This window comes from Hyaena hyaena, unplaced genomic scaffold (assembly GCF_003009895.1).
Source record: "Hyaena hyaena isolate Hyena2069 unplaced genomic scaffold, ASM300989v1 scaffold_359, whole genome shotgun sequence".
Classification (NCBI taxonomy): Eukaryota; Metazoa; Chordata; class Mammalia; order Carnivora; family Hyaenidae; genus Hyaena; species Hyaena hyaena.
In genome coordinates this window covers 1,729,264-1,858,435 of record NW_024080994.1, presented here as the reverse complement: position 1 = coordinate 1,858,435, position 129,172 = coordinate 1,729,264, and the positions used below count along the sequence as shown (strand labels likewise).

Sequence of the window (129,172 nt, the reverse complement as noted above, 5' to 3'; positions counted from 1 at the left end):
AAAAAAAAAAAAAAAAAAAAAAAAAAAAAAAAAAAAAAAAAAAAAAGTGAAAAACAATGAAATAAAGAGTTGGTTTTTTTTTTAAAATATCAAAATTGACAAGCACTTAGCCACACTAAAGATGGACATACAGACAAATGGAACAGAATGAAGAACCCAGAAATAAACCCATGTGTATGTGAAATGACCTCTGACAAGGGTGTCAAGGCTACACAACAGGGCAAGGATAGTCTTTTCGACAAATGGTGCTGGGAAAACCAGATATCCACATGCAAAAGAATGAGGACAGGCCTTCAACTTATACCATGTACACAATTTAACTCAAAATGGATTAAAGACCTAAACGTAATACCTGAAAATATAAAGCTCCTATAAAAAAACACAAAGGAAAAGGTTCATGACAGTGGAACAGGCAAGGGTTTCTTGGCTAGAACACCAAAAGCATAAGTAACAAAAACAAAAATAGACAAAGGGGATTACAGCAAACTTAAAAACTTCTACACAGCAAAGGAAGCAATCAACAGAGTGAAAAGGTAACCTATGGAAGAAGAGAAAATATATGCAAGCTGCATATCACGTAAGGGGTTAATATCCACAACATAAAAAGAACCCACACAGTGCAATTAAAAAATAGTAACATGATTAAACAATGGGCAAAGGACTTGAATAAACAGTTCTAAAAAGACAACAAAGACAGACAACAAGCATATGAAAAGATTCTCAACTTCACTAAACATCAGAGGAACACAATCAAAACCACAATGAGGCATCACCTTATACGTATTAGGATGGCCACTATCAATAAACAAAATGGCAAGCGTTGGTGAAGATGTGGAGAAGGTGGAACCCTTGTGCACTGCTGGTGGGTCTGTAAATGGGGCAGCCACTATGGAAAACAGTATGTGGGTTGCTCAGGAAATTAAAAATAGAACACCATATGACCGACCGACCAATCCCATTTTCAGGTACATGTCCAAAAGAACTAAAAACAGACTTCTAAGACAGATTTGCACAGCCATGAACACTACAGCATTATTCACAATAAGCAAGATGTGAAAGCAACCTCGATATCCATCAAAGGATGAATGGGTAAAAAAGAAATCTGAGCCAAACACACAAAAAAAGGCAAATACTACATAATTCTACAATTCTACTTACATGAGGTATCTAAAGTAATCAAACCCATAAAAACAGAAAGAAGATTGGCGGTTATCAGTGTCTGGGGGGAGGGGGAAAGGGAGAGTCATCGTTAAATGGGTACAGAGTTTTAGTTATGCAAGATGAAAGAGTTCCAGAGATCTGATGTACAACAATGTGCACAAAGTAAGCGATAATGTACTCTATATTTGAAAATTAAAAGGGTTAAAAAATACATGCATGTGTCTACACATGTAGTTCTGGAAAATGAGGGTGTAAATTATGAGTGCTGAAAAGATAATCTACTGAGATAAATAGCTACTCTTTCCTAAATTAATCTCAAAATAGTTCTTCATATGAGACAACAGAAGTTATTATCCTTAACTGATATATTGTACATGTGGCTATTTGAAAAATACAGATGAGGCTTCTGAAGTCTGAAAGACTCTACTATAATTATAGGGTATACATGCAGTTTCCATTTTCCCCTCAGAGCAACTGATGGAAACTGTTTATTTTTACTGACTATGGAAGGTTGAATATGTATTATATTTTCAGTCAGTAGAGGACAGAAACGAATATGACCAAAATCTAGACACTGGAACATTTCTGGTACAAGGGGAAAACAACAGGCTTCACCAATTAAAAACAACTCTAAAGCTACATCCTCAAATGTTTGATGAAGGACATTTATGAAGTCCTTAACTATTTTTGGCTACAATATTTTTAACTCATAGAACTTGGAAAGTTTAAAAATTAAGAAGTCATTGGGGCGCCTGGGTGGCTTAGTCGGTTAAGCATCCAACTTCGGGTCAGGTCATGATATCACGGTTTGTGGGTTTGAGCCCCGTGTGGGGCTCTGTGCTGACAGCTCAGAGCCTGGAGCCTGCTTTGGATTCTGTGTCTCCCTCTCTGCCCCTCTTGTGCTCATACTCTGTTTCTGTCTCAAAAATAAAATGTTAGCACTGAGTGTTATGTAGAAACTAATTTGACAATAAACTATTTGTAAAAAAAAATAAATAAATAAAAAATAAAATAAAATAAAATGTTAAAAAAAATTAAGAAGTCATTAAAGCCAAATCTAAAATTTAAAAAAACAAACCACATTCCTTTATTCCTTTTATACATGAAACATATATATGTATATACATATGTATATATGTATGGGTATATATGATGTATACACACACACACACACACACATATATATTTAGCCCCAAGAGAGTATAAAGAACCTGGTTTATATTCCTGAGCTAAACTGGATCTGCTCCATAACTCATTAACGTCCCTATATATTGACTATATCAAAGATTAAGTTTGTAAAAGAAAAAACCACAAACTTCGTTTCTTCACATCTTCATCTGTGTTCCCTTCCTTCTTCCCAATCATAAAGTACATATTTCTTTCTGTTCTCAAGACAGAATGTCACCTACTTGTCATCTCTTCCTAACCTCTGCTGGAAGGTGACACTGGCTGGGGCAGGGAGGGCAGTTTAATTAGGTAGGTGCAGGAATTTAGTATGCATCTGCTTCTAACATCACTGTACTTAATTCTGCTTATCAGCAAATTGTCAAAACTTCTATTTGTTGATCAAATGTCAGACCCAACTAAATTTTAGTGTATGTGCTGCTAAAGCAAGCACCCAACTAGTTAAATTTTAAAGTGTATCACCATCATATATATATGTATATATCACATAATGATATAAATCATAGTTAACCTGCACTATGCCAACACTCAAGTCACATATACACTTTAGTAAAATGGCTTATAAATAAATATGAAAGAATAGAGGAATGAAGAAGAAGCAGAGAATATATTTTTCCCATTTTCTATCAATATATTCTGGCAAATTCTAAAATTGGTGTGTTATAAAATTCTGAAATCTGTGTTCTGGCAAAATCTTACTACAAAAAGTTGGATAATTATTTGGAACTTTGTGCTTATTCAAAGAACCTTTCTTATTCCAAATGGATGGTCCAGTTTCTGAAATCCACTGAAATTTGGAGAATAGACAGTTTCTCCTGAAATGCATATCTTAATCACTTTGTACACTTACTGCATTTTTATTACCTTATATGTTATAATCTGAGAGAACCACATTCATTCTTCCATATATTGGCAGAGCAGAAGCCTAGCTTCTGGCTCGGACAACTGGCAGGATAAATGAAGGAAGATCGCTATTTGTCTAAGGATCATGGCAAAATTACCTTTAGAGAAAGAAACCCGTGTGTGTGTGTGTGTGTGTGTGTGTGTATGAGACATATACATATATCTTCATGAATTTTTTTCTAGACATTTCTAAGATATGTTAGTGCTACTGGCATGAGAATAAAAAAAAAAAAACACTCCAAAGTTCATGAAATAAAAAGTATTCCTCCTCTCCCACAGTAGTTCATAAAGCAATGAAAAGTTTCTTCACTCTATCTAGTGGCTACCTAGAAGTGTTATGAACTTCTATTTTGGAAAGAAAAAGAACCCCACATAACTTGATAAAAAACACAAAAAGAATCACAGTGGAACCCAAAGCTTACTAGATGAGATAGCTCTGGAAAGCTAGAGAGAACAGGCTTGCCTGAAGTGATCATATACTATTCTCTTCTGGGGCAATCAATAATAGAAGATGTGTGGTGAAAAGGGTAGGGGAAGAGGAAGGAAAGAAAACCCAGCTTTTCATATTTCCCCCAAATGAACAATATGCATTTAAGACAAAATCTAACAAAAATTCATCTTTTGCTTCTCCATCAAAGGCTACGGATGGCCTTCCATTATCTTCCTCCATTAACAGACCCTTCAGTCTTCAGGTGGGAACCTGGCTCCCTAAACTGCAGACCATATTTCTCAGCTTCCGTTGCCCTGCTTTTTAGGAGCAGCCAATGAGAAGTAAGAGAAAGTGGTCTGAATTTTCACCCCTTCTGCCTTACCAACGGGAATATGGATATGAAGTCTGGTGCTACCGTGAGATAAACTTGGAAGCCACACACGGGAAAGCAACAGGATGGAACTAGTCTGCATCTCCTACCCTGTTACAAAGGGCCACACCAGCCTTGAAATACCTCCAGATTTCTGGAGTGCGGGAGAAAAATAACCATCTATTTTGTATAATATACTTCTTATTCAGTAACTTACAGTCAAACCTAACCCCAATTCTCAGTCCTCACTGCACAGATGGTCTACTTTTGTTTCTGTTATTTGGGGGTTTCTCTTGTACTAGGTCATGTTTTCCTGAGTATTATATAAAATTTTTAAAAAGTAATACTATGAAAAACTTTCTTCCAAAAGCTGCCACTAGTGAGCCCTAAGAATTCTACAACAGTAACAAAATAAGAGCCAAAGTAACATACAAACAGGAAGTCCCTAAAATATTTTTTACTACCTGAATATTACCACCCCCAAAATATGCTTTCGTTTTGTGTTATAATGATATGGTAAAAATCATGAGCATATTTATTTGGCTGGGGACTGAACTTGCTTAGAAAATTCTCAGAAAATTCCAGAGAGTCAGTGCTTTAAACTTCTTGGCTTGACAGCAGGACAGGGTCCTTTGCCTCCTAGGCTCCCACACTGCTGTTGCTTTTTTTCTCACTTCTTTCTAAGTGTGCACTTAAGCCAGTATGACCTTTTTGCATGAAAAAGTGTTACAGGAGGCCTAGCAGCTGAAAAATTTTGGCAACTGAAAAGGTAGGGCCACAGGAGAGACCAGATGTGGTCTATACAAATTAGAGTCATGGTGTGGATGAGTTTTCACATCACTGTTCATTGGTTTTAAAATCACTGATAAAAACTTAAAGTTTTAAAATCACTGATAAAAAATAGAAATTCTATTTCAACAAAAGCAAAGTGAAAGTAAAAACATTACCATCCTGTAAATATCTCCTCTCTGTGGCCATGACCCAGTATGTGTCAACTCTAGAATGCAAAAGGAGGTCAAAAATTGGCCAAATGTACTAGCAATAACACAGAGGGTAGTCTACATCTGGGGCCAGCTAAATCCAGACTATTACCTGTTTCTGTGTGGCTAACAAGCTAAAAATAGATTTTTTTAAAAAAAAAAATGGTTGTATTTTAAATGGCGAAATAAGTATCTACATAACAAAACACTCTCAATTGGCCTGCAAAGACTTTAATATTTACTAGTGGATCCTTTACAGACAAAAACCACCAATACCTGATTTACATGACTAACCATGTCTTTCTGACTAAGGTTTAGGATAGTTAAAATAAATTCAGGGGCAGCTGGGTGGCTCAGTCAGTTAAATGTCTGGCTTCAGCTCAGGTCATGATCTCGAGTTTCATGACTTCGAGCCCAGTGTAGAGTTCTGTGCTGACAGCTCAGAGTCTGGAGCCTGCTTCAGATTCTGTGTCTCCTTTTCTCTCTGCTCCTCCCCAGCTCACGCTCTGTCTCTCTCTTTCTCAAAAATAAAATACACATTTAAAAAAAAAAGGATATTAAAATAAATTCAATTTTGAGAAGCCTGTGACGCTCCACAGTACTCATGCATCAGTATGATGTTCATCATAGCATGATGTTAAGAATAATCCCCAACAACTGCAAAAGAAAGTACCACTTAGAATTTGAACCACAATTAGCAAATAAATTTACTTAGAATTATGTCCTATGGTATTCTCTGAGATAATAAGTGCTATTTGTGGTCAAAAATTAGGAAAATACAGAAAGTTGAACAAATTATTGTTTTGTATGTGTATGTTCATTTTGCTTTAGCCTAAGACTTCTCAGAACCTTAAAAATCTCCTAGGCATGGATATAGCATACACCAATTTCTCAATTTATTTTACCTTCCTTCTCTGACCTATTCACATCTTGAAGAAAGTATTAGCTAGAATATAGTTTGGGAAATATGTACCTCATTGATATCAAAATAAGTTAGTGGGGAATTAAAAAGTTAAATGTATAAAGTACATCATAAAATCCAAAAGAGAACCAATTTAACTATCAAATATCTTATAGAGTTAGTACTTTCCACTAAAAAAAAGTAAAGTAATTAAGAAAATGAGCCACTGAAAATATTACCATGTAAAGTTAAAATATTTTTATGTCAGAACCACGGAAGGGGAGCCTGGGTGACTCAGTAGGTTAAGCATCCCACTCTTGATTTCAGCTCAGGTCATAATCTCATGGTTCGTGCAATAGAGCCCTACGTCAGGCCATATGCTGCTAGCATGGAGCTTGCTTGGGATTCTCTCTCTGCCTATCTCTCTGACCCCTTCCCCACTTTCTCTCAAAATAAACTTTAAAAAAGATTTAAAAAGCAAGAAAAACAGAGAAAGCACACACAGTAAATATAATAAATGGTTGCATACATACATATTAAAGAATTTATAGGGCAATGAACAAGTCATGAAAAGAAAATATAAGTAACTTCCTTGTGTGTCTGAACTAATGATCCCTTTTGGCTGTTTTTCCTACTGAAACCAAAAAGAAATTCAAACTTGAGCCATATGACAGCCCAGCTTAAATCTTGGTCCAGTTCCCCACGAATGTCAGGATAAAGAGCAAACTCCTTAATATGGAGGACAGGACGCAGATCAGGAGCCTCACCCCTTCACTCTCCAGCTCCCTCCCTGGCCCCCAGGCACAGGGCCACTGTACAGGACACTCCTTCCGCCAGGTCCTTCTCTCCCCACCCTCCTGCTCTTTTATTTTACTTCACTTGAACAAAGCCCTCAGTTCTCACATCAGACTTGACCTCAGAAGGGCCTTCGGTGACTACCGTGACTCCATGGACTTAGATCAGATTCTTCTTCATACAGTCACAGCACCCTGCACTGGCCCTCCACACAGCGCTCACCTGCAGTTTTAACTGTACGTTTGTGAGACAACTACATTAAAGTGAACCCTCTCACTACCTGATAAACTCCACAAGGCCAGGAGTTTATTGTGTTGTTTATCGTGTTCATCCTTGTATCCCCATCACCCAGAAGAGTATCAAAACAAATTTTCGAAAACAAAGCAATAAAAAAATACTTGTGAAAAAGTGAGACTATAAAGGTAATATTTTTCTTTTCCCACATTTTTGCATTTTACATATTTTTAAGTTAATAAATTCTTAGTTAATTTTTTAAATTAATAAAGTTTACGGAGGACCCAAATTTAAGTATGTAAATAAGTAAAAATAATCAGGGGGTGAAACTTGACCTTATGAAAAATTAATTCAAATAGCAAACTTATCATATACTTACTGACATAGAAAATGTTCCTGATGCACAGCTAACTGAAGAAATATACCATAAAATAGTGTACTCGATATAAACCATCCAGTCATTATATAAACCATACAACCATTATATGATTATTTTATGATTTATGAAACCCTGGAAAGTACCAGAATTTCATACACCACACTTTTAACAGTGATTATCTTTGGGTAGTGAAATTAAAAGGTTATTTTTTACTTTTCTACATTTTTAATGTTTTCTTTATTATATACATATTAGGAAAAAACTAAGCTCTTTAAACAGCTAATTCTTTTGTGCATTTACAATATGGTTCAATTTGCAGCCCATTTTTAGGAACACATCTACTTTTTTCTTTTTTTTTTAAGTTTATTTATTAGAGAGAGTATGCGAGCGAGTGCGTGCATGAGTTGGAGGAATGGGGCCAGAGAGAGAGGGTAGAAGAGAATCCCAAGAATCTCACGAACCCTGAGACCATGACTTGAGCCAAAATCAAGAGCCACCCAGGTGCCCAATCTACTTTTTTCAAGTAAGGAATACCTTAAACTACCCACTCCTTACTGTGTCATATCAATTATTTTCTATAGTTTGTTTTATTAAAGCATGTTTGATCCGAAGGTCTTTCCTTCATATAAACTGGAACATTTTTTAAAAGCTCATGGCCTTGATAACATGGTATTATTACGTGTTTAAGTTAAATATGCTATTCTCTTTATCAATTTTCCGATCTTGTAAGACTTCTAAATTCTATTCTTGTCATGTGATTTATCACCTACTCTCATATCCAGAAAATTTTCCAAAGAGTGATCATAATCTTAACTAAGAGGAGGAGGAAAACATTTTTGAAAAATTATTCTGCAGAACATTATTTTCCACTTATTCCAAATAGCACAAGGTTTGCAGGAAGTTAAATGAAACCATGGTAACCAACTAAACCTATCATGAGCTATCAGATCAAAAGAACACACAGTACATTACACGTCAACGCCTACCAGCAGCATAATCTTTCCCCGGTTCCTTCTGATTCTTCCTCCTATACACGAAAAAAAGCTTTCAACCAATTTTCATATTTAAAAAATGCAAAAGCCCCTTTACCAGTATCTACTGCAATTCTCTGACTTTACCCAGGCACTCTGGCTGAGTTCACTTTTAGGAGTCAACCAAATGCTCTGAGATTCAATTAAGAATTAGTGGATTTTTCAATAACCAGCAAATTACATTTCTTTACTTCAATGAATTTTATCATTTTCTAATATAGTAGTAATAGTTTCTTCATACTAAACCTTCATCACTGTAAAGATAAAAACACATTCTCACAGGAATTTCTTCTTTAATAGAATCTTACCAGCATTCCAAACGCAAAGCCAAAATAAATCACAATCACACATGATACAGAAGAGCCCCATTTTGTCATCTGGTCCATTTTATCATCAGTCATCAATCCTCACCATAGGAATTTAAGCTAAATTCACACCATCTATCCCAACATGTTCTTAAATTACCAACCATCAGCTAATACTAAATAAACAAGCTAGTGATGGCTTTTGTCAGACATTAACTGTTTATTACACAACTATTTAGCCAGACAAGAATGTGAGCCTCTGTAAAGACTAGATATGATCCTTACTGCTATGTTAGCCACTCCCTAATAATGATCATGTAAATACAATATTTTTTACATAAATATATATGCATATGTAAAATGTCATAACATATAATGTATCCATATAAAAACATGTATATTTTTTGCATGACAAATTTTTGGATGGATAGACAACTAATTGTAAATGACATCATTTCTAAGGAGTGGAACCAGAAGAATGTGCTGGGAAAGTAATATAATTTATCATTATAAAAATTCCTCTTACTTCAAAAAATAATCTTTAACCACTTCCATGTGTTGGCTTCATAATCATAATAGATGTAACAAATTACATAAATGGAAATAGGTATTATTTTAATAGATAATCTGCTGTTTTTCTTTATCCAAGCTCACTACAAAATTATTTTTGTAAGCACAAATGATGACCAAATGATTTCATAATAAAATTTTAAGCTAAGTAATTAAATTTTATATATACTTAATTTGGATTGGGGGTAGGGGCGGGTGTGGTAATAAAACATTAACCTTTGAGGATTAGAATAAGCCTTATCCTAAAAGCCTTTAAAAAAGGTTGGTAGGCTTTATAAAAAAACATAATGTGTTAACTTAAAAATCTTTATTAAAGGGGTACCTGGATGGCTCAGTCAGTTAAGCATCTGACTTTAGCTCAGGTCATGATCTCATGATTCGTGAGTTCAAGCCCTGCATTGTGCTCTGTGCTGACAGCTCAGAGCCTGGAGCCTCCTTCAGATTCTGTGTCTCCCTCTCTCTCTGCCCCATCCCTTGCTCTCTCTCTCTCAAAATAATACACATTAAAAAAAAGAAACCTCCTTAAAAAATCTTTATTAGAAATTCATTAATTCAAAAGCTAAAACTTTAGTTTTATGCCACACCCCTTGCCAACTTACAGAAAGTACTGCATGGTTCTTTGTTATTTTTGGATGTTGTTTTTAACAAGTTATATCCTCTATTTCTTAGCTTTTTGTTCTTTAGCAAGTTAAGCCTTGGTTTCTTTATCTGTAAAATTCAGAAAATATAGTATCTACCACATTGGCTTATTTCACAGGTAAAACTGAGTTTTTCAACCTGTATGCTATAAAAGAGGTTGCAGATTGTAAGATACCAAAAATGTCCAGCCCTGGGGAGTGTGGGTGGCTCAGTTGGTTAAGTGTCCAACTTCGGCTCAGGTCATGATCCCGTGGTTTCTGAGTTCAAATCCCGTGTCAGGCTCTGTATGGAGGCTTTGAGCCTGGAGCCTGCTTTAGATTCTGTTTCCCTCTATCTCTGTCCCTCCCCCACTTGCACTCTGTCCCCCTCTCTCTCTCAAAAACAAATAAACATTTTTAAAAAATGTCCAGCCTTATCAGAGGCCAGAAAGGTATGATGCAGCTGAAGTCCTTGGGTTGGCCACATTTGTCCACAATGAGGTAAATATGGTACACTTGTTTTGTGTACCAGAGAACATCATAATCTTCATTCAGTGCCACAATATCAAAAAGTATTAGGGGAGCCTGGGTGGCTCAGTCAGTTAAGTGTCTGACTTTGGCTCAGGTCGTGACCTTGTGGTTCATGGGCTCAAGCCTTGCTTCAGGCTCTGTGCTGACAGCTCAGAGCGTGGAGCCTGCTTCAGATTCTGTTTCTCCCTCTCTCTGCCTCTCCCCCATCACATTCGATCTCTCTCTAAAATAAACATAAAAAATTAAAGAGTATTTAAAATATTAAAAGATAGTGCACATAAAGCACTTACCATAGTGCCTGCCTGACACAGGAAATATTTAATAAATGTTAACTCCTAATTTATTTATAAAACTGTTAATCCATTAAAAAGATATTTATATATGCCAAATCATTCACAGGAAAGGAGGCAATTATCAACACATTCTGGGACTGTATTTGGTTACCAAGGAACAGATCCTAAATTAAGAGAACCTGGTAGGTTTTCTACTGTACCTTAATGTACAGTAAATAAATCAGATTCCAGTTTCCCTTTACAAGGAGATAATCAAAGTTATCTGTCTCATATCAAAGTTCCTGTCAATAAGCCTAAAAATATCCTTGAAATTCAACTCCACCCTAAATGAAATGCTCAGTGGAATTTGCCTTATGTTGTGCCTTAAGAATACAAAACCCAAAAATATCTTGAAATCAGCTTTTTTGATTTCTCTACCTTCTGTTTTAAATCCACTGCAATGTATGCATATTTTTGAGATGGAACTAAAGCTTGAATAGACAGTATACTAGTGAATAAAACCCATACTGAGCAGAAAAATATGAGAAATGAAGTACCATTCAAGAGTAAGTTACAAATCAAAACCAAAATGCGGTACCACTTCACATCCATTAGGATGTCATACCTACTGCTTAAATCAAAGACATAATAACAAGTGTTGGCCAGGAATGGAAAATTGGAACCCTCATAACACCACTGGTGGGATTGTAAAATGGTAAAACTACTTTGGAAAAAAATTTGGCAGCTCCTTAAAATGTTAAACACAGAGCCACAATATGATCCAGCAATTTCACTCCTAGGTATGTACCCAAGAGAAATGAAGACATATATCTACACAAAAACCTGTACACAGCATTATTCATACTAGCATTATTTGTAACAATGTTATTCTTAATAGGCCCAAAGTGGAAACAACTCCAATGTCCATCAACTGATACGCAGAGAAACAAAATGTAGTATATATCCATACATTGGAATATTCTTCCAGTATTATATGTTAATGAAAAGGAATAAAGTAGTGATACATGTGACAACACAGATAACCTTGAAAACATGCTAAGGGAAGAAGTCATTCTCTCTCACTCACACACACACACACACACACACACACACACACATTATTTATTTAATACCCAGGATGTATAAATCTTTAAAGACAAAAGTAGGCCAATGGTTCCCCGAGGCTAGAAGGGTTCAGAGTAAGGGAGAAGCGACTACAAATGGGCATGGAGTTCTTTTTAGGGTGATTAAATGTCCTAAAACTGATTATGTTGCATAACTTTGTGAATGCATTAAAACCCACTGAAATGTACATTCCAAATGGATGAACTGTATGTTAATGTAATTTTTAAATGGTTTCTAAAAAAGAGTCAGATATAAGAACATGCAAAGGCCAAGTTTGTAAATAAAGTTAGGGGGGAAAACTTTCAATTCTGTAATACATGGAAACTCTTTGGTGGCTATAGGTAGAAGTTTCAGAACAGTCTTTGGACAGAAGGTAAATCTTTCTCCATTCAGGAAAACAACAACAACAACCAGAAAACAGGAAGAAAGCAGATCAGTGAGTCAATTAGCCTTTAACATTTTTTTTCTATCAACTTAATACTTTAACAAGAAGTCATATAGGTTCATTTATCAAAAAGGTGTTAAAAAAGGGAGAAAAAAATGGGGTGGGTGTCTATCTGAATTCACCAAACAGAAGAAGCCTGGTAGATTTTTTTTCCCCTTCTTTTCACCTCCTCTACTCTCAGCATTTAATTCTAACGTGTTAACTGAAATGAGAGATATAGCAAAGGCCCTTAATGTTCAACCTATGTATTTCAAAGTTTTCTCTCCCTGTAGACAGATCACTTGAAAAGCCGTGTAATCAGAGTGCTTGGTAAGCATGGAGTCAAAAACAGAGAAAGCGAGTAACTCAAATGTTCAATGGAATATTTCTCAAAGTATGTTCCACAGAGAGATTTCATGAAGAGGGTCTCATAATCAAATGAGTGTGGGAAATAACAGTATAGTTCTTAAACAACACTCACAGGCTCTAAGAAGTACTGCAGGAAAGAAATCCAATTGATTATGTTTAATGGCAAGACGCTCAACACGGTTCCTCAAATGTACCGCCCTATGAAAGACAGCACTGCCAGTGCCGGCCAACATTCCCGTTCCACAGACTCTGGACTCTAGAATGCCGTCTTCTGTAACTTCCCTTTCTACTGCCCCCCACAGTTGACCAATTCCTCTCCTGACCAATTATTTAAATAAGTTGATACATTCCATTTAGAGTGAAACTTTCAGAGCTTTGGGACTGATTACCTTCCAATTTGACCCAAGGTTGCAACTAGTATCTTTGATTTTTCCTAACATTAAAATAACACTGTGGAATTTTCTGTGACTATAAAAATGATATACATGCATTGTAAAAATCAGGCAACTCAGAAAGGTTATTTTATTTTATGTATTTATTTAACTTGAGAGAGAGAGAGGAGAGAGAGAGAGAAAGGGAGAGAGAGAGAGAGAATGAATCTTAAGCAGAGTCCAACACAGAGCTTGACCAATGACCCTGGGATCATGACCCGAGCCAAAATCAACAGTCAGATGCTTAATCACCTGAGCCACTCAGGCGCCCCAGAAAGGTTCTGTTTACATATATACTGAATAGATATGTAACTTTACTTAAGGAGTATAACATCATATATATAGTCCTGTATAATGAATTTTATTTTTCAGATTAATATAGATGAATCCATATTTCAAAATTTACCTATCAAATAATAAAATGTTTTTAAAAGAAAATATACGTATGTTCAAACACAGTTATAATGGCTTTCTCAGTTTTTAAATTCTCATCTGTTCTTCATTATCTAAAATTTTCCAAATAATTCTTATCTTAATGGTCAGCACAGAACCCACAGGAAAGCGCCAAGCGCGGTGGGCATAGAGCATTCTCTGGAATATCCAGATACAGAATTTGGGGATTATCAAGACTCCTGTACATACGTCATCTCACTCTTCTCCCAATTTAGAGAAGCTAAAATGAGTCAGACTCAAAAGAAATGTCTTTGGAGCTGCCAAATCTGTAGTTAACATTTCTCCTCAAAACAAACCCTTTAAAAATCCATAAGGTATCTAGAAACCCTTTTATTTTTGTTTTTTGTTTTAATTTTAAGTAGGCTCCGCACCCAATGTGGGGCTTGAACTCACAACCCTGAGATCAAGAGATGCATGCTCCACTGACTGAGCCAGCCAGGCACCCCTCTAGAAACCCTTTCAAAGGTCAGTTTTCAGCAGCCAAAGGAAAACTGCTTACTAAATTAATTACCTAAATAATTTCCACTCATTACTCTTACTGCTCCCACAGTGATCCTTCCAAATTACAAATATAACCATCACCCTCTTAAAAATCTTCAGTGACTCCCATTTCAGTCAGATAAAGTCTAAATTCTTAAGCATGAAATACCAGGCTTCCCTGGCACACTTACTGCTAAAGCTTCCTGCACCCCCAAGCCCCAGCAGCCTGCCATCCACCAAATGTTCCATGCTGTTCTACATATTACTTCCTTGGTCGATCTTCCCCAAATGCTTGTTTTTCTTCACATCCTATTCTTCTACCCGACAAACTTCTAGTCTACCTTTAAGAGCCAACTCAAATGTCTTCATTCTTGACCCATGGAGATAGCACTGGCAGAAACCAGAAGCTCAGTAAATGCAACTATTTTTGAGTACACCATGGTCTGAAGGCTTATTTTAATTCCCCAAGTTAACAATGAAGACTAAGCCTCTAACAAAAGGCCCTGACACGTTTGTGACACACCAGGAATAAATATTTTAAGGTAAGTATTAGTCAAAGTATGATGGATTTTACTGTGCTAAAATTGTTAATTAACATTATTAGGTTTTCCAATCACCTTTAAAATACTGATTTTAAGGTCACTTTGGAAAATATTTTAAATCAAGTTTTGAAAATATTATAGGCAAAAGAATATCATTATAATAGAATTCACAAAACTCTGGTGCCTGGCCTCATATAAAACTTTCTTTGGAGCTAATACCATATTTTCTTACTATTTACCAAAGCTAAAATTGGATATACTACTTTAATAAGAGATTGGTCAGGACTAAAAGATTTGAAGAATTATACCACAGAATGATCCTCACTGTCTAACAAGGACACTTTAATGACTACCTACTTTGTTCTCCTATGTAATCGGTCTCTCTCTCTCGCAAAAATGAATAAGCATTAAAAATTTTTTTAATAAAATAAAACAAGAAAAGCAAACCAGATTTTGTTTGATCATCTAGACTTCCTCTCAAGCCTTATCCTGCAGAAGAAGCTGACCCCCTCTCCCAGCTCTGGAACCATGTGTGCTGGTTAGACAAGCAATCAGTGCATGCATTTCCCTGCATACTGTTGTTATCGGCTCAGGGACTGGAAAAGAAGACCTGCAGAGACCTGGTCAGACTAAAGGCAAGGATGCAGACAACACGAGAAAGGTGAGGCTCCTCTTCCTCTCTTGCCAGGTATAAACAAAGAGGCATACAACTCTAATGGCCCCTGACAGCCACCTTTTGACCACAAGGAAAGCCAGCTTAGATTGGAGCTGATGTTGTGAGTAGCCATGAATAAAAACAAGAAGATAATAAGTCCTTGATAACATCACTGGGATACTGATCATCCATGTTATTGCATTTCTAAATTTCTCATTATATGAGGTATTTCCATAAGTAATTTATTGTTTGAGCCAGTAGAATTTACCTATTTTGAATTTCAGATACTTGTAGCTGATCTAATCTCAATGGATAGAAAATTTGATTCTTAAGAAAAGGATGCTTCTAATTACAGACTTTTAAAAGTCTCTTTTGTAAACTAATGGGATTATAATCCCTACTTTACAAATAGGAAGCTAAAGCTCAGAGAGGTTAAATACATATAATAAGGTCAGGCAACTAGAACTCATGTTTGTCAGGCTCTAAGTCTACTACAGCTATTTCCAAAGTTCCAACAGTGACACTAGGGAATTGCAATTATATTTTGTGACAAATGTTTTAAGATCTCAATTCCTTATTCTCTCTAACCTTCTTCTCTTTCAACCTATACTTTACTGAAAGCTTTCCTGTTTAGGTCATTAGTGTTTTTGGTTTTGTTTTTAAGTTTATTTATTTATTTTGACAGAGAGCACAAGTGGAGAAGGGCAGAGAGAAAGAGAAGGAAAGGGGGAGTGGGGGAGAGAGAGAGAGGTGGGGAGAGAGACAGAGAATGAGAGAGAGAAAAAGAATGAATCCCAAACAGGCTCCGCACTATCAGCGCAGAACCCAATCCAGGGCTCGAAGTCATAAACCACAAGATCATGACCTGAGCCGAGGTCAGCCACTTAACCAACAGAGCCATCCTGCCTCCCCCTGCCATTAGCATTTTAAATGTTTCTTCTACCAGCTTTCTTTTCTAGTTTTAGTAAAATACATACTTAAGACTATAGATTTCTTGTCAGTAAAAGTGAACAAATTTAGTAGACTGGGTCACTGAGAAAAAGGGATAGTTTGTATCAAAGGGAACCAATGTTATGAGAGACCACAATAATTCAAAGTAATGCATTAACTTTAATCCTGATGCCATATTAAATGTGCAACATTGATATAAAGAGTTGTTTTAATATTTCTAAGAAAATTCTTGGATGGAATCCAAGCAAGTGTGCCCCAATTAAATGAGTAGCTTAGTAAGAATAATAGTGAGGTCCTAGAGTAGAGCTATGGTTCACCTATTGTACACTTAATGCAGATAGGTAAACAGCTACTGGAGATCACTCTGTTACTTATAAATTTGTTGAGATAGTAAAGACCTTTTTGCATTCACATCAATTCCATAAAACTACGAAATTTTCAGATAAACACAGTGAAAAAACTAGTTTTGAAGTTTTGAAGTCTAGAAAACTAGTTTGAAGTCTAAGTGATTAGACTTACACGCAGAAATTTTTACACCCTTACCAGGTACAGCAGTGGCGATAAGAAAAGAGACACCAAATATTTAAAAGATCATTTCATATGATCACTTATATTAGTCTGCACTAGTCTTTCACCTCTTATTTCACTATTCCCAAGAATTCATGGTGCAGGGCTCACGTAATTCTAAGATATTTGCAGCAAACAACTATTTTGATAAGTCATTATTCAAGAATATACAGGGGCACCTGGGGGGCTCAGTCAATTAACCATCTGACTTCGGCTCAGGTCATGATTTCACAGTCCATGAGTTCAAGTCCTATGTCGGGCTCTGTGCTGACAGCTAGCTCAGAGCCTCGAGCCAGAGCTTCAGATTCTGTATCTCCCTCTCTCTCTGACCCTTCCCCACCCCTGCTCACAATCTCTCTCTCTCAAAAATAAACATTAAAAAAAATACATAGAAAATATGGAAAATTTCATCTGAGAATTAGGACCTTAAAAAAGAAAAGAAAAAAGAAATTTCTGCACCTACCTAACATAGAATATGAAGCAAGGAATTCAATGGATGGGTTAAACAGCTGATAAAAATAGTAGAATACAGGACTAGTAAACTGAAAGACAGGTCAATAGAAAATGTCCAAATTAAAGTTCAGAGAAATAAAAGTCAGAAAGTTAGTTCAGAGAGCAAAATCAGAAAATAATTTATCCTGTATAAACTTACAGTTAGGGAAATACTAAAAGAGTTTTTCAAGCAAAAGGAAAATAATTCTAAGAAAATACAAAATTACAGGAAAGAATGAAAAACAATGAGGGGGTAAATATGAGTAAATATGGATAAATACTGACTAAATGTTTTCTATTTAAACAATAATAAGGTACCGTAGGGTTTAAGATATATGTAGAAATAAAATATCTGAAAATAACAAGACAAAAGATAGGAGGAAGGGATATGGAATTTACAGCAACTTAAGATTCTAGCAATATTGGGAAAGTGATAGAAACAATCATTTATATTAAATATAAATGAGTCAAGGACACATGTTTAATCTCTAGTTTAACCGTAAAAAGAACAGTAAAATAATATGTAACTGAAGTCAACAGGGAGAAAAAATGGAATTAAAAAAACTGACTTATAAAATAAATCAACAAAGAAACATAAAGCAGTTAAGTTAAATAGAAAATAAATGAGATAGTATTTAAACTAAAATATATCAGTAATTGCATTAAATGTAAATAGATAATATACTTTAGCTAAAATTAAAAACTTAAAAACACCATAAATAGAAATAAAGGACAAGTCACAAACTTGAAGGAGACCAATTCAATTCATATATAACCAAATGATTAGTATCCAGAACAAGTGGACTCTCATAAGTCAACAAGAAAGTGCCATGAACCCAACAGAAGAAAGGGTCAGAGTCTGAATGCACATTTCACAGAAAAGAAAATGTGAATAGTAAATAAACATGAAAAGATGCTCAGTCTCACTTGGAATCAGAGATATTCAAATTAATCAGCAGACACCATCAGACTGACATAATGTCTGACAGTACTAAAGGAAAACAACAGGAATTCTTATACAGTGTTGTGGAAGAAACATTAGCTCAACCACTTTGGAAAAAATTGTCATTATTTAACAAAACAAAAGATAGAATAAACCAAAAGTAGCAATTTTACATCTAAGTAAATATTCTAGAGAAAATCTTAATGTATACCAGGAGACATTTACAAGATTATTATACATGGCAGGACTATTTTTAAGAGCACCAAACTAGAAACCACCCACCTGTCCATCAATAGGGTGGATAAACAAATTATACTATATTTATTTAGTGGATATATAGCAGTGAAGATAAATTAATTATAGCCATGTTCTACAAGGAAAAAACTCTCAGGAATATAATATGGAGTGAAAAAAACTGAAGAATACATTCTACATATTCCATTTACTTGAAGTTCAAAAATGAACAAATCTAAATAATGTATTATGTAAGGATACAAACATATATTATAAGCCTATAAAGAAAAGTAAGGCAGGGGGCGCTGGATAGCGCAGTCCATTAAGTGTCCAACTTCGGCTCGTGTCATGATCTCATGGTTCATGAGTTCAAGTCCCGTGTCAGGCTCTATGCTGACAGCTTGCAGCCTGGAACATGCTCCAATTCCAGTCAAATTCTGTGTCTCCTTTTCTCTCTCTGCCCCTCTCCCACTCTGTGTCTCTCTCTCAAAAATAAATAAACATTAAAGAAAAAAAAGAAGAAAAGTAAGGGAATGATAATCAGGATAAGTTAGCTAGTGTGAGGGACAGGAGGAAAAAGGAAGGAATAGAGGAGGAATATACAGTACAAAGGAGACTCCAAAGGCAATGGCTTTTATTAAAATATAGGCTGAACATGTAACAGTTATAGTGACATGTTATTTAATAATTTTTATATTTCCCATATTCATTTGTATATTTTTAACATTTAATAAAAAACAATATAAAACATGCACTAGTCCTAGTCCTTTTCATTTATCACTGTATATGTACAACACTGAACCTAATTTTTTTTCCAGTGAGAAAAATTATATAATAACCTAAAATATTTTTAAAGAGTTAGTTCCAAAACTATGAAAAATCATTAAAATGTTTCAAAACCAAACTCCTTAAATTATCTTAGATTTTTTATAAGTGGTATTTGCGATACATCATTAAAACCATAACTAATCTAAACGTTGTCAAAATCAATACACAGAAAATTCCAAAGGCACTGTGAAATACTTCGTGCTTTACGACACATAATCCAGTGCTTGGACTAGCGTTTTATCTTCACGTCGATGCCTGTCTGTATGCCTTTAGTGCATAAAAACTTTTCACTGAGCAATAATCATTTTTATAGAACCAAGGGGTCAACATGAGCAAAGGCAAAAAAGCCAGACAAACCTGGCCTGAAGTTCGGGCTGAGACGGGGTACGGGAGAAGATGCTAACTACAGAAGACCTCCCATGCTGTGCAACGGGAATCTCCTTTCAGATTACAGAAGAACTGGTACTGTGATGGCACACGTACAATACCTACTCCCTCGTGTAACACCTCACATTATACACAGAGATCATCAATGAAGGACAAGGCCCCATAGTAGCGGGAGATGCCTATGATGGAGGGAGGTGTGTTCTTGGAAAACCGGTGCCCCACTAACCACCACAGCTTTGCTGAGCACTGCATGAGGTTTTAAGATTGGTCATTAATGATACTGTGTAAGACACATTCAAGGGGACAACGCTGGGGAGAGGGAGACTTCCAAGCAGTTATGGAACTAATCTTGAAATCAAAAAGAAGGGTAGAGTTCGAGAAATCCTGAAACAATAAAAGACTGTTGGGTTTGGCAGTGCGAGATGAGCCAGAAGAAAAAGTCCTCTTCACCATGAGATAATACAGGCACAGTACCTTGGGCTTTCCAGTCTATGAAATGGTGTGAAATATGAAGAGAACAAAAAAAGTTGTGCTCTCAAATACAAAAGGAAAAAATTCAACATTAAAGTTAATTTTAAAAGCAATAACTTTTTTGAAAACCTAAACAATCTTAACACCAAAAACCATATATTTGATATGGGATACAGTGTCTGCTATGATGCGAGGGGAGGGCCTCTGACGGCAGCAGGGCCGGGGCCTACACACAGCTGAAAACAGAGCTAAGAGAAAAGAGAAAAGCGAGGTCTCGGCTGCAGCCCCTGTGGACGGACAAAACCCTAGTGTCACCAGTAATAAAGTGAATACAGATGTTACAGCCTATCTGGGAGTAAAAGTGTGGAGTTCCGTTTTGGACACAAAGAGGTTGAGGTGCCAATGGAGCAGCCTGACTTCAAGGATGTGCTCCTAACTTCAGGGCCTATGGTTAACACAGTAAATGCATAATGAACGTTGACGGCTATAAATTACAAAACTGGTTCCCTAAGAGATCGTGCATTATGTTAAAAAGAAAACAAATTGATGTGAATTGGGACAATCACCATTTGAAATGGGGAGTATCAGACATATCAATATGACTTATTTACATATTCTTCTTAACACTTCCCTGCTGTACATCTAGCTCAAAGCAAGGAAGATCGTATTTTAGCATATAAATTACTCACAATGTATATTCACAAATTCCCTACTCCCACGACTGCCCCTTTCACTCACTATTTCTTTTCCATGTGACAATTTTACGGTCACTTTCAATAACAAAAGGAAGGCTGTGTGTTTCCCCCAGACATATGAATTAAAAACATTCCCAACAATCTATGTTCATCTATTCTCTAATTTCTATTCTAGGATTTCCTGGGCTGGAGTGGATGGGAAGTGATTATAAAATTGCAGTAAGGAGTAGCATGAGAGAGGGTAAGAGGGTGGGAATGAGGCAGAGCTTGGGGGCTCTGGGTGCTACTTTCCTCCACACTAAACCCTTGACCCTAGGGTGTTTACAGATGTCCTTCAGTGAAAACTGAGTGACAGCCACGCTAGAAAATGAGTGGCAATATGGCATAATGGAAAGTACCTGAACTTTGCAATGAGGCAACACCGAGCTCAAATTCAGTTCTGTAACTTACTATGTGATCTCAGGGGGACCTAGGGCAGATGGCAATAAAGGGGAAAGGAAGAGAGTGTTGTGCAGACACCTGTCTCCTCCTCCCCCTTCCCCCCCATCCTTCCTTCTTTGTTATTCTGGTCCATAAATCTTTACATGTACGCTCATTTACCCCAGACACACAGATGACCAGACTATTTGAAAATGGGGTGTTGCAGAATCCTAGAATTACAAAACGTTAGGAGTAGAAAGAGGAAAAAACTGACTTTAGGAAATTCTGTGTGACTTATGCCGAATCAGTTTTTAGTTCATTTAGTGGTAATAAAATAAATATTTGAATTCCCAGCCCAGATTTTTTTCCCCTGTATGCCACAATTTAAACCTGAAAAACAATATAATTAAATAATTGAAAGGGGATTTACACTTTATAATTTGCCATAAAAAGCCGATTTCCATGCCTGCAACAAGCTTTATCCTCCAAGTACACAATTAATCTAGAATTCAGGAGGAAATAATACCGAATTATATCGTTCTTCTTGTCAGAAAGATTAAGTCTTGTGGATGAGAGTAAGAGCAGTCCCTGCTCACTCAAACAGGTATAAGTGATTGGAGAAGGCGTTTGACACATTCATATTAGAGCAACAATATCATCTTTCTGTTCTCTCCTTGTAGCTACCAAAAGAAACTGTCATGTCTTTGACCTTTTGCTTAGGAAGCTTCTGCTTTTAAGTCTTTTCAAAAGAATAGATGAATGAATGAACGAAGACCATGGATAAGTATTCCAAACCTTTGGAGAGGCAGCACTGTAGAGTAAGAGCACAGACTCTGACGCCAGAGTATCTGGGTTCAAGTATCAGCTATACAAATAATTAAACGTATGATCTTGGCCAAGTTATTCAATCACTAGGCCCTCAGTTCTCTCATCTGTAAAGTGGCAGTAGTAACAGAACATAGAGTTGCTGAGAAGATTAAATGAGGGTCAAGGCCTGACATAAGGTAAGCCCAGTGGATAAGCATGCTAGGCTATTGTGTTACTGTTCTGTTTTTATTGCACAGTTAATGGAAATATTAGTTTCTGGGCACTGTACTATAAGGTAAGAACAGCCAAAATACTAGGCAAAGTTTAGTTGACAGGAAAGAGCCAATAGCTCCCAAGAAAAGCAGCTTCAACCAAAAGCCATCCTAAGAGAAATGATATTGGCTTTAATTTTATGAGTTACAAAGGTCTTTTCTTAGTTCCCTTCCTTATTCAAAAAATAGATGGGAGCTGACACAGCAGGACAGACGGGGGAGAACGGGGAAGATGAAACAGAAGAAAGCAGCTACAATAAAAATGCTTTAAAAGTTTTTCAGTTCTTAATTACTGAGTGCTACCATTCATGAGGAATTTTTTAAGGGTCTCAAAGCTATTAAAATGGTAATTAGGTCCCAAGAAAACAAGAACCAATTCAATTACATGCTGGATGCTTTTAAAATTGAAAGCCCTCTATTAAGAGGGTTTTAAATGAAGCACAGTTATAATTACAGGTCCACGACCAACCTTAAAGCCAAAGTGTAGGTCCCTGGCTGACGCTGGCTCTCGCGAATGAGGTAACTCCCCTCAGCTACACTCAAGAGCTGGTCTGCTTCTTCTCGGGAGATCATGCCGTGAAATCTACGAGAAAAGTCAATGCAGAAACTGAATGCTTCCCACCTTTCTCAATAAAGCAAGATAAAACAAAAACCCTCCACCTAGACAAAGTACTGCCAGAGAATCGAAGGGGAGCAGTTGGGTTTAACTCTGCTTCTGTTTCTCTGGGCCTGGCTCCTGGCCAGCTTCTCTGCGGTATGGAGAACCGCACCAAAGTAGTTCTCCAATTCATTTAACAATTGTGAAATCAAAATTCACATCTATCTAAGGGAAGATCAAACCACCTCTCTCAAGAGGACAGTTTCCTTCTTATGTAGCCAGCTGACCATATGGACATACTAGAAAATAGACAAAAATGTGTCCCATTTCCTCCCTTCACACTCGTGGCACTGCTCCAGAATTTTGGCTCACAGTCTATGCTGGCAATCTTCCAGGACCCTGGGTTGCCCTTAATTGGCATGATTGCCCAATAATGTGCATAATCTGCATCACTGGATACTCAAGCCAAAAGCAAACAACAGGAATACTGGCTTTCACTCGCTGCTAAAACCCTATTTTTGATTAACAGGGAAAAAAGCATGAAGAAAAAACATAAATAACACATGCTTTAAACAAAGGCAGTGGATTCATCTATAGCATTCTGACAGGAAACATTGACAAAGAAAGAAACTGGCAGCGATGACTGATAATTAATACTAAAAATCAAAAACCACCTTATATTTGTATGGTGACCTACAATTTACAGAGAACTTACATGTATATTACAGCCTTTCAGTAATTCAAGGATAACTGAATTGAGAAACTGCTCAAGTGAAACTGCGGTTTTTTCTGGTATGAAAGAAACAAAAGTCACTTGATTTTAGAATGATACATTTAAAAGGCCCTGAAATGGCACCTTAATAATTTAGGAACTATACCAGGGGGGTAAGTGCCAAGCTTCTGGAGTCTTTCTCAGGAGACTGGTTCAGTCTTTCTCAATTCAAGTCCTAAAACAGTTCATGATACAAATGTTCAAATCATGACAATCAGAGCAGCCAGGTCTGAAAGCAGACTCCGGGAATTTCTTATTTCCATGCATTCCTCAATCGTTCAGAACTGGGTCCATCAGATACTGCAGGAGGCTAGAAGATGGAATTTATCTCTGCTAGTAACACATACCATTAGATTAGCACACTGGCTTTCTGGTTTACATTTAAATGACATTAATTAATCAAATTAGTAAAATTCAATATTTATTTGTTTTTTAAAACTCAATTAATTTAAAAGAAAATCTCATCAAAGCACACAAATTTTGGAAAAGAACTTGACAACATGGGTATTTAAAGAACTGTAAAACTGTTCATGTCAGCTGAACCAAAATTTCAATCCCCAAAAAAGCTTTATGCACGATGTTTCTGATGGTATTATTTTTAATAATACAGTTTAAAAGCAAACTAAATGCCAGAGGCAGCAAAGTGACTAAACTATGGTATAGCTATAAAAAACAGCAGCGGCTCCCCCCAACTTATGTATCTGTGTTCTATTCACAAAAGTCTTGAAAACTTAAACAGAATTTTGAAAGATATTTAAAATATTTGCTATATACATCACTATTTATCTGATAGGATCTTAAGCCTTGTTATCTGAAGAATGATGGGATTATAGGTGATTTTTACTCCTCTTTCCAAAGGCCTATACTTTTTTATTATAATAATAAAAACTAATAGAATTTTAAAAATTATTGCATTTTTCATAAAAGAGAAAAATGCTCATTATTAATATTAAGTGGAAAATCAGACTATAAAATTATATGTATAATATCCCATTTTTGTAAAACCATTAGGAAAACAGAGCCTCAGAAGGTAACATTTCAAATTATTAACATTAGTTATTTCTGCATAAGTTCATTTGTAGAATATTTAGAAAATAAAAAAAGTGTAAATATACAAAAAAACCACCCCAACCCACTGTATGTACATACGCGTATATCGATATGCTTAATATACATACACACAATCATATATATTTTCCTCATATATATCTACTATTACTTATCTATATGAACAGCATGTTTAACATTTTTCCATGGTATTTTCTTCTCTATGCTTACCTTTATTTTCCCCATTTTCACTAATTAGAATCATTCTATTTGTGGGGCACTTGGGTGGCTCAGTCAGTTAAGCGTCCGACTTCGGCTCAGGTCATGTTCTCATGGTTCATGGGTTCGAGCCCCGCGTCGAGCTCTATGCTGACAGACAGCTTAGAGCCTGGAGCCTGCTTCGGATTCTGTGTCTCCCTCTCTCTCTGACCCTCCCTTGCTCATGCTGTCTCTCTCTCTCTCTCTCTCTCTCAGAAATAAATTTTTTAAAAAAAAATTTTAAAGAAAGAATAATTCTATTTGTAACAAAAAATGAATTTAACTCATGCAAACTTGAATACCTCCTTCATCTTGCTTTTATTTTTACTAGAAGCATTCATTTACCTGCCTCTCTTACACATTCCAATCTATAAAATGTTTTCTCATAATCCATACTTACTCTCTTCCATAATACTTTGGTCTGTTTTCAACCTATTTGGGAAGAAAGAAAAAGATATTTGTGAAAATGCAAATGTCCACAACCTAACTCAACATTGTGTATTTGTGGCAAATTAAGCATATATATGCAAATTAAGCATGTACATGCTTATATATTGCGGAATATTACTCAGCCATAAAAAAGAATGGGATCTTGCCATTTGCAATAATATGGAGATATTATGCAAAGTGAAATAAGTCAGAGAAAGACAAATACCATATGATTTCACTTAGAATCTAAAAAACAAAGTGAACACACTCTTAACTACAGAGATCAAATTTATGGTTGTCAGAGGGGAACAAAAGGGAGGGGAGGGGTGAAATAGATACAGGGGATAAAGAGATGCAAACTTCCAGTTATAAAATAAGTCACAGAGATAACAGGGACTGTAGTCAATACTATTGCAATAAGGCTGTATGGGGACAGATGGCGACTACACTTATTGTGAGCACCGACAAATTTGTTGAATCAATACGTTGTACACCGTACAAACTACTATAACACTGTGTGTCAATTATACTTTAATAATTAAAAAAAGTAAAAAGTAGTGAGCCTGGGTGGCTCAGTTATGCAACTGACTTCGGTTCAGGTCATGATCTCACAGTTCATGAGTTGGAATCCCACATCAGGTGAGGTCTAGCCCCACTCTGGGTGAGCACAAGCCCCAGGTGAGCCCTGCTTCACTCACTCTCTCTCCATCTCTCTCTCTCTCTCTGCCCTTCAGTCACTCATGCTCACTCTCTCTCAAAAAGAAAAAATTAAAAAATTATAAACAGATTAAAAAATTTTTAATAATAAAAAATTAAAAGTGAAAATAAATATATTTACACCAATATACACCAATAGGGGAATAACTAAGCTGATTTATGGTAAATGCACAGCTTAGAGGAATGTGCAGGGACTACACAGGGACTAACATGAAGAAGTCACCAAGACAAACCACTGAATACAAACATAAGTCACGAAAAAATTATACAGTATGACACCATTTAGGAAAAGCACATGTACATGGAATACTTTAATATATATTCATAGAGAGAGATCTGGAAAAATATATACCAAATTCAAATGGTTTCCTTCCAGAAAGGTTGGGTAGGAAATGAACTTATAGGCCCATCAGAAAGGCAAAAGAGAGGCTTTAGAATTACCTGTAATATAATTTTTATTTTTATTTCTTTTTTACATGTTTAAAAAATTTTTTTATTTGAGAGAGAGAGTGAGCGCAAGTGGGGAAGAGGGAGAGAACGAGAGAGAGAGAGAGAATCTTAATACAAGCTCCATGCTCAGCATGGAGCCCAACATGGGGTTCAATCCCATGACCCTGAGATCAAGACCTGAGCCAAAATTAAGAGTCAGATGCTCAACTGACTGAGCCATCTGTAATGTGATTTTTAAATAAAGAATGCATTCATGCATTGCTGATATAGCCGATATCACCTATAAAAAATAGCAACTGAGATTAACTTTTGTGTAACTTAATATTAGAGTCTCAGACACATTAGGATATGTTCCCTCAGTGGGGTCCCTCAAATCATAAGATCTTTGCAGGTGGCTGAAGATTAAAACACTTTATCAGGCCTATGGGAATGAAGTAAAAAGAAAGGAAAGTTCTTGAATACACTCTACTCATTGATGAAAATTCTGGACAAGTACAAAGAAGTGGTGTGGCTGAGGGACCGGTGACTATAAACGGTGTAGCAATCCAATGGTGTTACAACCCAAGAAAAAACAGTGATTATGTCCTGCATTAAATACACAAAAAGCTTCCACTGATTGCCTAAGTAGTCATCTTTGTAACACAAGTGATTAGGTTTTTCATTGAGGAATAACTTTTTTTGCTTTACTCAAAAATTATTTGAATTAAAGGAAATCAGGTAATTTTCTTAAGATGATTAATAAGGTACTGTTAAAATATGCAACAAGCCCAAAATAAAACTGACAAACTAAATGCACCTCTTCTGCATTTCTATAATGGAAATATCAACTAAAACAATTTTAAATGAATTCTTTTTCCCATATCTAGTGAAGGGTTCAGAATATGCCACTTTAGCATACGGATTATTTTGCACTGAAGGCAATTAAGAAACAGCAAACATGTTAGAAACAATCAGTCCACCCCCTTTCCAACTCAAAGCAGGGCATAAATTTCCCTTTGTAAAGGGAGGGATACCTTTACAACAGGGAGAGAAGAACACAATGACTCCAGGAACAACTCTTACCATCTGAGATGACTTGAGTCTGCATAATAAATCTTACCAAACAACCCTTATTTATTAAACATTTCCCAGTCACCTTCCCACAACTCACCCTAACAGGCTCTAAAGCCCAAATCACTTTTCCTGTCTGGTCTCTACAGCACTTTATTATCCTTTATTAAAGGGGTAGATAAGCCTCTTTGAGGTTTCAATTATCTGCTGTGAGCCCCTCCTCCCCTGTGTGCATATGAAACAGCCCTTTTGCCCTGTTTTTGTTTTTGAGAGAGAGTGAGCAGGGAAGGGGCAGAGAGAGATGGAGAGAGAGAGGGAGAGGGAAGGAAAGAAAACATCCCAAGCAGGCACTGTACTGTCAGCACAGAGCACAGAGAGGGGGCTTCATCCCACGCACTCTGAGATTCTGACCTGAGCCAAAATCAAGAGCTGGACCCTCAACTAACTGAGCCCCGCAGCCACCCCAGAACTTTTCTACCGTTAATCTCTCTTTTGTCAGTTTCATGTGTAACCCCCAGACACTGAAGAGGACAAAAGAGTTTTTCATTCCCTACAAAAGCATTTAGATTTTTGCTGATATTTAAGATGTCTGTTACTTAAGTGGTGAGCCGGAAGTCTTTTCAAACTCATGAGATAGCATTACTCTGATACATAATCAAATAAAAAAGTTAATAATATAAGTAATGATAATTAATGATTCCAACTAATTTACTTTCAAGTACATCAAACTAGGAATTTAAATGTTATATGTAATAATAAAAATATATTAATGCTTATACAAACATTTGTATAAGCACACACTTCTAAGTTTTTAAAAAGTAATTTAAAAAATAAGGTTCATAATAGTAGTGGAAGGATTTTTTTATGGACTAAAACTGTCTGATATCAATATGACTAAGTAAGACCTGATTTTAAATTAGTACTTATGTTGAACCTTATGCTTTGCTTTCTCTCATTTTCTATGTTTAGTAGTTAACATCTTTTTCATGATACCGTATCATGGGTAGGAAAAATGGGAAACAAAGGGAACAAAAAGGATTCCAACTAAAAATAAAAGATGTTCATAAAATGCTTTGTAGTTTGGTTGCAGAAACATATGTTATACCGCCAGAGGGAGAAAGTCTTAATCTATCATTACTGAATATGACGCAAAGTGTAAGAATTCCATAAATAGTAGATGCCATTTTATAATATTTTAAATATCAATAGAATTTGTTAAATTAACACTTACTGTAGTTTTGTAACTAATGAATGATTTTTTAATGATTATTTTTTAACATACAGTGTTATATACTATTTTCTTTTCTTTTTTTTTTTTTTTTTAATAATTTGAGAGAGAGAGAAAGAGAAAAAAAGAAAGAGAATCTTAAGCGGGCTCCACACACAGTGTGGAGTGCAATGGAGGACTTGATCCCATGACCCTGGGATCATGACCTGAGCTGAAATCAAGATTCAGATGCTCAACTGACTGAACCACCCAGCCACCGTGAACTATTTTCTTCATACATAAAACATTTTAATCAAATTCACCAATCACACTCTTTCAATTTAAAGAAGTCTTATTTCTTATCTTATTTTCCACAAAAACAAGAAATGCTTGTTTAATGTTTCTTGTTCTCCAAAGGAAATCTGAAAACTGTAGAAATAAACACTAAAAGTATTATAAATGTTAATTCACCCCCTCCTCCCCTACAATGTTACAGACTGACCTTTCAAATTATTATTTTTTCACTAAGGCATCTTCTTCCCATGGCTATAAATCAGAACAGTTGTTCCCCCACCCACAAATTTTTCTAATTTAAATTCAAATTTAAAGAACATGTACTTCTGAAGGCAATGTCACGAGAACAGTGAAGCAGAAAATTTCCAGAATGTTTAATGCTGCTCTTTTCTAACAGTGGTGGTGACCTGGTCAGAAGTCACAGAAAATCATTCTTTCTTACTTGTTTCCACTGTAAAAATAGTACTTGGGGGCAGGTACTTGAAACCTAGTCTGGAAGTCTATGATGCTTATAAAAGTTAGGGTATACACATGTGAAATTGTAAGAAATAATAGAACCCTGGTCAAATATTTACTATTTTTTTTCAGACAGCAGTCTAGACTATATATATATATATATATAAAGGCTACACACAAAGTACAAATGTTTACAAGTGTCAAGATTTTGTTTTGCATTGTTTTTCAAAGTGGCTCAGTTGTTTAGAGACATTAAAGAGGGGAAAAGGGAGAAAAGTACATATTTGGTATTTGGTTCCTACAATGGTAGATTCTGAATTAGTAAGTCAACTCAATACTCAACTCTAACTTTGGATCTATTTTAGTTTCCTGTTTAGTTTCCTATTTAGTTCCCTCCTGTCAGGGAGGAGGAGAGGGAGAAGGAAAGGAGAGGAGGAATTTTACAACTGCCCCAGGACAGTCAAAGACTGGAAATGGAGGGGCACCTGCGTGGCTCAGTCAGTTAAGCATCCAGCTTTGGCTCAGGTCATAATCTCACGGTTCGTGGGTTCAAGCCCTGCATCAGGCTCTGAGCTGATAGCTCAGAGTCTACAGCCTGCTTTCGGATTCTGTGTCTCCCTCCCCACTTTGTCTCTGTCTGTCTCTCTCTCTCTCAATTCTAAACAAACAAACAAACAAATAAGTAACTGGAACTGGATAACCCAGAAAGATGTCCTACATGTAAACAATGCATAGTTTTCCACTGAAGCACAAATGTTTTCACTACATTTTCTAAATTACTAGGGGTTTTTTTTTGGTTTTTTTTTTTTTTTTTTTTTTACTGCACTTTACACCACCGAAAATATCAACATGGGTAATAGTTAAGCTTCAACAAGCCAAAATAATTTAAACTTACAACAACTTAAAAACAAACAAAAAAACAGTGCCAGCATAGCAGAAGAGTTAAGTACACATCAAATAACTACATGGCTGGAAATGACTTATAGGGAAGAAGGGAGAAAAAAGAGATCAGAGATGTTTTAGAATTTATAAAGACTGTTTCATTTTTTATCCTCCATTAACAGTAAGATAAACTTCTAGGTACCTGGCTTCCTCCTCAGTTCTGTAGCATTCTTGGTGATATTTAGATACAAGTGAGAAGGGCTAAGAACGCAGCTTGTGTCTCACTGTACTTTAGACATAGCCAAGCAAACCATTAACCTTCAGCATGCCAAGTAGGTTCTCTCTCTATTTCCTGCCAGATTTCACCAATTCAATGAAGAATATGTATTTACAGTGTTTTTTTAAGCTCTGTAATTACTACTTAGTGACTTGCTAAATACCAGTTATTCAGCTTCCCAATATTAGTTATTATTTTTATTAGTCTAGAACTAAAAAAGGATAACATAATTTAAAAACACAAGATTCTTTGTTTACTACTTTCCCACCTTAGATTCAAGCAACTTGTAGGTTATGGGAATAAAGAGGTAGAAAGCACCAATCTGTTTATTTAACAGTTAACTTGGTAAAGGAGTTCTTTTTGGAACTGTAGTTGTGATCTCCAATTTTATAAATATACTTCTACATTAAAGCATCATGGATCTTGACATCAAAGCATATCTTACTACCCAATTGCTTCTGAACACTGAATTTTAAACAAGAGCAAAAGATGACCCAAAAAAGGGGCCCTTTCAAAAGTAAAATAAGGTGAAAACAGGCTTTTGAGTGATAGGCTGATTTTAAAATAAACAGTTGGCTTTACTAATTCAATAAGACTACTCAGCATTCATAAAAAAAATTTAAAAAAATACTTTCCAGCCACATACTTTGAGTGTTAAATAACAGATGGTCACAACACCCAACACCCCAGAGATCTATGAGCATGATAACCTCTATTTTTAGAATCCAAAGTTCAGCTATAGGCTGTCAGCATATAGCAGCATTTGCATCAGTTGTGAAGCTACAATTTCAATTCAGGTGCTTTCTTCCCACTTTTGAAACAAACTCTTGTGCTCCCACCTACCAAAACATGTCCTCTAAAACAGAGGCAACATAAAACAAATGCTTTATACCTCCAGTTCATTCACATAACCAAAGGTCTTCATTAAGCACCTACTTATGTGTCAAACCCTGTTCAAGGCACCTGGGACATACTGATGAACGACACAGACCAGGATCCTACCCTCACGGAGCCTATTTTCAAGGAAAAGGAGATGGCAATAAACAATAAACATAATAAATAAGTAAACTATCTAGTATGTTACAAAATGAAAAGTGTTATGAAAACAATGTAAAACAAGCACGAATTGTAAATGCTGGGGGGTGATAAAGTCTAATTATAAATATAGTGGCCAGGATGGACCTTGCTAAAAAGGGAAGACTTGAGAAGACTTGAAGACGATGAAGAGAGATATTAGAGACAAGAACATTCCAGAAAGGGGAGTTGGTGCAAGGGCTTGGAGGGAGGAGCACAGCTAGAGTATGTGAAAAACAAGAAGGGTGGTCTGATCGAAGCAAGACAGGGAGAGAGAAGAAGGGACAGGGAAACAGTAGTAGACAAGCACAAAAAAATAAAGTGCATGGGGAGATTACATAGGGCTTCAGAAGCCCTTGTTAGGACTTGGCTTTTACTGTGGGTGCAATGCGGAACCACTGCACAGTTCTGAGTAGAAGAGTGATGAGATCTGACTAAAGTTCTAAAAGGAAACATCGGTGATGAGAACAGACTATGTGGGGAAAGATCGGTTAAGAACTATTTCAGTTACACAACTGAGAGATTACTGAATGTTGGGGTATAATAAAAGTGACTTAAATATATACCAACTAGACACAACAGAAGTTTATTTCTTGCTTGTATATTATCCCTGGATTAGTATGCAGGTCAGGAAGACTACTGTCCAACATCTAGACGGCTTCCATCTTTTAGCTTTTCAACTACCTTTTTGAGATCCCCTGTTTTTATCTAAATCTAAGCAGAAAGGAGCATAACATGGAGGAACTTAGATCAGAAGGTTTAGTGGGTCTGGCATTCAAGTGCACCTCTATTCCACAAGAGAGAACGGTCATACGGACATAACCACATAAAGATGGAGAAATTTAGTCCAACTAGGTTTCTAAAGAAAGGAAGAATGGATTTTGGTGTGTATCTAGCAGTTCCCACAGTTCATATCCAAACTGTAGCCATGGAAGTAAGTGGTAGGATTCTTGACATATTGTGCAACACATTCTAAAAATAGACCCAGTATGGTTTCCTGATGAACTAATCATGGGTTGGTGAGAAGAAAAAAAGAAAAAGAAAAAAACTCAAGGATAATGCATGGTTTTTGATCTAAACAACGGGAAGGAACTGCCATTAAGCAACATGTGGAAAGCTCTGTTTGGTAAAGCAGATCTGCGGAGGAGGGTGAAGGTCAGTTCTGTTTTACGTGTTATATTTGAGATGACCTCAGGGGAGGATATTGAATAAGCAATTGATTACATGGCCTGGAATTTGGGAAAAGAGGACTGGACTGGGAATTGTAAGTTTTATTAAAACCTGAAATTGGCAACATCACCAGGGAATAAAAGATGAGAAGCAATGAAGGTCAAGGATGGAGCCCTAGAACACCTGAACATCAAGGCCAGGAAGAAGACAAACCAGCAAAGGTGACTGTGAAGGCAGGAGAAAAAAACAAAAGACTGTAAAGTCCTGGAAATGAAGTGAGAGTTGTCAAGGTGAGAGTCGTCATCTGTGCCACTTGCTGCTGACTGGCATTAGATTGAGCAAACTGGAGCTCACGGGTGACCTTGCCTATGCAGTGCTACTGGAGCGCTAGTGGGTAATAGCCTGTCTGAAGTGGGTTTAAGACAAAATAGGAAGAGCAGGATTGGAAGAGCAATTATAGATACAGCTTCAAGTGTTTTCTACAAAGGGGAACAAAGAAATTGGGAAGGGCAGATGGGAAAAGTAGGGTCAAGACAATTCTCTAAGACGGGAGACATAATAGGATGTCTGTAGGCTGATGTACAAAGCAAAAAACTGTTGATGGTGAAAGAGAGGGGAGATTGCTAGGATTAGGTCCTCAAGTAGATGAGAGGAAATGGGAGCGGGTGGAGAGCCAACCGTGATTTAGGATAACAGGCAAGAATGCAGAATACGTGGGCCCAAATGCTGACGGGTGAGTAGATGTAGCACCGAAAGTCTGCGGAAGTTCTCCTCTGATTGCTTCAATCAGGAATAAAGTAGGATACAAAATTATGAGCTGAGAATTAGGGGAGGAATAAGGTATTGAAGGTTTGAGGGGAAATCACGGTATGATTACCAGTGAGCAGGAAGTATGAACCTGACGTTCATAAATTTATTGTGAAGCCTATTCAGCACTTTGTTTTTCTCTTTCAGTTTCTTGGAAGTTCATGTGGAGTAGACAGAAGTAGATTTTAAAAAGGGCTGTGGTTTTGCCAAGCAAGTATAACAGAGAAGATCACGAGAGGGAAGCTGACTGGTTTGCCGACATCTACCTAGACTTCTCTCTCTCATTCAGCTCGATGACTATCTACTCACCAAAGTCCTGTGAATTCTACTGCTTTACCTATTCCCATTCCTGCCCCTCTTGGTTATTTTCAGGAACAGTGTCGTATCATGCCTTCATCGCTTTTCACCAGGATTACCGCAATCCCCCCAAAACCAGTCTTTCTGTCTCTAAAATGTCCATCCTCCTTTCCAGTCTATCTTCCACACTGCAGATAGAATGTGCTTGCTGTGCCCAAATCTGATCACATTAACACACTTTCACTTTCCATAGCTATCAGGATAAACTCCAAATAGCTATGCTTAGAACACGGAAGTTTCTATTAGCGATGCTTGCGTGGCTCTGCGGTTGCACCTGCCACGCTCCCACCAGTACTCTGTGCTTGCCCACAGGAACCAGATACAAACATAACTAGGCAACTGCCAACAAATCTGCTGTAAAGTTCACTCCTTGCTCCATCCTCTACCTAGACAGGAAGCTCCTTGAGGAGACGGGACTTGCTTTATTTGACTTAAATCTTGAAGACTTAGCAGATAGAAGCCCCTCAGAGAATACCGATTCAATGAATAAACACACACATGCCTCAAAAAGAACTCGAGCCTAAGAGCTACAGACATTAATACACATATTTTTTGCAAACCATATAAGAGCATTATGTTGCAAAACAAAGTATACAACAATATTCATTCATCCAACAAAGATTTATGAGCCTTTATTACACAGAAGTCATCATAGCCAGGTGCTGAATATAATCTACCAGGGTGAGACAGTAAGTAAAGAACTGATTACAGTCTATTTTGTACTTCTATAACCAGATTTTAAGAAAGACTTTTAAAAACATGTGCTGGCACTTTTTAACAGATGGTGTTGGGAGAACTGGACAGCAACATGCAGAAGAATGAAACTAGATCATTTTCTCACACCATGCACAAAAATCAACTCAAAATGGATAAAGGACCTGAACGTGAGACAGGAAACTATCAACACCCTAGAGGAGAAAGCAGGAAACAACCTCCTTGACCTCCACCGCAGCAACTTCTTACTTGACACATCCCCAAAAGCAAGGGAATCGAGAGCAAAAATAAACTGTTGGGACCTCATCAAGATTAAAAGCTTCTGCACAGCCAAGGAAACAACCCAGAAAATTAATAGGCAACCAACGGAATGGGAAAAGATAGTTGCAAATGACATATCAGATAAAGGGTTAATATCCAGAATCTATAAGGAACTCACCAAACTCCACGCCCGAAAAACAAACAACCCAGTGAAGAAATGGGCAGAAGACATGAACAGACACTTCTCCAAAGAGGACATCCAGATGGCCAACAGACACATGAAACGATGCTCAGCATCCCTCCTCATCAGGGAAATACAAATCAAAACCACACTGAGATACCACCTCACGCCAGTCAGAGTGGCTAAAATGAGCAAATCAGAGAACTCTAGATGCTGGCGAGGATGTGGAGAAACGGGCACCCTCCTACACTGTTGGTGGGAATGTAAACTGGTACAGCCCCTCTGGAAAACAGTGTGGAGGTTCCTCAGGAAACTAACAATAGAACTCCCTTATGACCCAGCAATAGCACTGCTAGGAATTTACCCAAGGGATACAGAAATGCTGAGGCATAGGAGCACATGTACCCCAATGTTCATAGCAGCACTCTCCACAATAGCTAAAACATGGAAAGAGCCTAAGTGTCCATCAACAGATGAATGGATCAAGAAGATGTGGTTTATCTATACCATGGAATACTACATGGCAATGAGAAACAATGAAATCTGGCCATGTGTAGCAACATGGATGGACCTTGAGGGTGTTATGCTGAGCGAAATAAGTCAGGCAGAGAAGGACAAATATCATATGTTTGCACGTATAGGAGGATTAGGAGGAACTTGACGGAGGAACAAGCGGGAGAAGAAGGGGGGAAATGGTGGGGGAAAGGGAGAGAGGCAAACCATGAGAGACTCTTGAATGCTGACAAAAACTGAGGACTGATGGATGTGGGGGGGAGGGGGGGATGGGCATGGAGGAGGGCACTTTGGGGATGAGCACTGAGTGTTATGTAGAAACTAATTTGACAATAAACTATTTGTAAAAAAAAAAAAAACATGTGCTGGCAAAATGTATATCATATCTACATCTAACCGGTACTGTGACTAGAATTAGAAGACAACGTGAAACGTGTAACTTTTTCTATATTCCTCATTACACTAATAGCAATGAACTTGAGTTTGGTGCATTCTCTCCAGCCTCAGTCTGCTTTACCCATTACCTTAGAAAACACAACTGGTTGTTATAATAAGAAACTTCCTCAAAAATGCTATCTGGCTCCCTGTAACACTAGCTCCCAAAGGTGTCACAAAGAGCAGAGATTTGGTTTTGAGCATAACTACATTCCTACTCTTCAGCTGCCAGAAAAAATAAAAAGTATCCATTTTAAGGCTTTGTGTTAAAGAATGCTTAAATGCCAAACTAGTTTGATTTACATATTAATACAAATGAACTAAAGATATGAAAGTTGATATCTATTGTATATCTATATAATTTATAGCTGTTATCTCTCTCTGTCTCTCTGTCTCTCTCTCTACACACACACACACACACACACACACTTACTTGAATTCAACCAGGTGCTTGACATAAAATAACAAAATCAGGGTGTATGGGTGGCTCAATTAAGTGTCTAACTTCAACACCTACTTCAGGTCCTCTCTCTCTCCTTCTCTCTCAGCCCCTTCCCTGCTCAGGCCCTCTCTCTCTCTCTCTCTCTCTCAAAAATAAATATTTTTTTAATGTTCTATATTTTAATAATCATAATGGCAATTGCAATGATCTGAAATTAGAAAAAAAGCATTACAATTTTATCTTCTGTCAAACTATTGGGTATATTGTGTTTTAGAGTTCTGCCTTCAATAATTTATGACTTGTTTGAACAGTTGAAGAACTCAGGTTTTAAAATAAAGTGTTACGGGTCTTGATTTGGTGAATGCTAATAGCAATTCGGCTGAGAAAGAGCAGAACATGGCATTCACCACCAGAAGTAAGGGCTCAGACCACGAGAGGAGGTCACGAAACATGGCTGGTAACTAAACACATACTCCCTTTGGGTGTGCATAACTCCCCAGCCTCTGAATTTATAAGCTGCGATACAATGCTATGGTTAGAAGAAAGAGGAATGGAAACGTTCATGTACCCATGAACAGGGTCAGATCCCCCTGTCTTATGACTGTAGAAATTTCCTTAAAGACAGTGTCACTGGACCATTTTTATAATTGTAACTAGTGACCATACAATTTAATAATCTTTATTTAAAAGAACCATCAGTTTATCTACTGCATTAGCTTTTCTCTTTTTCTCTCCACATTTCAGTGATAATTAAATCCTGTTGCCTTTTCCCCATTAAAACACAGTGGCCACTTAGTGCTTAATGTTCCAAATCCAATTCCTCAGTTAAATATTTGAGGTTGAACATCAACTCAGTACATTTTTATCTTTAGTGCTCATCACTCCCAAAGATCTTTAATTCTCCCAAACCAAGTATTTATCATTTAATCAAGACAAAGACTAAAACTTTCTTTATCTAAGAAGTATTTTTATGTTACCTCCATCTCACTGATTAATGCCTTTACTTTCCTTTCGAATAGATATCTAAGTTATTTGATTGTTTTACAGGTTTTTAATGAGAAGGCTGAATATTGCTCAAGGTAGTTTTATTAGCATTAGTGACATACTCTTGATATCTATATTTATAAATTTAGCATTAGAGCAATATTGAGTGGGAATGTCATTTCTTTAAAATGAGGCCATTTCCCACTATTTATTAATTGTCCTTTAGTTATCACCTGGTGAAAACAGAAAGCTGTTGTTGAGTATTATAGAAATTGGTCAAATACAGAAACAAGTTGTTATCGCTACTAATTTGTAAATTAACTATACGTATTTTATGCATGCATTGCTACTCTTTATGCAGCAGTCAAAGCTGACTAGCTAACAGGTTACCAGGTTTGAACCATGTGTAAGGGTGGTCACAGCGTGGTAGGAGAGCCAGTCCACAGTAAAGCCTTTTGCCCACAGAACAGCATTCCTTGGCCACCAATCTGCCCTTAGCACATGATTCCCAACTTCTTGTGAAAGAAAACTAAGCAGAATGAAAACAATTTAAATAAGAAAATTTAGGGGCGCCTGTGTGGTTTGGTTGGTTAAGCATCTGACTCTTGATTTCAGCTCAGATCATGATATCACGGTTTGTGAGTTCAAGCCCCATGTCAGGCTCTGCACTGTTAGACTGAAGTAGACTGGGATTCTACTTCTCCCTCTCTCTCTGCCCCTCCCCTGCTCTCTCTATCTCTATCTCTCTCAAAATAAATAAAGAAAAGAAATTCATCTTTAAAAAAACAAGGAAAATTTAAATAAGAAAATCTCACTTGTGTCCCTTGTTTTCCGGTGCTTATATGTCTTCCTTTATCCAACAGTCTAGAATAGGACTCTCTTGTTTTTCAGGAGATGGCAGTATTTTGTCAACTACATCACAAAACTAATCAAGAGAAATTATTTTCAGAGATTCTAAGAGCCATCCCATCTCCCAGTATTCTATGTCATCTCTTTGTATCAAAGTGGATCATCAGAAGGCTATATACTTGGACCACAACAGTTTAGCCCTTTAATAATTAGTTTCAGTATAGTTAGTTGCTCCTTAATGTTATGCCAGCTGCCATTAGAAACGATCATAAACCTACTTTTGCTGTAAATCTGTGCCTGATCAATGCAAATAACATCAGTAAATGCATTTCATTTAATAAGCTACATAACTTTTTTAAAAAGAATTTAGTTCAGGTAAAAACTGGATCTTATTAGCCTTTCTGATCCTTAACAGTTGCATACTTTATTACTGTTGATTCCCTTTTCACACAATTTTATTGACCCTCAATCAGCACTGCAATCAAGTATACATATATGAATTTCTTTTAACTTTCCTCAACTTTTCTTTCTGTATTCCTTTTATTATGTCTTCATTTATGTGGCTTCAAATTCTTCTGAGAAAGGCAAAGTACAGATATTTCTCAATAAATATAATTATGTTAATAATACTTCCAGACTTTTCATAGAACTGCTGCCAATATATTACTTTCTGTTAAAAGTTTAAAAAGTTGTGTCTGGCCAGAGTATAACAAAACAAAACATTTTACTAAATAACATTTAGTAAATTTTTCAAAAATGTTCGCTACACATAAAATTATTTCATCTTCCTTGATCATGGCACAGTAACAATAAAATGCAATCATCAAGTACTACACACTCACCCCATACATACATACGTGCAGGCTGGATGCCTACAAATACTTAAATTGTAGCAGGACATTTAAAAGATAATCTCATGAGGGGCGCCTGGATGGCTCAGTTGGTTGAGCATCTGACTTCAGCTCAGGTCATGATCTCGCAGTCTCTGAGGTCAAGCCCCACATCCGGCTCTGTGCTGATAGCTCAAAGCCTGGAACCTGCTTCTGATTCTGTCTCCCTTTCCCTCTGCCCCTCCCCCACTTTCTTTCTTTCTGTCTGTCTGTCTCTCAAAAAATAAACACTTAAAAAAAGATTTTTAAAGATAATCTCATGAAATCCCTGACTGATTTGATAAATTCTCTTTATGACTATATATATTTGAGCTGTTCCATGTTTTTTAACCAGTTTTCACAATAACAAAATCCACTTCACATTTTTTAAACAATTCTTCTTAATAGTATATCATCTAAGAGAGTTATTATGATTCCATATTACCTAATATATAGTTCATATTCAAATTTCTCTAATTATACCTAAAATGTGTAGCTTTTAAGAGATAAGGAGAAAGAGAGAGAGAGAGATCTGCCTCTACGACACTCTCAAGGTACACATACAGTTGGCATATCTCTTTAGTCTCCTTCATTTTAGAATGTTCCCACCACTGTTCTTTCTTTTATGAAGAGGACATTTGCAGGACAGATGTCTTACAGAATGTACACATTTTGGATCTGATTCATACTTCATAAACAGATTTAAGTTAAACATTTTTGGCAGAAATACTATCTAGATGGTATTGTGTATGCCTCATTACATCACTTCAAGAGTCACAGGTCAGTCTGTCCCACTGCAGGTCATGCTAAATTTGATTGTGTTGATAGGGTGTGAGTCCCAGATCTCTCCACCAAGAAAATATGTCTTTCTCTTTGCAGTGCATAAATAATTGGTAGGGTGACACCTTAAAACCATGTCAACATTCTGTTCACCTACAATCTTTTACTCCATGGTTTTAATGTCCAGTAATAATCCTTGCTTGGCTCAATTATCAGCACAATCATCATCACTCCTTCTACATATTTAGCTACCCTTCTGCTGTAAAGGACTTTACATTCTGTCCCTCTCCCCTATTTGTTTGGTTTTTTTTCTTTGTATTGGGGTAGGATTTTTTAGTAAGCATCATTATGGATCAACAGAGCATTTTTTCTGTGTTATCAGTGATAACCCTTCAAGTGGGCTCCTAGGATCTTTTGACACGTCCCCGTCTGTCTGAGTTCTTCTTGCTTTCCGATGTAAAATGTTCTAAGAACTCACACCCCATGTTCTGGAATCGGGAATTCTTGTAAGGAACATTGGCTCCTTTCTGTAGGAAACAGAATTTGGAAACCAAATTTGGGCATTGAGTATGCTCACTCTTATGAGGGTATCATTGCTTTTAAGCCCTTTCCATGGACTGAGATAGAAAATATATTTTTAAAAACCTGTGAATTCACATTTATACCTCCAATTCAAATTCAAAGCTCCCTATTTATATCTCCTAAGAACACTGGTTCTCCAAAATTTAATACAATTACTCATTCGCTCTGTCCTGTATTACACACAAAATAATTTCAGAATTACCACACAAAGTGCTCCTAACAACAACCAATTGCTAAGTATAAAGATCCCTTTGTAGGTTATGATTCTTAAAATATTTCCCTCCAAGTTTGTATGGTCAGAATGTTTTATAAGCTGCTTAAATTAATTTTGGGGTAAGGGTGTTAATGAATTCGTTAGGTTCATTTGTTTCTATTTGTATTCAATTTTAGGGTTTGCTTTTTAAATCATTTTTTACTTAGTTTTGTTGTTTGAATATGTGAAACATTTCCATAGTTCAAAAGTCACAAGTATATAAAAACATTATCAGAGAGGCCTCCCTTCCACCCTTATCCCCGCCCCCCACTCTGCCCCCTCACTCCTGCCCCACTCCTCACAGATAACTATTTCACTGATCTCTGGGTTAATCCTTCCTGTGTTTCTCTTTTGCAAAAATAAGCTTAACTTTTCCCCTATTTCCCCTTCTTTATTACTACAAAGGGACCATAATTACTACACAAGCACACATCTTATTGTCTTTCACTTTACTGCACTTCACAGATACTGTGGATTTCACAGGTTGAAGGTTTGTGGGAACCCTGCATCCAACAAGGCTGTTCATGCCATTTTTCCAACAGCATGTGCTCACTTTGTGTCTCTGTGTCACAATTTGGCCACCCTCACAATATTTCCAACTTTTTTTTCATGGTGATCTGTAATCAAGGATCTCTGATGTTAGTATTATCATTGTTTGGGGGCACCAAAACGGCACCCACAGAAGACAGCAAACCTCATCGATACATGTTGTGCGCGCTCTGACTTCTCCACCAACCGGGCATTCCCGCATCTCTCTCCTACTCCTCGGGCCTCTTCCCTGAGACACAACAGGACTGAAATTAAGCCAATGAATAACCCTACAGTGACCTCTAAATGTTCAAGGGAAAGAGTCGCACATCTCTTACTTTAAATCAAAAGCTAGAAATGATTCAGCTTACTGAGAAAGACATGTCAAAAGCTGAGACAGGCCAAAAGCTAGGCATCTTATGCCAGTTAGCCAAGCTGTGAATGCAAAAGAAAAGTTCTTGAAGGAAAATTAAAAGAGCTACTCCAGTGAACACATGAATGATAAGAAAGCTAAACAAACTTATTGCTTATAATGGAGAAAGTTCTGGTCTGGATAGAAGATCAAACAAGCTACCACATTCCCTTAAGCCAAAGCCTAATTCAGAGCAAAGCCCTAACTTTCTTCAATTATTTGACAGCTGAGAGAGGTAAGGAAGCTGCAGAAGAAAAGCTGGAAGCTAGCAGAGTTGGGTTCATAAGGTTTAAGGAAAGATGCTGTCTCTGTAACATAAAAGTACCAGGTGAAGCCACGAGTGTTGATGTGGAAGCTGTAGCAAGTTTTCCAGAAGATTGAGCTAAGATCATGAATGAAGGTGGCTACACTAAACAACAGATTCTCAGTGAAGATGAAACAGCCTTAGATAAGAAGATGTCATCTCGGACTTTGAGAGAGAAGTCAATGCCTGGTTTCAAAGCTTCAAAACACAAGCTGACTCTTGGTAGGGGCCTAATGCAGCTGGTGACTTTAAGTTGAAGCTTACACTCACTTGCCATTCTGAAAATCATAAGGCACTTAAGAATTATGCTCAATCTACTCTGCCTGTGCTCCAAAAATGGAACAATAAAGTTTGGACGACAGCACATCTGCTTACAACTTGGTTCACTGATTAGTTTAAACCCACTGTTGAGACCTACTGCCCAGAAAAAAAGATTCCTTTCAAAATATGACTGCTCAGTGATCACGTACTTGGTCACCCAAGAGCTCTGATGGAGAGGTACAATAAGAATGATGGTGTTTCCATGCCTGCTAACACAACATCCATTCTGTAGCCCATGGATCAAGGAGTAATTTTGATTTTCAAGTCTTATTACTTAAGAAATACATTTCATAAGGCTATAGCTGCCATAGATAGTGATTCCTCTATAGATCTGGGCAAAGTAAGCTGAATACCTTCAGGAAAGGATTCACCATTCTACATGTCGTGAAGAATACTCATGACTCATGAGAGGAGGTCAAAATATCAGGAAGAGTCCATCAATGTGGCAAATTTCATGTTGTCTTATCTTAACCACAGCCACCCCACCCTTCACCAAGCACAACCCTGATCAACTGCAGCCATCGGTATGAAGGCATGAACCTCCACCAGCAAAAAGATTAAAACTCACTGAAAGTTTAGATGACAGCATTTTTAGCAAGAAAGTATTTTTAAATTAAACTGTACATTGTGTTTTTAGACATAATGCTATTGCATGCTTAACAGATGATAGTATAGTGTAAACATAACTTTCATATGTACTAAAAACAAAAAAATTCATTTGACTCTCTTTATTGCAGTACTTGCTTTACTGCAGTGGGTCTAACCGAACATACGGTATCTCCAACATATGCCTGTATATACACTTTCTATCTGGAAATCATTCTATATCAGCTTATAGAAATCTTCCTTATTCTTTTCAGTATCACAGTTCAGTCTCTTATGGACATTTAGTTTTTTTCCCCTAATATCCTGCTATTACAAATAATCCTCTAATAAAAAACTTCGGGCATATAGAATCCCATATTTGTACAGGTACTTCATCAGGGTAAATCACTAGAACTCGGACATGTAGGTGAATGTGGGTATAGTTTCGTTGGATATTACAAAACTCTCAAAATTATAGCACTTCACATTCCCATCAGCAATGTAAGAGAGTGTGTATTTCTTCACAGACTTACCAACTAAGCATAGTCTATTCTTTTGAACTTTTGCCGATCTAAAAAGGTGAAAATGGTCTGTGTATTTTAATTTGCATTTCTCCTATTGTTCATGAAGTTGAACATTTTTTCATATACGGTCATACGTACCGTCATGTCTTCTGCTCATTTTCAAAACCACAATATAAATCTTTCTTTTAATGGAAAAGTTACTTCAATAATGCCTTCAAACTTTATTGAAGAATGTGTGATTTAACCAAGAATACTAACAACACTTACAACTATATTATCACATTTTATACTGCATTCCAAATAGTCCATTAAAAAGAGACAGTTATTTCAACTGAGAAGAATGTTAAGAAAAATGCATTTAAGTACAAATTTAGGAAGCTAACTAACATGACTGGCTAATCCCACAAATAACCATGCCACTGGTTTTTTCAGATTTTAATCTCAATTCTAGTTAGTTAACATAAAGTGTAATATTGGTTTCAAGAATAGAATATAATGATTCATCACTTGAGAGACATTTTCTTTTAACAGCTCCATCACACCCACCTCATTAGTACAGGTAATTCTTCGAGGATGAGGGGCTTCCTGCTGCAGCTGATACACTGTAAAGACAGAAAGTAAATCATTCCATATCGGCTCACAGATATCTTGCTCATTCTTTTTGGTGTTATAGGTTATTCAATTAGTCTCCTATGGCAGACATTTAAGTTTTTTCTATTATTCTGCTATTACAAATAATCCTAAATTTCCCTTATGTAGCAAGTATGAACATATTAGGAATCACAAACTGGCTGCTTTTTTACATTCACAAGAAAACTGTGGTACAATTCTATTTGTTATAAAACTAAGATTTGTTAAGAGCAACAAATTAATAGAACGTAAAACAAACTAAACTTCGTGAAAGCCCAAAGCCAAGCATAAATGAATAAACAGAAAAATCATAATCCACACAAATGTCTTTTTACCTTATAACAAATCAGTACCGGGTATTTGGCTGGGTTCTCCATAATCTGGTCCTTTATTTTCCTGAATTCCTGGTGGCTGTATTGCATAAGGCATGTCTCCAACATAAGCCAATAATGGTTATATATATGTATATTTTTTAATCTTTATTTATTTTTGAGACAGAGAGCATGAGTGGAGGAGGGGCAGAGAAAGGAGACACAGAATCCAAAGCAGGCTCCAGGTTCTGAGCTGTCAGCACAGAGCCCAACACGGGGCTCGAACCCAAAGACCATGAGATCATGACCTGAGCCAAAGTTGGACGCTTAACTAACTGAGCCACCCAGGCGCCCCTGGATTTTGCTTTTTTATCCAATCTGACAATCTCTGCCAATGGTTATATATTTTTATATATAATATATATTTTTAATATATATATTTTTAAAGCACATTATTACATGTTAAACTTGAAACTAAAAATTAGGATCATGGTAGAAGTAACAGATGTGTTTTTCTCCCCTATATATATTGCAAACATCTATCTTCAAAGCTAATCTCCCCTATAAACAAAATTTCTGAGCCCAAGTTACCACCACAACTAGAGTAAATGCAGCAAAAGAAAGAATTCCATTAAAATAATTTGCCAAGGAAAGGATAATTTTTAGGGTATCTGAAAATGAATCAGTGAAAATTATACCAATACCATGACATTCTAGTCTCACTTCAAGATTTCTGATTTGTAATAAAGAAAGAATGAAAAGAACATGGTGGTCATCAGAGAAAGTATGTTTATGCATATCTAAGTTTATCTCTTGGAGGGGATCTTTCTTCTGTTTCTACATATATAATCACATATAACTGAATTTAAGTTAACAATGTATTTAGGGGCGTCTGGGTGGCTCAGTTGGATAAGCATCCAACTTCAGCTCAGGTCATAATCTCAAGGCTTTTGAGTTTGAGCCCCATGTAGGGCTCTGTGCTGAAAGCTCAGAGCCTGGAGCCTGCTTGGGATTTTGTGTCTCCCTCTCTCTCTCTGCCCCTCCCACACTCATGCTCTGTCTCTCTCTCTCTAAAATAAACATTAAAATAATAATAATATTTTAATACGTAGACATCTGTCAACATAACATCAAACTAATCAGACATCTACAATTGTCAGATAATGAATGACTCAAATTCAACGAGACATCATTATAGACTCCACCTCTAATCATATTCACTCATATACATCATAGGAACATACATAAGTATGTACAATTACACATTTATACACCTATACACATACATACAGACATACAATTAGACTATATACATGTATAGGTATTTGTACAGGTAACTCCTCAGGGTAAATCACTAGAACTTGGACTGGTAGGTAAATGCAGGCATATACACAAAATATAGACTGAGAACATATACAGATACACTGCACTGTTCTGTATTGCTTTTCAAAAGCAATATAACGGGTCGCCTGGGTTGCTCAGTCGGTTAAGCGTCCAACTTTGACTCAGGTCATGAGCTCATGGTTCGTGGGTTCGAGCCCCACGTCGGGCTCTGTGCTGACAGACAGCTCAGAGCCTGGCGCCTGCTTCAGTTTCTGTATCTCCCTCGCTCTCTGACCCTCTCCTGCTCACGTTCTTTCTCTCAGAAATAATTTTTTTTAATTAAATAAATAAATAAATAAATAAAGACAATCAAGCATGGCAGTTAAAAATCTGAACTCTTGACGTCATGATCCCAGGGTGATGGGATTGAGCACTGTGTTGGGCACCATGCTGAGTGTGGAGCCTGCTGTGGAGCCTGCTTGAGAGTCAGTCAGTCTCTCTTTCTCTCTCTCTCTCTCTCTCTCTGTGTCTCTCTCTCTCTCCCCTCTTCTGTCCCTATCCCTCCCTCCCTCTAGGAAAGAAAATCAGAGGGGCACCTGGGTGGCTCAGCAGGTTGGACACCCTACTTCAACTCAGGTCATGATCTCATCGCTCCTCAGTTCGAGCCCCGCGTCAGGCTCTGTGCTGACAGCTTGGATCCTGGAGCCTGCTTCCAATTCTGTGTCTCCCTCTCTCACTCACACTCTGTCTCTTTCTCTCAAAAATAAATAAACATTAAAAACTTAAAAAAAAAAAAAAAGAAAGAAAAAAAGAAAAGAAAATCAGAATACAGTTAAAAAAAAAAAAAAAAAAAAAGAACCTGAACTTTGCCTTTTTCTCCTGGTTCCAAAAATGCCGAAGAGAAGGATCATACATTAAAAATGGTTTTAGATAGCCATATATTATCATGAAAGTTAGTTTTTCAGGAATATTCCTGAGAATACATTGTTATGGATTAAAGAGATATGGAGGGAGTGGTTCTGAGATGGAGAAGGGAAGAAGGAGAGCAGATACCAAGTCTGTCCAGCAGCCCTGAGAGTGACAGAACACATGTGTCCCACAGATACACCCAGATAAATCTCCAACCTCCTAAGCGAAGCCACCACATGACTTGCACGAAGGGCAGATTCTTCAGGTCCACTCCTCCACAGTGGTAACTACTGGGTGTGAAAATTCAGTTCACATTTCCGCTTTGATCAGTAATCCTCAAAAGATCAACTGTTTTCTTTTGTCAAGAAAATGCCTGGCAAAGTACAGTCACCTATGGAAACTCAATTATGAGGACTAAATGGTAGTCAAGAAGGACATGAAACGTTACTAGAGAATATAAAATGTTGATTTTGATTCAAAGCACAAATACATACGTATATAGTTATCACCCTTAATGGATTTACCTATTTACTAAGGAAACATTAAGATAAGCCAATTTGAAAAAAGGAGTGACATTCGTGTCACAAGAGAATTTTACTCTGTTTTAATCAGTGTTTCAAAGGGTCCGGTTATGCTTCATGGAGAAGAGTAACTTTTACACAAATGCCTCCTCATTTGCTACCAATGGTTAGTCTATCTTTTAAGACTCATTTTTAATAAGTAATATATAAAGGAGGGCCTTCAGATATTGATTAACTATACAGTTACTGTATATTTGTAACATATGACTTCAGTGATCAAAAAGATCATTAAAAAGATCACCGCAATAAATACTACTTCAGGCTCTTCTCAATTTAGAATTCTTTGTAATTTAAACTGGAACTCAGCTGAAATTTAAATTGCATAATCATAAAATGAGTCACCAAAAATTGTTAAATTCAATATGAGAAGATATATGATTAAAGTACTTAACATCTTTTAATCATCTTAGAAGTACCAATGATTATACACTTATTAATGAATATCTCAATTCCTGAAGACATTAAAAAATGTTCATCAAGTTCAGAGATCACAAATGGGTGTCTTGAGGTCAAAACTGGCTCACATGTGTTTGGTTTGCTGTTTTCTAAATTTAAATTTGTTTTTAAAATTTAAAAATTAAGAGATTGAACAACAACAACAAAGGCAAAAGAGAATTAGACTTCTTTTGAAAATCATAAGATCTGATAACATCAGAGCAAGAGTTCAATAAAGTGGAGCTAATTATGAGCTACCCCCTACAAATAGGGATCTATGCTCTACTTTCTCTTGGTTACCACCTGGCTCATTTGCGTCATTTATTACAGATTAGGGCCCTGGTTTAATTCAAGCAATTTGTATCAAAAAGCAATAAAACTATATTTAAAAGGAATCCTCGGGATGCCTGGGTAGCTCAGTCGGTTAAGTGTCTGACTTTGGCTCAGGTCATGATCTCAAGGTTCCTGAGTTCAAGCCCTGCATTGGGCTCTGTGCTGACAGCCCAGAGCCTGAAGCCTGCTTCAGATTCTGTCTCCCTCTCTGTCTCTGTCCCTCCCCCACTCACACTCTTTCAAGAATAAACAAACATTAAAAAAAATTTTTTTTAATAAAAAGAATCCTCAACTTAGACGTCTTGCTAGTTCTATTTTCCTATTGGTTCATATTTGTAATGTTTTAGAATTATGTTGTGGGGAGCTCAGACATTGAGGTTACAAATAAAAAACTATAAAAGTCAGTAGCAGAACTGTCTCCAAAAAATATTTTTTTTTATTTTTTTAAATAATTTTTTTTTGATACAGTGTTTTTTTTTTATTTTTATTTATTTTTTTTTTTATNGAGGGTCAGAGAGAGAGGGAGTCACAGACTGAAACAGGCTCCAGGCTCTGAGCTGGCAGCACAGAGCCCGACGCGGGGCCCGAACCCATGAACCACGAGATCATGACCTAAGCGAAAGTCGGACGCTTAACCGACTAAGCCACCCAGGCGCCCCTCCAAAAAATATTTTAAAAAGAAGGGGAAAAATGCCATTTTTTAAAAAAATGATAGCCACTATAAGACATTTAGAGATACAGAAATACAAATTGTCTATACTATGTTTAGTGATCAATATTCTTCAGAGGAAATAAATGATCGTCGTGATTCCATAACAGTATGAGGCTTCACAGATGCTCTTACATAAGAAATGTGCAAGGTACAAGTCAGAACAAAGAGAACAAAGGTAAACTGAAAACCAGAAAATGCAGACAAGAATTTTAAACAGGATTCTAGCCAATGAGATTATGAGACAAAATCTTTAAGAAGTAAAGAACATTAGTCATTTTTATACATCCTTTGAACTATACTTCCCATAAACAAAAAGGCACAGGCAGGGGTGGGGAAAAAGTCTCTATGGCAATATTTTTAGAGACTGTTCATATATTGCTTACTATAATTAGACCAAAGTAGCAACCTATTGAAATAGAACTATCTGTTGTTCTGGGAACATAAAACCAAGAATCTGAATTGCTGCTCCTGCAGGAAGCAAATTTCATCAACTTACAAATATCAAAATTTAGGATAACTCAACACTTAGAAAGATGTTGATAATGTATATTTAAAGTACAGGTTTCTCAGGTTGCTTATGCAACTCCATAGATAAATGAAAACTTACGGTAATGGTGTCAGCAGTAGTGTATTCATGGATTTCTTTATAAAGCTACTTTGATTATATTAATCCTATTTCCCACTTTTAAAAAATCTGAAATCTCTTTTACTTGAAGAAAGAATATTCTCAAGGACAAGGAAGGGAAAATAAAGAACAAAAAACTTAGACTCTTGAAAAGATTTTTACTCTAATGTGAAGTTTAAAGAGCAATATAGAACTCAAATGTGTCTCTCTCATATTCAGGGAAGCAATTCCTTAAAAAAAAAAAAAAAAAAAAAAAGACTTCTCTTTTGCCTGTTTTCATCCATTCATTCTATGAAGACAGCCTCCTGACTTATCCATAGTCCTTTTGATATACAGAATTAGGATCCAAGAATAATTAGATTGCTTGAATTCTCAGTTTCTCCTTTCATTAGTTTTTAATCAGCCAATATCAACAAGTGGCCTCAAGTTCAACATGGAATTTCATGCAAGCTCAGAGAGATGAGATACATTCCAGACATGCAAACCATAGACAGGCCTTATGGAAACACTCCTGTTTTTCCACAATTACTGCTTACACACTGTTCCCAAATCCTGCTATAAATCAATTTTTCAATAATGCATATAAAATGAAATAAATCTTCATATCTACTGATTTTAATGTTTCTATATCACTGATAAAACACTATACCCCACCCAATTTAAAATTATTTGTATACTTACAATAAGATTTCCAAACAGGAGGTCTATATTCATCTGTATCTGAAAGAATAAACACCAAATTATTGAATATTTATATTTTAATCACACATGGTTAATATACATTAATTTATATTAATATATTTAATATACATTAAGCTATATTAATATATATTTAATATATATTTATTGAAGTCTATGTGTCCTAGGCATTGTGTTAGACTCTAAAGGGCTTTCAGAGGCTTTTTTAGTCTTGGTCCTTACTTTCTTGGGAGTACAGTTTTACACAGATGTTCAAATAAAGGTAGTGTATTTATTCAACTGTTGAGCACATAAAAACACCAAGGTTAATTTTTACAGCATGCACTCATTTCTCACAGCCACTAATAGTCAATAAAGTCTTTGTATCTTTGGGGTTAATTCCACAATTAAGAGATTTTTCAGATCCATGAAATTATTGGTTTCCTTTTTCAGTCAAACTCACAAGACAACAGTTTTAAATCTCAGAAATATACCCCCCCATCACATGTTGGGGATTCCAGTGTAAGCGGCTTTAGTAACTTCAGGAGAGAAGAGCAACAAGGTATTTAGTCTTCATATATCATGAACAATCAAAACCAGGAAATGAGACACACTTCAGTAGAAGAGAGCGCATCCAGGGAGCCACAAAGAACATGAGGTGAACATCTGCTCTTCAAGTCCATTTCCCCTCACTCTGCTTGAATGAGGATTTAGGAGACAGTGTAAAAGAGGAGGTGGAAAGAGATGGAAATAAAAACACATGCGGGAGATGGGGGGAAGTAGAAAACAGAGAGGCACCAGTGTGGTCTGGCATCTCACCAGTAAAGCACAGCTCAGTAATAATTTTGCTGGTCAAGAGCTCTGCCTGCAGGACCATGTAGCCAAATCGGCCTACACAGCGTCTTGGCGTGGGGATACGTGGCCAGCTACATCACCTGGTTCTGCTAGCCCCCGACATGAACCCACTAAGGAATCTGGTCCAAAACTCTTCGTCTCCAAGGAGGTAAGAAAATTTATGAAAAGTTTATTGAGAAGGCTGAACCAAGCATATGTAGGTTAAGTAAAAAAGATTATAGACTCAAGACATTCCCCTCAACCTTTAAAATGCCCACACTTCACATATGTGATCATAAACCACACAAATATTTGAGTCAGAGGGCTACAGCAAGACTACTAACGAGAGGCATTCGAACACAAAAAGGAAATTCTAAGTCATGTAGAGATTGCTTGACACCCAGTAGGAGTGTTCAAATATGTTTTTTAATGAACAAATAAAAGATGACATGAATAAATGGTAAGGAAGTAACACAGCAAATACAGTTGCCTCTCATTATTTGTCATAGTTCTGTTCTACAGAGTCACCTTGAACACTCAATTAGTGAGTACTGAACCACTTTTCCTCAGGGAAAACACCAGGTTAGTTTCCTGTATGCCTCTGGTCACAACATTCTCATCAACCCACGAATACATAATCTTGTTTATTTGTTTCTGTTTAAAGACACCTTATTTAGGGGCACCTGGGGGGCTTAGTTGGTTAAGCTTCCGACTTTCGCTTAGGTCATGATCTCACGGTTCATGGGTTCGAGCCCCGCGTCGGGCTCTGTGCTGACTGCCAGCTCAGAGCCTGGAGCCTGTTTCAGAGTCTGTGACTCCCTCTCTCTCTGACCCTCCCCTACTCATGCTGTCTCTCTCCTAGAAATAAATAAAACATTTAAAAAAATAAATAAATAAATAAAGACACCTTATTTAATAAATATTGTGATTCATTAGCACTGAACTACAGCCAATAGTGCTATAACTCATGCCTCAGTGAAGCTTATGCAGCACGTGTATCTTCTCCATAAGATACATCAGCGCCTCCTTGAGCTTCGGAACCCCAGACAGCACTTCACCACTATGCGTGGGGGCCACTTTGAACAGAGAGGACAAGGGGAGTTCCACACTTTGTCCTTCTCCTGGACCCTGCCGTACGTGCTTCTTCCCGATTTTAATTTGTACCTTTCCTTGTAATAAATCATGACTGTGAGTGAGTTTTAGGAGTTCTTTTAATGAATTATCAAACCTGAGGGAAGTTTGGAGGAACCCCCCTCCTCCTTGTAGTTGGTGTCAGAATTAAGGAAGCCTTTGGAACTGTGCCCTCTAACTTTGTAGGTGGCCCTAATTCCTCACAAACCCTGTATGAAGCTTGTACCCAAGCAGTTATAGCCTTCTACAGATTGCTTTGATTTTGGAGAAGATAAGAAAGAGGCTAATTCTCAAAATCCTGCTTCTGGGGAATTGTGTGTCTAGTCCTCCATAAGACTTTCTTTGGGAAATATCAACTCTTACTTAAAGAGTTGGCTATGTGGCTTTAGGAAATTTACTACCTCTCTATATCTTATTCTTTATTTATAAAAATGGGCTAAGAGCATCTTCTAAAATGGAAATAGTAACAATACAGGCTTCTCATGAGGATCAAATTAGGTGTCATACATAAAGCACCCTGCACTTAGGAGAACTTTAGTAAATGAGTACCCTCTCCTGCCCTCACCAAAAGTGAATTTAAAAACACAATGATGTTACCATAGCCTCAGGTCACTGCCAATGATTTCAGCTGTGAATTCTCTTCTTGTTATTTTGTTCTTCCCTATATACTTATTGTATTATAGAAGGCATTTTTCAAGATGCCAGATTATAATTACGTGGCCAAATAAAATGAGCATTTACCAAATAACCAAGAAACACTGGGAGACAAGTTTGAGTTCCCTTTAATATTAAAAAAAATTCGTGACTTTTAAGAGTGAAGTTTGGGGGGTTTTGTTTGATTTTTTTAAGGGCTATTTATTTTTGAGAGGAGAGAGAATGAGAGAGAGAATGAACATGTGGGGGAGGGGCAGAGAGAAAGAGAGAGACAGAATCTGAAGCAGGCTCCAGGGTCTGAGCTGTCAGCACACAGCCGGATGCAGGGCTCGAACTCATAAACGGTGACTTTATGACCTGAGTCACAGTTGGATTTTTAACTGACTGAGCCACTCAGGTGCTCCTTGAGTGAAGTTTGGTTTTAAAAGTCTTTTCCCAGCCATCTATTTTTTTGCTGATGGGAGTGTAAACTGGCACAATCTCTCTGGAGAACAATTAGCAATACTTATCCTAAGCCGTTCAAAGTGTTTAACAGGCATCTGTTATGGCTGAGCTCGAATAAGATGCTCTTTAAAGGAACACCCTTAAAAATTATGACCATCTTTCTAATCTTTAGGGGGACTTAGGTCACCTTGGTCTTCTTGTTGACCAAGTTAGGCAACGGGTAAGCACCACTGTCCTTAGAATCAGGGGAAAGAAGCCCACAGAGGGAGCATGGCTAGACAGCTTAGAGAAACACGCCCCGACCTCTTGATGGGCAGAGTTAGTTGCCAGAGTTGGAGAGACTGATTTTTCTAGGACCCTAAGTCCTTCTGGAAGGGCAGAAACATTACTCCAATCTTTGGTTCCTCAGATTCAAAGTTAAGGAGTTCTGTTACAAAAGAAACTCATAATCCAAACCAAGTTCCACTGGCAAGAAAAGGCAGAGCTACTCCTGAAATAAAATGACCTTGAAAATGGATTAACTGAAACTGGTGATCTGGGACCACACCAAAGGGCTTATGGGTTTGTTAGGGAGGACAGATTCTGACCCAGCACGAGGCTGATGCAAGAAGTGTCCTCATCCGCCCTGACACCCTGAATCACTGAGTATAAGAGCATGAGCTGACAAACTGCAATCCAGACCTCCAAGTGGGGTCACTACTGTGACCTGGGCCACGTCTGACCAGAAACAGGATGCCAGCAGCAGTCAGATAAGCAACTATCAACAATCTATATGGGACAGGTCTTCAAAACTGACAGAAAGTGATAAAAATAAGGAAGACAGAGAGCACACTATCACACTGTAGCTCTCCTTCTGCATTTGGAAGAGGACGGGACCACTGTGGGACTGAGTAAGACTCCTGGGGCTCAAACCTACAGGGAGGGCTGCCTAAAGAGAAAGACACTGAACTTCCTGATAACTAGGACACTGATTACCACCAACAACAACACACAGGGGAGCATACCTGGCCCCTGAATTTATATAACAGGTCATGGCAGTTCCTTCTGCATACCTTTTGACCCAGCGGTTCTGGTCTCTTTCTAGGAATTTATTGTAAACCAATTAAGGAGGTCTGGAAAATAGGCGTATAGAAGAATATCACTGCAATATTCCTTTAAGACTGAAAAACTGGACTCAACCTAAATGCCCAGCAACTAGAAACCAATATGTTCAATTATTATATATTCCAGTTTAAAGACACCTTGACTACATCAAAAGGACTTCATCCTGTAATCTGTTAAAAGTCTGTTCTCTTGGGGCACCTGGGTGGCTCAGTCAGTTAAGTGTCCTGACTTCAGCTCAGGTCACGATGTCATAGTTCTTGAGTTTGAGCCCTACAACGGTCCCTCTGCCATCAGCACAGAGCCTGCTTCAGATCGATCCTCCTCTTTCCCTCCCCTGCCCTTCCAACCGCCACAAGTGTTCTCTCAAAAACAAAATAGACATAAAAAAGAAAGTCTGGGGTTGCCCGGGTAGCTAAGTCAGCTAAGTGTCCAACTTTGACTCAGGTCACAATCTCACAGCTCATGAGCTCAAGCCCTGCATCGGTTGCTCTCTCCCTCTTTCTCTCTGCCCCTCCCCGGCTCAAGCTTTCTCTCCGTCTCAAAAATAAATAAAAACATCCAAAAAAAGTGTTTTTTAAAAATATTTTACATCTCTTAAACCAGTGGTTCTCGAACTTTTGGTTGCAAAACTCCAGATTCTAAAGAGTTTTTAATAATATCTACTGATATTATTAATCACATTATAAAACTGACAAATTTTAATTTGTTTTCATTTGTTTTAACAAAATTTTTGCTTGCTAATTTGTTAAATAATAAGGTCATTATATTCTAACACTTTATGAAAAATAACTTTATTTTTTAAAACAAAATATTTGTTTTACATTTTGCAAATTTCTTTAATGTCCGGTCTAATTGAAGACAGATTCTCATATCTGCCTCTATATTAACCTACTGTAATATCAACTGCCGGGTACCTTCTGGAAGATTCAAGTAGACACTTGTGAGAGAAGAAGAGTGAAAAGGGCAAATAATGTTGTCTTCTTATTATTCTGATTTAACTTTGTGGAAACTCTGAAAAAACTTGAGGGCCCCCAGAGGTCCCCAAACCATACTTTGAGAATAACTGTTTTAAACCATGATCTCCTTGGCTTATCTAGGATATGGGGCATGGTGGGCTAAGATACATATCATCTAATAAAATAAATACAAAAGGTAACGAAGAAAAGAGAGAAGAGGAAATCATGTGGTCTTTTAGCACTTTAAAGGCTTTTCAACTTGTTCAAAGGAAGTTATGGGCCAATAAGCACCAAATGTCAGTGTGCTGTCTTCAGCTGGCTGTCTCTAGGGCTCCCCTCGCCCCTTTTGGATTCTGTCAGAAAAGCCACCCACACCAAGCATATAAACATGACAGACTTCCATCACTAGGGCACTGCTGAGAATGACAGCCAGACAACAAGTTATTCAGGGATAGCTCACCTTAAAACCATCTTTAAAAACTCAGGGACAGGGGCGCCTGGGTGGCTTAGTCGGTTAAGCGTCCGACTTTCGCTTGGGTCATGATCTCACGGTTCGTGGGTTCGAGCCCCGCGTCGGGCTCTGTGCTGACTGCCAGTTCAGAGCCTGGAGCCTATTTCAGTCTGTGACTCCCTCTCTCTCTGACCCTCCCCTGCTCACGCTGTCTCTCTCTCTCTCTCTCNAGTCTGTGACTCCCTCTCTCTCTGACCCTCCCCTGCTCACGCTGTCTCTCTCTCTCTCTCTCCTAAAAATAAATAAAAAAACATTAAAAAAAAAAAATCTAAAAAAAAAAAAAACTCAGGGACAGCTGCTTAAAATAGCCTTAGTATGGTACGGATGAGTGTTTAAGTACACACCTACAAAATCCATTAAAAGATTTTCTCCATTGCGTTTAAGTGTCAGTAATACTTTTCTATCGACACAAAAGAACATTTTATTTTAAAAAGTTATGCTGGGGTGCCTGGGTGGCTCAGTCGGTTAAGCGTCCAACTTTGGCTCAAGTCATGATCTCACGGTTCGTGGCTTCGAGCTCCATGTTGGGCTCTGTGCTGACAGCGAGCTCAGAGCCTGGACCCTGCTTCAGATTCTGTGTCTCCCTCTCTCTCTGACCCTCCCCTGCTCAGGCTGTCTCTCTCTCTCTCTCCTAGAAATAAATAAAAATTAAAAAAAAAAAAAAAAAGAGTAATACATAATACTCTTAAACATAGTAAGAGTTTTACAAACCATGATTTTGTCAAAATTCCTGGCAAGAACAGGTCCCCAGTAAGTATCTGCTGAACTGATGAAAGAAAAGAAGGGAAGAAGCAGTCACTTTTAGCCAGAGCACCAAGAAAGAAAAACAGAGATGGTATCCTCTGACGAGAGTTTTCAAAGAACGATGATTTTTAAAGTCAAGGGGCTCAGGAAAGGAGACTGGAGGTAAGAGGAAGAAGACGACCATTCTGAACAGAGGGAAAACAGTCACAAGGGCATGGGAACTAGAGAGTTCAGTAGTGTCTGAGGAACTGCAAATAATGCAGGTTGGTTGAAATAAAAGACATCTTGAGGAAAGCTTGAGACACAGGCCCTTCAGAAATCCTGGGCTCAGCTGTCCAGGAAGCATCCACAAATAATGAAAAGTGCTTTCTCCTGCTTGGTGCTTCCTTCCCACTACATACTCAGATGTCTGCAGAGAGAGGGGTGCGGTAGTCAGGCCCAGACCAATTCTCATGAGGTAGAAGAAACAGCCGGTAGTATTGATGGAGCAAAGACTCAGAGGGAGTGGGAGTAAGGGGAGCAACGGGCTCAGAAGTCACAGGTGCCTCTAAGCCCGTGGGAAAGGAGAAAGGCAGGTTCTGTTTGAGACGTTCTCCTCTGGGACTGTAAGCAAAATCTAAACAAAAGCACAGAACCAAAAGAAAACAAGAGAGATCAGTAAACTGTATGGAAAATGAAGACCAAGTTGATCAGTAGGTACAGTCTGATCGCACTTTTAGAAATGGAAGTGTGTGTGTGCGCACGCGTGTGTGTGTGTGCGCGCGTGTGTGTGTGTGTGTACATACATATGGGGCAGAGGGCCAATGGGAGAGAACGTGAAAGATCTAGAATAACATACAGTCCTGGAAGCAACATTCATGAGCCCTGCGTCGGCCTTTCTCATCCAGACTCCTCACCTGACCCACCCAGCACAGAAAATGTTCTGAGTGACTCTGCTCAGTTCTCCCCTGGGTGGTGGAGAACCAGCGTCTCCCTCAAGGCACAAGAGAGAGGTTAACTCATTACAGACAATGGATGCCCAAGGCTGCTGGGGCATTATTTTTCCCAGCACCAGGGGGACGAATGAAGCTTCTGGAGATGGTGCTTTATACTTGTCTTATACAACTATGTGGGTTTTTTTAAAGTATACAATGAATACATCACATTTGTGCTAAGGCAGAAAAAAACTGTTAAAAACAAAAAGTAGAAGTTAACTATGTGTAAGAAGAGAAAACCGTGGAAACTGATTCAGATAAAGAAAAGTCCCATTTAACAAACTCCACAAGACTAATTGTTTGAGTGGGCTCTGGAAATGAACGCACTACCCTAGAGATCATATTTCCGGTCTGAGAGGCCTGGAAATCAAATACGAGCTTTGCGGCAAGTTTACACACTATCAGGCATCATCTCCCTGCATGGTCTTTGAATCCCCCTCAGAATCTCATTGCAGGTCTTCATTTACCTCTTCTCCCTGTTCTAGTTGAATCTGCTGAATGGTAAGTTTTCATTAAGGAAAAGCGAAGTTTCATAATTAAATTTTCCTTTATTTTTGGTTAACTGCTAGAATTGTGCGTCAAGGAAATCTTACTTTTACATATTTTATCATGTCTATGAAAACTATTCCAATTTTTTTCTTGCTTTTCAAAAGTTGAAGATACAGATGCTAAGCAAGTTCTAGTGGTAAACTTGTCTTTGCTGTAATTCTCTTCTGTGCTTTTTTACTCTAACTGTTAACATTATCAGGACATTCATTTTTCCTTTAATATTAAAAATTTCAAAATGCTCATCTGTATTTTGAAGCAATAATTAAAAGACCTACGTGAAATATATCTGGGATAATATATTTAATAGGGCATACAATATTAGGGCTATGTGGGAGGTACTCAAAATGTTCATTTATTGATTGACATCAAATATATTTATAAATGTCTTAATATTCTGAATTTTTTGAATAAATATAAAACATTATGTGACTGGGATGCCTGGGTGGCTCGGTCAGTTAAACATCTGACCAGCTCAGGTCATGATCTCGCGATTAGTGGGTTCGAACCCCGCATCAGACTCTGTGCTGACAGCTCGGAGCCTGGAGCCTGCTTCTGTGTCGCCTTTTCTCTGTCCCTCCCTTACTCTCACACTCTCTCTCTCTCAAAAAATAGATAAACACTAAAAAAGTTTTTTTAAACGTATGATTAAGTAAATCATTGTGCTCTCTCCAGTTGGATCCTATTTACATCCAGTTTATGGATATTGTTGAAAATGACTGACTTTAGAAAACAAAATTATTTCATTGTTTATATTACATAGTTTGTGTATCATTATATAGGTATGTTAAATGAATTCTTTGGTTTAGACAAATAGTTTTCTGTTAAGTTTAAATCTGCTTAACTTTTTATTTAAAAAATAAATAGTTCATTGTAGAACAGACTAGAATGTTAAATTTAGGCTGTTTGTTTTAGGCTCAAACCAAAAATTTTTAACAATATGATGGATTTTTTCAAAAAGGACTATGTTGCATTTTAAATGAGGTTTAGACTAATGAGGCATGAAGACTCAAAAACTGTGATTAATGTTTTAAAGCACATTTGCTTCAGACTGTGTTTGGTTTGAATATTAGCAATTTTCATTTTTGACAAGAAAAAGAGTTTTGCTTCCCTTCAAATGAAGACCCATCTTTCAACCAACTAGCAAGAGATTCCCTGTCCTGCTTTAATCAGAAAATGAAACGCATTAATGACATGTTGCTATTCTGTTTCTGTACCAAATTTTGGCATACTAAAATAATGAGATGCTTGTGATCACAAAACTATTTCACTATAAAGTGATCTTTTTGAAAGAACAAGGGCATGGCATCCACAATAAATACCAAATAATTACCACTGTTCATATTTGAGAGAGTCACAAAGAAAACAACCAAACTTCTTACTCTAAAAGAAATACAAAAATCAGAATAAAAAAAAGTCTCATATACACAATTTTCAACAAGGAAACAAATAAAAAAGTGCTTCACTAGGTTTCTAGGTATCTCATAGATAAACTTCTTGTCTAAAAAATGCTTCAAAACATGGGAAGGAAGCATTTCAACTAAGATCATTAAAATTCACTCTGCAAAGTTATGGACAAATCAGGTCAGTTAAATTCACCCTTGGAAAAAACCAAGTCATTTAAAACCGTTCTAAGTTGAAAACTGATGTGTCATGATACAATTCTGACAGAAATGAACTATTTTTAAACCTGAAGATAATTGTTTTTAATTCTTCAGAGAATAATGACCCAGAACTGCTAATACATGGAAGAAAATTTCCGACTGTAACTACAGTGCTCACATGCAGTTTCATCAAAGATCTCTAGAAACCAATATATTGCAAATGCAGCATTCATCTCTTCACCATGGAGCCACCGCTTGGGCCAACAAAGCCTCCTAAATGAAATGTGAACCAAACTTGGAAATCTCTCCTTTTTAAAACCCAAGTTTGGCTTTCAATAAAGACCTAAGCAATGTTTCCTCTAACCAGCTTGGCAGGCCTCGCAAACAGACTACACAAAGTCTTTCTGCTTACTCAAAGTTTTTACTCTACACTTGGAAACAAAAAGCTGCACACAGGAACTGGGTCATTCAACTCAATTCAAAGTAAGGGTTGCCATTTTCCAACCTGCTATTTCTTCTTCTAGACAGCAAGTCACATGTCTCTGAGGTTTTCTCTTTAAAGATCTGATAATTTCTGACACTGTTTATCCAACATGTTGGCACAGTAACAGAAAGCCCTCAGATAGGGTGACTTAACCACCAGGTTTCTAACACAGAACTTCAAGAGGAGACTTAAGTGTTGCCAAGCCTCCCAATAACATCTCAACGTTCTCAAATGGCTCTCATTTGGATTTCGTTAAGTAAAAAACATCACCTTTAATAACATGACACAGTTCCTAAAACCCTCTTCCACAAAAAATAAGAATTCACAAAACTCAGAGCAAAATAAGTATATCCTTCTACTTGATTTCTCTATAGCTCACACATCTAAAATCAGATAGCAATGAATTAACTTTTTATGAAGTCCTTATAATTCATCCTTAAAAGAATATACCATATGACATAGACATTTCACCACACACATAAAAAGAATATACCTGATTAACACTTCTTCCAAATTCAATAACTTAAGACTTTTAACCATCCATAGCACCTGAAGTTACAGACAATAAAAATGTAATCACATGAAAACTCTTGGTGGAATTTTTACTTTTTCTAAATACAAGTTCTGGAAAATAACCAACTAAAGCAATCCTTTTAGTAGAGATCTTCCTAGATAGTTATCTAAGAACCATAACTCTGTTGTCTCAAACGTCGTCACTTCCTCCGGTAGACACAGTACAAAGGTGATGTTGAACAACACCAGTGGGAACTGTGCATGTCTGCTTATTCGTGGATTTTTTTTTTTATAACTACAGTACAGTACTGTAATTGTACTTGCTCTTCTTTATGATTTTCTTAATAACATTTTATTTCCTCTAGCTTCCTTTCTTGTAAGGATACAGTCTATAACATATATAACCTACCAAATATTTATTATGAGTAAGGTACTTAGTAGTTAACTTTTGGGAGAATCAAAAGTTACACATGTATTTTCATCTCTGTGGGGGCCGGGCGGGTCAGCACCCCTATCCCTGCAACATCCAAGGGTCCACTGTATATCCTCCTTGTTCTTTTCTTACAGGAAAAGCTGCAATGTTTTTCTCTTTGTTGTTATCCATCCTTCAGGCAGTTATTCCTAACCCACACATTTCCCATAAGCCAACATAGTTTTGTAGCAAAAGGAGTCTCTTGCCATATTCTCAGGCTTAGGAGATGCACTAAAATGTGTTTATTAGAATGTGCATTATTTTTTGACACAGATTCATATAATACTTAGGATTCCTCAATGATGAGAGTCAACATGTCATTTTGCCAGTGAGCATTAAAACAGCAACCTTTCAAAATCTTGCCTCACATCAGTGTTTTCAACTTTTATCAAGAGGACAGGTACTCAGCATAAAGGATATAACAACTCTTAGATGAAACTCTATGTGGAAAAGAGAGATAATGCTCCTATTAGTAATAATTTGACATCACAGGTAATGGAAATGGGAAATGATCACAACACTTCTCACCTTATCATGATAATTTCCTAATGCATTTCTTTTAAACCGGACTTCTCTGGGAAAACCAGTTACTTAAAAAAAAAAAAAAAAAAAAAGTAGTGGGGCGCCTGGATGGCTCAGTCGGTTAAGCATCCAACTTCAGCTCAGCTCATGATCTCGTGGTTCGTGGGTTTAAGCCCCACGTCAGGCTCTGTACTAACAGCCAACTCAGAACCTGAAGACTGCTTCAGATTCTGTATCTCCCTCTCCCTCTGATCCTCCCCTGCTCACCCTGTCTCTCTCTCTCTCTCAGAAATAAATTTTTAAAAAAACATTAAAAATTTTAAAAGAAGAAGTGGATTGTGAAGAACACAGAGAAATTTGCTTTAGATTACAAGATGTGGAGCCAAATGCGGAATAAGGCAGCTCAGAGCTGTAGAAAAGAAAGCAGAGTCAGATATGGAAGTAATATTGTGTCAACCACAAATGAGCAGAGTTGGATAATTCTAAGCACATGCTAACCATCCCAAGGTATAATAAAATGCTCAGCATGTTTTAATTAAATGTGCTTTGACTGCACACATGACAGTACAGGCTGCCAAGATGAAAACACTCTTTGGAAATGAGAACTTGTGTTCCAAATGGATAGGTACCTATTTTTCTTCCTTTGAGAGCAGGACCCAGGGCATGAAAGCTCTCTCTTGTCCACAGCTGCATCCAACAAGGCCTGAAATGAATGCGTAATAGATGTATTTTGTCTTAAAAGTTCCTGCAGTGCAGGGACACGAAGAGCAACTACCTTAAAGTATAATAGCAACAAAGGTCCATCTTTTCTCAATTCTAAAATCCAAGTGCTTTGAAAAGTAAAAGTATTTTTATAATTCATTTGGCAACAAACACTGCCCTGTCCTAAACCTAAGAGTATTATCATAATTCTTTATAATTCATTTGACGGCAAAAACCTCACCTGAATGGATACAAGAATATTTACAGTCTTAGGGCACCTGGGTGGCTCAGTTGGTTGAGCATTCAACTCTTGATTTCGGCTCAGGTCACGATCTTATGGTTCATGGGTTCAAGCCCCACATCAGGCTCCTTGTTGACAGTGTGGAGCCTGCTTGGGGTTCTCTCTTGCCATCTCTCACACGCTCTCTCTCTTTCTCAAAATAAATAAATAAACTTAAAAAAATATTTACGGTCTTTATTTATTCCACTGAGCGCGACTGTTTATTCGTTTCATTGCAGAAATATCAATGTGTGATTACAGTGTTTTCTCAAACACTGCTGGAATGTTATAAAATACATACATATGAAATGTTTTACCATTCTAAAATCAGAAACATTATAACACACATCTGTTGATAAGGGATTACAGATCAACTACCGCTATTTATAGGTGACCATGTTAAAACACAAGTGAGAATATGACACTGCTCTGCTAGATTCTCTCCAATGGCTTCCTATGTCACACAGAATAAAAGCCAAACTCTTTACAAATTCCAAAAAGATTGCTACTCAAAGAGAACCACAACATTGACATCACCTGGTAATTTGTTGGAAATGCAGAACTGCAAGACCCAGTTCCCATCTATGAATCAGAAATGTCATTTTCACAAGACCCCCAGCTGACATGGATGCATGTGATTTTTTGGAAGTGCTGACCCACCAGACCCTGGAGGGCCTGTTCTTCTTACCTTGCTAGGTTCACCTCCTACCCTTTTCCTCTCACCTCCTCCTCCTTCCCAGCCTCTGGTGTTGTCGCCATTTATGAAACATACAAGAAACAGATAGCTGTTCCCTGGGACTGGAATGTCCTCCCCACAGGTCTCTCTGACTTGCTCTTTCACCTGCTTCAGCTCTTTCTTCAAAATGAGGCCTTCTAAATGAGGCCTTCTCTGTCACCCTATCTAAAATGTCCAAAACCCCTTGACAATTCATATTCTTCTATTTTCATTAGTTGTCATATTTTTTCTCTTTAGTACCTGTAACTATCTAAAGTATGAACACTTTGCCAAACGATGTTGTTTTTTTTGTCTCTTCCCATTAGAATCTAAGTTTCATGAGGGCAGAGTCTTGTTTTTCACACTGCTGGAACAGCCTTTTTCAGTGTGGTCTGTGGACTCCTGTGGTGCACTAAGACTCTTTCAGGGGGACGCACAAGATCAAAACTATTTCCATCATTATACTAAGAGGTTATTTGCTTTCCTCACACTCCATGCAAAAGCTCTGGTGGGTAAAACTGCCGGGTTGCAGTGCAAAGCACTGCAGTAGCACCAAACTGTATTAGTTGTCACTATCCTTCACCACCACATGCACTCATGCTTTAAAACAAAATAATTCAAGGGGCGCCTGGGTGGCTCAGTCAGTTAAGCATCCAACTTCAGCTCAGGTCATGATCTCACAGTTCATGGGGTTCGAGCCCCGCATCAGGCTCTGTGCTGACAGCTCCAAGCTTGGAACCTGCTTCGGATTCTGTGTCTCCCTCTCTCTCTGATCCTTCCCCCACTCATGCTCTGTCTGTCTCTATCAAAAATAAACATTAAAAACATTTTTAAATTCAATTTCACTTAAAACTTTGATGAAGTTTAAAAACCATTAATTTTATTAAATCTTGACCACTGAGTATGTATCTTTTTAATATTCCATGTGATGAAACAGGAGGTGAGCATAAGTAGGATATTATCTTGGAGAAAAGCATATGTGAGATCATTCAAGTTGTGAGTGGGACTAGCTGCAATCTTCATCAACACCGTTTCACTGGAAAGAATGACTGACAAACTAGGTCTATTCAGACCTGGATATCTGGTAGATATTCTCCTGAAAATGAACAAAGCTACTTTTTCACTTCATTGACAATAATTGACAATAGTAATTGCCAGTCATAAAATCCAAGCTTTCAAGTGAACATGAGAATTTGGAGAAAATTGTACCCACTATCATGAGCTTGACAGTTTGTTAATATTTAAAGACTTATCTGATATGATTGATAGTAATATTAAAGAATGTGATTTGTTAATACATTGTATAGTGAAGTGTGCTAACATTTGTAAAATCTGTGTAACTCAATGAACTAGTGTTTTTGAAATGACAAAATGCATTACAGTATAAAACCATGTGTGAGTGAAAGATGCAGTCAAACAATATAGACCAATGGATTTTTTAAAAAGATTTTTCATTTTTAAATAATCTCTCCACCCAATGTGGGGCTCAAACTCACAACCCTGAGATCAAGAAATGCACACTCCCAGTGAGCCAGCCAGGCACCCCTAGACCAATGGATTTTAATGTAACACCATAAAACGTTCACTGACACAGTTTCAGAGTCTACATTGCAACTGACCTTGAAGAAACTACCAGCTGTCAAGTTTTAGTGTAGTATCAAAGAATAATCACAACTACTTTAAAAGATTATTGGGGTGCTGGGTGACTCGGTTAAGTGTCAGACTTCGGCTTAAGTCATGATATCATAGTCCATGAGTTCAAGTCCCACATCAGGCTCTGTGCTGACAGCTTAGAGCCTGTACCCTGCTTCAGATTCTGTATATCCCTCTCTCTCTGCTCCTCCCCTGCTTGTGCTCTGCCTCTCTCTCTCCCTCTCTCAAAAATAAACATTAAGAAAATTTTTAAGTAAAATAAGACTATTAAAATACTTCCCTCTTTTCCAACTACATACCTTTATAAGGCCAGATTTTCTTCATATACTCCAATCAAAACAACACATCACAACAAATGGCTGCAGATAGAAGCTTTCTTTCAAGCTAGACATTCAAAGAGTTTGTAAAAATGTAAAAGAATGCCACTCTTCTCACTACTTTAAAAATATAGTTATTTTCATAAAATTTTATGCTAACATATAATGGGTTTGTTATTCTTTTAAAACCAATTGATAATTTTTTTTTAGTTTCTCAATTCTATTTTCAAATATAATAAATAGCAATACATAAAACCAACATAAACATGCTCCTTAGGTTCCATGGTAATATTTAAGAGCGTAAATAGGTCCTGGGATGAAAAAGTTTGAGAGCCAGTGGCCTAAGACAATAGCTAGTAGATAACAGTAAATTTTGTTGCACTGCACACTTACATTGTGCTTGGCTCTCATTAAATGCTTTCTTTCTAAAATAAATAAATAAATGCTTTCTTTCTTACTTCATTTATGCCTCAAAAACAACTTTATAAGGTATTGTTACCATCACCATTTTCTAGATAAGAAAACCAGTGCTTGAGAGAGACGAAGCCATCAGCTTAAAGCCGCAAGCAGTGGAGCCAGCACTTGAGCTGAGATCGTTAAGACTGGATCACGTGCTCCTGGCCACTACCCATACTGTGATAGAGGCATGCAACATTAGATTTTTTTTAATGTTTTTATTTCTGAGAGAGAGAAAGAGAGAGAGGCAGTGTGAGCAGGGGAGGGTCAGAGAAAGAGAGGGAGATACAGAATCTGAAGTAGACTCCAGGCTCTGAGCTAGCTGTCAGCACAGAGCCCAACACGGGGCTCGAACCCACAAACCATGAGATCAAGACCTGAGCCAAAGTCGGAAGCTTAACCGACTGAGCCACCCAGGCCACCCCAAGGCACGCGACATCAGAAACAAGATCAACGGTGCGAAGCCAGGTGACTGAACTTAAAAATACGAAGGCACTAAGAAGGAGCCAACATAAAAAGTGAAATGCATTAGGGATTGAAGGGAGGACGTCTAAGGAGGTTCACGCGAGCAGAAGAAAGGCCAGGCCAGCTTCTCGGAGGCAGAATGCACATGTTTCAGGAGTACTTCAAGTGCCCACAAGGTACAACAACGATCACAGGCTGAAGAATGGACAATAAAAACCCTAAGTTTTTAGGGTCTATTTCGCTTCCAGACCAGCTTCCAAGGATAATAAACCCCTTCTGGTCAGATTCATTCCTGACACTATTAAAGTCCTCTTACTGCTGGTTGGTTTCCCTGTAGCTCAAGCTTGAGTTTAACCTTCAATGAAATGTTCAGTTCTTTGGTTGCCACATCCAAAGAAGGGTTTCCACATATCAACTTGGGTTAGCAATCAGAGACCTAAATCTATTGACTCCAAATGGCACCTCTCAGGCCTACAGTAAAGTGATACCCTGAAGTTTTGTCCTCTTGATTGGATGAGTGACAAGAAGGGCACTTAATGTCTGCCTTTTATGAAAAAGTCCTGTAAGACCAAAAACAGTAATTTCTTGCCAGCTTCGAATTTTCCTAAGCTAAAAATTCCTGCTAGGATATGCAGATATACTTTTCTACAGTCTTGAAATTTCTTCTTCCTGTAATATTTAAACCATGACTCACTCTTGCTAAGGATGATTAAAAAGGGAGTGATCTAGGATTGCAAAGGAAAACAGAAGATGAAGTAGGTGCTAGAGCAGTAGCCATGATGTAGCAATGTGGCGTTCAGATCAACAGTGGAGGTTGGGGCGGGGGGGGGGGGCGCGCCTGGGTGGCTTAGTCAGTTAAGCGTCCGACTTTCGCTTAGGTCATGATCTCCCGGTTTGTGGGTTCGAGCCCCGCGTCGGGCTCTATGCTGACTGCCAGCTCGGAGCCTGGAGCCTGTTTCAGTCTGTGACTCCCTCTCTCTCTGACCCTCCCCTGCTCACGCTCTCTCTCTCTCTCTCCTAGAAATAAATAAAACATTAAAAAAAATTAAAAACAAAAAAACAACAAAAAAAAAAACAGTGGAGGTTAGGGGGAAAAAAGCAAAGTCAAGTCCAGGAACTGTTTTCCCCACTCTACTGAGAGAGAGGTCAAAAGTCAGTTACAGTGTTCCCCCATTGTGTTAATATGTTCAGTGTTGAGACTGTGAGGAGTAAGCTTTATAACCCTGTCTGAGAGGTTTGAAAATTTTTGACTCAACTATGTCTATGGAAGACCTGAAATAAAAAAATATAACCTCTTAATATGTACAAGATCTGTAACCATGAAAAAAAATGAATTTCAAGCATATTCTCAAAATTCTGGGAAGTCCTGAAAAGTTCCTAGAATATAAAGAGATAAGAATAATAACTGATGTTCTTTCTCTGGCTTTCTTTCTTCATTTTCTTTTAGTGACTATAAAAAAAAATGAAGAGGGCTTCCATAGCTTCACTAGTGATCTACGATTATCCTAACACTAGAAACCTTCAGTTCCTCAAACACAAATTCTTCTACATGGGACCATCAAAGTAAAAGTCTAAGATGAGAAAGAGAATGCTGGGTAACAGTGACTATGCTCACTGGTATTTTCCAGAGTTGAGTGGGCTGCTGTCCAATGATCATGCCTCCTTCCATCACCGCCTATGCTTCAACATATGGTATAGAGATCTGCAGCAAGTCAACATTTTGCTGGATCATAAAACAGAAAACATGTATATGAAACATAGTTATTAGTATTTTAGATTCCACAGAACACTGTGGTCTTCTTGCATGACAGCAATGGACCAACTTAGGATACTCAAAGCCCATTCCCAAAACACAATTTTCTTAGGAAGGGCAGAAACCAGGAACAGAGCTAACATTAGATCCACTAGTGTCTGGGAAATTAATGACTGAAACAAAGTTGCAGGATATTTCTCTATGAATAGATCAAACACTCCAAAGAAAAAGGATGGCAGGGTGTTTCACCCTCTAGTACTCAGGAAGAAGAAGAAGGATACATTGTCTGCAAGACAGGTGACAGGTTTCGGAAAGAACAATGAGATGGCTTCTCAGCCTTTTGTCTAAGATCAAGTGTAGTATCTGTTCTTATCAGAAAGGACAATGAGGACCTGCTTCACTGCACTACTAGTTTTGTCAGAACTGGTTACAAGTGTGGACTCTGTTATAAGCACCTGTTTGACTAGTGCTTACTAACTGTGTGCCTCACCCTGGGCAAATGAACACTAGCTGCTATTATTAGAAATTAGAAAAAAAAATTCAACTTGATTCCTGAGGTAACTGACATCAAGGAAATCTGTAGGGAAAGAAATGTAGATGTCACTAGAGGTTTTCATAGAGAGTCTTCAAAACATGTAAGATGCCATAGCCTGAGCCATTACATAACAATACGCCCTTCTGTCACGCCACCAGCATTTCCTAAGCTACTGAACATCTTCTGTAGCATAAGTGCAAAGAGCTAAACAAAAAGTGATTTTCTGATTTGGAGTCAAAAGATATTTAATTCAATTCGAGCCAATATTTATCTGAAAAGACTTTAACCCCCATGAACATTATATATATATATAACATGACATATATGCCAATACTGTACTATAAATAGTTATATATATTAGTTGTAAATGTTTTATATATATAATCAAGCATGGGCACAAGTAGAAAAACAGGTTCTGGTTAAAGCTGTATGAAGAAATGTCGGAGTTAAAGCAGTGGAGGGGATCCCTTACACAAACACACCTAGGACTCTGGGAATTCCTACCAGCTCTGATGGGAAGTGAGGACTACTACCATGTAAACAGAGTACCTGGAAGTCTCTCAAGATTCCACACTTTATAAATGTCCTTGTGTAAAAAATGTCACTTCTGTTTCCCCTCACTTCTGCTTCAGGATCAGAAAGAATACCATGCCAATGCCCAACACACTTCACACATGAAATGTTACAGTCCAACAGTTTTACCAAAATGAAAAGCCAGATAATCAGTTTATTTTTAAATATCTAAATAGAGTCTTCTTTTGTTTAACTCCAGATTTGATGCAGCTTTCTAATAAGCAATATTAGTTGTTACTCAAAAAGCAGACGAATGATTTATGTCATGCAGCTGTGAACAAGCATTTTGTTTGCAATACTGTCTGCATGCTTTACTGCACTAACATTGTTAGAATGCCCTCAAGGATGCTGCATACAACGGACTGGGAAACAAAAGGTCACTGTCACTGGAAAATGAAAAAAGACTCATCTGATTCAAACCAACATCTAGCACAGAGAAATGACAACAATGGAAAAACATTTCGTGTGCCTTTATCAGTCTGTAAAGGAGAATTATTTATCTCTAATAAGACTTAAAATTCTTATATCATAACAAAAATAAATGAATTTTTCCAGTTCACAAGTGACAATTAGATCACATTCTGTTTTCTCATAAATTTAAAAATATTTGGTGTACCTTTGAAAGTCAACGCAAATGTGCTGGTAGTAAATGTTTTCCCAGCAACAAAGAAATGCTCAAATTTAAAGGTAACGTAATGTAATTTCATTTATATCATTAACATATATAGATACATAAGGCTAGATTCTTTCATGTATATTACATATGTATGAAATAAACAATTCCATAAAATTTGAGTTCTCAGTATAAAATATGTGCCTGTAATTTCTTTTAAATGTTTATGTATTTATTTTGAGAGAGAGAGAGAGAGAGAGAGAGAGAGAGAGAGTGAGCGAGTGAGCACGGGAGGGCAGAGAAAGAGAATCCCAAGCAGGCTCCAAGCTATCATGCTATCAGCATTGAGCAGAGCTCACCAACTGTGAGGTCATAACCTGAGCTGAAATCGAGAGTCCAGTGCTTAACTGATTGGGCCACCCAGGCAACCCTTGTGTCTGTAATTAAATTTTTAAAAATCCCTTGATTTTCTATCTAAACAGGCCATAAAAAATGATGAAAATGACAGGGAACATACTGACAGAAGCTACGCTGGCCACTGGGTATTAACTGTCCTAACAAACTCGCCTGATAGACAAGGAAGGTAATTTCTGCATTTTACTAGTACACGTAATATTTTCTGAAGGCACAAGAAGTTCTTTTATTGCTAATTCTTTTTAATGTTTATTTATTTTTGAGAGAAAGAGAGACAGAGCACAAATGAGGGAGGGGCAGACACAGAGGGAGACACAGAATTGCAAGCAGGTTCCAGGCTCTGAGGCATCAGCACAGAGCCCGATGCAGGGATCAAACTCACAAACTATGAGATCATGACCTGAGGTGAAGTTGGACTGAGCCACTCAGGCGCCCCTGAAAGCACAAGAAGTTCTAAGAAAACTCCCGGTGTCAAACAAATGCATATTATTAACCTCACTATTTTATTCCACTACTACTCAGCAGTAAAATGCTGATACAATCAGAAGCAAGCTAAACTAATAATTAAAATATACATATTTGTGTTTATTGCATAAATACAAGTGTTTCCTCTAAAGTGTGGGAAGGTAGGGGAAATGGTATGGTTTTCATCTATTTAAGAATTCTCATTTCTGTGAATTTTTTTCTCCATTTTTTTTATTTTGAAAATATCCAAATCTACAAAAAAATGAAAGATCAAGTACACTGTTTAGTGCATCTTTCATCCAAATTCACTAATTGCTAACATCTGCCCCATTTGTTACCTTCTCCCTCTTCTAACCCCCCAAAATAACTTCAGAGTTAAGTTACAGGCATCACAAAACTTCACTCATACATAGTTTAGCACATATATCCTAAAAGTAAAAACGTTCTCCTACATGCACACAATATCATTCTCACACCCAAGAAATTAACCCACTGTTAGCCAGGAAACACAATGACCACTATTTACTATCTGGGTCCATGAAACTTTTTTTATTTTTTGTGTATTTAAGTCATTTTTGAATAATCTGCCAGTTCAAAACTAAAAGTAGAATGAAAAATAACCTATTTTAAATTTAATAAACATTTAAACATGGCAAGCCAAAATTTTATTCCATATTTTTTCGCTATAAATTAAATAAAATGTCTTGATGTTATTTTTTGAATGCAACTAGCTGCTTACCTACAGTCCTATATGAACCTACGTATTCATTTTGTAAGTACCTGTCCCGGGTCTCAAATACAGCTGTAACAGAATTTAGCTCATCATCAAGCTGGCTCTTTTTCTTGCACTTACATTGTCAAAACGCAGTATTTCATATTTTAAAAATATCTTCTTAATGTTCTAGCTTATAACTATTTCTGGTTCTTCCTCTTGCACTTACATCTTCAAAACATAACACTTTTGAAAACTCAGATGGCTCATAGTTTTGTTGGAGAGAAGAGAGTCCTCTTCTTTGCTCCGTAACTGCAAAACTTTTTAGATTGACAAAAACCAATTAAAATGATCAACCCAGTAAGTTGATCGGTTCCACATCATCTCTTTCCTTCCTGTGGCTTCTGTCCACACACCTGTCTTGGGCACGTGTCCAGTTAAGAACTGTCTCAGGTGTACTGTGGTGCACAGGCATCAGGAAAGATGAAAAAAACAACAGCCTCTGTCCTATTAGCAAAATGGGACGGTCCAGATTCTTACTGCAAAACAGGATGCAATGAAGTCCTTCCTGTTGAATGACTAGCTGGATATTAATACCTGATATCCTTCTTTCCTTAGACACATACTGTTTGTTGTCAATTCTTGAGTTTGAGAAAATTCACCTACCACGTTAGTTGGCTTTTTTTTTTTCTATAAGCGGCTAGATAAGGGGCCAAATATTTTCAACTCTGTGAGCCAAACCACCTCTGTCTCAACTATATAAGTCTGCCTGTACAGTGGGAAAGTAGCGACAGACAATATTAAACAAATATCCATGGCTTTTCCCAATAAAACTTTACTTCGGAAAACAGGCGGTAAGCTGGCTTTCTGACCCTGAACATCATCACTTGATAATTTATGTTCTCGGGTTTCTTCTGTATGATAAATTTAACCATCATCATTAAAGTCTAGGGGACTATGATCTATTTATCTTCTGATTTATCTAAGAGCTGTGGAATGTCTTCCTCTGTCAAAATCCTTTGCCATTATGCCCAGGAAATAAAAATTTCTAAATTTCTAATTGTGTTCAATGAAGTATGTTCAGTGACATTTTAACAAAACACAACTACCAAGATAGTGACTCCAAGCTCCCCTTACACCTCCTTACAAGATGATGCAATACTTCGGGCAGCACAGTGGGAAACTGGCCAATGACAAAACAGCAAGCCTGTATTCCACACCCACAGCGCTCCTCCCTTTCTTGTTCATTTTAGGGTTTTTTAACATGATTGAGAATGAAAGTGATAAGTAATGTTGAAATCATCCCTAGGATGATAAAGTGGCAACATGGCTTCAAGATGCAGGAAAAATAAGACCATAAAAATCCCTTAATGTATCTTAGATGTAGAAAGAAACCCGTATGGTAGTCGGAAAATACTGTTCTGGTTTTTTTTAAGGTAGAATTTCCTTTGTTCTTTAGAAGTTCCCTAACAAATAGTTAGAACTTCCCAAAAAAGAAACTCAAAAATTAATACTATTTGAATAGAAAGGACCCTGATGGCATATCAAGATTGAAACATATCATCAAATATGCCCAACTATGTGAAAATGCCCTTCTGTTTTGTGATCCAGGATCCAAAGTGCATCACATCTGGTTGCCGTGTCTTCTTAGTGTTCTTTAAGCAAGAACAATCTTGCTCTCTACCTTTAAAAAACCTTTCATGACAATGACATTTGTAAGAAATCTGTACCACTTGTCTTGCAGAATGTCCACATTTTGTCTTTCTGTGATTATTTCCTCATGATTCAGATCAGGACCTGTTACATACTATTCCAGTCCCTTGTTCAAAAACTATTGTGCTCGCTTCAGCAGCACATATACAAAAATTATTAAGAACTGCAAGACGGCAACAGCACAGCATTAAACCCAAAGCAAGGTTCTTGGGAGCACGGGGCCGTGTGTGACTGTTCACGTCCACATACCCACCCCATCACGCCAGCCAGGGCGCGGGGTTAGCGTTTCTGGAAGCCCACCACAGAGATGATGATGTATACTCCCCACTGCGTCACATGGGGAGACACAGCCATTCTGCAAATATGAATTCCAGGCTTCAAATACATCTCTAATCAGTTCTAGTTTATCAAGACTTCTGGTTCTTTTTCTTACGCTAGTATTTGTCAAAATGCAATAAAGGTTCTAGATTCCAAATTCATCTTGGTAAATGGTAGCTAGTGTGAAATGTAGTTAATGATACACAGTAATTTTAAGCTGTTCCCAGCATACTATTTCCTACCCTTCCATACTGACTGGAATAAATTCATGACATAAAATAAAATGTTTTCAAAATACCCTGGAAGTCAAAATGAGAGCCAAACTCAGTGACTCAAGAAAAGAAAATGTGCATCACCATCAATTAGATAGACTCTCATTCATCCACCCATCAAACATATACCAAGTACCAACTATGAATGAGACCATGGACTAAGTGATGCAGAAATGAATATGAATAGAACATAGTCCTATACTTGAGAATTCCATTGTTTAGGGCTGACAAAAGACATGAAATATGCACAATGCAGTGTGAGAAATGCTACAATAGACTTGCTAATGGATACCAGGAGAGCCAATTTCAAGCCCAGACTTTGCCATTTACTAATTTTATGAAGACCCAGCACATTTTACATAGGAATCAGTAGAGTTACAATAAAAGAGGAAGAGCTTTGGAAACAAAATTATTAAGCGATAGAAAAAATGAGAGGTATTATCATTATCAACCATAACTTGTTCTTGATACTCATTTGATAAAATACTCATGTGTCATGGGTGGTTTTCTAGATGATATGCTATGTGTTTTAAAAGAAAGCAAGATCAACTTAATAATGTCACTTAAGCGAAAATCTCCGTCCTCTCTGTTCTTCTTTTTCTACAGTCAACCCAGGAAACCCGCCTATCAGCAGGCTCTGGTCACCCGTAACCCACAGGGTACGAAGCAGTACTTAGACTGTACACAGGATTAACATGGGTATGTCTTTTTAAAGCAATTTTATTCGAAGATTTAAAATTGTGAAATTTTTGTATTCCCAGTTGGCTCTTGCTCTTCCCTAGGGAAAGGAGAGGTCATGAAAGCCCTAAGAATAGAAGTGCTTCCTAACAAAAACATAACTGGAACCGTGGGCACTTTTACATTATTAGGGTATTATCCTTGCTGTCAAGTCCAAGTGAACAATAAGAGCTAACGCTCTGAGAAAAGACAGGCTAGTAACACAGACCAACACCACCTCTGCTATCTTTAGTTCACCAAGAAAGCAGAAGGACCCAACAGCAAGATTTAGAAGAAAACAAAAAAGTTTTTCACCCTAGGAACCAGTGTTTAGTTTGCTTATTTACTCGGAACAAAAACCCTCACAAACTCCCACACATCAGTTCCATTTCCTACGGCAACTGCACTTCATCAGGTTTATAAACACAACTTCTCTGACACGGTGAGTTCCTGTAATATAAAAATACCCGAATCCTGTTTCTGCATGTGAAAGTTTACAGTGTTTATTATGATTTTAAAACTGTTTTCAGGGGCGCCTGGGTGGCTCAGTCAGCTGAGCATCTGACTTTAGCTCCGGTCATGATCTCGCAGTTTGTGGGTTCGAGCCCCGCATCGGTCTCTGTGCTGACAGCTCGCCTAGAGCCTGCTTTGGATTCTGTGTCTCCCTCTCTCTATGCCCCTCCCATGCTTGCACTCTGTCTCTGTCTCTCCAAAATAAATAAATGTTAAAAAAATTTTCTTTTAATTAGAAAAAATTTAAAAAAATAAAACTGTTTTCAAATGAGAGCATGGTTAAAAAGGAAAAAGGTGCAAAATTAAGCTTATAGTACATGTGGAAGTACAAATGATTTAAAAGAAAGAAATCACAGGTGCCTGGGTGGTTCAGTCAGTTAAGCATCCAACTTTGGCTCAGGTCATGATCTCATACACAGTCTGTGAGTTCGAGACCCTCACTGGGCTCTGTGCTGACAGCTCAAAGCCTAGAGCCTGCTTTGGATTCATTCTCTCTTATTCTCTCTCTCTCTCTCTCTCTCTGCCCCTCCTCAGCTCACGCTCTGTCTGTCTTTCTCAAAAACATACATTTTAAAAACAGAAACAAAAATTCAGATGAGGTGTACAACTGGTTTTTTTTTTATTTTTTTAGTGTTTGAGAGAAACAGACAAACATAAAGAGAGAGCTTGAGCAGGGGTGGGGCAGAGGGAAAGGGAGACACAGAATCCAACACAGACTCCACGCTCCAAGCTGTCAGCACAAAGCCCAATGCAGGGCTCGAACTCACAAACTGTGAGATCATGACCTGAACCGAAGTCAGATGCTTAACGGACTGACCCATTCAGGTGCCCCTGCACCGGTTTTCTATTGGTGATTAGCATGCTATGTTTTTCCTCACCACAACTAATCAGTCATAATTTGTAGTCATGGTCTCAAAAGGCGTAAGATGTACTTAAAAAATGATTTTCAAGTGGACAAATTGTTGTGAACAAAATGAGCCTGAATCTTTGTATTTTTTATATGCAGGCACTCCTTAAGATGGTTCATCTTACGATTTTTCAACTTTACAATGATGGGAAAGCAACATGCATCCAGTAGAACCATCCTTTGAGTTTTGAATTTGGGTCATTTCCTGGGCCAGCCACATGCAGGAGGACCCTCTCATGTGATGCTGGGCAGTGGTGGCCACAGCTCCCAGTCAGCCCACGATCACGAAGGGCAAACAGCCGATAAGCTTACAGCCATTCTGTTTTTCACTTTCTGTACAGTACTCAATAAAGTATATGAGATACTCACTGCTTTCTTATAAAATAGGTTTTATGTTAAAAGATTCTACCCAACCGTAAACCAATGTAAGTGTTCCAAGCACTTTTACTGTAGGTGAGGCAAAGTTATGACATTAAGTAGTTAGGTGTATTAAATGAATTTTCAACTTACAATGGGCTCATTGGGAACATAATCCCATTGTTAAGTGGAGGAAGATCTGGATACGAAATACCTGCAAATGAAACTATCACTCTTGGGGGCGCCTGGGTGGCTCAGTTGGTTAAGCATCCAACTTCAGCTCACGTCATGATCTCATGGTTTGTGAGTTTGAGCCCCACATTGGGCTCTGTCCTGACAGCTCAGAGCCTGGAGAGCCTCAGATTCTGTGTCTCCCTCTCTCTCCGCCCCTTTCCCACTCTCACTCTGTCTCTCTCAAAAATAAAAAAGCACTGGGGCACCTGGGTGGCTTAGTCAGTTAAGCATCCAACTTTGGCTCAGGTCATGATCTCGTGGTTTGTGGGTTCAAGCCCTGCGCTGGGCTCTGTGCTGACAGCTCAGAGCCTGGAGCCTGCTTCGGATTCTGTGTCTCCCTCTCTCTCAGCCCCTCCCCCACTCTCTCTCTCTCAAAAATAAACATTAAAAAAATTTTTTAAATAAATAAAACATTAAAAAATTTTTTTAACTATCACTCTTGTAGTGGTTTGTAATCATGTAAATTTGGAAGGAAAATCCCCAAAGATATTTTTCAACTAAACCATAAATACATTTTAGCAAGGAACAATAAAGAAGATCAATCTCAAGCTAATTTTAAAACTACTAAAAACTGCCATAAAGGTCAGTTTAAGAAGCACCATGAAATGTAAAACTTGGCGGAACTTTGTGTTTTGGGCACAGTCAAATCCACATCTGGCAAAAGGAGGAAACCAAATTAGAGCAAAGTGCCATCACCGAATGACATCGTTCAATGTGCTCAAAGATCTGTTTAAGCAGCTGGCTGAGGAAGCTAACCTGGCTCTTTAACTTCAAGTTGGATAATAATGTTAATAATTTGGTATTTGTTCTACTTATGATAATAACATCTACACGGACATGTCATTTTGCGAAGTGCTTGATGACAGAGTGAGAGTTTTGAGATCTACGAAAAAATTCATGGGCATATATCCAGAAATTGGGCTCAAAAGAAGACAGGCTAAATTGTGGAAAGGTTGTCAGCAGCAAGGCCACCGAGCACCCCAGGAGCCACTTTATCCTTCACAGAACCATTATCTTTTGTCACTGAGTATTTCTTTAACAAATATTTTGAGACAATGAAAAATGTTAATTTATGAATAAATGACTTTCAGTTTTCCATATGACAAAACAGTTTACCTTCTCAGCAGATGACACACCTCTTGAAACTCTTAACTGAAGAACAAAACACTACCCCAGCTATTCAGCAGCCTTCCTGATGGCTGTCTGACCATGTCTCACAAAACAATGGAACAATTCATCCCACTTGAACAGATGTATATGAACCTGAACACTCTTTAACTCAATGCAGTTTTCCAAAAGTGACAATTCTAAAGCATTTTGTCCATTAACTAAGGAAAGTAATAGTAAATACTTTTTTTCCAACAAGGAAGAACATTATATTTAAAATGGACAAATTACAGAAAATATCAAAATTCCCTCATTTTTTTTAAATGTTTATTTAGAGAGAGAGAGAGAGAATGCACACACACCCCTACAAGCAGGAGAGGGGCAGAGAAAAAGAGAAAGAGAGTCCCAAGCAGGCTCCATGCTGTCAGCGCAGAGCCTGATACAGGGCTCGATCACAAGAAACAGGAGATCCTGAGCTGAGCCGAAATCATGACCTGAGCCAAGATCAAAAGTTGAAAGCTTAACCGACTGGGCCACCCAGGCACCCCCAAATTCCCCAATTATTAAGATAACATTTCTTGCAAAGAAATACCATGCTTACAGTTCTATCACTTTGTGACACAGAAACGTCCCCCAGCAATCCCTAACCCCACACATTCCTTCTCCTCTACCTTGGGTGACAAGGAGAACCTTGTTCTCTCTCACAAATATAAGAGAACAAATGTACAGGTATGTTGCTGGCTATAAGTTACTTTTCCTGTAGGCAACAGCACATATACCTTCACCTGTTATGGATCTCTTTTAGTAGTTTACAAGTTATATACCAAGAAATTCTGTATTCATTTATCATTAAAAATGTATTTCAAAAATACAATGTTCTCACATGTACATATCCCCTCCCATGATATTCACAAGTGTTTTACTTGAACTGCATTCTACTAAAGACTCCAGTATAAAAGAGCATTTCATCATCACCAAAAGGAGGAAAAAAGCTATTTGAAAAAAAATGGGCAAAGGTAGTTTCTACTGTTAGATGTTAGGATCGTGATAAACTCTGGGGAGACAGGATGGGATAACAGGGAAGGAATTCCAAGAGGGTCGATCTAGGATGCTGGTAATGTTCACTTCTTGACCAGAGTACAAGTTACATAGATGTGTTCATTTTGTAATAAAGCATCATGCTTTTGACTTCTGTATTTTACTTGCTTACTTGTGTATTTTATTTAAATATGCTCATGTATCAGGTATTTTTCATGTATCACGTATCATAAACTTTAAAATGTATCATGTAACATACACGTAAAAATGAAAAAAAAAATCCTTGAGGAATGAATAAATATGGCTCCTTACAGTTCCATTGTTCCTTAGTATAACATCAGTAGTTCTCGTGACCAAGTCTGAGGAGGGTGACATGGGGCCCCTGGGTGGCTCAGTCGGTTAAGCATCCGACTTCGGCTCAGGTCATGATCTCACGGTTCGTGAGTTTGAGCCCCGTGTCGGGCTTTGTGCTGACAGCTAGCTCAGAGCCTGAAGGCTACTTCAGATTCTGTGTCTCCCTCTCTCTCTGAAACTCTCCTGCTCATGCTGTCTCTCTCTCTCTCTCAGAAATAAATAAAACATTAAAAAATTTTTATTAAAAAAATAATAAATATAAAATAAAAAATGAGGAGGGTGATGTAATTACCTCAAATAGTGCTTATCATCAGCCAAAAAAATCTCAGGGAGGCTCCACACATAAAGTTAGCATTCTACAGTTGCAGAATAGAAGAAAAAGTAAGAAAAATGTATCTAAGTCTAGAATCAAGCTTCAGAACTCACACATTCAGAAAAACAAGTCAATCAGTCGACTAACTGAAAAGGCTTATCCTTTCCTTGACAATTACATACCTACAATTTCAAAAAATGGGATAAAAAAGACTCACAAAGAACACATTTCAATTTAAGCTATTTAATTTTCACTTGTTTTCAAATGTGTACTATATGAATCCAGAGACAGAAGGAAAGAATTCTACTGCCTTCTTTTTTCATTTTCAGAAATATTTTAGAATTTAATTCCAAAAAAAATTATAATAACTGGTGTTTAAAAAAACCAACAGGCCTAAAATGGAGTCACATGTGCTAAGTCCTTATCACCAAACCAAGACTTAACACCGAAACTAATTGCAGTTTCAACCTTCCCCAAGAGTGAAAACTTGACCAATCAGTCTGGAATTTTCCTGGTCAGCAATGGTTAGATAAACTGATAGCCCTTATGTCCCTCCCAAAAATGGTGACTTTGCCTGAAATAATCTATTTTACCCATTTGTGACTTCCTGGCCCTATCCCTTCCTGCCTTTAAAACCCTTTCCTCTTCTGCAGCTCTCTGGAGCTCCTTTGAATTTGCTAGATGGGATGCTGCCTGATTCATGAATCTTTGAATAAAGGCAATTAGATCTTCAGATTTATTCAGCTGAATTTTGTTGTTGTTGGGTTTTTCCCCCCACTGGAAGCAGGCACATTTGAAAGTGCAATCTTCATCTTATCAATGGAAAATCAAAGCACTTTAAAAATAAAATCTTAAGATTTCAGTATTCAAAGATGCCAGTGGGTGAATCAGCACTGTGTGCTATGTGTACCTCCGCTACATCTGCTCCCCTATTACATTTCTCTGACCGAGGTTTCTCAATAAGTTCCTGAGCTCAGAAACTAAGTTAGCTTAAATTCAATGTTTACATAAATCCAGTGAAAATTATTGACTTTAAAGAGATTGTGTTTTATAAGCCCATTTAAAGCACATCTTGCACAAACCAGTATGATGTAAATGATGGCGACATGAAACTGAACACTAAACCCTTGATACAGAAAAGGGCAAGCTAACAAAGGAATGGGCTCACTGTGCAGCCTACCCACAGAACATATTCATTATGCAAGCTTAGCAGCCAGCACATACAATAATTGTTTTAAAAAAGAAATCTTTAGTGATTCTTTCTTCACATATAATAGATTCCTTCTTCCTAAACCTTCATAAGAATGGCAAAAGAAATGACTACTTTCACAACCATCTAAAATATTTGGTTTAAGCTTTAATTTTTTCAAGTCTGATTTCGTTTTCACCAGAAAGTTCCTTTTACTGTTCTTATTCCATAATATGCCTTTGATTCTACTATTGCTTGACCACTTGTCTGATGAGGCTGAGAAAAATCAGACCAATGGAATGCTACAGACCTAAACCTAACTTGCTCTGAATGTTACTGGATATACTCTCCTGTCACAGTCTTTTATGAATATAGCTTTTTCCATTGAAATTATGATCAGGATTTCAGAAAACAAAAAATTATAAAACTTCCTTCAGCAAAAGTAAATAAAACCTCCCTTAGCAACCTCCACATAATTTCCATATAATTCCCTTCCCTAACAACGATGTTAATGTGAACAGTAAACACGTAAAATAGTGTAATTAAATGCTAAATACACAGGGGTAAAGAGCCTAATGCAAACCGTATTATGATAGGATGGATTCTTGTGGCCCTTCATTACTGTTCTTTCCACTTACTAAATTTCATTCTTAATTAAAACTTCTGTATTATATTCCAAGTATACTTTCCTAGTTTTTTAAATAATTTTTTTAAATGTTTTATTTATTTCTGAGAGTGAGAGAGAAACCGCGTGAGCAGGGGAGGGTCAGAGAGAGAGGGAGTCACAGAATCTGAAGCAGGCTCTAGGCTCTGAGCTGGCTGTCAGCACAGAGCCCGACACGGGGCTCGAACCCACATGACCTGAGCAGAAGTCAGACGCTTAACCGACTGAGCCACCCAGGCGCCCCTACTTTTCTGATTTTAAACTGACAACAGAACAATTACTAATGGCCAGGTCCTTATAAATGTCAATATTTTAAATGTTTAGAAACGACACATATAAACCACATCTCATAAATCATACATATTCTTTAAAAATAAGTGTTTAGGGGCGCCTGGGTGGCTTAGTTGGTTAAGCGTCCGACTTTCGCTTAGGTCATGATCTCGCGGTTCGTGGGTTCGAGCCCCGCGTCGGGCTCTGTGCTGACTGCCAGCTCAGAGCCTGGAGCCTGTTTCAGCCTGTGACTCCCTCTCTCTCTGACCCTCCCCTGCTCACGCTGTCTCTCTCTCTCTCCTAAAAATAAATAAAACATTAAAAAAAAAAATAAGTGTTTAAAGGCAAATGGAATGAAGGGAGCTCTTTGTATTACTCAGATCCTAGTGTTTTCAAAATAACCTTAAAATCTTCAACAAATAGTCTTAATACCTATACTAAAAAGAACACTTTTCAAAACGTTAAATTGAAGCTCATCAATTTCAAGAGTCAAGCTTTCCAGAAACCTAAACTTTTAGAATAAATTATTTAGATGTTCCTTCTTACTTTGTTGATGAGTTTCCTTATGCTAAGGAAAAACAGAGGAAACCGGTTGGGAAGCGCCATCTTGTGGGCTTCCTAGGAAATATTTTCACTCTATTCATCAGTAGAGTTCTAGAAGCAAATTATATATATATATATTGAAAGTTTTGTATTATATATATATTCAATTATATATATTCAATACAATACTTTCAATATTTAAAATGTGACTTTAATTTAAATTTAAGTATTCTCTAATGGTTCACTTTCCAGGGTCCAAATACCAATAACTTTAATAAAGTACATTTGGAGATTTGGGATAAGATCTTCCTTCTAAAGCACGTGATATATTTATAACCAAACCACCATATTCTATCTTTACAACAGCCTCAGGAGTTAATGCTGGAGAGATATGTTACACGATAATGAAGCTTGAAAATTTGTATACTAAAGGATTAAAAAAGCATCTAGGCAGTGGAGAACTTAGAATGAGTCTTATGATTTTGTAGTGTAGCAAAGTCATACCACAGTACCTCACAAAATAGAAGCCTTTTGTTGTTCATAAAAACTAAATTGAGAAAGTTATCAAGAATTCTAAAATAAATCTGTGTATGTGCGTGTGTGTGTGTGTATGCACGTGTGCTTAAAGTACTTATGTCTCATAAGTAAAATTTTACAAATTGTGTTAGGAGTTAAGGTACATAGTATATGAAGATGAAAACAGAAACAAAAATATGAAAGACTAATAGGAAAGAAAATGCCCTCAAAGTCATGTTTATATGATTCTCTTTAGACTTCAGAAATAGTGTGATTCTATTAGTTTATATAATATTAAAGAAGAAACATTAATATTCTAAATTTACAAGTGGTCTGGAGTTGCCTTGCCACCAGCCCAAAGATGTGGGGTTTTTTTGCCCCACACAGTGCTTTTTTTTAAAGGCCCAAATTAAATACTAACATTTAAAATTAGGGAATTCCTCAGCATTCCCTATTGTCTGTTACCCATCTGCCCACTGAAGGCATCTGAGTTATGAGCCTGGTTTACATTTTTTTTCCTAACTTCCTTGATTTTTCCTTCAGGGTTCCTTTTCCTGGTACTTGTTTGGTGGGGGAGTGCATGATGACATTCAAGCTCAGGCTTCTGAGAAGCACTGTCGGCTTGACGGTTATTCCCCAATTTTCTACGTGAAAGGTGCATCATCTCAGTTCTGCTATTGGTTCATGATGCAGCAATGCCTGGAGGTCTGCAGAATATTCATCTTTTTAAAACTATGTTCTGAGATGCAAAACTTTGAGAGAGCTTTCTGCTTTGCAAAGGGAATCCCAAACCTATTGCTGGTGTGAAAAACTAAGGAGATTTGCATTATAGGAGGGGGGGAAAAGACCAGTTACTTGGGAGAGACAGGGGAGAACACTACTTTGGTGAAGTCTAAGTTGATTTATGATTTGACAGCATTTTTAATTTCTATAGCCTCCCACATCTGTTTGAACAAAATGAGCCCAGAACATATCATTTTGCTAATGTTGCTAATTATTTTTTCCATCAGCTTTTGACTAAGTGAAAATTATTTCCAAAAAATGTTCCTAATTTTCAAATGCCTCTGTTTTCCTAAGGTCAATTATTATACTTGAAAAACAAGATAAAAGGGAAAAGGTTTTCATTAGGAGAGTGAAATCAGAAGGCACCTTGAGCTGAATGAAGTCTCGCTGCTCCCTCGCTCCCTCCAGTCTTTCCTGACAGAAACAGACAGAGAGAGAGAGAGAAGGAGGCGGGGCGGGGGGGGGGGGGGGGGGGGTGAACTAAGGGACACTAAAAGAGAGCAAGAGCTCCTCGGTCTGGAGACACCGAGAACAGCAGGGGAGGGGACAGCACGACAAAGAGGCCCATGTCCCTCCAGAAAAATTCAGGATGACAGGCCTCTAAGTATTCTGCAAGTCTCCCTTCTGTACAGTGATGTCTCTTTCCTTTTTGCTATTACTGTATTATTAATCCTTCTTGTTCCTTTCTCTTGTTTTAAAATAACTTATCTTTTTTAATTTCAACTAAGAGAATAGACAAGCTGAGAACACTTTCTCATTCAAAGAAAGTAACTGAAAGTGTCCAGTCAACATCTAAATATTATGATGGATTAAAAAAACATGAATGTGTTTTTGTGGCTCTTAGGTTTAACTATATATTTTGCACACATATCTAATGAGCACCCTTAAAGCATTCAAACCTGAGAATATCAACAAATGCCATCCAAAGACTTAAACAGGCAGTATCACCAAAAACAACTTAGTCGATACAGAGGTCAATTTCATCACAACTTTTTCACACTTAAATAAAATACTATTAGCAATATGTGAAATGTCCCATAAACCATTGATTTCATCTTTCTTTCTGGGTTTTGGCACGTTCTGATAAACAATCACTAACATGAGCTTTCAGGTCCACTGCTTTGTGCCTTCTACTCAGCAACTGTAAAGACACTTAAGGAGCCATTTTTTATTTTTATTTTTAAAGTTTATTTATTTTGAGAGACACAGAAACAGAGTGAGTGGTGGAAGGGCACGAGAGAGGCAGACAAGAGAATCCCAAGCAGGCACAGTCAGTACAGAGCCCAACATGGGGCTTGAAACCCCAAAACTGAGATCATGACCAGAGCTGAAGCCAAGAGTAGGACACTTAACCCATGAGCCAACCAGGCGCCCAGATGAGTCATTTTTTAATGGAAGACTAACATACAAAAGTCCTATGAACTTGGCTAACCCACCAAGGTCTAAAAGGGAGGCCCAAACAAGGAAAGGCACTCCTTCACATGTCCTGGCTAACGGCCTGAAAAGGTCTAAGAGAGAAGAGATGATCACACAGGAAGTGCCCATCATTTCTGTTACATTTACCGCTGTCTATCCAGAGGGTGGTTTTCATCTCCGCTGAATGCTGGACACCCAGCAACATTAAAAGGGCCAACGGATGAACCTGGATTAACAAGCCCTGTGTCTGCAGAGCCTGCTTAGTGTTGCTTGTCCTCTGCTTTGCAAGTTGAAAGATGAAGAAGCTTTTTTTTCCAGACTATAAAGATGTATATATCCAGCCAGAATTTAATCAGAAACTTTTCAAGAAAGTTAAGCTGACAGAAGTAACCAATGCCTAAGTAAATGATATGTCTGCCCTTGACATGCAACAATACTGCAGGAATATATATATTTCTTCCTTTAAAGACTCAAGATAATTAGACAATAAAAACAATATGAGAGATTTTGAGATATGTTTACTACTGCTAACCTGATTAACACATTATAAAGTCGTACAAAAATTAATAAATGCTCTATGTTTCTACCCTGGAAATTGCTAAACTACAGAGGTACTGGGGTGCCTGGCTGGCTCAGTCGGTGTAGCATGCAACTCCTGATCTCGGAGTTGTAACGAGCCCCACACTGGGTGCAGAGATTACTTAAAAATAACATCTTTTAAAAAAACAAAAAATAAACTACAACAGTACCATGGTTTAAGAACTATTTTATTCACTTAACAAACACTTTTGAGCACCCACGACATGTGAAGCACTGTGCTAAGCACCGTGAATACAAAATAAGACCATGAATCTTACCTTACAGGCACCATCAGCCTAGAAAGTTACAAAGATAAATAGCTACTGTGAAAGGAACACACTGGCAAATGTCACAGGAGATGTGCAGATAAAATGATAAAGAATTCAGAAGTCAAGGGATTCCTTTTGAATGGGTGCAGGGGGCAGGGGTAGGGACTGAACTACTGGAAAGAAGGGCAGAGAAAGGAACAGATATGGAAGAACTGGCAGGAGCTGGCAGCTGACCGGGTGCAGAGGCAAGGGGAGGGAGGGCGGAAGAAGGAAAGCTAAGCATCTGGAGCTGGGAACGTGTGCTGTCCCGAGTCCACAGGAAATCCTGACAGAGATGTAGAGGGGGCACCAGAGCGGGGCTGGGAATCCCCCACAGGGCGCACTGTTGAAGCCTACGTACCCCCAAGGGAGAAAGGGAGGTCGGGTCTTGAGAAGCAGACATTTTGGGTAGCAAACAGAGGAGACTGAGGAACAGTGAAAGGGAAGAGAAGGAGTAGCAGGAGAACACAACAACGTCTTGAAAGATAAAGGGGGGCGCCTGGGCGGCTTAGTCGGTTAAGCGTCCGACTTTCGCTTAGGTCATGATCTTGCGGTTCTTGGGTTCGAGCCCCGCGTCGGGCTCTGTGCTGACTGCTAGTTCAGAGCCTGGAGTCTGTTTCAGTCTGTGACTCCCTCTCTCTCTGACCCTCCCCTGCTCATGCTCTCTCTCTCTCTCTCTCTCTCTCTCTCCTAGAAATAAATAAAACATTAAAAAAAAAAAAAGAAACAAAGAAAGACAAGAAAAGAAAGTTTCCAGAAAGAGGCAGTCAAAAACAGCAAACGGTGCAGAAAGATCAAATATGAGGACTGAGGGGAAGCCACTGATTACTGGCTACTAAGTGATAAAGCCTTTCCAGCCAAACAGAAGCCGAATATGAGGTGGTCGCCATGACAGGAAGCTCTCCTTGACCAAACCTCCAAGCCCTCTTCTTGACTAGCCTCAGCCTTGTCCCCAAGCCTTCCCCGGCCTGCAAAGACATCTGAGCAAGAATTCTGCTACATGCAGGGCGCCTGGGTGGCTCAGTTGGTTGAGCGCCAGGCTTTGGTTCAGGTCATGATCTCATGGTTTGTGGGTTCAAGCCCCGCATCGGGCTCTGTGCTGACAGCTCAGACCCTGAAGACTGTTTCAGATTCTGTGTCTCCCTCTCTCTCTGACCCTCCCCTGCTCACACTGTCTCTCTCTCTCTCTCTCTCTCTCTCTCAGAAATAGATAAAACATTTTTAAAAATTAAAAAAAAAAAATTCGCTACATCAGTTTAGAGAGAACCCTTCTACCTACCAAATTCCTCACCACTACCCTTGATATCTGATCACCCTGACCTGCCCCCATCAAGAATCCTGTTAGGTCAGGTTAGCAAGAATTCCCCTACCTTGGCTTCTCTTAGTAATTTTTCATCCTCTGACATCCCTTGCAACCTGCTCCTTGGTGATAAATCCTCACTTGTTCTCATATTCCCTCTTTCCTACTGTTAGTCTTGACACCTCTTGGTTAAGTTTCCTTGTTTGGTTGGTTTTTTGAGAGAGGCAGGAAGGGCAGAGGAAGACGGAAAAAGAATCTCAAGCAGGCTCCCCACCCAGCATGGATCCCAATAAAGGACTCGATCTCACAACTGTGAGATCATGACCTGAGCAAAGATCAAGAGTCAGACCCTTAACCGACTGAGCCACCCAGGTGCCCCAAATCTTCCTCGATCCTTAAATAAGTGTCAGAACTTCTTTTCCTTCAGAGTTGCCCTTTTCTCTAGTGCTGAATGACACTCCCAAACACCTAACTAGTTACAATCAAATACTGTCTAGGAAGAGAGGGTGTAGACAGGGTTAATGAGTAAACAGCCATGCAAGGAGAGGTGGTGGGACATACAGAATGCTCTTTCAATAAACCTCTGCTAAGAGATGGAACACCAGTACCTCATGCTGGTACTTAAGAGGATTCCAAAATTGAGGAAAGGCTTTCTCACACTGACTAGGAAAGCACGGCTCTAATGTAAGGGGAACGAGCCGGGGAGAGGAGGAAACTAATGAGACAAGACAGAGAACAACAAATTCCCATACTTATTATTTTCAGTCCTCTTGCATTATATATTTTTTTGTAAATCACCTCATTTCTTCCTAGAACAATGAGACGTATTAACAAACAACAAATAAATGTTTTCTTTCATGCATTTAAAAATATGAATGCTTAAATCTGTGGTACATTTAAATCTGTAGCTCATGTAGGACACAGATTTATTGTTATGGGAGAAAGATTATATTGTTTTTATTTTCAGACCTTTAAAAGGTTAAGTTAGCCATTTTCATAATTCCTATTCAATTTGATTATGTTCCCTTCTGTGAGGGTAAAACATGAACAAACCAAGCTCATTTATGTGCAATTCCTTTGTACCATTGAAATGAAAAGGAACAATAGTTTAATGAAGTAGAATTTGTTATCTAATTATGCCAAATAATTTAGAAACATCTGCTGATGGTTAGTAATACTATAGTTAAACCTCAAAGAATCTGCTCCCAGAGAGATTTCCATTTTCTTCAAGCCCTTGTAAGCTTCCGAGTGGGAAATCCACAGTAGAGTATGGAACCATGAGATGACATAACAGCACCCCTACTGCATTAAAAACAATTAACAAATGAACAAAAAAATAAATAGAGGGTATGCATCATATTGATCTGGGCCTTAAAATTAACTCCGAAATTTAAGAAACACAGTAGACCACTGTAATAGTCAACATTCATTCGAGCATTTATTGAGTAGCTGGGATGCTTCAGACACTGTGGCGGTTGTTAAGGACACAGAAGAAACCCACAGCTTTCCCATTATGGAACTTCATCCAGCAGGAAAGACAAGAGACTGTATCTACCAATCACTACATCACCCCATGATAAGCGGTAGGACAGAGATGTGTACAGGGCACAATGGATAGAGAAAAGGGGTAACTAACTCACAGCAGAAGACTACTTAGAAGAGAGGACTATTCAAACTGAGTTTTTCAAGATGTGTAGAGATATGTGACTGCAAAGAAGGACCTGGGAAATGACTGTGCCAAAAGCACACTGGGTACAATCCTTTCTGGAAGCTTCAAGTAGTTCAAGGTGGCTGAAGTACAACCTCTGAAGAGGAGACAGTAAGAAAGGGTCCAGACAGGTAGGCAAGGGTCCTATCCTAAAAGCCTAATATGCAAACTAGGGAATTTGGACTCAATCTTAATGATGATGGGGACCCACGGGAGAAGTAGGGAGGTAAATTGTTAGACTAACCAAATTCTTTTCATTTGTTTAGTGTTTATTTACTTTTGAGAGAGAGAGTGAGACAGAGCGAGCATGTGAGCGGGGGAAGGGCAGAGCGAGAGGGAGACCGAGCATCAAGTAGGCTCTGCACTGTCAGCACAGAGCCAGATGTGGGGCTCGAACTCATGAACCGTGAGATCACGACCTGAGCCCAAATCAGACACTTAACGGACTGAGCCACCCAGGAGCCCCTAGACTAACCAAATTCTACGAGGCAGGTTTAGATTTCCAATTATGGACTCTTATAAAACAATATGCCAAAATAATAAAGGAAGAAAAAAAGATAAATGAAAGCAAATGTTTAAAATGATTCAAGGTTGTTCACAGGATAAGTATATAGAGTGGCAGCCCATTGTTATATACTTACTCTTCATTCATTCATTTATTCACTCAATAAACCTGGATTGAGCACCTAGGACATACCAGACACTGAGCTTACAATCCTTGATATATTTTAAGCACCAAAAGGGCAGGGGTTAGATATGATTACAGTCTGGATTACTCCCCAAAGGAAGAGCACTGCTCAGTGTATTTTTCACAGTTTCAGAGTACGATAAGAAGTGTCAAGTGTCCAGCACCATTAGAAGTCTATCTGGTTTTCAATGTACATCCCCGAACTAGGTGTCCACCAGAGCATCCTCAGACAAAGTCTAAAATGGCACATGGCACATACAGCGGCACACATAAACAAAATACTGTAGAACCACTTTCTCAAGTGGGTCAACACACTTGTAGATCTATGTTAATATCAACAATAACAGTAACATTAGTGACATCAGCTACTATTTATCTTCACCACCGTGTTAAGAACTTTACACACATGATCTCATTTATTTCTGCACAAATGGAAGACGGGAATTACTGGCCTGTTTATATATAAGGAAAATGAGACGAGAACATACAGCTGACATTGTGTTAAAATAACCCTTTTACACCAAAATCTGAGCACTTTCCTCTACACTACACACTAGGGAAGCATCCTCCATAAGCTTCCCATCTCAGAGTAAAACCTGATCTTTATCATGGTTTATAAGGCCCCACGTAATCGGAGAGCCCAACACTCCTCCATTCCCCAGGGGCCTCTCTGTCTCATCTCCCACCGCCTTCCCCTCGCTTATTCCCCGCCAGCCGTGTTGCCCTTCTTTTTGTTCCTCGAAACTGTCAAGCGAGCACACCCCTGCCTCAAAGCCTGTTTCATGAGGTGTCGCCCCCACTTCACGTGACTCACTCCCTCACATTCTTCAAGCCTCTGCTCAAAATCCACCTCGGTCATGAGGCTTTCCTGACCATGGTGCCAGACAGGAAGGTAGCCCCGTCTCCTCCCCTGCTTTCTACTTCTCCACGGCACTAGCCACCTGGCTCACTATACACTTTTTTATTGTCCGTCTGCTTCCACTGCGAACAGAAGCTCCTTGAGGATAGGAACTAATTACATACCTGGCACATTTTCAGCCCTCAGTCCACTGAACAGATGAGTAAACAAATCACAAAATAAGAAAATCACAAGCCTCAGAGCTCTCCTCAGAAAGATGATGAAAATGGACTTCTCTTGTTCCTATTCCCTTCTCTCACTCTACGGTCCCATCCTTTCCTGCCCCTAATCCTGAATGCCCTAGGCTTTTACACTGTTCTGTTTAGCACACTTCCCCTTCAGGTCCTTCTTAGTGATGCCTCACCCCCTACCTAAAGGCCACCACTTTCTTTTCTCTTACAGCACAGCTCCCTCGGACAAAGAGCTTGCTCTGAGTACTTTAAGATCTTTAGTCCATAACTTAAAATCATCCTTTCATGCTATATGAAGACACGTATCTATACCTAGCATGCTATTCCTCACAAGTAACATGCTAAGAACCCATGCTTTAATTGTAGTATAATGGTGTAAAATTCATTCACCAAGGAGGGCCTGCAGGGGAAATATTTCACTCACGCAGATATTTACAGATCCTTCAAATGGAACGCCTACACCACTTACCCACTGTCCGTCCTACCTAGCACAAGCTACTTCAAATCCTTAAATCATTTCTCACAAAGTAATTTCACAGCATTAAGGGACTAAAAAATAACAACAAAGTTCTATACAAAAGGTAAAGATAGAGGGGTGCCTGGCTGGCTCAGTCGGTAGAGCATACAACTCTTAATCTCAAGGTCGTGAGTTCAAGCCTCACATTGGGCGTGGAGCCTGCATACACACATACACACATACGAATATACGTAATTGTATATATACACACATAGATATATTTCAAGGAGAGAATATACCATAAGGACTGAAGACAGGTGCTAATGGCAGAAAAGGGAAAATTAAGTACAATTAGCAATTTAAAGTAGAGAATCGGTTCAGTTTTTGAAATGGTTGTTGTCATGAAAATCTATTCGTGTAGACAGATGTTTCTTGGACTACATCTTCTTTTCTACTTGTTTTACACCACGAAATAAATATACATGGTCCAATGAAATCCAAAGGTAAAAAGTCAGAGTGGAAAGGACAACCTTCAGTGCAGCTAGAGGAAACACAATGACAAATGCGGTGGGCAAATACAGGGGCCTGACTCACCTTCCCTTCTCCCAGATTCCTCAACTGCTGGTGTCCTTTCCAAGAAGTGCTTACTTTTCTAAATGTAAAACAACTACTCAAAACAGGCACGGGCATTGTTAAGCTATCAATTTTTGAGTCTGTTTTTTGGTTCTTGGAGAATAAAAGGGAAAAGAAACTTTCTAAAAACATGAAAAGTTCTAAAGCATTCCTGGATATAAAACCATTAAAATATAGCAATATAAAATATAAAAATAGCAATTTCTCTTTTTTACAGTTTAAGTAAATCTTTCTTCTATTCAGTCTGGCCTCCTTACTCCAAGTAACTTTTAAATTAATAACAGCTTGATTGAGATAGAATTCACATACCATAAAATTCACCCTTTACCATATACAAGGCAGTGGTTTTTAGTATATTCACAAAGCGTTCATTATGGTTTTCAGAAATAAGGAGCCAAATTAAGAAAGTATATTTATAACTCTATTTTATGAGACATGGCTTTTTTTTTTTTCAATATGACTTCTCAATGTGAAACACAGTCACACCATTCTGTTTCTTAGTTTCTCCCTATTTTGTTTTTTTAAGGATAGTAGGGTTATATTAATAAATAAAAATCAAAGCTTATAAGAATCATTTTCTATGTAAGAATGACTTATGACCAATAATTCAGTTATAAGGCCAGGGGTTTGCAAAGAAAGTTCAGTGACTTCATTTATACACAGTGGACAGATAATAGTTTTTTAAAGGTACTGTTACTGATATTTTATATAAGATGGAGAAAACACCAATTATCCATAACAAAGGATCTTATTTCTAGAGGGACTTTGACAAAAGCTACACAAAACCCAGCCTGGGGTTTCCCTAATAAAGATTTCCCTAAATCTTTTTTATGGCTGCTCTCAAGATGACAGTAAATTAAGTTTACTTAATTCTTAGGGTAAACCCAATCCAGTGAAAAATGTGTAACTTCTTTTACTAATATCATTCCTTCAGAACTATTATTATATGCCATACACAGCATGACTAAACAGTATTTTTCTGCCTATTTCTCTTGTGATTCCTTTACATTAGTCTAAAACTATTCTCACTGAAGGTAATACTGTCTTCAAGGAAGGAAAAATTAGCTTTTGGGGATCAAAACCCTTGCTCTTTTTGTGCATAAAGCAGATATACATACAGTGTGTAAAGAGATAAACGGCATATCTCTGTTATTAAAGTTTCATGATGAAAACAATTAAGAAAGAATGTCTAAAACTTCTTATGAAGGGTGATTTAAAAAAAAAAAGTGGACAAATAACTGACATAAAAGATATTGCAACTGTTCTTGACAAATATGTCAAATTTTTATAATTATACATATCATCCTATCTTCAAAGATTAGGCTATTTAGGGGCACCAGAGTGGCTCAGTCAGTTAAGCATCTGACTTTGGCTCAGGTCATGATCTCAGGGCTTGTGAGTATGAGTCCTGTGTTGGGCTCTGTGGTGACATCTCAGAGCCTGAAGCCTGTTTTGGATTCTGTGTCCCTCTGTCCCTCTGCCCTTCACCCACTCATGCTCTCTCTCTCTCTCTCTCTCTTAAGAATAAATAAAACATTTAAAAAATATTTTTTTAAAAAAGATTAGGCTGTTTATAGGATTGTTACTTGCAGGGACAGATGTCACTCAAAAGACAGCATCACCAATATTCCTTTTACATTGTACACAGATGGTAACTATCAGAGCTATAGCCACTATAATTCTTTTATCTGCCTTACATTATACCAAATCTCCACACATTAAAAGAAAAATTGTGAGGAACTATTAAGTTTTTGATACCACGAAGAGAATATGCACAGGTATTTAAATAAGGATGGTGTTTTTCTTTTTGAGAGTGAGTGAGCATGAGCAGAGAGAGGGGCAAAGGGGGGGTAGAGGAGGGGGGAAGGAGGGAGATGGAGGGAAGGAGAGAGAGAAAGGGAGGAAGGGATGGGGGGGCGAAAGGTAGAGAAGGAGAGAGAGAGAGAGAGAGAGAGAGAGAGAGAGAGAGAGAGAATCTTAAGCAGTCTCCATAGCCAGCACAGAGCCCAACAGGGGTCTCAATCCCATGACCATGAGACCATGACCTGATCATGATCTCACCACTGCTGCTTAGAACTCCCTCTCATATTCTTTGATGAGCAATGTCCAAAAAATAAAAATGTCAGCAGAGAGTATATTCAAGTGGAGTTGCCTACAAAATTGGCTTTTGGTCAAATAAATCATACTGAAGATGCATAGTTGATTTGTCTTTTTAAAAACAAACTTTAATGTCAGGGCAGTCACCGAAAATCAAAATTTTCCTAACTGCATCACAAAGAATGCACCATTACCATTGAAGAGCTCCAAAGGATCTCTATAGAAATGCCCAAAGGCAGGTGTGTCAGGAGCATAATAAAAAGGTTTCCATGGCAGTACGAGAGTCTGTGGAAAGAAGGTCAGAAATTACAGTGAAATCTTAAGTATCAGGAGTGATCAATGGCAGTGATGATAGTGACTGGTAATGAAAGAAAGAAAAAAGGGGAGGAGGCAATGCCAAAGCTAATTTACACAGACAGAGCAGAGAGGTATTTAGGGTTGAGCCAGCCCAGCTGGACCGCAACTGAGTTCCTAGTGTTTGTCTGAGCTGTCAACCACAGCCCCAGTTAGCTATAAATGACAGACATTCCCACCAAAGGATAACCTGATTTTTACCCAGCTCTGTCAAATAGGGTTTTACTGGTGTGGCCAGTCGGGGGGTTCTGTTAGGTACACTAGCTAAAAAGTCCTAAATTAGATGACCTGAGACTTTCCTCATGGCCCAGCAATAATTAGAGCACAGGTGCTTCTCAGGGAAGTTCTAACAAATCTTATTGGAAACAGGTAGTCGGGTGCATACACTACAGTTCTGGCAGTAAGCTCTGACAAGACAGGGCCCACGTCTCTTGAACACTGCTATAGATATATACTGAGCAAATGAGCAAAATGAGCAAGCAAAGTATCAATTATATTTGGATCATTTTTAGGATTTAAAAAGTATTTGTGTTGATGCTGATAAGTGAGAGGTCTAGTCACCTCCAAGGTGCAGAAAAATGCTGGCAAATTTCTGAACCCTTGAAAACACACATCTTCAACTCCCAAATGGGCCATAAAATCAGGAAGGACTGGGGTCTGGCTCTTTTGTCACAGATAAAACAGAAATTGGCATGAAAATATCCTTTCAAACAGCAAAGGTGATTACTAGTGAATATAAGACATAAGACAGTGTTTACGCTTCAGCTTAATTTGACAGGTACTGAGTTGCTACAACATACTTAAGTGAAAAAAGGTTAAACGTATATAAATGTAAAATTGTCTTGGGTAATTTTAGAGGCTCTCATTTTTTAAAAAGAAGCTTAACTTTCACTAATGTGCCATAAAAAGAATATTCTTTACAATGATTAAAAAAAATAACAACAGGATGGAAGTGTAAAACATAAAGCAAAACAGAAAAAAAACAAAACAAAAACCTAGGCTCTATTGCTGGCTGCTATGCACTGAATTGTGTCCTCCAATAAATTCCTACAGTGAAGCCCTAACCTCCAATTTGATGGTATCTGTGGAGATGAGGCCTTTGGGGAGTTATTAGGTTAGATGATTCCATGAGGACGCACGTTCTCCTGATGAGTTTAGTGCCTGCTAAGGCGAAGAGACCAGAGGCCTTTCCTGCAGGCATGCTGGTCTTAGAATTCCCTGCCTCCAAAACTTCAGGAAATAAATGTCTGTTGTGGTACAAGCCACTCAGTTTATGGTATATCTCTACAGGAGCCCAAGCTGACGTAAGACACTAACCTTACCAACTACCACACCCAAGATGCACAAGATGGGGTCCTGGCAGAGGCTACTCTGGTGAGGCTTTCGCAGAAACCCTACTGAGCTCAGACTTTGATGACTACTTAATTATGTTTGTCCAATTATTGCTTCTATCTTCTCTTCATTATCGTCTCACACGACTTTAATATCTCATTGCTCCTCTGCTCTAAGTTGGTTATTAAGAGTAAATGTAAAGGGAGAGGAGGTACTTCTGTCTAAACTAGTTAAAAAGAAGTACAGTTGCCTCATGAACAGTAGATATGAACTGCATGCCTGGATTTACTTACACAAGAATTTTTCTCAATAAAACTAGTAGTGTGCTTACAAATGTATTTTCTCTTCCTTATGATTTTCTTAATAACATTTTCTTTTCACTTGCTTACTTTATTCTAAGAGTACAACATATTTATTTTTTTATAAGAATTTTTTTTTTAATGTTTTATTTATTTCTAGGAGAGAGAGAGACAGCGTGAGCAGGGGAGGGTCAGAGAGAGAGGGAATCACAGACTCTGAAACAGGCTCCAGGCTCTGAGCTGGCAGTCAGCACAGAGCCCGACGCGGGGCTCGAACCCACGAACCGCGAGATCATGACCTGAGCGAAAGTCGGACGCTTAACCGACTAAGCCACCCAGGCGCCCCAAGAGTACAACATATTTAACACATATAACATAGAAAATACATGTTCATCAACTGCTTCTGTTATCAGTAAGGCTTCTGTTCAACAACAAACTATTAGAAGTTACCTTTTTGGGGAATGAAAAGTTAACGCTTGATTCTTGGTCTGTGTGGGGGATCAGCAGCCCTAATCCCAACGTTGTTCAAGGGTCAACTGTAATATCTAAAATTAAATCAATTTCGGGATGCCTGGGTGGCTCAGTTAGTAAAGTGTCTGACCCGCTCAGGTCATGATCTCGAGGTTTATGAGTCTGAGCCCGGAGCCAGCTCAGTGCTGACAGCTTAGAGCCTGGAGCCTGCTTCAGTTTCTGTGTCTCCCTCTCTCTCTCTGCCCTTCCCTGGCTCGCAGAGAGAGAGAGAGAGAGAGAGAGAGAGAGACTTTTTTAATTTTTAATAATTTAATTTTATTTTAATGCTTTAAAATAAGCATTAAAACATTTTTTAAATAAAATCCATTTCTTCTAACTGTTGGAGACTGCTCTTAATATATACAAAAGCTATTTTGAATTGGGCAAATTTGAGCAAATCTCTTATCTATCTTTAATACAATGGTTCTCAAACTTGAGTGGCAGAATCGCAGGGCAGTCCTTTTAAAAGCCCCTCTAGGGGAGCAGATTCTGTGGATCTGGGGGCAAAGGAATCTACATTTCTAACAGAGAGGAGATGCCTGAGGAGTGGTGTGCAATGATCTGAGACTGTCTACCGCCCTATCATTACAGAAAAATTGCCTCTGCACACACGTATACTCTGCTCTGTAACAGCGAAATATTCTTAAAAATTGTAACCAAATTAGATTTTGTAAGTTAAATTCTATTTTACCACAAGTTGACTTTAAAATTTTAAAGACACTTTATTGATTCTGAGGGGTGAGAGTGGTTTATCTTCTAGAAGTCAAATCCGTGCCCTTTCTTTCCTCTAATAATTTAGGAATCCTTTCTAAAGAACCTTATCACTCACTGTGCTTATCCCCAAAGTATCTACTTTATTCACTGAGAATGTCAAGCATTCAAAAAGCGGTTCATTCGTAAACCTTACCTTTGAAAACAAACCTTAAAAATGTGGAGTCTCTCTTTAGGAAGGAAAATGAATTTAGTGAAAAAAAGTTTACGGGGATATTCACCTATGGAAATATTACTATGTATTAGCTATGTGTAAGAGAAATGCTTTTTCAAAAGAAAATATCAATTATGACTTAAGCCTTCCACCATTTTTAACTTTTGTACAAAAAAAGTCAATACTTAAGAAAAAAAATGCCTCTTTTAAATGATACAAATTAGACAAAGTACTGGAAAAAAACAGTGTGATGTTTATTTCTTTCAGAGAAAGAAGAAACATTTTTTAAAGCATCTAAAGAAAACCAACACCAAATAAATGTCATTTCTAGTACTGTGGGTATTTTGGCAAAGCACGCATAGGGCAGACTGGCAAATTGTGTTCTAGGCTCAGTTTTGCCCAAAAAAAAAAACAAAAGACCATGTGACCTTGGAAAATAATCTCCCTGCATCTGATTTAATTTATAAAATAAGATGATTAAATAAATGTAACTTTTTGATCCCAGATTAATTCAGTCTATCTATATGAAAAAACATTTGTGGTAGGTTATGCCTATAATGTGCTTGATCAAATGACGCAATTAAAACGTAACCGGAAACTTGATATTGTAACTTACTAAGACCATCCCTGTAGCTGTCGGCTCCACAGCAGTACTATTATCATACTATGTATCATGCTACTTTGAACATCCAAATTTTCACATATGAAGTTTTCTTAGAGGAAGGTACCTGTGTACCATAGTCTGTTTCTGTGATTGGAAACAATGTATCTTTTCAGCCTTTCTTCCCAGCCCACTGTCACTATATACTTCGGGGTGGGGGGGAACACGTTGAAATCTTAACCGCTGAAACAATAGTGCTGCAGTAATTACATCATAGAAATAACATTTCTTTCCTAAAATACTCAAAATTATTCTCCCAAGATCACTTATCTTCCAGAAACCAACTTTCTTCTGTCTTCTCCCGTATTTCTTAGAACAAACATTTTCCATTTTAACAAATATTCTGTTCATCACTTATCTTTGTTTCCAACGAAACATACCGACTCCAAAAATCCCCCCCCCCCCCCCCCCCCCCCCCCCGCCGATCCAACAAGACTCAACAGATCCATTTGGCAATTCCCGGGAGGTTGGGATGCACAGACATCTTGTTCAAAATAAATAAACTTTGCAGGATCTTTATTTACTGACTTGATAAACGTAGGTTTGGAAACAACCAGCTAACTTCTCTCCCAAGTTGGCATCTTAAAGAATCCTCCGTTTACAAAACACCCAGGACCTGAGACTCCCAGCCCAGAATTGGCCAGGGGAGCACACGCCCATCGGCCCTGCCTGGAGAGGAAACAATGGGAGAGGCGCGAGGAAGCCAGCCCGGCGCCCCAGGCGCCCCAACTCCGCCGCCCCGGCCCGCGCCCGACTCCGCGCGCCGCGTCCCCTCCCCGCGAGCCCCGGGCCCCCGCCCCCCACCCCGGGCGCGGCCCACCTGCAGGGGCGCGGGCCAAGGGCTGCACTTACCAAACAGGGTCAGGGCCATTGTAAAGGCGCTCGCCGGCTGCTCGCCGCCGCCCGCCGGTCCACGCGCTCCGCCCAGGCCGGCCGGAGATCACCGCACCGGCCCGAAGCGCTCTCACCTCGGAGGGAGCGGGGAGTCGGAGGGGCGTGGTGGGGCGCGGGCGCGCGGGGCCGCTGCAGGCCGGGGCGCTGGGGCCGCTGCAAGAAAAAGTTATTTACGCGTTATTGTCAGGCGCAGCCGCCCCGGGGAGACCCGCTAGCCCGAGGCGAGCCGGCACTTGTCGCTGCCATCTGCGCCCTGCGCCGAGCGCGCGCGCGGCCGGCGGTACCTGCGAGGCGGGGGCTTGGCCGCGGCGCAACGGCAGGCGGAGAGGCGGCGCCGCAGTGGCGGCGGCGGCGGCGGCGGCGGCGAGAGGAGCAGCTTCGCGGGGCCCCCAGCGGGGCGCGCTCACTCCGCATCCTGCGGCCTCGCAGACGCCATCTTGCGATACCGTCTCCCACCGGATCTGCCCCTGCGCCTCCTCGTGCCTCCCCCTCGGGCGGCCGAGCCGGGTGCGTTCCCATAGCAACGGGCGCGCGCGGGGGCCGGGGGCGCGCGCGCCTCCTGCCCCGAGCCGCGGGGAGCCGCCCGGGGTTGCCCGGGAGGCGGCCGCCCGGAGCCCGGCGCGGGCGGGGCGGCGTGCGTGCTAGGCGAGATCCCAGGCGTTTTTCCTCAGTGGGATTTGAGGAGGCGCGGAGAGGAGAAACGCGGAGCTGTTACTCGAAAGGGGAAGAGTCGCAGGAGGATGCTCCGTGAATACACGGCCCCAAACAGGGTCATCCCGGGATCGGGTTCGTTTGAGGATAAATTTCCCGCCCGGCGCCCTCGGGGTTAACGGAGAGTCTGGAGCCCGTGACCTGAAGCTATAGGATTCGGAAAGGGAGCCCGGAGTCGAATTGAGACACTGGCTGTGCCTTCCTTTCCCCTTGGACTGAGAGCCACTCGGAGTAGTGATGAGATCGTCGTAACCGAGAAAACGGGGGTCGTTGAAAAAGCGTCCGGAATCACCTGAAATGATTTGTTACAAGGCCAATGCTTAAACCTAATTTTCTTCCTTTTACTTGACACCTCTTTGATATTGTCTCAGGGAAAATCAACATTTCTCAGCTATTGGCACTTCCTTACCACAAAAGAGTGTTCCCCTGAGCGTTTTTGCATTTATGTGATAATCACTGGCAACATCCTTCTTTCTGTGATGTTCTCCGCTCGCCTGTCTTTGCCTTAATTAACAAAAAGCCATGCAACGCCTTGCGATTATCCGCCAAAAGATGTTCTTGAAAAGCTCGGCAGTGATGTTTTGGTGTCGTTTTCATTTAATGTATTCAAAAATTCAGTGTTCTCTAGTTGCTATGTCTGTTCCCTGTGTAAAAAAAAAAAAAAAATGCCCCTCCTTTCCTTGTTTCTCTTACAGATTTGATACTGTTTCGGTGTCTAATCATGTAGATTTTCTCTTTGGCTCTCGTTTCTTCCTACGAGCGTCTTTCCTCTTTCAGTTCCTCAGATTCCCTAATGTCATTTTCTGCTTCTCTCCGTTTTTCAACTAATTCTTTTAAGAACATTCTATAAACACTTTCTATTTAATGTATCTTGAGGATCAAATCATTACAAAAATGAAAATTACTGCTACAAATAGAACCACAGTTAATTCATCATCATTTTGCAGCAGAGTCTAACATCAGGAGAAAAAGAAAAGCCGGTTTGAAGGAGGAGCCAAGCCTTTGTTTCATGTCAGTTAACTCAAGAAAAAAGGAATAGTAAAATAATTCAACACAAACAGGCAAATGTGTAAGATGCTATATGCTTGAAATTTTCTGAGGTAGTAAAATCGTTCTCCTTTAGCTACGAATATCAAAATAAATCCAGAAGTCCCCACAAGTTTAAATCTTTAATGAAAAGGACTCTTGATTTTGAGCAGCCTTCCTGCTCATGAAAAATTACAAACCCAGCTCATGAAGATAAATGAGATGCTCAAAAAGGCTTTGTGGGATGGATTTTATAACCATGTAAAGATTGCTGATCTGCACTGCAATCAGATAAATCAGAAACTAAAGACACCATTTGCTGCCTCAACCAGTGGTCTTTGACCTTTGGGGGGACTTAATTTCCCTTCAAGGCTCTGAAGAAAATACATCCCTCTTCCTGGAAAATGCTTATGTATACACACAGACTCACCAAAATTGTTTCACACAATTGTGAAATAGGATTGTGGCCTATTCAGGGACACTAGATTAACCCCTAGATATACTTTGCAATCTCAGAAAGTTATACCTTTGTAACTAAAATGTTTTACTTTTCACCTAGAAGCATGGGATTTTAAACAGGAAGGTACCCAACTCCTCTGATTTACAGATAAGGCAACTGAGGGCCCAGTGGTCAAAAGATTTTCCCAAATGTGTATACCTTTTAGGAGCAGAGCTAATAGGAAAATATGAGGCATCTGGTGTTCTCCCTGACCACCTCCCCTCCCTCTCCATCCCCCACCAATTTAGACAGTACATGGTTTGAATTTAAAAAGAAAAATCTGTTTAGTATTAGCAGCAGAGTGGCAAGGGGGGTATTTTGTCCACAGTCATGTTGCACGTTTGGATCTCTTATAGTTTGGGACGTTGAATTTTGTCTCAAAGGGCCTTTATTCACATGCTTTTCATCTCAGAACTATGCATCCAATCAGGTTGAGATGAAAGGTGCTTTTCTCTCCTCTTTGTTAAACTCTCTTAGAGAGGTACCAGAGCATCAGGGTTTGCTGGTAATTCCCTCTGTCCCCTGGGGGCCCATCCTAGGGTTGCATCAGAGGGAAATTAACAATCCTGTGTTCAGACTCACTTTCCTGCACTCCCAATATACATCCAAGCTTGGGCTGCTGGACCAGCTCTGCACCTACTAGTTGTGGCTGAACACAGCTGAATCCTAGTGATAGACCCAGCTTAGGCTGAAGTGGGGACATTCTCCCCTCCCCTTGCTCTTTATATACAAGTCTGGGCCCATATCCAAACACACACACACACACACACATCCTCCCAAGAGAGGTTTTAAGGCTACTATTTGAAAGAATACCGCTGAATGTTACTATTTTTCTAGTTTTCCGCAAGTGATTCTTTTCCACTGACTTCCTAACAACAAAATGCTTTCTATACTTGATCAAAGTGCTAAGTCTTGAAAAATAATATTCATTTTTATAATATTGTATTATCTAATGAGGAATAGAGTGTTGCTTTTCTCACGTAGCTGGAAATAAAGCAATAGCCTTTTGGCCACAGATTCAATGTAAGGAAGGGTGTTAACCACTTGGGGGTGATAATTATGGGTGGTAACTTGGATTGTTGATTTAAAAGGGTGAAGAATGAGTTGACTTTTAAAACATTTACGTTTTCATTGAAAGATTTAATTTTGTGCTGAACACAGAAGCACCTAGAATGATGGCCAGATTTGTTTGCTGTTACTTAGTTGTTAAATTTTCAAACAAATGTTTTACTCTTTCTGGTTCTTCCTCATTTGTGAAATGAAGGGATGGGGCTAAGTTATCTCTAATGTCCTTCTTAGTTAGCTGTCATTCTGTGATATTTTAAAATATCTAAATTAACCAGATTGTGGATAAAACAAGATATTTTTATGTGAATATTCAGTATATCACTTATTTATCTATGTATTCAATACATTTAAAGTGCTGATGTATCTGGAAAGTCTGAGCCATATATTATATTTTTATAAAGACCTAGTACAGTAAAGAAGTCATATTTTATTAAAATATCAATACTGTGGGGCGCCTGAGTGGCTCAGTTGGTTAAGCGTCCGACTTCAGCTCAGGTCATGATCTCACAGTTCGTGAGTTCGAGCTCCATGTCGGGCCCTGTGCTGACAGCTCAGAGCCCGGAGCCTGCTTCGGATTCTGTGTCTCCCTCTCTGCTCCTCCCTCACTCATGCTCTCTCTCTCTCACTCTCTCTCTCTGTCTCAAAAATAAATAAACTTTAAAAAGTTTTTTAAAAATAATAAATAAAATATCAATACTGTCATTTCATCTGCAGTATGTTACTCTAATGTTATATTTATTGTACACAGAGCAATAAATATTTTTTAAAAGCCTTTTTCAGGTTTAATAGGATTAAAATTAAAAGTATGCACTGAACAATCCATGCCGAATTTACTAAAAACAGTTTCTCTCTTTTTTTTTTTTATGTTTCTTTTTGAGAGAAAGAGTGCAAGCAGGGGAAGGGCAGAGAGAGGGTGGGCCAGAGGATCTCAAGCGGACTCCGCACTGACAGTGGAAAGCCCATTGCGGGGCTCAAACTCCCAGGGACTCAAACTCACAAACCATCAGATCATGGACCTGTGCCAAAGTTGGACACTCAACGAACTGAGCCACTCAGACAGCCCAAACAGTTTTTCGTTTTTATGTAAGTTTTGTGGACTAACCAGAGCTTAGGAAACCCTCTAAGTTTTTTTCCCTACATTTTAAACTAATGACATATTGCAAGTGTTTGGGGTTTTCTTTTTGTTGCTCATTTAGCTTTGTTCCCACTGGAAAACACTGATTTGTTCCTTAGTTTTGAATGAAGCAGAAATTAATGAGGCGGTTTCTGCCTCACGATAACAAGTTGAAATTATAGCACTTTATCATGTCAACACAGCTTTAAACACTAGGAATACCAGTGCTATTAGCACTGTTCCCAAAATAGTGCAGAAGTTTGCTGTTGAAGAAAAACTTACATAGCATGTTTCTGCTAATGTGATAGAAACGTTTTTTTTGTTCCTCAGATATACTGATTAGGGTTTAAATTATGTATTTAAAATACTCACAGTATGTGACATTCTCTCCATCCTATATTTATGTTACCAGTTAGAGTATTTGTTTCCATAGTGTGAATTTGTTTAGAGTGGATTTGGTCTGCTTTTAATAATGTTTTCCTAATAATGTTTTCCTTAAGGTGTTTGTTTCCTCTAATCCAGATGGGTCCCCTGCTTTTATCTTTCTGAAGATAAATTCATAGATAAGATAAATTCATAACTCTTTCTGAATTAGTATTGTATGTGATATTTACATGGAATTTTATGACTTATAAATAGCACTTTCATAGGGCAAAGGTATATATATACAAGTAACGGAAGTAGTATTGCTTTGAATGCAAAGATTTAGACAGCAAAACCGTTTATGAAAAAAATGTATGTAAGCTTATTTACATAAATTGTACATTTGGCCATTAAGCCTTAAATAATTCAGATTAATGTTTTGGAGAGTTAGCTGTGTTTTACTGACCACCAGAGGGTGCCTAAATTATATCCATAGGAGCAATCTTGGATCATAGAAATGAAGTAACATTGAAAAATACATAAGAATCCTTAAGAATTGAAAACTTCCTCAGTTCCCCTTCACAGTGTTTCTTATGAAGTAGCAGAAAATAATCCCACCAAAATTATGCTAAAATGGGAGGTGCCTTTTGGCAGGCTAGGCACAGCTTTGAAATTGCATATTACCAAGCAGTGTTTGTTTATTCAACCCTTATTGTATCACTTCCAATGATATGTGAATATGAAATGAAAGTGTTTGTAGAAGGGGTATATATGTGTGGGCATGGGGTAGGGGCTGGTGTGTGTGTGTGTATGTGTGTGTAGGTATAAAGGGAAGGGAAACTGGAATTCAAAAGTTCTTCTATCCCTGACCCAAGCTAATGAATTTCTTGTTAATTGCTCTGTCTGAAAAAGAAATTTCAGTTCAGTAGGTGATGGGACTACAGGCATTACTAGGTTAGAATCTTCTAAACAACACCAGTCCTTTTTTTTTTTTTTTTAACTTTGTTGTAGAATTTATTTTGAAATAAATAAATTATTTCAAATAATAATTGAATAACCACTGGTTTGGAGCAGCCAAGGAGAAAGAAAGGGTTAAAAAAAAAAAGGTCTGTTTTTAATACCTGTTTAAGAGAATACTTATTTCCTGGTAAATAGTATAGCGGATCTTTTGGAATTTTTTATAGGCTTAAAAGCAAATACATTTTCAAGTGCACATTAGCTAAAATACAGCAATTATGGCTGCCCTCAAGTAAAAGTTTTTGTCTGAACTATAATCATATTATAGTACTTTAAGCCAGCATTTCCATTTGTGTGTATTTTTCTGAGGTCACCAGGCATATCGAATGCACAGTGTAAGCTAAATGTCTATTTGACTTGAGCAGTTGGATTTCTGCCAGATTTTGTTTTCAAGAGGGTAGAAGGAGATTTGGCTGCAAATCAAATCTCCCTAATATGGCCATAGTTCTTCTGGTTAATGTGGGTGTCCGAAATAAGATGACTTATTCAAGTTGATTACATTGTGAGTTATAAATCACCTAAATAGCTATGAACTCTGGGTGAGAAGTACACAATCTCTAATTAAAGAACAGAGCTAAAAAAGACAGAAGTGTATTTTCATGATTAAAATCACAATTTGAGCTCAAATCGTGTCTCCTCCTATGAGGGATTTCTCATAAAGCTCCTTTGTGTACCGTTGTAAAATAGAACTTATATCAGACCTTTAGGACAATGCACCAATTGGAATTCATCCAATCATCCTTCATCCAGTCAACAAATATTTACTGAGGACCTATACTATCCCAGGCATTATGCTAGATCCTAGCAAAGGAGTCAAAGAGGAACCAAATATGTATTCCGATCTTTAAAAATGTGCAGTCCTTTGGGACATTCCTTATAAAAGGACAATGACAAAAGCCATAAGAGGGATACCGATTAAATACTGTGCAAGTTCAGTGCAGAGAAAATTTATTTCCAGCTGATAAAATAAATGAAGGCTTCATGAAGGATGAAGGTGTGCTTTGAGGTATGAACAGAAATTAGGCAAACAGAACAGAGAAGGGGAAAAGAGGGGTTCCGGTAAGAGAAAAGAACGTGACGACAGTCTGGGGGAAAGAGGTGGGAAATCATGAGAAGAGTTGCAGCAGGACAATTTGGCTGTAATGTGGACTTGTGGGAGGAGAGCTTGGACATGTAGGTCAGGGACGTATATAGAAGGTCATCCTGGTGCCTTGACACTTCCTATGTTGTTGGAACACCGTGGGCTTTCTACATGTCCTTGAGGCAACTGGGAATTTGTATTCATTATGCAAAAGTCCAGTCTCAAAGTTTTTTATGCCCTATTTTTCAGTAACAAGTTTCTGACTAACCACCAGTACATGAATATCTGTGTACACACACACACATCCACTCACGTGCTATTGTTGTAAGCTAATAACTCAAGGCACAACATCCCCTTAAGGTGAAGTTTATCATTAATAATATAAATCCACATTTTAAAATCTCTCTGATAATTGCTCAATTTTTGGCCAACTTCTAGCCAGTTCTTCTTATATCATCATTATTTTGCTTCACAACCTGTCTGACAGAGAGCCTGCACCACCAAGTGAAGGAGGCATGTCAGTTCTGTTATTTCTCTTGCATTTACTTGCGTTTATATTATTAGTACGTCTTTCAACGCGTGATTCCTTGAAAGGATCCTTTAAAGACATCTGTTCATTTGTTAAGTTTTAGTTTTGTTAAAAAGCATAAAACCAATTAACTTGAGAGGTGCCTGGGTGGCTCAGCTGGTTAAATGTCTGACATCAGCTCGGTCATGATCTCATGGTTCGTGAGTTCGAGGCCCGCATCGGGCTCTGTGCTGACAGTTTGGAGCCTGAAGCCTGCTTTGGATTCTGTGTCTCCCTCTCTCTCTCTTCCCGTTCCTCACTCAAGGTCTGTCTGTCTGTCTGTCTCTCTTTCAAAAATAAATAAATAAAACAATTAACTTGGCCACGTCAATGGCAGTGAGTTGCAATGAGCCAAATGGGAAAAGGTGAGTCAACTGTGCTGTCAGCCCCACGCTTTCTTCCCCCAGGATAACTTGCACATGATGTAGGATTTTCCAGCATACAAATTGAGTAACAGAGTCTGTGTTGATCTGTATAGAAACTACTAATAAAGCTTCATTTTCTCCTCACTTGTAAAAATAACTAATAACAATACATAGAAGTTCTACTTTTTCCTTCCATAAGACAATGGAAATCTTGGGGTATGTACACCTGACTTTGGAGGTTGCTGGTATGGACATTAGGAAATCAGGGCAAACATTTGTGAAGTGGTATGGTCAGGGCTGGCTCTCAGAAAGCTGAACCTGATATGTGTGTGTGTAGAATAGGTTGAAGGGAGAGAAACTGAATTACAGCAGCTCTTGCTTCAAGCTCTACCTACCTATTACTGCAATTACTATCCAGGCCTAAGAATTCTGATCTGAACGTTGAGAGAGCCTAGCCTTTAAGCAGCTCCAGGAGATGTTACCCATAAGCTCTGATATCCTGGGGAAATGAGGCTAATGGTTAGAGAGTTAGGAATAAAGAGTACTAGCCATAAAGAGGAGAAAGGGCTAGTACTAGAGTGGACCGTTTTACAACTTAGAAACCAAGCATGATGGAAGAAGTTTTCTGAATGTTTTGTTTCCTCTAAGTACTGAGTGGAAGCAGAGCCTATAAAACAGCTTATAAAACACTGGATGTGAGTGAATCTGGGGTTAAGCGTGGGGAGTTGTTATCTGCTACCTCCGTAGAACTTCACCATTGCCACGCTACATCTTGAAAAACACTGGTGAGAAAGATCTGGCTTCAAATGTTGGCTTCTCGCACTATCTATGTGACTTGAGGCAAATGTAAATCTTTTAGGGCTTCAGTTTCCTCCTCTGCAAAATAGAGGATATTTAGAGCAAAATGATACTCTCTGTATCAGGCAGTTTGCAACCTTTTGGTTGCAATTGACAGAAAACTGAATTCAACTTGGTTTGAACAAACAAAGGAAATTTACAGGCCCTGTTCTGGACAAACCCAGAGTCACGGTGAGTTTCTGAGAAGGCTGATCCAGCAGGTGTAAAAAATGTCCTCAAGGACCTCATTTCTTTATTTCTCCAGTTGCTGTCTTTATCTGACAGAGTCCCTCCCCATTCACGGCATCTCCCAGACTCCCCCCTTGTGGTAGCAAAATGGCTCCAGAAGTTCTAGACATCACCTAGCCCCACCTCTCCATCTAAGGGAAGAGAGAGTCCTGGAATATCTCACTCTCGTTGGTCTGAGTTGGGATATGTGCCCATCCATGAATCATTGCTGTGGCCAGGGAGAAGGGGGTGAGTGTAGGCCAATCACAGGTTAGCCCTGTGAGTGGATTAACCCTTCCAAACCTCATGGCTGAGCTGAAGTCCTTAAAGAAAACCCTGTACATATTTTGGAGGACAGAGGAGGGGCTGGGCAGGCAACTCACATATGTCTGCCTTTTGGGGTCACTCTGGGAATTAAATAAGGCACAGGGTGGACATGTAACAAATAATGGCTTTTCTTGCCCTCTCTATGAGGATTAGCTTCCTCAAAATTCAGTAAAAGCCCAATTTTCTCTGAAAGTAAGCACCCAAGTGTTGTGCTAACAAGTCCTCTCCTCACCAAGCCATCTTTTCCCACATATAAAAGCAATGCCCAACGCTTTAACCTCCTATATATTTGCTTCCCAGACTTTTTACAGTCATGGTAGCATCACTGACACAACCTGCAGGAAACAAAAATTGTAACTGATTATTGTGCCTAATGTGCCTGTCTATTATGCAGTCGGATTTTTTTCCCCATTAAATCAGCCACTTGTTTTCTCATCATATTTTCCAGTTTCAAAATAATTTAAATCTTTTGCAAAATATGCAATTGATTCAACATCAGGGAAATTATTTTCTGGATGTTTTAGGATTCTAAGCTGAGCCTCAAATGGGATTCCAAGTCTGGTCCTAAGAAAAAGGGTCCTTAAAACCTGCTTGGTGGGGCGTCTGGGGGGCTCAGTCAGTTAAGCAACCGATTCCTAAGAGCCCATTTCCAGCTTTTGGCTCCGGGCTCAGGTCTCTCTCTGTTGGTGAGTTTGGGCCCCGCATCACACTCTGTGCTGACAGCACAGAGCCTGCTTGGGATTCTCTCTCTCTCCCCCCCTCCCCAGATCTCTCTCTCTCTCTCTTTCTCAAAATAAATAAATAAACATTAAAAAAAAAAAATCCTGGGGGCGCCTGGGTGGCTTAGTCGGTTAAGCGTCCGACTTTTGCTTAGGTCATGATCTCGCGGTTCGTGGGTTCGAGCCCCGCGTCGGGCTCTGTGCTGACTGCCAGCTCAGAGCCTGGAGCCTGTTTCAGTCTGTGACTCCCTCTCTCTCTGACCCTCCCCTGCTCACACTCGCTCGCTCGCTCGCTCTCTCTCTCTCTCTCTCCTAGAAATAAAAAAGAAAAAAAAATCCTGCCTGGTGTTGGACTATAAGTGCCACCAGAATGCCCAGACATTGCTCACCCAGTTCTAAGTGGTCACTTTTAAAAACTTAAAAAGTAACAGGTTTTAAAAGGAAAGTTGAGGTTCTTCAGCGGATGAGTGTCAGGATGAAATTTATTCCACTGACAAGATCTTAAAAGTTTAAGCTGAGATAGAATGAACAACCTCCTGTTGAGTGTTTCTTGTATTCATGACTTCATTCATTGCCCCTTATTTGGGTTAGTCTGATTCCTAGGCTTTAAAAATGTCAGTGTCTGCCATCTCTGAGCTGTGAAGGGAAACCAGCAGGTTTAGGGTATGTCTTCCTGTGTTTCCTGTGTTTCTTCCGAAGAACAATGCGAAGTGGAGAAAGATAACCCCTAGAGGCAGACGGGGTGAAATAAAGCACTGGCCGGGACAAAAAGAAGAAAACATCCAGAATGCAAAACAGCTCTCCTGATCTTCGTCAGCCTCTGTGCTCGCCACCTCTTTCACGCTCAGGCATTAGCGCGTTTAGTTTGTCCCTGCAAATTGAAGCAAAGTCCCCTTTAATCCTAAAAGCCTCCCCCCACCTAACTATGATGGGAAACGCTAAGCTTTCTACCATTCAACATGCATTTTTATCCCATTACTTAATGGAATGAAACAGCTAATTCATTTCTCCAGCCTTTTTTTTTTTTTCTTAACAGTACGATCTCCTTCAGGGAAGGACTGGTGCTTGCTTGTCTTACAGTAATCGGGGTCAGATAGATCCAGGCATCTCTCAGAATGAGAAAGTCAGGCTTGGGAGCCATTCGACGGTCCTTTCCACTCTCCCAGACCCGCGGGGCCTTAAAACTCCACCCTACTTTTCCCTCCCCCAAAGCTGGAGTTAGAGTTTCATTTAACTGAAAATATTTAATGTCAGGCCTCCTTTAAGGCCTTCCTTTTACTTTTCAAATCCATGTAGAGACCGTGGCGGTATAGCGACAGGTTAATACGGATGCTTGGTTAAAACAAACAAACCCATTCTAACACACAAATATATGATATCGTTTAGCTGAGATCCCAAAACATCATTTACACTGAAATTCTCCATGAAGCCACCCACCCAGAAGTAACCAACCCTTTTAATTCCCAGAGAACTGTGTTTCAAGTCCAGGTATGGGTTTAAATACATTTTACATTTTATTATAATTATTTGAGTACATATATATACACAAATACGTAACAGATATTTGTGAATATATATTTATTAATAATGCATACACATACGTGCATGCGTTCCACCTTTCTACCTTCCGTGTCTTTAGCTCATTAAGAACAGGATTCTGTTGTGTTTTTCTTTATCTCTTGCAGCACATAGATATTCAGCAAACATCAGGTGAATACATTAACTAAATATGAAAGCTAACATAGAGATTCTAAACAGGCTATGTGTGTGCTGGACCTCCTTGGGGGGGGGGGGCATGCAGGATTCTGATAACATTCTCATCAATGGTTTACATTGCCCTGCTCCAGCCTATATTTTGGCAAAAGCAAATGGAAGGTTTTGTTTAAAGTTTGTGCTTACGGTGTGGTCACACGACAGAGGATTAAGAAGCCCTTGTTAACATTTTAGTTTATATTCTTTGAGATTTTTTTCTGACTTTATAGATGGGGCCCATGTGGGCGTGGACTTGTCCCTTTTTCTGCCTCCTCCCATCCATATGGTTACATTTTTGTGCCATGTGCTTTCCTCTTCTACCAAAGTCGTTTGGTAGGTCAGAGAATGGACATTGACCCAATCTGGGCCATTCTGAGTTACCCTCTCTATGAGGATGAAGCTGCAAAGTTGTTTTTTTTTTTTAATGTTTTTTATTTATTTTTAGGAGAGAGAGAGAGAGACAGCATGAGCAGGGGAGGGTCAGAGAGAGAGAGGGAGTCACAGGCTGAAACAGGCTCCAGGCTCTGAGCTGGCAGTCAACACAGAGCCCGACGCGGGGTCGAACCCACGAACCGCGAGATCATGACCTAAGCGAAAGTCGGACGCTTAACCGACTAAGCCACCCAGGCGCCCCGAAGCTACAAAGTTTAAATTAGGGGCTGCTGGAAATAATCTTGGACCACGGAGAATAAGAAACAGAAAACAGTCCAGAGTGGAAAAGATGCATTGAAAACAGTAAAGATGAGAGAGAGCCCTGGTGGTATCCAAGTGTCTGGTTCCAATTATTCTAAGGCTTGGAAGAATGAATGTGAACTTGAAGTTCTATAGGTAGAGTCCATGCTGTGGGGTATTGCCCAGATCCCCCCATCAGGACTGAGGTATCGGTTCTCCCAGATGCCAGGAATGTCTGTTGCTGATGGCTCACAGCTGAGTCACTTCTCAGGACTTGCCCTTGGACAAAAGCAGTTGCTTGGACCAAGGTCACACATCCCCTATTGGGGCAGCCTACATCCAATGATTCTTCGTGGGTATAAAAGCCTGGGTTCCTTGCCTCAGTATGGGACAACTCCAGAGCTCCCCATGCCCTTGACTGTGGCATTGATCACAACTGTATCACAGTTCAACTTTGCCCTCTGCCCAGTCCTCATTTCCTCACTCTTTTACAGGTATTGATACAAAGAGCACTGCCCACTAACTTTCTGTGTGCAAATCTCTGTCTCCAACTGTTTCCTGGGGAGCCTTGACTCAAGAGGGTGGAGGTGGCAGAGATGTCTAAATGTCCCACACAATGCATTCTCCTCTTCTTCCTTTGTAATGTGGCTTATAATGTACTTTTGTAATAAATCACTCTACCATTATTACTTAAGCCAGCCTGAGGGCTTCTTGTGCTTTGTAGCCAAAAGGGTTCTAACTAATACATTATTTCCTTATGATAAATTTCTAGAAGTAAAATTAATGTCATTCAAGAGATACACGTCGGTAAGACTTTTGATCCCTGTTGCCACACCATCCTTCAGACACATTGCACCAGTTTACATTCTCAACGATAATGTGTGAAAGTAACCTCTTCCCAGGCTTGGAACAACACAATATTATCCTGTTTTTAAATTTATTAATTCATTCAGCAAATATTGATTGAGTGCTTGCTATGTGCATGGCTGTGTGCTAAAGGCTAGGGGTAAATCCCTGCCCTCCTAGAGCTTGTATTCTATGTGTGAAGAGACAGGCAATTAATGAAGTAGGTGAATAAGTTATCTCGTGTACCAGAAAGTGGTAAGTGTTACAGACATAAACACGGGAGGGAGGCAGGGAGTACGTGGGGTGAAGGGTGTCCATTGTAAGTATAGGAATCAGGGAAGCCCTCACTGAGATAGTAACTTTTCAGCAAAGACTTAAAAGAGATAAAGGAACATGGCATGAGGATATCTGGGGGAAGAGCATTTTGAGCAGAGGGAAACAGGTTCTAGAGGCTGAATCACATCTCGTGTGTTCAAACAACAACCTGGCAAGAGGCTGGTGTGGAGGTGGGGAAGGCAAAAGTGGGAGATGTGTTAGTGAGGTAACGGGGTCCGCTATGTGGTCCTGGGGGTTACGGATTTCTCTAGACAAAAGGGGAATGAGGGGCACCTGGGTGACTCAGTCGGTTGAGCATGTGACTCTGCTCAAGGTCGTGATCTCACAGTTGGTGGGATGGAGCCCCACGTCAGCACGGATTCTTGCTTGGGATTCTCATTCTCCCTCTCACCCTGCCCTCCCCTCTCAAAAGAAATAAACTTTAAAATAATAATTTTTAAAAGATGGGAGGGAACCAGAAGTGGGATTGGAATAGACGTGTGACTTGTTCTGACCTATGATTCAAGAGGTGCCCTCTGGCTGCTGTGTTTAAAAAAATTACAGTGATGAAATTGGAATGGGGGGGGAGGTTGAATAGAAAAAACTTTGCTATTGAAATGAACCAGATGTCTTAGATCTTATATTGCTCAAAGTATTATGATGACGATTGCGATTTAAATAATGTTTATCTAGGGGCGCCTGGGTGGCTCAGTCGGTTAAGCATACAACTTCAGCTCAGGTCATGATCTCACGGTTCATGGGTTCAAGCCCCACATCGGGCTCTGTGCTGACAGCTAGCTCAGAGCCTGGAGCCTGCTTCGGATTCTCTTTCTCTCTCTCTCTCTCTCAGAAATAAATAAAACATTAAAAAAATAAAAATAAATAATGTTTATCTAATTGTTGGAAACTTCTCTTGGTTACATGTTTTGTTGTTGTTGTTGTTCTTTACCAGTTAAAAAGCATGCTAAAGGTATACAAAAAAACCAAACAATCTGGTTTAAAAATGGGCAGATGGAGGCGCCTGGGTTGTTCAGTCGGTTAAGTGTCTGACTTCCTCTCGGGTCATGATCTCACGCTCCTTCATGATCTCATGCTTCATGGGTTTGAGCCCCATGTTGGGTTCTGTGCTGACAGCTCAGAGCCTGGAGTCTGCTTCAGATTCTGTGTCTCCCTCTTTCTCTCTGCTCCTCCCCTCCTCATGTGCACTTGCTCTTGCTCTCTCTCTCTCAAAAATAAATAAACATTAAAATGTTTTTAAATGAGCAGAGGACCCGAATAAACGTTTTTCTAAAGAAGACATGCAGATGGCAAACAGACACAGGAAAATATGTTCAATAACACTGATCGTTAGGGAAATGCAAATAAAGCACCTTGAGGTAATCAAAATTACCTTGCACCTGACAGAAACTTGACTCAAACTAGATGAAGCTCAAAAGGGGAGCTTTTTGGCTCATGAATCCAAAAATATAAGAGGAATAGATCTTGGGTTAGAGGCAATAGTATCTTGAGGTAAAGATGCCAGGGGCACCTAGGTGGCTCAGTCGGCTGGGCATCTGACTTTGTCTCAGGTCATGATCTCACTGGTCAAAGTTTGACCCCCACATCAGGCAGCTCAGAGCCTGGAGCCTGTTTCAGATTCTGTGTCTCCCCTCTCTCTCTCCCTCCTCCTTGTACTACGCCCCCCCCCCACAAAAATAAATAAACATTAGAGGTGAAGATGCTGTGGTTAGGGCATTGTTGGGGCTTGTTGCCAGAAGGTGGTGAGGGAAAGCCTGCCAGGGAGAAGTCAGCCAAAGCCACCGATGGCAGAGGGAGGCCTTTGATTATAAACAGCAGAGGCTTATTAGAAGGTATAGGGTGGCTCTTAAAATCATAAAACCAGCTGAAGAGGTAGGCTCCGCAGGAGCAATAACTGAAAGAACGTGAGGGAATTCAAGTAGCATGGGATTAACGGACAGACATCTTTCCTGAAATGCATCAACACCAGTCTTTATTTTTCCCCCTCAGGTCTCTTCACCCAAGATTCATAAGATACCTCTGCACACTTATTACAATGGCTAACATTAAAAAGACTGATCATGCCACGTGTTGATGAGCGTGTGGAGAAATAGGAGCTCTCATACGTGGTGGGTGGGAACCTGGGTAAAACCCAGTTTGTGGGTAAAACCGCACAAACTCTGGCCAACACAGTCTCGTTATTTCTCAAAAGGTTAAACATGCATTTATCATCTGACCCACCCATTCTACTTGTAGACATTTACCTAAGAGAAATGGAAGCATGTGTGTGTACTAAGACGTGTACACAAGTGTTCATGACCTTTTGTTCATGATAGCCCCCAGGGGGAAACAACCCAAATGTCCACCAGAAGGTGAATGGTAAGCAAACTTGTATCTACCCACCCAGCAATAAAAAGGAATGAGCTATCGCTGCACAGAGCAACATGGGTGAATCTAAAATAATTATTCTGAATGAAAAAAAACAGTCAAGAAAGGTTGCATATGGCGTATGATTCAATGTATCTACAACTCTTAAAAGATGAAACTGATTGATGGAAAGGAGATCAGAAGAGGCAGTTTTCTGGGGAGAGCAGCTAGAAGAAATTAGTAAGGAGAACAAGAAAACTTTTGTGTAAATGGGTATGTTTATGATCTTGACCATGGTGATGGTTTCATGGGTGTACATATGTTTAATTGTATCAGAGTGTATAAATATGTACAACTTGTCATATGCCAATTATACCTCATAAAACCTATTAAAAATGTTCTCCACAAAGTCTCCACTAGATTTAAAGAAAAGGATGATAATTTCCCTTTCCGAGTCACCACTATTAGAAAAAATTTATTAAAAGTATGCTAATTTCTTTGTTTAAAAACAATGAACCTGATATTCAGGACCATCACTTTTGTTTATTTATTTTTGAGATAGAGAGAGCACGAGCCGTGTAGGGGCAGAAAAATAGGGAGAGAGAGAATCCCAAACAAGCTTCATGCTGTCAGTGCCGAGCCCGATGCTGGGCTCAAATGCACCAGCTGCTGCAACCTGAGCTGAAATCAAGAGTTAGATGGGGTTTTTTTTTTTTTTTAATGTTTTATTCATTTTTAGGAGAGAGAGAGAGAGAGACAGCGTGAGCAGGGGAGGGTCAGAGAGAGAGGGAGTCACAGACTCCAGGCTCTGAGCTGGCAGTCAGCACAGAGCCCGATGCGGGGCTCAAACCCACTAACCGTGAGATCATGACCTAAGCGAAAGTTGGACGCTTAACCGACTAAGCCACCCAGGCGCCCCAAGAGTTAGATGTGTAACCAACTGAGCCACCCAGATGCCCAAATGTATGCTGATTTCTTAATGTGGTAAGTTGGTAAGTTGGTCTTTGGCACTAATGAGTGTGTGAAATACCTTGGCAGAAGACGTCATTTAGTTAATGGTTTCTTACAGCTCCACACATTTCTGCATAAGAAACTTACTAGTAATCAGTAAATTAGAATTTTTATGTTTGTAGAAACATTAGAAATCATCGAGTTCCACTGTGCTATTTAGTGAGTGAAAACATTGAGAATCAAAGAAATAATTTGCCTACAATTATTTGGCTAGTGAAAAAATCATGGTATAATTATTTAATTAAAAAATTATCTTACTGGGCAAATAGCAAGCCCCTTGTAACAACAATCTCAACAGATTTTTGGTGTTGTTGTTTGGCTGGTTTCTGCCTCTTCAACAATCTCTGGTATACTATATCCAGGCTAGAGACACCCTTTCCCTGCAGGAGAAATGAGTGGGAAAGATGTGGCAGTCACTTGGTTGATGACACCTTTCTGAATTCAGCTGTTTCTCTGCCAAGGTGTGGTCAAGGATTCCTCAAACACGGTGGCCTGGTGGTAGCTCCCATCTTCTTTGTGCCAATGAACCATTAGGGAGAGTAATCATGTTTGTCTGATTCTATCCTTTGGACTTAAAAAAATTTTTTTTAAATCTGAGTATAGTTGACACACAATGTTACATAGTTTCAGGTGTACAACACAGTGACTCAACTTCTCTATATGTTATACTGTGCTCACCACAAGTGTAGCTACCATCTGTCACCCTACAACACTATTACAATATCATTGACTATAATCCCTATGCTCTTTTATTCCCATGATTAATTTATTCCCTAACTAGAAGCCTGTATCTCCCACTGTCTTTCACTCATTTTGCCCATCCCCCAACCCCTTCCCTTTGGCAATCATGAATCTGTTCTCTGTATTTGCAGATCTGATTCTGCTTTTTGTTTGTTTAGTCATTTGTTTTTTAGATTCCACATTTAAGTGGAATCATATGGTGTTTGTCTTTCTCAGTCTGTCTTACTTCACTGAGTATAATACCCACTAGGTCCATCCATATTGCCACAAATGGCAAGATCCCATCCTTCTATGGCTGAGTAATATTCCATTGTGTGTGTGAATATATATATATATATATATATATATATATATAAAATGTCACATCTTCTTTATCCTCTTTATCCATTCATCTGTTGATGGACACTAGTTTGCTTCCATATCTGTACCTTTGTAAATAATGCTTCAATAAGCACAAGGATGTATATGTCTTTTCAAAATAGTGTTTTCATTTTCTTTGATACCTAGGAGTAAAATTACTGGATCATATGATAACTCTATTTTTAATTTTCTTAAGAACCTCCATACTGTTTTCCATAGTAGCTGCACCAGTTTGCATTCCCACCAATAGTGCACAAGAATTCTTTTTTCTCTACCTCCTCTCCAACACTTATTTCTTGTCTTTTTTATTTTAGCCATTCTGACAGGTGCAAGGAATGGTTAAGTAGACCACTGAAGCCGGACTACCTGTGAGTGAATTCTAGCTCTGCCGTTTAGCAACTCTGTGACCTTGGGGATTTATTAATTTCTCTGTGTCTCAGCTTCTTAAACCCTAAGATGTGCATGATAATAGGGCCTACGTCATAAAGTTATGAAGATTAAATTAGTTAATTTACAAAAAGCATTTAAATAATGCCTGATACATGCAAGGTTTTTTGAAAAATGTTTGTTTATTTTTGAGAAAGGGAGAGAGAGAGCATGAGTGGGGGCGAGTGGGGGCGAGAGGGTAGCAGAGAGAGAGGGAGACACAGAAGCCAAAGCAGGCTCCAGGCTCTGAGCTGTCAGCACAGAGCCTGATGCAGGGCTTGAATTCACGAAACCGCGAGGTCATGTCCTGAGCCAAAGTCGGACGCTTAATCGACTGAGCCACCAAAGTGCCCCCTTGCAAGGTTTTTAAAAAAAATTTTTTTTTAGTGTTTATTTATTTTTGAGAGAGATAGAGCATGATCAGGAGAGGGGCAGAGAGAGAAGGAGACACAGAATCTGAAGCAGGCTCCAGGCTCTGAGCTGTCAGCACAGAGCACAGAGCCTGACGCTGGGCTCGAACTCATAAACAGTGAGATCACGACCTGAGCCGAAGTCGAATGCCTAACTGACTGAGCCACCCAGGCACCCCATAAGGTGTTTTTTTTTTTTTAATTTTGTTTTGTTTTGTAATGCTGATACTTTTTTGGATAAAGGGACTTTGATGTGGTATTCGTTACTAGTTATGGGATCTTAGGTGAAATACTTTCTCTAAGAGTCAAATTTTTACTATTTAACTAGGCACATATAAAGACCCATATTCTGGCTCAAATAATTGACCATAAGGTGGTTTAGCAGAAGTTTGTGTAATAAAGACCCTGAATTTGGGGAGTGGCACAGGCTAGCTGACTACAGGTTCATTTGGAGCTAGGAGAATAGCAAGGCTATCATAAAACTCCCCAAAAGGTTAGACTGAGTTGCTAGCAGTAGTGTCAGTTAAAGAAGATTATAACCCTTGGGTCCTTCGCTCAGCTTTCTCATCCAATAAAGTGTACGTACTTAGCACTTGGACAGGCTGGAGAGCCTCTTTTGGAGAATGGGAGGAAACGGAGGGAGGTAGCAAACATGTAATTTTTTAAAAAATTTATTTCTGAGAGAGAGAGAAAGAGATAGCGTGAGCAGGGGAGGGTCAGAGAGAGAGGGAGATACAGAATCTGAAACAGGCTCCAGGCTCTGAGCTAGCTGTCAGCACAGAGCCTGACACAGGGCTCGAACCCACAAACCGTGAGATCATGACCTGAACTGAAGTCAGATGCTCAACCGACTGAGCCACCCAGGCGCTGCAGAAATTTCAGTGTAACAAAGCTACATCTTTACTACAAACAATTCCCCCAAAACCAGATTTTATCATATCTGAATATGATATACATATATCTAGACAAAATATAATTTTTCATTCTGATATTATTTCAATGATAAAATTACCTTTGTGCTTATTCAAAAGCTTGTAGCTTTCACAGTATCTGCCTGGCGAAAGCATCATCTTGGCTGTGTCAAGATAAGAGTATGTGGCAGCAAAATCAAACTCCTTTTTACCATCCCACCAGCCTTTCTGCTGAGCATAGTTTCTCAGGTCTGGATGTTCCTGATCAATCTTGGTTGTTATAGGAAGCTGATTAGAAATATTATGAACTCCCTCTATTTTCAAAAAAGAAGAAGGGAAGGGAAAAGAAAAATCACATTTAACATATTGTATTTATGCGTACATTATGATTATTAATCACTATTTAAATATGAATGTAGACCTCTCACCTAATATATATCCAAAAAGATAAATGAATTACTTTTTAAAAGTTTTTTCAAGTTTATTTATTTATTTTGAGAGAGACAGAGCATATAAGTGGGGAAGGGGCAGAGAGAGGGAGAGAGAGAGAATTCCAAGCAGGATCCGTGCTGGCAGCACAGAGCCCAACGTGGGGCTCAATCCTACAAAATGTGAAATCATGACCTTAGCCGAAGCCAGACACTTAACTGACTGAGCCACCCAGGCGCCCCACAAATGTGTAATTTGAAGAACAGTTGAAAGCCTTCAAAACACTTGCTATGAATACCAGGAGACTCAGAGAAGATGACATAATGGTCTTCAGATACTTGAAGTGTCCTGTGGGGACCTTCATTTGACATGCTCCGGAAGCCCAGGGTGGAAGTCCCTGGGTGGCAGACTCCGGCTCAGTGGGAGGACATGCTCTTTCCCCAGGAGTGCTGTCTGGTAATGGAGAGGGCTACCTTGCAAAGCTGCATGCCCCTGACCCCGAGAGGAGCTAGGTGCATGTGAGTTTAGGGACACATTTGCAAAGAATTGTGGGAGGGATGGATCACAGGACTGCTCTGTTTCATTTCACACTCTAAAAATACGAGTCTATTTTTTGAGGTTTTTATTTTTATTTATTTGAGAAGAGAGAGATTGTGTATGTACTTGAGCAGAGGATAGGGGCAGAGAGAGGAGAGGGGAGAGAGAGAGAGAGAGAGAGAGAGAGAATCTTAAGCAGATCGCACACTCAGTGTGGAGCCTGACACAGGGCTTGATCCCACAATCCTGGGATCATGACTTGAGCTAAAATCACCAGTCAGGCACTCAACTAACTGAGCCACCCAGGCACCTCAGACATTTTCAGCTTTCTTACTTTGTACAATTTTTTTTAAGTAGGCTCCATGCCAAATGTCAGGCTTGAACTCAAAACCCTGAGATCAAGAGTTGCCCCACAATACAGAAATTCTTAATCAAGTACAGCTGTTTATCCAAATAGAGGCAACAATTAAGCTTCTTGGACCTCCATTGTTGCTTTTTCTGGAAATTTTGGTTTTGCTTTGGTGCTTGCTTTTTTCTGGTTTTTTTTTTTCTGATTAACGTTAACATATAATGATTGTAAAACATTTTTGAATATTTGGGGAAAAGTTATGAAAACCTTTCTAGATTCAGAAAATGAATATAAAAATTAAAAACGCACGTTTTAGGCTGTTAGTTTTACATTTATTAAGTGTGCTTGAGCTGTTTCTGCTCATAGCGCTTCTGACACCAAATGTGTTGGGCTTTTTTCCACATCAACTGATCCTCCAACTCTCCAGACGTCGTTTGGTTGCTCTACAATTCAGTTCTGACGCTAACTACCAGGAGTCAGCACAGACCTAACAGGACCGCCCAGTCAAAAGTCTGACCTAGTCTCCTGTACTTCTGACCAACCAACTAGCTACGAATTGGAGGTTCCCATGATTCCCCCCTCAGGTTCGATAATTTGGTAGAGTGGCTCACAGAACTCAGAAAAGCACTGCACTTACTATTAATGGTTTATTGCAAAGGATACAACTCAAGAACAGCCAAATAGCAGAGATGCATAGGGGAAGACATGTGGGAAGGGGCTTCCATGCCCTCTCTGGGAGGACCATCCTCCCAGGGTCTTGATGTGTTCACCAACCTGGAGGCTCTCTGAACCCCATGGTTTAAAGGTTCTTATGGAGGCTTAATTATGTAGATATGATTGTTGAAATCACTGGCCATTGGTGATCGAACTCAATCTCCAGCCGCTCCCCCCTTTCTCAGAGGTCAGAGGTAGGGGGTGGGACTGGTGGAGCTAAAAATTCCCTCGACTTATGTCTCGGTCAACCAGCACCTATCATGAAGCTATCTAGGTGCCCCCTCCCCAGGTACCAGTCATCTCATGAGCACACAAAAGACACTTCGCACTCTCTAGAGATTCCAGTGGTTTTAGGAGCTGTGTGTCAGGAACCAGAGATAAAACCAATGTTTTTTATTACGTCACAGTGCTTCTTTTAAAAATATTTAGGGGCACCTGGGTGCCTCAATCAGTTAAGCACCCAACTTAAGCTCAGGACCCTGAGGGATCTCACGGTCCCTGGGTTCAAGTCCCATGTCAGGCTCTGTGCTGACAGCTCAAAACCTGGAGACTGCTTCAGATTCTGTGCCTCCCTCTCTCTCTATCTCAAAAATAGATAAACATTTAAAAAAAATTTTAAACGTTTCTTAAAATAAAAATAAAGATGTTTAAAATGCCCTAACAATAGGTGCTGTTTGGTTCATCTTCTGAGGATTTCAAAACAATTTACAAATACCACTTCTCTGACTATAAAAAGGTAAAATGGGTCTCTAGTTTCTAAAAGCATACTGATTCTTTTGAGCTCTTTGGGTTTGTACTGATCCAATCTATGCTTATAACTTTGTTGGCCCGTTGGCTTGAAACAGATTGGATCATCAAAGAGTTCAACAGTTCAGACAACAGAAGGCCGGAGTCTAAAGACCATCAGCCAAATACCTGGCTGACACATTTTAATTAAAATTGTTCTAATGGGCTCTCCTCCTTTGTGTGGTTATAAATAACAGGCAGCTTAACTAATATTTACTGGCAATTCCTGAGTCCAGGGGCTCACTAAGTGTGGCCCTGAAGGGCAGCATCAGCATCACTTGGGAACTTGTTAGAAATGCACATTCTCGGGGCTCCTGGGTGGTTCCGTTGGTTGAGCGTCTGACTTCAGCCTAGGTCATGATCTCGTGGTTCCTAAATTCGAACCCCGTGTCGGGCTCTGTGCTGACAGCTCAGAGCCTGGAGCCTGTTTCAGATTCTATGTCTCCCTCTCTCTCTCTGCCTCTCTCCCACTCATGCTCTCTCTCTCTCTTTCTCTCTCTCTCTCTCTCTCAAAAATAAATAAAACATTTAAAAATTTTTTTTAAAAAAGAAATGCAAATTCTCAACTCACCCCAAACCTACTGAATCAGAATCTCTAGGGTGAAGCCCAGTGATCTATGTTTTAACAAGATCACCTCCAGGTGATTGTGATGCTCCGATAACATTTGAGAACCACTGCCTTAGGTTACCCCCCACCCCAAAAAAAGGAATTTGCTCTAATTGACTCACACACTCAACTCCAGTCACATGTGTCTGGGTCTGGGTGATGGTTATACAGGCACATAACTCCATAAAAACTCTCCAAGCTCTATACTTAAGATCTATAGATTTTCCTTGATTTAATCAAACATCGATGTTTTTTTGTTTTCTCTTTTTTTTTTTTTTTAAATCACAAACTGTACTTCTCAGAAAGCTGGTTGGGGCTTGGCTTGTCCTTGTAAATGAAGGGCATCAGACCCAGGGACCTTGGCTACAGTAGCCCTGTTCTCTAACTTGCCATGGTGAGCTATTCCAGGGTGCTGACAGCCAAAGAGGCCGGTCTGCAGCAACCTCAGAGGGGTTTGTTGACGTCATTTAGCAGTGAGTTAGTCCTCAGGCAATGGCCTCAACTTGTTCAGTTATCATCGCAGGTATGTCCCCGAGACTGGACATGAGGCACAGACACAGGAAGCCCTAACGTGATCCTGGCATAGATAGGCAGAAGCACTGGTCCTTCAAGCTACAGTGGAGAAATAATAGTAGTCCAGGAAGCCGTGATAAAACCCAGCTGATCTGGGCTGTACATACAAGTCTTGGGCAAGAGAGAAGCCATGGCCATGAGTCACACAGGTAAGAAGAACAGACCTGCTGAGGCACGGTCCTCAGTCCTCTCCTGCTGGCAGAGTCCTCAAGAAGCTGAGAAAGGGGGCAGAGGGAACCCGGGTCAAGAAGTGTCCTGCAGGGCCACAGCCTCTAGCAGGCAACTGTCCTCTGTCCTGCCTGTGAGAGTGAGGCACAGACCCCGAAGAGCCATGCTGTCAGTTCTGCACCAAGTCTCAGACCACAGAAATCCTCTGCCCCAGCCCTGGGTTCCCTGTGTGTCCTGAAATGAAAAAAGAAAACAGAACCCAGCTTCCAGTGTCCCATCTTGATCCACCAAGAACTGCCTTCTTTTTTAACCACCCCTCTTCCATTCTTGTTTGGGGTATCCTTGCTACACTTTTTGCATCTGGACCCACTTCTGCTGATCCCCACCCACACTGCTGGGAAATGCGAGTGAGCCTGGCGGCTGCGAACACTCACTGAAAAGAAAAGCAGACGGAAAACTGCACCAGCAGGTGGACCCAGAGTCCAAACTATGTTGTGCTCATGTGCAGGCACCTGCGGCTCCTCCCAGTTGCTTCTACATCCCTGATCTGTCTTTGAGCCTCTTAAATTGTGTCAAACGTGACTTTTTTCATGCAAGTACTCTCTACGAGGTTTTGTTTTAGTCCAGCCTTACCCAGTTCAAACAGCAACAAATTTAAAACCATTCCTATCTAAATCAGTGCAGTTTCTTTTTTTTTTAATAGTTCATTGTCAAGTTGGTTTCCATATAACACCCAGTGCTCATCCCCGCAAGTGCCCTTTTTTGAAATTTCATTTTATTTTTAAATCGATCAGTGCATTTTCCATTTCCCAGACCACTTCCGGCTGGGAAGCAGGTAGCCTGGGCAGGTCGGTTTCCAGCTCCTTTACAGTTTTGTTTCTGATACTTCGATTGCACTACTTTCACTGTGGTGGATGCTTATTTGTTCTTTTGGCCACCCAGCATCCAAACTTTATTTCTATATTGGGTGAGTCTTCTATTGTCTTAATGTTGGTGGGGGAAAGGCATCCCTCCTGCTACAGAACCTGAAGTGGACCAGTAACCCCTGTCTCCATCCCCTGGGGTTTAGCATGGCAGCTGGGCACCTGAGCTCAGCCAATCAGATGCTGCCACTGGCGACTTTAACTCTAGAGCAATAATGCAAAGATGAAGTGACCGCTGAGAAATTATTCATCGGGACAACAGAGCGTTGTGCTAAGGGGTGACCTTGCCAGCTAACTAGTCAGGGCTAGTTTCTGTCCTTGGTCTCCTCAGGCCACTTCCATGTTTGCTGTTCACGCCCCCCCCCCCCTTCTGTGAGACTTGGGCTGGGAATCCCCAGATCCCATGGACACCAAATAGTGCTCCTGTAGGAGGCTCTACAACCCTGTAGTGCAACCCTGGTGGCTTGCTGAGCCTGGCTGTGCAGGAGCTCGATTTCCTGGTACTTCCTGCTTGGGAATGAAGGTAGGGGTGGTGGAAATACATTCATTTTTACTTTTACTGGTAACTCACTCCTTTCCTGTCACTTTTCATGAATAGATTCAAGAGATATTAAGGAGATAAAATCAAAGTAATTTTATGATTCATTAGATGTGCAAATCAAGATTGAGTCCCAGGACTCTTACTTGGGCAATATCATCAATAGCTAAAACTTCCTGAGAGTGCAGTATATGCCAGGAACTGTTCTTAGTGTTTTAGGTATATTCTACCATTTAAACTCTCCACAGTCTTCACATATAGGAAGTATAATCACTCACATTTTAGGGATTCGAGGACCAAGACACAAGTTAAGTAACTCGCCCAAGGTTACCAGCTAGAAGGTGGTGGAGATGTGCTACAAACCCGAGTAATCTGCTTTTAGAGCCATTGTGCCAAGGGGGTGCCATCTATTGAGATAGGAGAAATGAGAAGAACTGATTTTATGAGGGATGACAATGGGTTCAGTTGATAAACATAAATCTAAGGTGCCTGGGTGATGCCCAAGTGGGGTTGCAAATCGGGGTCTAGAGCTTAGGAGAGAGATTGAGAACGAGATACAATGCAGGGATCATCAGTGTATAGATGTAACTGGAGCCATTAGGAGTGGAAATGATCATCGAGGGAGAGATGATCAGGAAGAAAAGTCTAGAGCAGAAGAAAAACAAAGAGATGTTGGGAATATATGAATAAGAGCCTATCAAGGAGATGGAGAGAGGTAGAAGAAAAACAAGGGGAATATAGTGATCTAGAAGTCAGAAGAGATCATCTTAAAAAGAAGGGATGGCCACTAATATGACATACTTCCAATATGCCAAGGGTATTAAGAGTGGGAAATGTTCATTAAGTTTGGCAACATGAAAGCAGTTGGAAATCTTGGCAATGACAGGATCAGTGGAAGGGCATCAGTAAAGGCCAGACTGGAGTGGGCTCATGGATATAAAGGAAGGACAATGGTAAATAGTAAAAGCATATCACTTTTCAATTGTCTGATTAAGAAGAGGAGAAGTAAGAGGGTGAGAGTAGATTGGAACACTAAGTCAGGAGAAGGCTTTTGTTCACAAAAGGAGAGAACTGGAATTATTTAAATAATTATGGGAAGAAGGATTAAGGATGTCATCAGGTGGTCAGCTAACACTGTGTTCATGAAGTCACAGGAGCCAGCCTTCTCTGTGTGGGGAGCTTCTGGTCGCGCTCCCTAGGCCGGATGTCAGCACATGGAGGTGGGCAGACACTAGGAATGCAGGCTTGGGGTGCTGCCAGGCAGGACAATAGACGTTTACGAACATGAGTTTAGAATCTTGAAAGAGTGCAATTGAAATGACAGGCATGGTGTCTTAGGAAAGACAATGAAGGAAGAGGAGGAGGGGCTGATAGGAAATACATTAGGGGACAACGTGTGGTTGGAGCAATTAAAGTGAAGTGTGGAGGGAATAGGAGTTTAAGGCCAAAGAGAAGGGTGTTTGAGGAGAATTCTAAAGGGGGGCATTTTGGGGTGAGGATGGCCCACAATGGGGCCATGGAAGGGTAAGTTGAGATCTCAGGATGAAGGTAAGTACCCCCATTACCGGCCTACACTTTTGGGTTAGAAAGACAGACCCTTCATGTCCTGCCAAGAAACATAGTAAAGAGATAAGGCAGCTTGGTGTACAGAGACTTGATAATATCCAAAGACTGGAAGAGATATTGTTATGGGTTGAATTGTGTCCCTCCAAAGTTTATATGTTGAAGTCTTAACCCCCAGTACTTCAGAAAGTAAGTTTGTAAGTTTTGTCTCACCAAAAGTAATTGGGTTACAATGAGGTCATGAGGATGTGACCTAATTCAAAATGACTGGTGTCCTTATAGAAAGGGGGAAAATTGCACAGGAAGAAACACACATAGGGAAGATGATGTGAAGACACAGGGAGAATGCCATGTGAACATGAAGATGGCCATCTATGGGCCAAAGAGAGAAGCCTGGAACAGATCCTTTCTCGTATCCTTCAGAGGGCACTAAGCCTGCCCAACATCTTGATTTTGGACCACTAGCCTCCAGAACGATGAGACAATAAACTTTGTTGGTTAAGCCATCCAGTTTGTGGCCATTTGCTACAGCAGCCCGACCAAATGAATACTGATACCATCCCCAAATTCTCCCAGGACCTTGCCAGCAGCCATTGCTTTACGTATTATTGAATAAAAGTTAGGCTATCACTAAAGTAACCGCTGTGAAAGGGCCTGGAATTACAGCCATTGCTTTGGCTAGAGGCCAGAGTTCCCTGAAGCACATCTATGCCTGATTCCTGAATGAAGTTAAGACTCAATGGACAAACAAGAGGGGTGGGGATGTTAGTGAGTAGACAACTATGGTGTCTGCTGCTCTACCTAAGGGACTATTCCTTTTGACTTAGTTCTAAGCACTCCTGTACCTTTGGGTCTTGGGGAATATACGCATGCAGATTATTTACACTGATGAAAAATTTAGTAAGGATAGTCCTGAACATAAGCTGGAAGAGGGACGAGGGTTTTAGGGAAGAACTCAATGGACACTGAGAGATGCAGCCAGTTCCCTGTACTTTAACCCGAGCTGTTTGATTATATCCAGAAATAGTCAACCAGCTTTCACAGCCCATGTTTCAAAATAGGTTTTAAACTTTATTTCGTTTAAAACTTTATTTCGTTTTTTCATACCCCAAAAGTATGCTTGACGCCCAATCTTCCAAAGTATAAAATGAGTAAAAAGCAAATTTAATATGAACCACAGTGGTGAAAGGCTCACCCCACCTGTGTCCAGGACAGGTGTCCACCAGCCTTCTTGTGATGGTCACTGCAAGGGACAGAGCACAAAAAGCAAAGACAGCTCCAGAGGACAGGGGATATGGGGGACTTTTCCTTGACCTGACAGGCCCATGCCTGGAATTTTTATCTCAGTCTCACCTAAATCCCTCTCTCCTGAGCACCAGTCTCTGCTGAATTTCTAGCTTTCTTTGGCATGAGTGTTCCATCTTTCAAGAGATTTGCCCTCCTCCATCTTGCTCTTCCCAAGTGAATTTTTGGCTCAGGAGGAACCTCAAATTTCATAATGGTGACTAGGAAGAAGGGCCCAGTTCCTAAGCTGTCATCCTGTCTTTGTTGATATCCCCTGAGGTCTTGTCTCTCTTTTGCACTGGAGTCACCAGGCATTTGGCCACTGTACATGGACTTCTGCTGCTGACATTAGTGAGTCTTGCCTCCCATTGTCCTGACCCGACCACTTTTCTAGGCTGTCAAATCTCTCAGCACTTTTGTGCCCCTCCTTTGCAGTCCAAGGCCTCCTCGCTGCATTCCGTGTCCCGGTCTGGAGGGTCCGGGCCCCTGTGAAGCCTCCCTGGGGCACATCCATGCAACAGTCCTCTTACCTGCTGCTAATCCACTTCCTGGGATCATGTTCTGGTACCATCCCAATTACCATCCCTCTAGGAGGCTTGCAACTTTGCCATGTCCTGGAAAGCAGGAAACAAGCCCATCTGCTTTGAGTTTCTCTGCACCTCTTTGCCAGTTGTCATCGCTCCCTTACATCAGAATGTTGGCCCCAAAGTGGGGGTCAAGGAACAGACCCTCACACGTGTTGAGTACTCACCTCCCTCAAATCTCTCCAAGCACCTTCCCAAACCAGAAACATGACCAGTATGTCCCATTCTGCGATTGTTCTTTTCAACGGCTCTGTGTAACCTCTATGATTAATCTTCTAAGCTTAATTCTCAGTGTTTGGAAGCATTGAGAGGATCCTGTGTCATTCAAGTGCTTCATTCTTATAGTAGAAAGTCAGGCCTCTCATCACTATTTTTTCTGCGTTAGGTTTTAAATTTTTTTTTTTTTTTTTTAATGTTTTTATTTATTTCTAGGAGAGAGAGAGACAGCGTGAGCAGGGGAGGGTCAGAGAGAGAGGGAGTCACAGACTGAAACAGGCTCCAGGCTCTGAGCTGGCAGTCAGCACACAGCCCGACGCGGGGCCCGAACCCACGAACCGCGAGATCATGACCCAAGCGAAAGTCGGACGCCTAACCGACTAAGCCACCCAGGCGCCCCTGCGTTAGGTTTTAAAACGTCTGTTTTGTGGGGCGCCTGGGTGGCTTAGTCGGTTAAGCGTCCGACTTTCGCTTAGGTCATGACCTCGCGGTTCGTGGGTTCGAGCCCCGCGTCGGCCTCGGTACTGACTGCCAGCTCAGAGCCTGGAGCTTGTTTCAGAGTCTGTGTCTCCCTCTCTCTCTGACCCTCCCCTGCTCACGCTGTCTCTCTCTCTCCTAGAAATAAATAATATTAAAAAAAACATAAAAAAATAAAACGTCTGTTTTGAAAGTCAAAATTGAACTGTAATTTCTGTATTCTAAAGTGGTTCCATCATTCCTTGGTAGGTCATGCACTTAGAAAACTATTCTGAAAAAAGAAAAAAGGAAAAAGGGCCACCTGGGTGGCTCAGTGCATTGAGCCTCTGACTCTTGATTTTGCCGCAGGTCATGATCCCAGGGTCGTGGGATTGAGCCCCACATCTGGCTCTGCACTGACAGAGCAGAGCCTGCTTGCGATTCTCTCTCTCTCTGTGTCTCTCTCTCTCTCTCTCTCTGCCCCTCCTTCCCCTCAAATAAAAAAATAAAAACTATTCTGCCTGATGGTTGGGGGAGGATGGTTAAGGTAAAGAAATGAAAAGCATATAATTTAATATTAAACATTACTCCATTATAGAACCTAGCTCTGTTACTTTCTAACCGTGTGACCTTGGGAAAATTATTTCTCTGCCCAGAGCCTCAGTTATGATTTGCAAAATAGGGAAAATAAATAGAACTTTGTTCATGAGTTTGTTGCAAGAATTATATGAGATAATTCATTCAAAGTGCTGAGGATAATATGGAGTATAGAGTTCTTGCTTTTTGAACACAGTTACCCCCTCAATTCCATTTTGCAACAAGACAGCATGTAAATGAACAATTAAAAGAATGTACTAGATATTTGGAACAAGGATGAGGTGGCTGTATATGTAACAAGTACTAACAGATTGCAGACTCCTTCAGCCCTCCAGTAAATTAGGCCATGTGAGTGGATTAAACACCCAGGGAAATGTACAGAAGAGTTGAAGGCCATCTCCAAGGCACAGTAATGTTCAAAGGGCGAGCAGACAAATAGTAAACTTCAAGATGGGGGGGGGGGTCGAAAGCAGGGAAGGGTGGCATCATAGAAGGCAAGGCACACGGGGCACCTGGGTAGCTCAGAGCATTAAGCATCGACTCTTGATTTTGGCTCAGGTCATGATCCCAGGGTTGTGGGATTGAACCCCACATTGGGCTCTGCCCTGACAGTGCAGAGCTTGTTTGGGATTCCCTCTCTCTCCCTCTCTCTCTGCCTCTGCCCTGCTTGCACACACACACTCTCTCTCAAAATAAATAAACTTAAAAAAAAAAAAGTCAAGGCATGACATCCCTTCATTAAGGAAGGAGTGGCCACGTGCGTAACTGCTGGACAAGGGCCTTG

The 129,172-nt window shown here is 39.2% G+C and overlaps 1 protein-coding gene, 1 non-coding gene and 1 pseudogene across 2 annotated transcripts; 1 reads left to right on the top strand and 2 right to left on the bottom strand.

Moving 5' to 3' along the window:
* Positions 1 to 22,679: 22,679 nt before the first annotated feature.
* LOC120243889 (N-chimaerin-like) lies at positions 22,680 to 98,600 on the bottom strand (the record flags this gene model as incomplete). Its single annotated transcript, XM_039250124.1, has 5 exons — positions 98,292 to 98,600; positions 50,133 to 50,171; positions 44,139 to 44,194; positions 25,286 to 25,317; positions 22,680 to 22,793 (listed from the first exon to the last, which is right to left on the bottom strand). Coding segments are annotated over exons 1-5 (260 nt in total), but the record flags the coding sequence as incomplete, so codon positions are not given.
* Positions 68,288 to 68,451, top strand: LOC120243907 (annotated as a pseudogene).
* On the bottom strand, positions 81,139 to 81,210 carry TRNAR-UCU. Its single transcript has one exon. It is a non-coding gene; the product is annotated as a tRNA-Arg (tRNA).
* Positions 98,601 to 129,172: the final 30,572 nt, after the last annotated feature.